The sequence below is a fragment of the Lissotriton helveticus genome, chromosome 4_2 (assembly GCF_964261635.1).
Source record: "Lissotriton helveticus chromosome 4_2, aLisHel1.1, whole genome shotgun sequence".
Taxonomy (NCBI): Eukaryota; Metazoa; Chordata; class Amphibia; order Caudata; family Salamandridae; genus Lissotriton; species Lissotriton helveticus.
Genome location: NC_136064.1, coordinates 31,681,858 through 31,826,036, shown reverse-complemented (window position 1 = coordinate 31,826,036; position 144,179 = coordinate 31,681,858).

The following is a 144,179-nucleotide window of genomic DNA, read 5'->3' as shown; positions in this document are numbered from 1 at the left end:
TTTCTTTTCCAAATAGATATCCTTGTGGTATGCCTTAACGCACCGCCTATAGGCCTCCTTCAAGGATTCGTCGTAATTAGATCGCCAAGCTCTTTCGGCCTTCTTACAGAGCCTGCGGCTGGCGTTGAGCGCTGGCGTAAACCACGGTGCCGAGGCGCGAGAAGAGTTCTTAGGAGTCCGCTGTGGAGGAGCCAACTCCCCAAGGCAATGCGCTAGCCATGTTTGAAAGGAATCAAGATCCTGTTCTAAGTCACCTATCGAAGGGCAGGGATGGGTCAGCAAGTACTGTGCAACCATGTCCGGAGACACTCTATGGAAGGCACAGGGTGTCTAAGGTAGAAGGCCCGTCCCACTGATGGAAGGGCTAGCTTTGAACTGAATCAGAAAGTTCACCAACATATGGTCGGACCACAACACTGGTTGAGTGGGGGCAACTATAATAGGGGTTGTAGAAAAAATTTGATCCAGCAAATGCCCCTTATTGTGGGTGGGGGAAGCCAGATAGGGTAGCAGGCCCAGTGGTTTATTGGTGTCTAGCAGCTTTATGGTATCTACAGCATCAGGCAGATCCATGTGGATGTTAAAGTCGCCTAAAAGTACGCAGTGTTTAAACTGCACGCACATAGCCGAGATCACTGAGTGTAGCCCCTCATGAAAAGACCCAAAAGTCCCAGGGGGCCTATAGACCAACAGACCTGCACATGATGGGCGGGTGAGAGTGTTAGACAAAATCCCAGTGCTTCAGCGCCATAGATATCTTCCGTAGGGACTATTGAAAACTCGAAGCATCTATCAATCACCAGTGCCACTCCACCACCTTTGCCCCTTTGCCCGTGCCCCGATCGTTCCTCAGCATGAAGTAGTTGGATGGAAGAGCGATGGCGACATCCGGACCGGACGACTCGCCAAGCCACGTTTCCGTCAAGAACAGGCAAGCAGGTTTGGATTCTGATCATAGGTCAAATAAGTCCTGCGCATGTTTGCGTACAGACCTCGTATTCAGAAGGGCACAGGAAATACTGTGCTCCGGCAGTCCCAAACCAGACGTCGGCGCACAAGGGTACCCTGCTTTCGCAGGGGTCCTCACACACCCCACCTCATACAAAGACCATCCACACCCAGTGTAGTGAAAATTGCCCCTGAAACAGCGGCCCTGCACCGAGCAGCCGCTATTGCTGCTTCCTCTTAAGCCCAGGAGATGCGATGATGAATACCTGCGTGATACTTCCGTATGCTGAAACAGAGTGTGGCCCAACCGCCCCCCCCGTCTGCCTCCGGGACGCTGACGGGCGCAGACGGGCTTTCCTTAGGTGCTACATCGGCGCGGGTCAGGCGCGTCCGCTGCTCGCGTCCGCTGCGTGGAGCCATCCCCATCTAAATTTATAGTTCCCGCCTGTGAGGCAGCAAGCCTAGTCCGCCGACTAGGAAGAAAAAACAGGAAAAGGGAGTTAAATGTGAAGATAGGAGGTTTCTATTACACATTAATAAATCATATTTGGTTCAGGAAGAAAATTATACTTTTGTGGAAGAATTGTTAGACACCCGACCCCCTCCTCCATATGCCTCACAAAGAACATATCCCCCTGTTCCGGTATCTTGGCAGCCGTCCGTTACAGTTGCCTCCACTGTCTCTGTACCCGTATCTACCACTGTCATTTCGACAGCTGTGGCTTTGGTTCCTCCTTCTGTGTCTTTGCCATCTGCGGCAACTGTGACTGTTAGTATCCCTGCCACACCTATTGTCTCAGCGTTCCTCTCATCAGCTCTTTCTCCTGCAACACAACTAACAGTGACGATAGTGCCTGTTATTTCTGTTGCTTCTCTCTCTATGGTTTTTCCTCCTCCGACATTAGTAAGCAGTGGGACACTGGTACGGGGATTTGAGGATAGGGATTGGACGAAATTAAAGTAGTGCATGAGACCGTTAGTGCAATCTGATGTGGGAGATGATGAGAAACAGGTAATAGCTAATCAGGTAGCACAGTGGGCTTGTAATCCTATTTATAGTGTAGAGAATGTTTGGGCGACTATGAAGGATTTTGAGGCCTTTATGCAGCAGCATGCCCTTGAACATATGTCTGCTACTTTGATTAGTTTTTGGCAGCAGTACTTTGAAGCAGAAGCGCCTCGGTTTTTATCTGATATTAGATATCAGATGTATATTAGTGTATTGGGCCTAGAACAAATTTTTGCTAATGCACGACAATAATAGCTTTTGAGGAAAACTACATGAGAAAAGTCCTAGGTTGGTGCCTCAGTTTCCGATGCGGGAGGTTCATCCTATATATCATCCTGAATTACCGGAATTACCGAATGGCCGTGGTAATATTACTAGGCCGAGGGAGGCAACCTGTTTTCAGGAACAATGGGTTCATACTCCGTGGAAAAGAACTAAAGTTGTATCTCTTAAGGCTCATTTGCCTGATCCTAGGAAATATATTGCATATTATAAAGAATTGACTGAAGCTGTCTCTTTCAATGTCATGACTCTTGCTGATATTGAAATGTGTTTTTGTCTACTGGTTCCGGTTGATATTTTGAGGCAGTTGCACAAACAAGATCATGTGGGGGAGTTGGGAGGTACATGGGATGTGATTAAAGGATGGGGTCAGGAAAGAAAGACCGGCCATAAACCCCGAGCTGAGATACTTGCTTTGTATGGTCGCATTATTACATATGTGCATTCTCCTATTACACCGAGAAAAGTAGATTGGGATACATTGTCAGCTTGTCAACAAAAGAAAGATTAGAGTGTGTCAGATTTTTCCACTTGGTTTGAAGATACGTTTTTGGATTACAGTGGCATTATTTGTCTATGGACGGAGGTGTTTGTTGTTTGTTTATAGATTTGTTTCTAATTTTCTCCCTGAGATTGCGACTCGATTGCAGGTTTCTGAAAGCACATGGCCCACCTCTTCCACTTCTGTTATTCTGAATATGGCACATTATTGTGAGCATAGAGATAATGAGGTCGAAGAGGACAGAGAAAATGCAAAAGGATTTGAAGATGAAGGTGTTATTTCAGCAGGCTTTTAGAGGGAATGGCAGAGGATGTGGTGGTCCTGCCCGACAGCTTCCACACACCAGTAGGCAGCCAAATTCTATGCCTTTGGGGCTGAATCATTGTGCATACTATAAAGAGGAGAGACATTGGCTTAGTGAGTGTCCTGTGCTGTTGCAGAAGGTGGCGGTCCCTCAAGGGCGAGGTTCTTGTGGACAGGCCATGGAGCTGGTGGGGCTGATAGGGCTCAGAATGTTACAGCCTCGCAGGGTCGTTCTTATAATAATTACTTTGATGACCCTCGTGAGTGACAGCACTATCATGATGATTATGACATGCAAGAAGTGACAGGAATGTCTTACAGCTAGGACAGTCAGGGACAGAGCAGGGCACCAGTTGTGACACCTGTAGACCAGTGTGGTCCTTAAGTAACAGTGGAACTGCAAGGTTCGACTAAGGAATTTTTGGTGGACACATGTGCCACAAAAAGTTCTGTTTCTCGAAATATTATCCCTGGGGCAGCTCCGTCTGGCCATAATAATGTTTCGGTAGGTTTTTCTGGTGTAACATTGTAAGCCCCATTTCAAGACCCCTTGCATTGGCTATTGGTCCTTTCACTGTGGATTCACCATTTTTGCTGAAATCTAATTGTGGTAAAAATGTGATGGGTTTGGATTTGTTGATGAAATTGAACGCTACGATTTATTGTTTCCCAGCAGATGTGTATATGAGGACCCAGTGTAGGTATGAAACAGTGTTTATTTCTCCCTTTTCCTGTGAATTTGCTGATGCGACATCCACTTCATGGGCGACAGGTGACACAGATTTTGGCTTGCTGTCTATACCTCAGGTGTCTACCCAGGTTAAAGATGGTGCTATTTTACCTCGTATCCCTCAGTATAAAATACCACACGCAGCAGAGTGAGCTTTTTTTTACAAATTATTCAGGACTTGACCCAGAAGGGAGTAGTTAAGGACCCAACTGCCAATATTTGTAATAGCCCCATTCTTCACATTCTTAAACGGACACCCTCAGGTTCCCCTGATGATCATGAAGATGTTTATCATTTTGTGATTGATTTGCGCGAAGTTAACAAAATAGTGGTTCCCCTGTTCCCAGTGGTCCCAGAAATTACTACACTTCTGACGATGATTCCTTCCACGGATAAATTATTCTCTGTTATTGACTTGCACAATGCATTATTCAGTATTCCTATTCATCCAGATAGCAGGTACTTGTTTGGGTTTATGGTAGCTGGCAGAAGCTTTAGGTTCAGGGGAAGCAGAGATGGATGTTGCCACAAGCATATATTCTTCCTGTAGTCACAATGGCTCATGGCCCAGTCCATATTAGTGCTAAAGGTATTTGCAAGTTGTTAGACCCCGCATGGCAGAATGACAACATTCCAAAAATGGCTGCACATTTAGTGAAGTTTTGCATGGTGTGCAAGATGCACAATCCTGGAAAAGGTATCCGTACACTACCCGATAATTTTGCAAGACCCACTTTTCCTTTTGAGGTCCTTCAACCACATTACATAGAATTAGACAGATTCAATAATTTGAAGTATGTCTTGGTGGTACTTTCTGCATTCAGTAAATGGGTTGAGACTTATCCTACCAAAGAAAAAACAGCCAATACGACTGCAAAGGTACTCCTGAAGGAGTGCTTGCCTCTTTTTGGCCTGCCTTGTCTGATCTGGAGTGATAACGGAACTCATTTGAATGCCAAAGTGATTCAATTGATCTGTGATGGTTTGTGCGTTAAATAGAAGTTCCATGCTGCCAATCATCCACAGTCAGCAGGTTTGGTTGAGAAGTACAATGGTACCCTCAAACATAAATTGGCAAAACCTCAGGAGATCACAGGGTCACCATTAGCTCTTTTGTCAACAAGAACAACAGTACATTCTAGGGCAGGATTGTCACCGTACAAGGTCAAGTTTGTTTCGAGTATTGAGTATTGAGTACCCGTTGTTAATTGACTATCTTGCTCAGTTAACTGAAGGTTTGCGTTCTATTCACCAACAGTGGAGAAGTGTGGCTCACTGGTTAGAGGAGGCAGACCTGGAAGCAGAGGTCAGCCCGGGACCAGGGTTCAATTCCCGGCTCGGCGGGGTCTTGAGTCCTAAAAAAATGTCCATGGACTCGACAATTCTCGCTCCGGTGCCTACTCGATTCACGGGTTCACACTCTGCAACTCTGGGCAATAGCTTGCTTAATCTCCACAACAGCCCCTCGCGGCGGGATGCCTGGCTTTCACCTTGCGGATACCCTGCCGGGTTATGTCACAGGGGAATACCAGGACGGGTTCCCTAAGCAAGCGCTTAGAAACCGCTTGGTGATTTGCGCTATATAAATTCCTGTACATTTACATTTACATAACAGGTTCGGGAAGCCCTGCCAGCTACGCCAGAGGGGCCCAGACACGACATTCAGCCTGGGGATTACTTCCTCATAAGAAATGTTCAGCGGAAGAAGAGTTGGGAGCCGCTGTGGAAGGGACCGGAGCAGGTTCTCCTACCTTTGCTATAGTACCAACAGAGTTACTTTGCTATAGTACTAATAGAGTTAATTTAGGGTGATGTGAGATTTGTGCACTTTTTAAACATTTGATGGGATAGATCAAAATATTCCCCTGGGGGTACATTATCCTGGTCCCTGATCAACGTGGGAATACAAGCTTAGGATAGAACAAGCTCCACCACTGGTGCTCAAGAGCACCAATGTTTTTGATAGACAATAGGACAATGTACCAGTGATGCTTTGACGAACACTGGGAACGTATATATTCTTCTTGCTGGCGCTGTGCCCCCTTTTTTCTTCATTTCCTATGTGCATCCCTTTGGCAGAATGGTTGCTGATGAAGAGCAGCCAGTGATTTCCCATGTTACACAAGTATAGTTAGGTCTACAAAGAAAAATATATTATATGCTGTTTTGTGATTTTGATGCTATTGATTCTAGGTGGGGTGTCCTGGGTTTTGGAACGTGATCAGGATGAACCGTCATATAGTAAGAATAGGGTTTTTCCTCAAGTCCACACAAAAAGGACAGCCTGAGTAATGTATTTCAGTGAGCAGACAAAATATCGATTTTTTAATATCGACATACAGTAATATCGAGTTTTTTATATCGTAGGGACAGAATATGGATGTCAAGAATATTGTTGACCAGAATATCGACCTTAAGGTAAATAATATCGTTTTTTTATATCGAAGTAAGTAATATTGAATATAATAATATCGAAGTAAGTAATATCTTTATCAAAAATGTTGTTGTTAATAATATCAATATTTATATTAGTGGTATGTATTTTATATGAATGTTTACCATTTTTTGTAATGTGGTTTTATTATTTTTAAATATATGTATTAAATGTTTAGAAATTAGTCTTTTTTTTTAGTCAATTTAGCATTTTAGTATCAGAGCAGGTTGTGGGTTTATAGGGGAATAGGGTGGGAAGTAATTTAATTAAAATTAAATAATGTATTTGTCTTATTTATTGTTATTAATTATTAACTTATTGTTAATTAAATATTAATTGGTAATTATTTGTTATTCATTGATTGATTTACAAGCATATTAATTATAATTAATGTTTTACTTAGTTATTGTTATTGTTAATAAATTATTAATTGGTAATTAATTTTATTAATTGATTAGTTGATAATGAAATTAATTATGTTAATTTTTATGTGTAGTGGGTTGTGGGTTTATAGGGGAATAGGATGGGAAGTAATTTAATTATCATAAATGAATTCAGATTTTTTAATTGATTGTTATTAATAACTAATGTATTGTTAATCAATTATTAATTGGTAATTAATTTTTCATAAAAGATTAATTTATAATTATATTAATTATAATCAATGTATTATTATTTTTATTTGTTTTTGTTAATGAATGTATTGATAATGTATTATTATTTGGTAATTAATGTTTTTAAGTTATTAATTGATAATTAAATTAATTATGTTAATTTTTATGTGTAGTGGGTTGTGTGTATATGGGGTAATAGGGTAGGAAGTAATTTAATTTTATTTCAGTAAATATTAATTTAATTGTATTTTTAGTTATTATTATTTTCTTACTTAATTTAATTTTTAATATGGTATTTATTTTTCAATACTTATTTAATTAATAAGTATGTTAGTTTAACCCCTACACTATCAAACTTTTCAACACAGTTACATTCACTAGAGTGGGAATAGTAATTTTAACCCCTATGCTATCCAACACTTTCCCTACTGTTGCACTCACTGGAGTGGGAATAGTAATTTTAACGACTACGCTATCTAGTACTTTCCCTACTGTTGCACTCACTGGAGTTGGAATAGTAATTTTTACGTCTACGCTATCCAACACTTTCCCTACTGTTGCACTCACTGGAGTGGGAATAGTAATTTTATCACCTATGCTATGTAATATTTTTTTATTATTATTTTAGTTATTGTAGTATACAATTAATATTAAAAAGAGTAAAAAATATTTTAATTTTTTAAACTGTGGTATAGATATATAAATTCTTTTATATTATTGTTTTATGTGTATAAATGTATTTATAATTTATATGATTTTTTTTATAAGTAATCAAAGTAATGAATACAAATTATTAGTGAGTATATATATTATGTATTATTTTCAAAGTTCCAATTTCAAAGTGCTCTCAGTCCGCAAAATAACACCAGACACTGCTGCTGCTCCAAGGGTGTTTATTTAGCTAACACAACATGTTTCGGCTGCGGACAGCCTTGATCACGTTAGCCAGTAGGCGTATTCCCATTGTTTATAACATGAAGGTGCAACAGATACAGAAACAGGACTTACGTGGCCTCATAACTATTTACACATTTGAGATGGGAAGACACTACTTAATAGTAGTTTTCATACATTTGCTATATAATTACATCACTATATAGAATTGTATTACAGTTATATGAATTTAAAAACATGTAAAGCGCTAGCATAGTAAATGAAAATATACATGCGGCGGCATGTTCAAAATGTAAAGAAACAATCGCTATTGCCATCCTCAACATTTATTTCATATCGTGCCAGATATAGTACGCTATCTGATCGCGTCTGCACCATATTCATATATGGCATAACACACATCCGCCATGTTAGTAGTTTCACATGGACTCTGCCCAATCTCATCTCCTGAGACCATAGCGACCACGTGGGAGTGTGGTGCGTTCCAATTCGCTAACCCACTGTTTACTCTGTGTTTAATACACATGGAACATTGTATCTGGAAATTTGCATAAATGACCGCTATTAGAGATGTCATGACATGCGGTTCAGGGGTTAATGTACTGCACAATTCCAAAAGTCATAATGAGACAATGTTACACGAAGTGTAACAAGCTATGTAGGTTAAATGCCATACAGATAGTTTTGTTCAAGTTATCATAGGTAAAATACCTTTGTCACATTGCTCAGAGTCTGGTCATCACAAATACTTCAAAAGTCAATACTTGCAATGGCGCACCAAATTCAAATTAAGAAGGTTGCCCCCCACATCGGGGCCTACCGTACTTATGGGAACCGCCAAGATGTCACAGTGAAAATAAATGTGCTCGGGAGAAAAGTGAAAAGTACATTCCCATTATTTACAACGACGAGTGCTAAAGTGAAGAAGCAATCTCTTTCCCGGTACCAATCTAAAAGAATGAAAAGACAAAGACTTAGATATTCTACAAATACAATTAAAAACTCACTGAGAGCATCACATTATAAATAAACAGTGCATGCAATCATGGAAGAAAAACAGGGCAATCAACATATATGCAGTAACTGTGTTTAGGCAATGTAAAAAGCGCCGAGTGTGACACATGGGAATTAGCCCCTGAGGTGAATTGCTAGTTCCTCATCCTGGTTCAATCCCCCTGGGGTCTTGCTTTGAAATTCAATTATGTACTTGGACTCTTTTTGTCTCAGTCTTAAGGTCCTGTCTCCTCCCCGGGGATGTCTTTGGATTTGTTCTAGAACATGATAACTCATCTGGGCTGGATTAGAAAAATGTTTAGTAGCAAAGTGCCTGGCTACAGGGTATTTTTCATTGTTGTTGGCAATGGCCCGATAGTGTTCTAATACCCGGTTTTTCGCCTGTTTGATACTGCTGCCTATATACCACAGACCGCAAGGGCATACAATCACATAAATCACAAATGTAGTGCTACAAGTGAGGAATTGCATTATTTCTTTTTTTATTCCGTTGTATTCTACCACTCTCTTATGTGTGCTGAATCTACATGCCTTGCAGTGGCCACAGGGAAAGAAACCGGCTAGTCCAAGATTCTGTGCTGGTTGATAGATGGTGATGTCACTTTTCACCACCATATCTCGTATAGACCTCCCCTTCCTATACGTTATAAGGGGTCTGATGGAAATGTCTTCGCCTATCACGTTATCACTCGTTAGGATGTTCCAGTTATGTGATACAATTTTGCGAATCTGTTTAGATTCAGTATTGTAAGTGAGGATCAGTCTTGTCTGTTCTTCCTCACTATTTGTCTCTTTTTCCTTGTCAGCAAGGGTGTCACATCTGGGGATACCATCGGCCCTTGTTTTTGCCTTCTTAATCACCCATGCTGGGTAGCCCCTCTCCCTGAATCTGGCTGTCATTTCTAGACTGGTTTGTTCATATGCTGCGGTAGTACTGCAATTTCTTTTTGCCCTGAGCAGTTCTCCAAAAGGTATACTCCACTTCAGAGTCTCAGGATGACTGCTCAGGGCATGTAACACACTGTTCCCTGCAGTAGATTTTCTAAACAGGCATGTCTGTAAGGTGCCCTCCATTGCCTCGATTTTCACATCTAGATACTCAGCTGAAGTTGTGCTAATGTTACTGGTCAGTATGATGTTAGAATCATTCACATTCAATTTGTTAATGAATTCCTGCGCCATTTCGAACGACCCACTCCAGATCAAGAAAAGATCGTCAATGTAACGCCACCAAGTTTTGACATATTGCCAAAATTGTGTGAGACTCGGGTCTGAGCGGATGCTTTGCTCCCAGTGCCCCCAAAAAAGGTTCGCAAAACTGGGAGCAAAGCATGAACCCATCGCCGTCCCAGTGGTCTGTCTGTACAACACTCCATCAAACAAAAAATAATTGTTCTGAAGACAAAAAGCAATCATGTCCACTAGCATTTTGCTGTGTTCTCTGAACCGGAGAGGACGTCCTGCCAGAAAATACGCACATGCCTCCATCCCTTGTTGGTGATCTATAATGGTGTACAATGATTGTACATCCATAGTGATGAGAAGATTGTTCTGTTCCCATCGTACACCCGACAATTTCTTCAAAAAGTCTTTGGTGTCCTTTATATAACTAGGAAGCTCATGTACCCAGTCCCTGAGAAAAAAGTCCACATACTTAGATAGATGTTCAGAGACACAACCCCTTGAGGACACTATGGGTGTCCCTGGCGGATTGGCTGCATCTTTGTGGAGTTTAGGGAGTAGATACATCACAGGAAGTATGGGGTGATCATTCTTGAGATATCTAAACTCCTCCCATTCTAGTATCCCTCGGTCTTTCCAATCGGTAAGTTTCTCCCAAAGTGACAGTATACTGTTGTTGTAAAGATCATAATTGGTGGTGGTATAATATTTGGTATCGCCAAGTTGTCTCAAGGCCTCACTGGTATACATGTCACGGTCCATAATCACTATGTTGCCGCCCTTATCGGCAGGACGGATGACTATAGATCTGTCATCCATCAAAGCAGTAAGGGCTTTTCTTTCTTGAGGTTTTAAGTTGTGTTCTCTAGAAGCACCCCTGCCCCTTTTGATTCTTTGGGCACATATCTCTTTACTTACACAATCATGGAAAGTATCAAGATTGTCATGGGGCATGTTTGGATTGAATGTGGACTTAGGCTTGAAACCAGAAAGAGTACTGCTGTCCGTTATAAATGCTGCCTCATTAAGCATTTGTGTGGTCGTAATTGATCTACAATCTTCTTCAGTTCCCGGATCATTACGATCTAACTCTATAATGTTGATAAGGTCATCCACATCCCCAATACAAAAATTGTCATTAGTGCTGCTGTTAGCTGGTTGTACCCTATCCGGATAACCACCCAATCTCTTAAGTTTGTGCCACTTTTTCAGTTTTAGTTTACGTACAAATTTAAAAATGTCAATACGTGTTTCACAAAACTCAAAAGGCATCGAGGGACAAAATGAAAGACCCAAACTTAGGGTGGCTTTTTCCAAAGTTGACATCGGTCTTTTAGATAAATTTACCACTGTTTTATTTACCGTTTCATCATCCATCATTGGCCTCTCTTTGAGCGTGTTATGATGTTTCCTACGCTGCCTCTGGCACACATAAGAGAGTGGTAGAATACAACGGAATAAAAAAAGAAATAATGCAATTCCTCACTTGTAGCACTACATTTGTGATTTATGTGATTGTATGCCCTTGCGGTCTGTGGTATATAGGCAGCAGTATCAAACAGGCGAAAAACCGGGTATTAGAACACTATCGGGCCATTGCCAACAACAATGAAAAATACCCTGTAGCCAGACACTTTGCTACTAAACATTTTTCTAATCCAGCCCAGATGAGTTATCATGTTCTAGAACAAATCCAAAGACATCCCCGGGGAGGAGACAGGACCTTAAGACTGAGACAAAAAGAGTCCAAGTACATAATTGAATTTCAAAGCAAGACCCCAGGGGGATTGAACCAGGATGAGGAACTAGCAATTCACCTCAGGGGCTAATTCCCATGTGTCACACTCGGCGCTTTTTACATTGCCTAACCACAGTTACTGCATATATGTTGATTGCCCTGTTTTTCTTCCATGATTGCATGCACTGTTTATTTATAATGTGATGCTCTCAGTGAGTTTTTAATTGTATTTGTAGAATATCTAAGTCTTTGTCTTTTCATTCTTTTAGATTGGTACCGGGAAAGAGATTGCTTCTTCACTTTAGCACTCGCCGTTGTAAATAATGGGAATGTACTTTTCACTTTTCTCCCGAGCACATTTATTTTCACTGTGACATCTTGGCGGTTCCCATAAGTACGGTAGGCCCCGATGTGGGGGGCAACCTTCTTAATTTGAATTTGGTGCGCCATTGCAAGTATTGACTTTTGAAGTATTTGTGATGACCAGACTCTGAGCAATGTGACAAAGGTATTTTACCTATGATAACTTGAACAAAACTATATGTATGGCATTTAACCTACATAGCTTGTTACACTTCGTGTAACATTGTCTCATTATGACTTTTGGAATTGTGCAGTACATTAACCCCTGAACCGCATGTCATGACATCTCTAATAGCGGTCATTTATGCAAATTTCCAGATACAATGTTCCATGTGTATTAAACACAGAGTAAACAGTGGGTTAGCGAATTGGAACGCACCACACTCCCACGTGGTCGCTATGGTCTCAGGAGATGAGATTGGGCAGAGTCCATGTGAAACTACTAACATGGCGGATGTGTGTTATGCCATATATGAATATGGTGCAGACGCGATCAGATAGCGTACTATATCTGGCACGATATGAAATAAATGTTGAGGATGGCAATAGCGATTGTTTCTTTACATTTTGAACATGCCGCCGCATGTATATTTTCATTTACTATGCTAGCGCTTTACATGTTTTTAAATTCATATAACTGTAATACAATTCTATATAGTGATGTAATTATATAGCAAATGTATGAAAACTACTATTAAGTAGTGTCTTCCCATCTCAAATGTGTAAATAGTTATGAGGCCACGTAAGTCCTGTTTCTGTATCTGTTGCACCTTCATGTTATAAACAATGGGAATATGCCTACTGGCTAACGTGATCAAGGCTGTCCGCAGCCGAAACATGTTGTGTTAGCTAAATAAACACCCTTGGAGCAGCAGCAGTGTCTGGTGTTATTTTGCGGACTGAGAGCACTTTGAAATTGGAACTTTGAAAGTAAGAAATTACCAGTTGGCTCGACCGGCGTGGGTGCCACTTCCCGCGGGGCCGCAGTCGGCGTTTTCGAGCGGAATTGGAAATATATTATGTATTATATGCATGTTTAATTTATTTTTACATATATATTTATAATACTTATACTTTTTAAACATTTTACAACGTTTTTTCCTATGTTTATTTTAATAATATGTATTTGTTACTTAATTTTACATTTTTTCAACTAAAAAAACGATATTTTTAACAACGATATTTTTTTCTGATATTTTTGTACTTACCATAATGTAGATAGGATGTCGATATTCTTGACTTCGATATTCTTGTGGCAATATGTTCAGGTGACAAAAGTGCTCCAGTGACATAGGTGACGCCTTTAGCTGATACATGCCTGACACATTTCAATTGATTTCACTTTAGGCAGTTTTATCCTGTTCTGAGGAAGATCCGCCATGACGCTTCACTAGATGCGCTTAATTCAGTGTCGAAACGTCTATCATCTATATAGGTCCAGTTCCATCGGGCCTCTAGGTTGAAACTGTGAAAGACACTCATACCTTACAGAGACACTGTACTGACCAACATACTGGCCACATTAAGGAAATGCTTCTGTTGTAAATGTTGTATTTAGAACTTTGTCTTGTCTTCACTCATGTGCATATAGCACTTATTCACCTGTAACTGGAGAACTTCTGTCATCTGAACATATTGCCACTTTATTTTTTATTGAATTGTAGACAGCCATTTAACTGTTCAAAAATAAATTTTAAAAAGAGTAAAAAAGGCATCACTTTGCATATACTGTCTCTCTGTATGTTTCAGCTTTTCCCTGTTTCTAAATATTACTATTTAAATTACTTTATTGATTCATTCTGTAATATGTAAGCAATTATTCATACCCGACAGTACCATTGTAGCTTTTTCGTTTTTATTTGTAAACATACTAAGCCTAATGTAAGATGGGTTAAAAGAACGCTGACAAAAGAATTCTATGAAGCAGTGACAGACCTCGAAGTCAATAATGATAGTAATGGTATCACTTTTGGGTATATTCTCTCCTCCATTGTTACCTTTGGTGGCACTGCTATGGCCAGGTGTGAAAGAGCTAGAGAATATTTTGGATGTAAGCTGCAGATTCTGTCTAACTCTACTGTAGCAGCTTTGAGTGACATCAACACCCAACTGCAAAGTATGCACATGTGCTCTGAGCAGAAAAGATATGCAGTCAATTTTATCTTGTCTAAGAGCAGCGGTGTGTGCACAGTAGTAGGAGACCAGTGTGTAGTCGGGATTACCAATATGGAAAAGAACATTACCCAACACATTTTAGACATTCTAGAAAATGTTAAGGGAATGGAAAGTGGGAACTGGAGTTGGTCACTTTTTGGTAGTTGGGGTTGGATCCTTGAAAAGGTGATTTATATCATTGTGATTCTGATCGCTTGCTGGTCCAGTGTCTCCCCTTCTGTTGCTCTTATTGTACCACCTTTCTTACTCCTATGAAAAGTATATTGATTCATGACACAAATGATTATGTTGCAAAAGAAAGTGGATGATCGGATGCAAATAGATCAGGGTATCTTCGAGACTGCTTCCCTTCTTCCTGCTTCTCTTCCTGATGATGAGAATATGGAATGTGTATACAAATGATTATATATTTGTTCTTTTCTTTTAATACAGAATGGTTAGCTCATGCTAAATGGAGGGTCTGTTAGAATAGAAAAATATGCTTTTGCATTATGTTATGTAAAGTTAGCATTCGCTCCACCATTGTGTGTATGGGAACCATTTTATATCATGATCGAAACTAATCCTTTGCTATTTCCAAGATAGGGCCTCACTTAGGTTTTGTTTCTTCGAGGCTGAGTTCTGCTTCTCTAACAAACACACTGTTCTGATTAGTGCATACCTTTTCCGTTAGATATAGACTTTCTCTGACTTGTCTAGTGGTGGGCACAGGCAGAGTGACCTTGAATAGTAGATAATGTGTGCCCGGTCTCAGAATTGAAACGTACTCCTTTGTAATTGGTCCAGCTGCATCTGCTTAGAAAATTCCATGATGGACGTTCGTTCATTGGTTTCAAAGTATACATAATGTATTGTTATGCTTGCTGATGTCAGTCCCTCTGTAGCACTCCTAAGTGACTGGGCAGACTGGGCTCTACTCTGAGTGTATCTGAATAAATAGATATTGGTTTGTATTCTCTACTATCTGACCAACTCTTCATTTGGTATGGAAGGCTGAGAGGTGGTCATAAGTGACCCGGATTACCGGATTTAGGCCATTTCCTTAACCTGTGCTGACTTTTCAGAATACTCCAACACCTGTGTTTCCTCTTCATTATAGTGCTACCCCTGTGCTGCCTCTTCAGTATGCTGCAAACGTGTGTTGTCTCTTCAGTATACTGCTACTTCTTGGTGACTCTTCAGTATTCCTATATTCCGGTACTGCCTCTTCAGTTTACTGCTACCCCGTGCTTACTTTTCAGTATACTGCTACCCTGTGCTGACTGTTCAGTTTACTGGCACCCGTGCTGCCTACTCAGTATGCTGCTACCGTGTGCTGCCTACTCAGTTTACTACTCCTGCATGCTGCCTCTTCAGTTTACTGCTAACCTGTGCTTCCTAATCAGAATAATATGACTCTTTTCTACCTCTACAAAATTATCTCAAATGGTGGGCACCCATGTATATCTGATGGCTCGGTCAAATACATGCGGTTAAGATGACAGTGTTACCAGAATTGTTATACCATTTCCAGGCCCTCCCTGTTTAAGTGGACCAAGACTTCCTTCCAAAACTGAAAACTTTGATCACACTATTCATTTGACAGAATGGGAGAGCCCCTTTGCCCTTTAATTTACTAAGGTGGCGGAAGGGGGACCAGCCCAACCAGACTTTCACCTTTATTATCAGGCAGCCCAACCAAGAGTTATCTCTGAGTGGTCGCTACATTACTCGGACAAGCATTGGCGGCATATGGATAAGACAATAGTAGGCAGAGTCATATGGGATGTACTCTGGAAGCCAAAAGAAGAACGCACAGAAAATGCGTACTTTAGCACTTGATGGAGCAAGGATTTGCATGTAAGCAACTTGCTGTACGAGTTCACTTACAAAATCGAAATAAAGTATGAATAAACGTTTGTTATACTAATTTACACAAAATTCTTACACAATGTAGAAGTAGTGGAAGCTTGCCTATGTGTCTATTAACAAGTAACCGAGTTGAGACTGAAAAGGCCGCTAAAAACGTGGAAATTGAATAGCGCATGCACAAACTGCATGTTGTCATAACGATTGGAGGGAAAGCTTTGCTTCTGCGCACTAATGTCCAAAATGTCCACGTCAGAACTCACATGCTAAGCATCTGCTCTGCTTGAAACTAAATTGTATTTTATAGTAAGTGCTAATGCAAAAAGAATTATTTTGATTAAATGGGATTAGAGTACATATAAGTGGTATACAGTGAAAACATTTTATTGGAATCTAACGTCGTGTCTTTTTGACTTCTCTGTTAGTTCGTATTTGGGCCTAAAATGAGAGGCGAGGCTAAAAACCACGTGGGTAATGTGCAGAGTCGCAGGAGAAAGCAACCTTGGAGTTGTGATCTCAAGTCTTGGAACCTGATCAAGGATGGCCTTTTCTCATAGGCAGAAATATGACGGAACATCCTGAAGACTCAATGAACAAATGTATAAATGTTTAAAATGTAATATGAAAATAGGTGGGAATAAAGCTTGGGTGAAACAAATTAAATGGGCAGGAACATAAGACAATGGTTTTAAGAAAAGTAATAAACTTAGTATGGTGTGATGATCATCCCCTTGGCTTGTCCAATCAGAATTCACAATTTTCACAAGTTGAAACATTTGGGGGTGGAACATGCCACAAAAAAGTATAATTGGGATAGTTAGCTAAATGAAGTAGCCTGATTGCTGCCACAACACTGAGAGATAGAGATGCTGTCCAATTGCTGATCAATTTAGTAGAAAGCAGACTTAGAACTTTACAAATAAATTTATTCACAAGATTTTCCAAAGAGGACCGAGAAGGCGAGGGAACTAGGAATGAGATTGTGGAAGACATTCGAGGAGGGAAACTAGTATTAAAGAAAGGTTTTGACGATGGCGTTAAATCCAGAAGAGGTGACCTGCCCTGTCCTAATCCCGTCCTGAACCTGTTACCTTTTATTTACCGAGGGGCCCAAACTCTTGGCAAGAGGGGTCTGATCTTGCACCATCCTAGGTAAATATAATCTGTGTATTGTGTCAGTGTGCCTTTTCTCTCTGTCCTCTCTTTTTCTGAGGTACTCGTCAGTAAAATTAATAGTCTAATTTAGGTAAACGAATCTTACCTCTCCAGAATGATGGAGTTAGCACTGTAATTTGTATTCAATTCACTAAAATCTTTCAGATTAAACTTTAAATCGAAACTTAGTCTGTGGTTATTCAATGAATAAACAGGTAAATGTTTAAATGTCATTAATTACCAACTCTAATTCAACTAAAATAGATCCATGAGTAAGGAAGGGCTTAGAAATTAAATAGGTTCAATGCACTAGGCAGCAACATATAGAAAAGCCTCAAAATTGATCTCCAGCGTGGTTTCATCGACCAGATATTGTAAGTGAGAGTGATATATGGGCCCGAATGTGTGCATTGTAGTGATACTTGTCCGCAGGTTGGTGTCCAGCTGGATCACACTCTCACAAAAACAACCCTTATCATATGGGACAAAATAAGTAGGTCAGTGAATTGGATTGCATTTCCATTCCTGTTTATGCCAGTCCATTATAAACCAGCGTTCCCACTGGCTCTGCAACTTGGTCCATTTGATGAATGGCAAGAAGGGGGTTGCCTCACCCTATCATGTATTTTTAACAACTGGGACATCCTGACCTTTGAACACTGTTAACGTAACTTCCATCTTCCCAATACCGAACGCTTCTACTTTATGCAATCAACACTTTGGACATTACTCCCAGTGGTTAGGGAAGCAGCTACTAGAGAACCCACACCCATAGAACAGTTTGTAAGACAGGCAGGCACCTCCAGGGGCACCTTTTTCATTTTATACAACAACTACCTACCACGTTACACACCCCACAGCCAAGACATATCACTTTTTGGTGACACATCCTAGGGTACGAAACAGCTGAAGGGAAATGGAAGACACTCTGGAAAAAACATCTCAAAAAGTAATGATTCACTAGGCATGCGAGAAGTGCATTATAAAATACTATACGTTTAGTACGTTTACCCCATTAAATGGAAGAACATTTTTTCTAATTCCTCTGATCTATGCTGGAGAGGCTGTGGTCGTTTAGGGAACTTGTGCCACATCTGGTGGGATTGTCCAACAATTCACCCATTCTTGGCGGACATTTTGGCACAAATCAAGGATGTGTTGGGCTACCCATTCCCAGAGACCTCTGAGTTAGCATTGTTGTGTCTATGTGATGAATGTTTGAAACTTCAAACTAAAAGTGACACGGCTACAATGTGGTTGTGTTTGGGAGTGGCTAAATTAGTGATAGCAGCAGCATGGGAAAAGAGGGAGGCTGCAGCCCTGGCACAATGGCATGCGTGATCATGGCAACCACTTACATTGGAAAGGATGGCGGATGACTATAGAGATGATGTATTCAAAAAAATATTTTTTTGAGGGCCTTTGGTAACCTACCTCTCTCGGGGCATCCCGCTAGTAGCATGCTCCCCACGTATAAGAACACTACATCTTTTCCAGCTGTGAACTATGACATCACCCTCGTGGGCGGGACTATGTAAATGTAAATGTAAATGGTATTTATAAAGCGCAAACAATCATCCCCAATGGGATATCACGGCGCTGTCCTGACAGTAGTGAGTAGTTGACAGGTAACAGAGTAAAAATTATGTTTAATCAGATTTGGGGAAAAGAAATGTTTAATTGCTTCCTAAAGGACAAATAACAGTCTGTTAGTCTGAGTTCCTGTGGCAGCTTGTTCCAGTTGTTTGGCGCCAGGTGGGAGAACGCCCGTCCACCCATCCTAGCTGTTTTAACACGAGTGTTACTTGCTCTAGCAGCCGTACGGGAACGCAGGTTCCTCATAGGAACATAGAATCTGATTTTATTTTTTAAAATACGAGGGCCCGTATTGTGCAATGCTCTATGCATTATGCACATTAGCTTGAAGATAGCTCTCTGTCTCATTGGTAGCCAGTGAAGCTCACGTAAGCAGCTTTTGGCTGAGTCGTACTTTCTTTTATTACAAATTGCCTTTGCTGCAGCGTTCTGTACGACTTGTAGTTTCACAAACAGATAATCCGCCATTCCTACGAACAGGGAATTTCCGTAATCCAGCCTTCTCATTAGTAAGGACTGGACCAGTATTTTCCTACACTCAATAGGGATCCATGGAAAAACTCGCCGGAGCATCTTGAGTAGTGCAAAGCCTTTGCCACAGATTGTAGATACATGGGTTTTCATGCTCAAGGTATTGTCTAGAGTCACACCTAAGTTCTTGGCCGTTGATGCTGGGATGGGAGCGTTGCCCAGAGTGGTGGGCCACCAGCTGCTGTCCCATAGATGTGTATGTCTACCAAACAGCAAAATCTCGGACTTGTCTGCGTCTAGTTTGAGACAATAGTTGTGCATCCAATTGGCTAGTTCAGTCAGACAGTTCAGTAGCCTATCCTTAGGATCGTCTTTTTCATCTAATGAAATCATTAGTTGGGTGTTGTCTGCGTAAGAGCAGATCTCAACACCCCACTTTCTCCCTATTTCGACTAGTGATGAGACAAACACGTTAAATAGGGTTGGACTCAATGAGGCCCCTTGTGGGACCCCATACTTGATGTTACGGGGAGGGGAAACAAAATCACCCATCCGTACTGACTGTGTTCTGTCTTGCATGAAAGACTGCAGCCACCCTAATGCCTTTTCCCGGATACCCTTGGCTGCAAGGATTTCCAGGAGTCGGTGGTGTGGGACGGTATCAAATGCCGCCGAGAGGTCTAATAAAATCAAGGCGACTGTCTTTCCCTGATCTACCTTAATTCTGATATTATCCGACACTGCCAAGAGTGTTGTCTCGGTGCAATTATTGGCCCGGAACCCTGTTTGGGAACTATCTAATAAGTCATTGGTCTCTAAAAAATTGGAAAGCTGCCTGTTGACCAATTTCTCCATCACTTTAGACAAATAAGGAAGTTGGGAAATAGGCCGATAGTTTGCCGGGTTGTGAATATCAGACCCTACTTTTTTTAGTAAGGGAGTAACTATGGCGCTTTTCCAAGACTTCGGGAATTCAGCAGAATTCAATGAGTAATTAAAGACTTTGGTTACAGCTGGGCAAATTATTGGTGTTAGCCGTGAGAAGATATGGTGCGGGCATGGGTCCAGCGGGGAGCCTGATTTTACTTCCAACATAGCTTCGCCCACTTCCTCCTCTGAGAAAGGGCCGAATCTAGGACAGCTAGCCAAAACTGGAGATGTTACACAGGGTTGTGGTTGCTTTGATTCGGTGTTGGAAAAAGAGGCATAGATCGTATCAATTTTTTCACAGAAATATTCATTAATTTTGTTACAGCCTTCTTGCGAGGGAGTAAGATCCAGTGATAGATTAGCCGGGCTGCATAGCTCTTTGACTATTTTAAATAGTTCTTTCGATGAATTTTTGCTTTCTGTTATCCTCCGTGAGAAATAATCTTTCTTTGCTTTCCTAATAGCTTTATTATAAAGCGCAAGTTCCCTTTTGTATATGGCTCTCGTTTCTGGGGTTTTATTGAGCCTCCAATTGTGTTCGCAAGATGTACATTTCCTTTTTAAAGATTTTAACTCAGGTCCATACCACTTCTCTGAGACTGTGCTTCTTCGTTTATGTTTAGAGAGTGGAGCTGAGCAGTGTTCCAGCGCACTCTTGATATTATTCTGGAGCTCGTCTATTTCATCATTAATATTGGTGTTTTCTATGGATACCTGTATAAAATGATTCTGGAATTTTTCCACAGAATTTTTTTTCCAACTCCTAGCTGATGCTGTTAATGGGGGCAGGGATTTAGAATGTTTGATAGGTACTTTAATGGTAAACACAATCATAGAGTGGTCAGTCCATATCATTGGTTTAATCGCATTGATGGCAATGGCTCCTAAATTGGAAAAGATGAGGTCTAAAATATGTCCAGCCCTATGCGTTGGCTGATTAATTATTTGTGTCAGCTGAAGAATATCCATGTCCTCCACTAGCTGTTTAGTTAATGGGTTGTTGATACTATCAAAGTGTACGTTAAAATCCCCTATCACTAAAATATTCTTGTTCTTAAGACAGACCGCCAAAATTTGGGTAAAGAGTTGGGCACTAAAGTCTAATGTGCTGGCAGGGGGATTATAAACTATCACTCCCCCAAATAAAATGTTGGTGTTTATAGATACTGAGAATGCCATTGCTTCATGGTCGTTGGATTATATAATCGGTTCTTGTCTACAGGTGAGGGATTCCCTATCAAACTGGTACTCTACTCTAGTCATGAGCACCTATAAAATGTGGAAAATACATCCATGTCACGATAGTTATTTACTTTTATTTGTTCCTGTTCAATTATCTTGTTTAATGGAAGGCAGAGGGGAGGGGGGCAGGCAGCTAGGGGATAAGTTGATTCGGGGGCGGGGTTTAGCGTTTACCGTGTTTTATGGAGATGGCAATCTTACAGTGTAGCAAGAAAGTACACGAAAGACTCAATTGTCGATGTGATACTGTGTTACATCATGGCTTGTTGTTAACACTTTAAGGGGTCTTCTAGCATTTGCCTGCTGCTCCTTATCTATACTGCTATTATAAAGAGAGAACAGAAACCTTTTGGCAAGGTAAACTCGGGAACCACAGCGCCAATCCACACACCCAATACATTGTTGTAATCCTCAGGGTGTGTAGATGGACATAGGCTGCATAAAATAAAAAATAAACGTAAATTAAAAAATTAAATTTTCAAAACAAAGTAGTCCCCTAAAACAAGCGGCGACCGCAACATAGCGCTGACCGCGACCTACACTTGCGTGATGACGACAGGCGGGGACGAGCGGTCACGAGCGGCGACGTGCGGCGAGGAGTGGCGCGGTGGCTCAGGTAAGGCGAGGCGGGAGGTGTTCCGGGCAATGTTGGGGCGGGCGGAGGCCCGGGAGTGGGGGCTAAGTCCGGAGCGCGGCTGAGGTAAGGCAGAGGCAGGAGGCGGGCGGGAGGCAGGCGGGCAGGTAGCGGTATAGGCAATGTCGGGCGGGCGGGCGGGCGGGCGTGCGGGGAGGGCGAGGGGCCCGGCCGGCACTAAACAAAAGCACAAAATGCAGCCCCCAGCCCCCTTCTGCCGCCGGGCAACGCCGGGGCGGGCTGCTAGTAATATGTATAACCCTAATAAAAAGAAGTTTGAGGATAACAAATAAGTTAATCCGACCTGGCGCGCTGGTAAAGCACACCACATCCCTGTGGCAGTCTCTTGCCATGAACAAAAAAACAGTGCGATGCTGTCATAATAAAGATGAAGTACACCATCGTGTTGATGGGCAAATGTTTATTCAGAACTCTGTCACAACCTCTGAGCCACAGCTACTGCCAGAACAGCAACGACAGTTGAACGATCAAAACAATGGAATGCTCCAACTGTCAAGGAAGGGAGGGGTACACACGGAGAGAGGAGGGATCAAGAGTATAACAGATTATATGTATATTTTACACTACTTTGTGTATAATTCATGCAATTGATATAGTAATTAATACAGACACAGTATTAATTGAAAGTATAATCACAACACTTCTTCCTATCAATATGTTTTAATGGAAGATGTAATCTTTGTGCCAAGCAGGTGCGTAGTGTTGCAGAGACCTGAAATCCAACCCTGCTTTATCTCAATAGGATGTAAAAGGGTCTTCAGAACTGGACCTTCCCGTCATACCAGAGCTGTTACATTTATAAACTCTATACCTGCTCCAGTCCCTTCCATCCTCCAACATAAACACATTTGAGTTCGCCTTAGCCACTCTCAGGCCTTCTGCCAGTTTTTCTTCAGTTTTGGATTAGGACGTTAGCATGCCTGTGCTGCAGTCTCCTCTGGCCTGGTACTGGTACAATGTGCTGTTCCTGCAGTCTGGACACAGCAGTGAAGAGGTTACTGATGAGAAGGTCTGGAGGGCATGGTTAGTGCTTCTGGGGACTTCTTCCATTTGATTTAAGTGAGGAGAAAAAATGCTCCTGTGTGGAACTTACACCGCAAGTAACACAGCTTTCTTTGTCCAGTTTATGTTAGGCCAGATTAACAGTGCCATGTCGGTAATATGCCAATTCATGTGCAGCGAGCAACCGCACACCTACACACACGCGTGCAGATGTAGCCACCTTCTACCAATGATGCCTTCCCATTTACACCCCATGCACATTTATGCCATCATTTTGTCTAAGCCTGGGAGAAGATTTTATTATGCTGAGTAGTTAGGTGAAGTCAGGAACTGTGCCCTTGAGGAAAATGCCAAGCAACCGATTGTGCCCAATTCATGTTGGTAAAGTATAAACCTCACTCAGTACATAATTTGTAAAACACATAAATGCCAGGGCTCTTGTCAGAAGGCCACTGCAGCTTGCACCACACATTGCCCCTGCTATGCCACCAAAGAACAGAACTATTAACTGTCACACACCTTCAAGTGTGACAGCTCGGACTATTTCAGGCCCCCAAAGCTATAAGAATGGCTTGGGTGGCATATAAATGTTGTTTTAATGTATATTGAATTGATGATCAACTGTTGTTGTGGTCATTTTTAACTTGGTCTGACAACGCCACCTTGTGGCGGCCTGTCACAACAAGTTCTGGTGTTGAGAATTTAGTGCCAGAGCCGAGCACTAGAAATGACCGGCTCACATTTAGAACTGATTCATGTTCATTGCCACTGAAGTGAACAGGAACATATTTTCAGCCGAGTGAGATTTGAAAAGCTCCAGTTTTTTGCCTGTTCTGCTTTCTTTCTTCTTTTAATATTATGGTTTTCCATTTTATTTAATTTTTTAGTGTTCTATTCTTATGTAAATAGCATTGATGGATGAAGAATGTGTGAATGAGTGTCGAAGATGTAAATGAATGGTTGGCTGGATTGCCCCCCTACTCTGGAACAAGCTGCCCCCCATCTGTCGTCCATATCCAATCACTTGGTCTTTCGGAGGTGCTTGAAAACATGGCTCTTTCCTAACTAACTAGTGTCACTTTTTAACTCAAGGTTGTTGTCTCTTTCTGCTTCGCGCCTTGAGACCTTTTTGGTGAATCGTGCGCTTTATAAGAATTTATGACTATGACTATGACTATGGATGCATTGGTTTCAATTTTGAGCACATAATTGTTACCCAACGTGTATATCTATATTTCTGTACAGCCCAAAGTAGTATATCGAGATACCATACATCAAACCAAAAAATGACAGCTACCCCACCCCAGAAGTGACATCATCATTGCCCGCAACTATCCGCCTCCCCCCCCCCCCCCAGTCCCTCCCTGGAACTGCTGTCAGTGTAGGAGTGTCACGTGGTTGTGTGGGGTCACGTGTGGTAAGACATCACATGGGTCACGTGCCTGGGCCTTTGCCCATTCCTAGGGCTTTGGTACATGTAAAATTACCACACTAGCAGTGTGCACAGTGTATGAGTCTAACAAAGCAAGCCTGGGTATGTTCAGACTGTCACAGTCCTGAATAATTGACAGTAACAGATGCCCGTCTCCTCAGTGAGAGGAGCAGGAAAATATGCAGCCAGCCCCCAGTGCTCTGGATGCCTAACCCAACGGGGCTGGTCAAATGTGTTTTGTTTTTTTTAATTAAAAAAGAGGTGTCTTTTGTTATAACCAACTCGTCGATTCTGAAATGAAACCCAAACACAGATGTTTGCTTCAAACTTCCTACGTGAGGGCTCAAACATGATTAGCAGATGTGAAAGTACAAAGTGACCACATAGTGGTCTACACATGGTCTACACTTACAATGGTTGAAACATGACAGTTGTACATTGAAACGTCCAAAACGCAATTACATATTTTAGAGCCCACACCTACCCAAAGTAATGCCTGTGCATATTTAGCATGCTGTAACAAGTATAAAAGCCCACCTCAGGGATTATACACACAACTACATTTATAAGCAGCTTTGAACTACTTATTTGAAGTTTTGCAGAAAGCAGGGCTACCACAGGACACCAAGAAAAAAATCATGGCTCACGATGGCAGAGCGCAAAGTGCTGGTGCAAACCATCTTCTACTTCAGGTAATAACAGGGGTTGCTTAATATGTACATTCTATTTTTTAGATTTTTAGAAATGGCTTTGATTTTGTATTTATTGGAACTAACCCCATGCAGCACATTGTGGGATGTTATGGTGTTACTATGAGCCTTTTTGATAACCAGGCGCAGATCCAGCTGTGAGTGCCTACAAGTCATAAGTTCAGACATGATGTTTTATCATTCTGCTTTAGAGAACATATCTAGTGTTGAGTTCAGTAAAGATAAATACGTATGACAGTTCAAGTTGTGAAGTTTGCTACATAAATAGATTTTATTATTAGTAGTAGTAACTATAGTAGTGGTAGCATTAGGGCTATCCTTTAATTTTGATGATTTTTTTAAAAGTGTCTCTCGTATTTACTTTGAGATCAGAATCGAAAACTTCCATCTCCCAGCCAATAATGCCACCCAGTTTTATATATACATGACTGGAGATGAAAGATGGAAAAAGTTACAGAATAGTTGTTAGACATGCTTATGACACAGACCCCATTCCTATTTGCTCCACCCCTATTGTGCACGGCATCACAGCTCTCTTTTTTTTATGCACGTCCACCACAAGGTGTCTCTAAGGTGTAGCTCATTAGCAACCAGTAGCTCTCCTGCTACCTGAAAACAGCTCTACAGGGTGCAGCCCGGTCTCCTTATCTAGAACTTTTTTCATTGTGAACATTATATTCATTGGGTAATACTTTATTGTACATGGTTATTTAAAACCTTTACAATGTTAACGAAAGAAGAAGCTTCAATTTGTAAAATGTATGTCTAAATAAAACATGTTTAAAAGAACTAAGATTCTGTACATAAAGCAAGTAAACAGGAGTACTGGATACAAAATCTACATCACAATTGAAAGGGGCTCATCATCTTATCAAAAGCGATCTAGTGTGAGAGTCAAAAGTGTCAATGTAGGAATTCTAGGGTACTGTTGAGCTCATCCCTTGGACCGTTTAAGGTATTGGTTGTTTTGGTTGGTTCCTTCCTTCAATGTTTTGAAGCAGGCCTCAGCTCTCTCAAGACATTTTACCATTCGACAGCTCGGTTGGATGTTGTCCCCTTTGAAGCAGGCCAGAACTGCTTGTCTACAGGTCCGTATCTTGTGGAAGTTAAAAAGCGGTCGCAGGAAGACTCGTCGATCTTGAATGAGCTCGGTACAGGTGGTAATCAAGTGGACTATGTTTTCCTTTCCGTCCCCACAAAGTCGGCATCTTGTTGGTGAGGGTGGCCGTAACCATGAAGGCAAGTGGGCCACTGAAGGCAGTAGCCCCTGGCGAAATTTCAGAAATTTCTCTTTTGTTTTTTTGGTGAAACCTATCTGCAGATAGGTTTGAGGCAAAGGCGCGGTGTACGATTGAACTCTAAGCCAACCATGAGCCTGCGCTATTAGGGCGGCTTTGTCCTGCAGCACTTCCGTACTGTCTTGTTAACCACCTTTTTAAAGACTGCAGTGGAGACTGGGAGTGCTCAGAGTTGCTGTACACCAAGGTCCTCAATGGCTCCCTCCAGATACCTCCTTGCTGGGCATGTTGCTTTGTTTTTGAGTTCCTTCCAAAAGAGAGCGTTTAAGGTATTCGGTTCACCCCTGCTTAGTTTATGCCAGGTTTTTATGTAGGCTCCCTTGCATGCCAGCTCTTCTTTTTGTAACCCAAACTCTAGTCTCATTTGAGCCGGCGATGAATACCTTGGAAGGCCAAAGATCATACAAAGTGCTTTTGCCACAGTTCTGTCTAATAAAGTAGCGTCCCTCCCTCTCATAGCTTCACTGCCATACGTGATGGCTGGATTAACTTTGCCTGTATTACCTTTATTAGAGGAAGTAAGCTTGGGCCGGAAACTGTGTTTTTTAAGGTTCTGATTGTCACTGCCACAGATAACCCTCTCCTTTTTATAGCTTCGCGTTGCGGTGTGAAATTGCCCTTATGGTCTATTAAGACCCCCAAATATCGATATTCGCTGACCTTTTCTAGCTTGCTAGATGACAGGAGCCAGTTTCGTGTTGTTTTCTTTATGGAAAGATTGATACACATAACTTTTGTTTTTTCACGGGTGATGGTAAGTCTGTTAGCGGCAGAATATCTTGAAGTAATATTCAACAGCCGCTGAAGGCCAACAAGGGTCCGGCTGATGAGTAACAGATCATCTGCATAGAGTAGGTTAGAAATCTGTGAGCCCCATAGATTTGGAGCGTGTGAATTGCAGTCATTCAACAATTTGGATAGGTCTCCCATAAAAAGATTGAAGAGTGTTGGGGCCAGTACGCAGCCCTGTTTTACTCCTCTATAAGTTGGAATCTTTCTTGAAAGATGGTCACCGGTGCCCAGCCTGTCTTGAACCCATGTGTCGCTGTGAAGAAGAGTTAACTGTTTTAAAAGCAGCGAGGGGATGTTCAGTTTATATAACTTTTTCCACAGTAGGTTCCTGTCGACATGATCGAAAGCCGAACTGTAATCAATATAGCACAGATAGAGTGGTTGGTTCGCTTCGTGTGCTGCATCAATTGATAAAGATAGTGCTAAGATGTTAGAAGAGGTTCCCATGCCTTTGCAGAAGCCTGTTTGGTTGTATGGGATTGCTGAGACCTCGGCTGCCCAGGATAACAGTTCCTCCAAAAGGAGGTCCGCAAAATATTTTGCCTCATTATCGAGCAGAGCCTCTAACCGGTAGTTTTTTGGATCAGTTTGGTCTCCCTTTTTAAGGATCGGTGAAATGATGGTTCCCCTCCACGATGATGGAATTGAAGAAGTCTGCAGATTCTTAACAAACATTGGTTTAAGGGCTGCTGCCCAAAACGCGGGGTCTTGCTTGAACAATAGAGGTGGAATCCCGTTTGGACCCGGGGCCCCCTCGCGCCTCCCCTTTGAAATTCTGTTGTAAATCAGTGCACACTTGATTACAATAGTCTGATCTGACTGCTGGAGCTCGTGGCAGTCATGGCTGAGTTTTAAACAGTCCTTGGTGCAATTTGTGTGTGTGGAGGTACCTTGGATGTTAGCATCAGTGCCCCTAAAGTGCGTACTTAGGAAGGTTATCCAGTCGTCTTCTTGGACAAAGGAATTGATGCCTTGATTCTGCGCCTTGGACAAATTATTAATCTTTCTCCAGAATTGCGTGCTATTATTTGATATGGCGTTATGTAGAAGTTTGGCCCAGAGGGCCTCTTCTGATTCCCTCCTGAGTCGCCATGCCAACCTCCTGCAGTCACGCTTTAGCAGTCTCAGTTCATCCTTGACATCGGGATCTTTCCTTTCCCTTCGTAAGGTCTGGCCAATAGAGTTTTTAGATTTTTTAGGCGAGCATTATTTGTCACAAAATGCGCATGTGATTAACGGTATTGCTCCCTCCTTCAGGCCGGTTTCTCCTCTGTGTTTTTCCCATGTTTTTGCGCAAAGTTTCTATAAATGTCTCCCAGCTGGCAATTCGGTCCTTTGTTCCATTTTGGGTTTCGCCAATTACTTGCTTGGCGTAAAGCAAAAGGGCCACGGGATCATCTGTTCTGCACTTTAAACGCCTATCGTTAGCTGTAAAAACTTGTTCATAACCGATACCACGTGCCGGTATTGGTATTGTAAAGGCTGTAGTCAAGTGGGCCGATATGGAAATCAGTAGTTGCTCGAAACAAGTTCCCCGAGAGGAAGGTGAAGTCAATTGTTGAGCTAGTCGTTGTGCTATGAAATGTTGCTGCTTGGAGACGATCCCCAGGGAATCTCCCGTTAATCGCTCTAAGACCCAGATCTTCGAGTGCACCTAGAAGTCGGAGTGCTGCGTTTGTAGTTCTTCCCCCTGAAGAATTATCCTGCGAGTATTGTTCCAAAGCAAGAGGGTCGTCAACGGTGCTGGCTTCCGATGCAGATTTGTTGAGCATATACTGGTTGAAGTCACCACTGAGAATCAGACTGTTTGTGTGCTCTGCAGTTAATAGCTTTAAGAGCTCTTCTGTCAACTGCCGAGCTCCTTGCTTCTTACCGCGGGGATGTAGGTAAAGGTTTATTAAAATTATCTCCTCCATCTTTTTCCCTGGTTTCGAATGGCGGTTTGTAATACTTGAATAGCATTCGGAGAGTCTAGGTTGTATGGCAGCGGTTCCACTGTACACGTGCTTTTAGTGAACTGTATATGGCTAGGCCTCCTTTTTTGTGGCCAAATCTTGCGGACTGGGATGGAGGAGTGATGTTCAAGGTAAATCAAGGCACCCCACCATGCTGCGTAGCTACCCCTGGACGTACCCACGGCCCATTCTCCTGCCTCTCCTGTAAGTTCAACTGCTTCAGGACCCTCACCAAACGCACTTCCTCCACACACAGCTCCGAACCCAACAACTTGAAGTGCATCCTCAGGGGTGGGGGAATCATATCGCCCGACGCCCGAACCATGTTGTTTTTATTGCAGGGCAAGAAGATTTATTGTCTATTATGTCCGACGGACATGTAGACATTAAATCACGTTAAAACAACAGGCTGTGGGCACTCTGGGGCTCACAGCCAATCCGAAGCGTGCAGATAGTCTATGGAGGCATCTGATTGGCTAGCAGTCCATCACAGGGCTCTAGCCAGTGATTGGCTGGGGGGGGTGAAACGTCACTCAGCCTATGCACAGAAGTCCGTGGCCGTCGCGCAGCTCGCAGTCAGGTAAATTAAGCAGCTTTGCCCGCTTCAGCATTGCTCGTATTTGAAAGTGTGAGGTTGGATGCTCGCATTAAACTAATCCAGAGGGCGGCATTTTGTTGGGAGTCTGTCTGGACTCAGTGCAAATTGAAGCGAAAGCGCACCTCTGGCCACCACCAGGCCTGCTGATGTAACGTTTGCATTTGCTGATGCTTGTTGTTGTTGTGTTGCGTCAGGTTAGTTAGCCCGGCCGAGCGGCGCACACCCCTAGATAAGAATTATTATTAATTATGGCGTGTGTGTGTAGAAGAGCGGGGTGCGTGCGGGTCCTCAGTGCGTCCCCAGGGCCGTCAATCTTGTAGCGCTGGGATAGCGCTACCAATGACGGCCCTGGGGAACAAATCTTGGCCAATCCACGAGCAGAGCTTCGGCCAGGGAGGGCAGGCTAGTGACGGTGACGCCAGCACGGCGCACAGTGCCACCTTCTCTCTCGGCGCGCTGGGGACGGGACGGACTGTGTGTGTCGGCCTTGCGCGCTGCTCCCGCCTCCCCCCGGGCCCCGGCCTTTGCCCATAATAATTATTGTAATAATTAATTACCCTCAGAAGCTGCCACCTGCCAGTGCCACACGGATTCCCCGGACCGATCCCGACAACGTCTCCCGCCGGCGCCGGCCCGCTCTCCCCAGCACAGCAGCACCACAAGGCTCGAACGAGCCAAAACAGCATAGCCGTGGTCAGGCCTGAGGCCTGGGTCTGGCCGGTGGTCGTCAGGGTCGTCGTACGTACCTCACAGCAGCAGCAGGCAGCAGCAGGTGAGGTTGTGACTCGTGAGTGACTTGAGCAGTCAATCAGAGACAGCGCACGCACCGCCGGTGAGTGAGCCAGTCAGAAGGCCGCTGGGCCTGGCTGCGAAAATAAATATAAAAATATATAAATATTTCGGATCCTAATCGGATGCATTTGCATGAGTTTAATGAATCATCATGTTAATATGTGTAATAATGATAATGTTGTTCATCACTGACCAAGCGCAGAAATGTCATTTGGGCCTGGCTTTGAAAAATCTTTTCTCTGGAGGGGCTCCAAGGTGGCAATAAGGAGATGTGTAGGTGAAGGGAAAGTGGATATTTTTATAGTCAGTGCTGGAGTTCTTTCTGGGCAACAGTGACTTTAAGTGTGCTCGATTCGCAGGATTTATCTCCAGTTGCAGTCAGATAGTGCAAAGACTTTCGGAGGCCGCAGGCAAAATTACATTTTATCGCATGTATGCTCCCTTTCTCACAGCAATGTAATTTTGGATGCCTTCTAATGGGTAAAAAGATTAATAACTTTAAAAGCCTAGGCCTGGCCCACCGTGGCGCCTCAGAAGAGGACGTCAAAAAAGCGTATTGCAAGCAGGCGCGCTGCGCCACCACCGTGACAAAAATAAGGAGCCAGCCTCTGAGGACAGCTTAATGGTGATTGCAGAGGCTTCAGAAGTGTTTAGTGACCCCAAAAACCGAGAGTTCTTCGACAGAAGTACAGTGAAGATAAATATAAAGGGCCTGGGTGGCGGGCTCGGTGGATGCGTCATTCAGTTACACTGTGATCCGAGTCAGGTTTTCAAAGTACTTCAGAGGCCGAAATTCTTTTGATGCACGGAGCATAAAAAACACAAGGAAGTTGATGACTCATTTGCCAGCTTTGGGATGGGGGTCGGTGTATTCAGTAACGGGTTTTCTGCAGGCAAGGTTGTAATCAATCTAGTCTTCAGAGGGAAGGCTCTGACATACCCAGCAAAAATCACCCTGAGAGAGGCGACTTAATTGAAACAATCCCAGGCAAAGGCCTCCTGCCACCCAAAGCCGCAAATCAGCGGGGGTGACCTCATCCTCAAATGTGAAGTACCCAGACTGAATTCCTTCTTCCTCAAAGGAAGTAATGGAGCAGATACTGCCCGCATAGCCACAACATGGACAAAACAATCAAACCGGAAAGTGTTGGTGTTTGAATGTATACAGCCGATATCTGGCAAGAGAGGGTGCTGTATGGCCTGAAGAAAAACTGCAAAAAAAGTGAGTTTTACACAGGAATATTCAAAAGTAACATGCTTAAGCACTTGTATTAAAACGGGTTTCATGTTTTCAAGTTTTTATCTACTGGGCCTGACCAAAGTTAGTGTGTGTGAAACTTGGGGTTGCATTTTGCAAGCTGTTGTTTTTTCACCGTTATATTCAGCGGGATACCGACTACACTGTGCACCGAGGGTTAGGTACTGGTAAAATGTTTAAAACATGTAAAATAAATACATATTTGTATAGCGCATTTGATCATCTGCATAGTGGATTAATGTTTTTTAAAGTCAATAGGCCAGACAGCAGAGACGCAACTAGACTGAGGCCCATTTGGGGTGGCGGGCTAATTTTCCAACTATAGGCAGAGAGTGGCGATGCAGGGGCTCTAAGAAGGGGTGAAAACATAATAAAAAGCTTCGTTAACAAGCGAATGGTCTTTAAAAGACCTGTGAAGTACTTGGTTGCAGCTGCGTGTGTGCTAAGCTGTCTCAGCCCAGGCTGACACACACGAGGGGGGGGAGGGTGAGGGAGTGGAGTCTAAAGTCAATCAGTTCTATCTCCTTCCAGCGCTGTTGTAAATGCTTTTTGAAGTGGACTGCTGTTCTTTCATGGCATTCCCGGACTCTCTTTCACCAGTGGTTATTTGCAACTTTTGCCCAGGGAAAAAACACATTTTATGGTGTTTAATTTGCTGTACTTTTATTGAAATAAAGGTGGGGTATGTAACTTGGTTTTTAGTATCCAATATTTCTTTATACTAAGTACCCTTTTTCCATTTTCTTTCTTGCCTTTTTGTCTTCCTTCTTTCTCTTTTCTGCCTTTCCTGTTTATCTTCCCTTTTTCCTTTCCTTTCTTTATTACCTTCCTTCATTCTTTATTTTTCTTTCCTTTCGCCTTATTGTCTTTTACCTTTCATTTTATTCCTTTCTGTTCATTATTTCCTTTATTTTATCCATCAATCATCTTTGTCGAGCAGTCAGTTACACACGATTTCTAATGTTTTTCATTGATTTTTTTATTGGTAACATGGATGGTAGATTTGAATCACCTTTATGTAAGCTTGTACTTTTCCAAAGCTCAAATCCTTGTTCTTAGTGTTACATATTTTCTTGGCTTCTAGGTCTAGAGTGCCAACCAGTGTAGCACCAGCTGTGCGTTCACAACTTGGCTTGAAACAGAATCACTACGAAGCGTAGAGGCAGCATTGAGGTTCATTGCAGCAGGCAGCCGCAACCCTTGGTTCTCGAAGAGTTTGGACAAGTGTAGGAGGAAACCTGCATCATTCAAGATTTAGTGTAATTTCCTGTCTGTGAAAAGTCTGTTGCTATAAAAAGCTCAACATTTCTGGACAGTGAGTTTAAAACTGAATTAAGTATAGTCTCATACTTGATTACTTTGTCCAGTTGACAGGCAAATATGTCTCAACAAAGTCTATTCAGCTTTGGATTCAAAAAACATAAAGACAGTGATAAAGATAGTCCAGGAGAAGGAAACCAAAAAACAACAACTGAAGTTGGGCCTACCACTGCACAGAATCCTAACATAACTAAGAACAAAAAGTATGACGCTGAAAAAAGAAAACGAGTTTTTCAGTCACACTGGGTGGAATCCTGGCCATGGCTAGCCCTGAAGGAAAGTCCAGAGGGGGAAGGACCAAAAATGTACTGCACTATTTGCCAAAAATATCCTACAATAGCAGTCAGCTATTCCGGTTCCGGTAGGAATGCATTCTTAAGTGGATGTGACCAGTTGCGCATTGAACCAATCAGAGCTCATGAAACTAGTAAGGCACATATGACATGTGTTTCATGGCACCGCCAGGAAATGAAAGAAACCACTTTGCAATGTCAGACTCCTACAGCCAGTACCTCAACATCCAGTGTCCCTACAGAGCAGCCCCTCATCATGCAAGCACTGCAAAAACTGAAGGAAACAGAAAGAAAGAAACTGACCATCTTGTTTAACAATGCTTACCTAATTGCAAAACAAGGAAAGCCACTCTCAGACATGGACACCCTATGTAGGGCTATGAAGAAAGCAGGTGTAGATATAGGAGAAAATTATGCAAACCGCGAAAAAGCCTCAGAGTTCATTAGATGTGAGGCGGATATACTTCAACAGGACATCAAAAAAATTGTTTCAAATTCTCGCTTCATCTGCATTATTGCTGACGGAAGCACAGATAGTGCCATCACTGAACAGGAAACTGTACTGGTCAGAGTAGTCAATGGTGGAAAACCCTACACTCTATTTGCAGATCTTGTTCCACTTGAACATGCACATGCTCCAGGAGTCCTGGACGGTATAGTTAAAGGAATCAAAAGGTTATCTTTGGATTTAGTAGATATGAGGTCTACAGAACATCCGGGTCCATCACTAATCGCTGTCAATTTCGATGGTGCTGCAGTTATGATGGGATCTAAGGGAGGGGTTGCAGCACTCCTGAAGAAAGACATTCCTTTTCTTCTCCCATTCCACTGTGTAGCTCACAAGCTTCAGCTTGGGATTCTAGATGCTGTAAAATCCCATCCCTCTATTGGTCAGTTTGAGCAAACTTTGAAATGGATTTTCAAATTCTATTGGTATAGTCCTAAGAGGCGAAGAGATGCCAAAGAAATTTCAAGAATAATTGATGAAAACTTTGCTCATTTCACTGATATTAAACAGGTTAGATGGGTATCCAGCAAAACCAGGGCTTTGGCAGCCATGCAACAAAACCTGCAGACAGTGGTTCTACACTTGGGACAGGTCGCAGCTGGTAGTGATGATTCTGCTGCTAAGGCAAAAAAGTACCTCTCAGTTGTTACTAGTTTTACATTCATAAAAAACCTTTACAGTCTGAGAGATGTTCTGAAGCCAGTGTCTCAGCTTTCAGAATTCTTTCAGTCTAATGAACTGCTTTTATTGCATGTACCACCTGCTGTAGAGAAGTGTGCATTGACCCTAGTAGGCCTAAAGAGTGAGCTGGGTGAATATATGCAGCAGTTTAAAAAACTGTACCACCCGGAAGAAAAGAAGTTTGGACACATTTCTACTGATGGCTGGGAAATAAAGTTATCAGGACACTGCCCACCAGCAGCAACAATCCAAAGTGACAGTGAGCTCATTGACAGTATGGTTAAGTACATTGATAAGAGATTTGAAAATTTTAATTGCATGCCGGTTCAAGGTTTTCAGGCATTCGATTATACACTGTGGCCAGAAAGTAGAGAGGAGCTCTATACATATGGGCTCTCTGATATTGAGGCAATTGTACAACATTTTGAGGTACTTTTCACCACAGACGAGAGGTTGGCAATTGTAGAGGAGTTTTGTGGACTTAAAACCCATATGAAAAGCTTTCAGACCAAAGGTATTCCTGTATTGCCTGCATATTCCACCCTGCTAGCAACAAAACCTTACTCGTTGACTAATATATTGAAGCTTGTGGAGATGATGTTCACATTCAGTGTATCTACAGCAGAAGCTGAACGTGTGTTTTCTGCCATGAATATCATTAAGAACCCACTAAGAACACGGTTAAATCAAGATGTTCTCCAAGACCTAATGCTTCTTAAGGTAGAAGGACCCAACTTTGAGGATTATGACCCCAGCAGAGCTATTGATCTCTGGCTTACAAAAGGAGGCACAAAGCATGTGTCTGGACATAAAAGGCCACATCTATCATAACTGTTGAAGTATTGCTAATATTAGAGCATCCTGCCATGCATAATCGTTTATTGTTGTATTTCTATTCAATTTCTATATGTTTGGATAAAAGGGATAATATCGCTTGTCAAGTTTTCCTTTAGCATTATTATTGCACAGCTTTACTGATTTTAATAAAGCAAAAATATATTAATATTTCTCGGTCAGCCGGAGCCCTTATGTTTGATGTGGGGCGGGAGTAGGTGGGACAAGTGGATTTTACAGGACATGTAGATCTCAGTGGCATTTTGTCCCTTGGACAACTAGATTATTTGGAAAATTCCACACCCCTGATCCTACTGAACACCCGCTCGGTCCACAGACATGCAACCGAACTCTGGGACCTAATTCACACTGCGTCACCTGACATCGCCTTCCTTACTGAAACATGGATGAATGCATCTTCTGCCCCCGACATCACCATAGCCATACCGGACACTTACAAGATCATTCGAAAAGACCGCACCAATAAAAAAACTGGAGGAGGCATCGCCATCGTCCATAGAAACACCATCAAAATTACAACCAGCTCTGACGTCAATCTTGCAACCGCCGAACACCTCCACTTTCAGATCCACACCGACCCCAGGACCACACTTAAAGGAACCCCTTATTTACAGGCCCCCAGGCACCCGATCTCAATTCAGCGACGACATCGCTGACTTCGTCAGCCCGCACGCCCTCGCCTCCGAGAACTACATTCTTCTAGGAGACCTCAACTACCACCGTGACAACATTCTCGACAACAACACCACCACCCTTCTGGACAACCTGTCCAATCTCGGACTCAAACAACTTGTTGACACCCCCACTCACATAGCCGGACACACGCTCGACCCTATCTTCACCTCCAGCAAGCACATCTCCTTCGATCACACTACAGCTCTCCACTGGACGGATCACAGCTGTGTTCACTTCAGCTACAAAACAACCCTGACCCACAACCGTCCACAACCCATTGTCCGAAGAAAATGGAACAAAATCACCACCGACCAACTCCTCACATCACTCAGCCAAAACACTCCCACCCTAGCAACGGACCCAGACCTAGCGGCCACCAACCTCAGGCAATGGATTACCCACAGTGCGGACGAACTAGCACCCCTGAAAAAACACCAGCCGAAATCATCCAGCAAAAAAGCTCCCTGGTTCAATGATGACCTTAAAAAATCCAAGAAGACATGCTGCACCCTGGAGAAGAATTGGAGAAAAGAACCAACCTCAGACAACATGGCCTCCCTCAAGACAGCCACCCGCAAACACCACCAACTGATTCGATCCACCAAGAAATCAGCATTTAAGGACCGTCTCGACAACAATTCTCATAACAGCAAGGAACTCTTCAATATCGTCAAAGAATTCACCAACCCTCCCGCAGCATCCAACGACATCACTAACTCCCAAGACCTCTGCGATGCGCTATCCTCCTTCTTCTACAACAAAATTGCCGACATCCACAACAGCTTCAAGAATACTCCCAATGACCAACTCACCCCACCCCTTCAGATCCCACCCCTCCAACTAACTACCTCAACTCCTGGAACCCAATCACCATTGAAGACACCATTCGCCTCATGAACTCAATCCACTCTGGCTCACCTTCTGACCCCTGTCCCCACTACATCTTCAACAAAGCTGACTCCATCATCGCTCCCCAACTCCGCGATGTCATCAACTGCTCCTTCAACTCCGCCACCTTTCCAGAAATATGGAAACACGCCGAACTCAGCGCCCTTCTGAAAAAACCAACAGCAGACCCCTCAGATCTGAAAAACTACCGACCCATTTCCCTCCTCCCTTTCCCGGCCAAAGTCATCGAGAAAGCCGTCAATAGCCAACTCGCAGCCTTCCTTGAATCCAACAACTCCCTGGATCCCTCACAGAACGGCTTTCGAGCCAAACACAGCACTGAAACCGCCCTCATTGCAGCGACCGACGACATCCGAGCACTCCTGGACAACGGTGAAACAGTGGCCCTCATCCTACTCGACCTCTCCGCCGCCTTCGACACTGTCTGTCACAACACCCTCATACAACGCCTCAACAACATCGGCATACAAGGAAAAGCCTTGGACTGGATCATCTCGTTCCTTGCCGGGAGAACACAGAGAGTCCGACTCCCCCCTTTCTACTCAGAGCCCACCGAAGTCATCTGCGGCGTACCTCAAGGCTCCTCACTCAGTCCCACCCTCTTCAACGTGTACATGAGTCCCCTCGCCTCCATCGCACGTCAACACAACCTCAACATCATCTCCTACGCCGACGACACCCAGCTAATCCTTTCCCTCACCAAAGACCCCAACACCGCCAAAAACAACCTTCACGAAGGTATGAAAGAAGTAGCCGAATGGATGAAACAGAGCCGCTTAAAACTCAACTCAGACAAAACGGAGGTGCTCATCCTAGGATCCTCCCCCTCAGCTTGGGACGACTCCTAGTGGCCTTCCGCTTTGGGATCTGCGCCCACACCCACAGACCATGCACGTAACCTTGGCTTCATTCTAGACTCCTCCCTCTCAATGTCCAGACAAGTCAACGCCGTATCGTCTTCCTGCTTCAACGTCGTTCGCATTCTCAAAAAGATCTTCCGCTGGATCCCCCTCGAAACAACAAAGACTGTCACCCATGCACTGGTCACGAGTCGACTGGACTATGGCAACACACTCTACGCCGGAATTACAACAAAATTGCAGAAAAAGCTCCAGCGCATCCAAAACGCATCAGCGAGACTCATATTAGACATCCCGCGCCAAGAGCACATCACCGGTAACTTAAAAAACCTCCACTGGCTTCCCGTCAACAAAAGAATTACTTTCCGCCTTCTTACCCACGCACACAAGGCCCTTTATAATCTAGGACCCGAATGCCTCAACACCCGACTGTCCTTCTACTATCCCACCCGCCAACTAAGATCATCCAACCAAGCCCTCGCCGCAGTCCCGCGCATCCGAAAAACCACCATGGGTGGCAGATCCTTCTCCTTCCTGGCTGCCAAGACCTGGAACTCACTCCCCACCCACCTCCGCCTTACTCAGAATCACATCTCCTTCAGAAAAGAACTGAAAACATGGCTATTCGATAAACAATAAACCCCTCCCTCCAGCGCCTTGAGACCCTCTGGGTGAGTAGTGCGCTTTATAAATGCATGAACTTGAACTTGAACTTAAAGCCTCGAAGTAGTGGTGGAGAATCTGACCAAGATTCTTGGAGGACTATGATATCAAAGCTTTGCATATAATGTTTTAGATCTGCGTCCGTAAGCTTGTCCCCAATGCCGTTGATGTTTCAGGAGCAGATTTTGAAGCTTTTGAGCGATTACGGGGTTGTCATGTCAGTGTTTATCCGGCTTGTTGTTTATAGACCTGCTCAACCATGACCAGTCTGATTTAGTTCACTCGTTCACGGGGTTATGCCTTCTGACGCCCAGATCTTTTTGTTCTTGGCTGACTGGGCATTTACTACGGGCCCCTCGCAATACAGACCACGAGTGGTGGTCCTGATTTGGCTGATTTTGAGCGTTCCGATGTAAGAAATCGCTTGCCAAGAGATCTGGGTATCTGGGTTTTACGACCGGACGCAGTAGAATGCCCCAGCTATTTAGTTTTGCTTGTTCATTGAGCACGCTTTCAGCCAAGTCAGTTGAGGCCCATACTGTTTTAGTCACTTCAACCCAGGGTGTTCCAGTAAGACTATAAACTCCACTGAGGCCAGATCCTTGGTAGATATGTTTTTTAAGCTATCTATGGAGTTTAATAAGCGTAGAATATTGCCCCTGTTGAGGATATCAAAGGAGCCCCTTGAAGTATATTCCGGCATCAATAGAATTGCGGGGTCACCTGAATACACCTTTATCCTGTTCGGACCGCTCTGCAGGGATGTGGAGGTAGTCTCAGTCCTAATGAGGGCCTCTACTGGCATTCTCTGGTCAGGGGCCTTTGGGTCATCTGCTCTTGTTTGCACCTGGTTTGAAGGACTTCCTGTTGAGGAGGCTGCTGGAGGGTAGTCTAGTTGAGTCTCATAGCCAACATTAGGAGATGTTTTTTCATTTCTGGTGGCGCTCGGGTTGGGCGTGGATTTTTCCCCACCTTCGTTCGGGCCCTCGCTGGTGTTGGCTTTTTTAACTTTAACACAGCTACTCAGGGCAGGGCCGACACCTTTTTTTGGGGACGTTGTGTTAGAAGTCTATATTTGACCTATCTTTTTCCTTTGGCATGTATGCGTCTGATCCTGATAAGGGGAGGAACATGAGTCCATTTCTGTATCTGTATCAGGGCTCGTTCGAGCGGGCTTAACAAGCGTTGATCCTAGGAGCTGAATGCTGACTTGGTTGTTCATAGCTTTACCTTCAGTCAGCGTGCCTTGCTTTAACTTGCGGCCCTTCCTCCGTTGTTTTCTGCCCCGCCTTGGGGAATGCCCATGTCCCCGCGGGACGTCCTTTTGGTTGGGTTCCAGAGTGGGAACTGGGTCATTGATTACTGGTTGAAGGGCTTCGCCTTCCCTGGAGAGTCCTTGGGCTCTTAATAGCCTTGTGCTTTCCTTTTCACTTGCCTTTTTTTCTTTATGTATTTGAGGGAGGAGCTCCTCTGGTGGAAGCAGAGTTTCCCTGGTGTTTATTTGCCATGTACAGTTTTTCCCTTTAAGTTGACCCGTTGATGAACTGTTTTTAACTGCCTCCCTGACACCTGTGAGGAGATTGTCCATTGCTCCGGGAAGTGTAGCCAGCTTATCCACAATTGCTATGCCGGGGCAGTTTGATTGTATCAGTGCTGTCTCCTCTTGTGCCCTTTTGACCAGTTTATTCAGTTTGGCTAGCTTATTGTCAATGTTGGAGACAAAGACTGATAGCGAATGTAGAACTGTTAACTGGAGGTCCATTTTATCCGATTGATATTGGATGGCATTGACAGACAGTTGCATTGTGTGCAGGAGAGATTCCCATATATCTGTCTTTGCTCGCGAATTTGGGATTGTGATGTTAGGTTGCGAGACATTGCATTTTGGGCTTATTACAGTTGCTTTTCGGACCGCTGGAGGCGGTGAGGTGTAAAGGGCGACCAATTCTTCCCACTCTTCTTGTGTGGGATACGTGGCCCCTGAATCCGGAGCTTTTGGTGAAATGGTGACTGAAACGTCTTGCGCTGGGAGATAGCCTTGAGGGGGAGTTAGAGGTTGCTCAAGCTTTGCCTAATGGTGGACTTGGGCCCTGATCACAATTGACTCCTGTTCCTCAGAGGGATACCCAGCAAGCAGCTGCGCCTTTGTTTCATTATCGTGATCTGCAGATGTCCTGAAACCCTTACTGAGTTCTGGTTGGGATTGCCTGAGAACTTGTAGGGAGGGTGAGGGTGTGTTTTTCTCTAACTTGGAGGCTTGTTTTAGACCAGGGGTACATTCCCCCTTATTTGCTGCCCAACTTGAGATCCGAGATTCCGAGTTGCCTGAAGTGCTGGATACTAATGCAGGTATACCAGGGGCTTATGGAACATCAGATATGCTGGGGTCCTTAGGAGCCGTTTGAGTCCCTCGATTATCCCCAGAGTCTCTGGTGGAGTTGGACCAGTGTTCTGGGGACCATTTTGCTCCCAATTGAATGGTGGAGTCCTTCTGGGTCCAATTTGTTTTCGAACCCGTACCCTGGGCACTCTGGGTGGAATCTTGTTGCTTTCTCGTGAGTGCCTTTGTTTTTAATTCACGCACCTGAGCCGAGTCGGGCCTCCAGTTCATGGTGGTCGTCTTAAGGGTCGCCCCTCTGTGGAACTCGCTGTGGTTTCCGCAACTTGATTCAGTCTGTATGGAGTCTGGGGGGTCCCTAACGTCACCATCTTCTTCTTCTACTCCCCCCCCTCCTCCTTCTCCATCTTCATCGTCGGTGATGACGTCCAACCCCTCTGGGGGGGGGGGCTTTCTCTTCTTCCCTCTCATTAGCTCATTCAGTTGCTCTGCCTGAGACCCTAGATCCGATACATAGGAAACCGGAAGTAGTGGAGTTGGCAGGTTGTTGAGTTGCCGGGTGTTCAAGCAGAGGACTGAACCGGCGTCTTTTATGAATGAAAATTTCGTATACATTTTTGGTTGGAAGCTTGGCCCTTTAGGGTTTCGTGAAAGTTCAGAGCTTGAGTGACCTGGGAGAAAGTGGGTTAGGGGGATCAGCCACTCGTTTCCTCCTCCTTCCCTTAGACCCTCTTCCTCCCCATTTCCAGGTCATCTATGCTGGTGCTCCTAGAGTCTACATTTGATTTCTTTTTGTCCTTGTTTGCTCTCCTAGATCTTTTGGTAGGGTTCAAGGTTACGTAGGGGTCCCGGGATCTCCCAGACCTCATAGGGGTCTTAATGTCGGCCAGCTTTTATTCCTAATCCTAGGTCCTTTTTCCCTTCTCCTTTCTCTTCTTCTTCTTGTCCGTAACGGCACAATGTTGCGTAGTTGTGCAGATTCCTTTGGTGTCCTTGACCCCCCGAATTCAATGTTTGAGTCAAGTAGAGGCTGTCAGAGTCTGACTGAGTCTGGTAAGTCATTTAAGCCCGTGCGGGTGCGATGAGGCTGGCGGGTATGGCTGAGAATGGGTGTGTATGATGATGAAGAAAGAGCGTGCAGAAAAAGAAAGGCTGGCTGGTGGAGCAGGGAGCTGATTAGGAGTGTCTCCGTGCACCTCCGTGCACCTCTGCCGCTTCTACCACCTCAGCCACCTCTGCCTCTGCTGCCACACCTCTTATGGTTCCTGACCGCTCCCGCCCCGCCTGCTCTTGCCCTGCTTAAGCACGACTTGGGGCTCAGGATGCTGAGACTGAGGCAGCAGCAGGTGCTGGGGCGAGGATGAAAGGATGAAAGGGTGGGACCTAGAAGCAACGTGGTAGCGAACGTGCGCCTGAGGAGCAGCTAGCAGTACTTGAGAACCCCCTCCCCGATGCAGTTTAAAATGTCGGGCTCGCTCCCGCCACCCACTGACCGCGCTCACACCAACCTTCATGCTCCGGTGGTCGTGCGGCTCCCACTTTCTTCTCAAGCTGCCACTGCTACTGCCCGCCTCAGAACCATCACGGAAACCGTCACAGGATGCCAGGCACTGGTCTCAAGGTGCTGGGCACTAGGCACCCCTGCGGGCTTTGCAGGTTTTTCCGCTTGCTCCCATCGGACCTTTTATCGTTATTGCCGCCTACCGGCTGCCAGGTAGTGGTGGTGCAAGGCACTGGTTCCAAGACGCTGGGACGGGGTCTTAGCTGTGACTCGCCTCCATCTGGCTGCTCGCAACGAGAGAACTGCGACTGACGACCAGAGCGGCTCACGACTCTCTGCTGCTCTCTCCTGGTCTCTCAGTGAACATTATATGTATACCAGCGTTAAAAAGTATTTATTCAAGATGAAATCGTATGTATTTTCAGAGCTCATGTGCTGATGTTTGGAAAAAACATGACTGGATTTAAAAATGAGGCATTTAAAGCCATTTCATTTGTAGAGATGTATTACTCATATTACCTTGATGCCAGGGCGATTGCAATAATGTCTCTTATATATTGCCTGTGTACAATCATTTTCAAACTTATTATTATTATTATTAAAATTACATTTATAAAGTGCACAGACTACCTGTAGGCCTCGCAGCGCTTTTAACTGAAATCCTGGCGGATAACTAAGATGATTAGCATGCACTACTGAACAAGTGGGTCTTTAAAAGCTTCCTAAATGCCATCCGGTTGTTGTTTTCTCTGAGAATAAGCGGAAGAGAATTCCATATTCTCGCAGTATTGTGTGAAAATGAGCGGCCACCCCAACGAGCCTTGTTTATCTTGGTCGTGGTGGCTAGTTGCAATGAACTTGAGCGCAAAGCTCTGAGGGGGAAGTAGGGGGTGACCAGAGGGTGCATTATGGCTGGACCAGTTCCGCAAATTGCTTTTTGAACAAGACACATAGCCTTAAATTGGACCCTTGCTGCCACAGGGAGCCAGTGTGACTTTCTTAAGACGTTTTTGGCTGACTGCCAGCGAGGAATTTAAAAAAGCAGCCGGGCCGCACAGTTTTGGGTGACCTGGAGTTTATTAATCACTGCCGCCGGGGCTCCCAAATAAAGAGCATTGCCGTAGTCCAGGCGTGAGAGTATTAAGGCCTGGACCATGACTCTCCTCGCCTGGAATGGAAGCAAAGGGAGCACCTTCCGGAGCATTCTCATCAGCCCAAAACAGATGGATGCAGTCTTGGTAGCCTGAAAAGAAAAATCCAGTGATTTATCAAGCCAAACTCCCAGGCTTTTTATCTCCGATTTAGGGAGGGGCGGGGGGCCTAGACATGTAGGCCAAAAGAAGGCCAGACTGGTAGGTGGAGAGTTACCCAGTAACATGACCTCCGTCTTCTCTCCATTCAGTCTAAGATAGGAGGATTTCATCCATTTGGCCACTGCTTCTAAGCATAAACTCAGCGTGCTAGACGACCCCTCAGAGTGGTCTAGTGAGACCACCAACTGAGTGTCGTCTGCGTAGGTGACAATACAAACGCCAAACGGATGAACTATCTCCGCTAGGGGCCTCATGTAGATGTTAAAAAGTGTGGAGCTCAGGGCAGAGCCCTGAGGAACCCCACACTTGAGTGGCTGTTTAGTGAAAACAGCCTCGCCCTCAAACACCTGGAAGAAACGTTCCTCGAGGAAGGGTGCAAGCCATGCCCTTCAAGCTATGTAATAGGGTAGCATGGTTAACAGTGTCGAATGCGGCGCTGAGGTCTAATAATATGATGGCCGCTTTCAAAGCGGCCATCATATTATTAGACCTTAAAAACACTGTCAAAGTGTTTTCAATCATTGTGCTGTGAGAAACATGTATTATCATTTCCTGAGGGAAATGAAGCAATGGGCATTGTGTTGTTTGTTAGAGTTAATTTTAAAGCAAATTTGTCTGCTCTGCCCATCCACCCCACGATCTCCCAGAAATAAGATGGGCCTATGAGGAAACTGTAGCCTTTCAGCAAGGTACTGATATTTAGAGCTCTATAGTTCAGAGACATATGCTAACATTCCTGTGTGTACAAAAACACCTTATTTGTTAATTTCTTATTTTCTATTAAGGTTTTATTGTGTATGTGTTTTTTTTACAGGTACGGCTGGAGTCAACGTGTTACAGGAAATCCTAGAGTCTCAAGACACAGAGACTAGCGTACCTCACAATTCGACTCATGCATGTAAATAAAAAGGTTCCTGCTGTAAACGCCATGTAAGCAGCAAAACTGACATTCCAAAACCCTATAGAGGTCCTAAAGGAGCGGTCCTCAGAGAGCGGGGAAAGTCCTTGTATTATAATGTGAAAAGTGACGGTTATTTCCTATTTTCTTTGAAGTTCCTCCAGAGGCACACAAGGACAGCATACCACCACAAATGGTAGACAGAGTCTACAATGCCTAAAATGGTCCTGCTACAAAGAAAGGGGCACCGCAAAGGAATGTATTGGGTGTGTTTTCTTGCAAAAGGCAGAGTAAAAAAAAAACATTTTTTTTTGAGGGGGGAGTTCTACACTAAGGCGTAGGAGCGTCGCCCCCCTGCTTTAAAACTTGCAAAGGAAAAATAAAATGATAATAACGGAACATTATTAGAATTATTTTTTTGTACTGAAGTTGCATGGCAGCCAGGTTATTAGGGTGGGGTGGGACGGGGCTCCCCTGATGCCGATGGCGGATGAGTGGTGGCTACACGTTGCGTGTGCATGACGGTTTGGCCCTCCGTTTCAGGCCGACCAGCCCATCGTGCGCAGTTTGCATGTTCTCCACAGGCTGAATTGTACGGCCTGGGTGGAGAACATGCAGAGCCTCCCAGTCCCTCTCAAACCAATTACAGCACTGCTGTACGACAGTGTTGTGATTGGTCAGGGGATTCTGGGAGGCTGTGTGTGTCCTGGTGCCTGCTGGAGGAGAGACAGCGGCTGGCGATGGCAACCACCAGGTAGGTTTTCTTTTTTTTCTGAACTCCCCGCCACTGTTCCCTACCAGCCACCACTGGTCATTTTCTCTCAAACACCTTGTTCTTATAGGATAATGAGAGAGTATAAAATGTGATGTAGAAGGTATGCAGGAGGGGGCGGGCTTCGGTCTGTAAACAATTGTAAAAGCTCTTAATTTTTTTTATATATATTTTTTATCTTACATCGTAGAGCAATCACAAAAGATCTCTGGAGAAGTCTCCCTTAAGGATAAGTGAACAATGATGCTTTTAAAGGACATCATCTAGACCAATCAAAATGCCCAGACGTCAACAACTAGTGAGAGCTGCACTGTACATCCAGACAAGCCAGGCGTTGGCTCCGCACATAACTGATATAGACCCGGTACTGACTTTAACCCATACACCCCATTACAAGTATGGCCTACAGCCATTACATTGAACACTCCTACAGGAACTCTGTTTCAACCTAGGGCTGGAGACCCCAATGTGGTGCGCACTTTCAGCCGCAGACAAACAACAGCAGGTGTTGTGTAAAACCATTGAAGGGAATCTCGAGCTATGCAAAAGCTTCCTTAAAGAATCAGAAGAAGAAGCACGGCCCCAGAGCAACAAACAGCTCCGTTAGATCTACCTTTACACTTCAGGCAGGTCCCCACAATCCGCAGGGCTCTAAATGTTCAGCTTCTGAGGTGTCGAATGTAGATGTGTTCCCCAGAAGACCATCCCCAAAACTGTCTATAATTAATGACCAAAGGCCTTGTGGAGCCAATCTTGAAAGCGACGAGGAAGAGCAGGACCCTAATTTTTAATGTATAGGACTTCTTAGAGGGCTGACTGGGGTAGCAGAGAGTTCTGACGCAATGGCAGCATCTGCGCACAGTGTACCTTTTAGTGAAGACCCTGACCTGCTGCAATCACCAATACCCAGTCCCTGCACCTCTTACACCTCTGAGAACCTGAGCTATTACGACCAGCATTTAAGTTCCCCATATCCGAGGTCATCGGTTACTCCTCCAGCAGCATACAATTCCACCAGCCCCCCTATTAAGTGTAAATCTACCAGCATCCGAATCAACATACTCCGACAGTAGTATGGGTTGGAGCGTATTTCAAAATCAGAGCTTTGAAGCACAGTCTAGCAATGAACTGTCCCCCATAGCAGCCGGGCACTCGCATTGGGACCCTGTTTTTTGTATCCCCCAAATGCCTGGCCTTCAGAATGGGGCTATTGATGGTTACCAGAGAACTGTACCAGGTGTGCTATGTGGTAATATACACCCCATGCCAATTGCCACAGCTAATGCCATGGAATATAGGGCTTTAGACCAAAAACCTGTAATAGGGACATATATCAAAGACATACAACAGGCTGTCAGAAAGCTAAAATCCAAGCTGAAGTAAGACCTTAATACTGGGGAAGGCAGGAATCGATAACAGTCATGTGAGGATGTCCAGAGGGAGATAATTCAGAGGATAGGAAGATGTAGAAGAGGTGTTACAAGCTTGTGTATCAGCCTCTGCAGACATCGGGGTTTTACCATCATGACTAGGCCTACAGCGCTCCCTAAAGAACAACGGTTCCACGTTTATTAATAAAGCTACCCTTAGGCCAAAATTTAAAAAGAAGGTCCAAAATTTACTCACTAAGGCCAGTCAGTTCTTACAAGTCCTCAAGAACAAAAACCAGCTAGAACCCCTAGACCAAGGCCTAAAAGTTCCAAATACATAGACAGCACCATATAAATCAGCCCCTGTTAGATCCCAAAACATAAATTTAGGAGAGAACCTCTGGAGCTCAAGACGTTTCAGCCACCCACGTGGTGAAGTTGAGAGACATGGATACACCGAACACCCCAAAGGTCTCATGCAGGGTCTGTACTTGTGGAGGAGGGTATATTCAACAGATACTCCGGATCTAGTTCAAACAGGCTGTGGAAGGCTAAAAGCGGGAGGCCCGGTAACAAACAAATGTGGGCTATTAGCGCCAAGCATTGCAGCCTTTTAATATGTACATTTTAGAAAGGCAGAATCTGTGCTACAAGAAGAATTAAAAATACGACTGATCATAACCAGAGTCATCCAACTCAAAATGATTCACAGAAGAGTTTGCCATCTAACACAATCCCCAAATCTGAGGATTCAGAACCTGTGTTTTAAGAGAGCATCAAAAGGACAGGCGCAGTGTAGAGAGATATAACGGTACAGAGCATTACAAGGAATTCAGTTTTGTTAACCTAGAGTACAAAAACTCCTCTGATCAAGGAGTTTTAGCTACTCATCAGGCCGTAAAAACTCACATAGTGCAGCTGTTCCGCAATGAGGGGCCTAATGGTTTCTATCAAATATGCTTCCAAGGACAAGGCATTGAAAATCCCTTGTTCACCAGACGAACACCGCATGATGTGTTTGACGCTGTAGAATTTCTAGAAACCCTCTCTAATCTTTTACAGAGTAAGACAAAAATAGTAGCTTATGGGTCCTTCAGAGTCAGTGCCCTTGTTGGTTTCGGAGAAGTGAGGGGGGTGTTTCCAGACCTTTAAAGAGCATCTTGTACAGTAAAATTGTTGGAAATAAACAATGGGGTATATTCTCAAGAACGTGTGATAACCATTGCAAAAGTTATTTAACGCAACCCTAAACATCGCAGTCCATCGCGGGAAATTTACGCTATGTTAACTAGGTATTCACAACACGGTGGTACCATGCGAGAGTCACCAGATAACGCGTCAACTGACTGCGATAAAATCAACGCGACACTACTAAAATGAGAAACGTAAACACAAAAAAACTGTGATGAGGCTTATCGCGATTCAAAAATCAGCGAAAACCAGCTACAGGCCTGCAATGCACACGCGTCAGGCGTAAAAAATTACCATAAAAGTAGGAAAAAATGACAAACAAATGCCAAACAACAGCCAAGCACAATGGATGTTGCCGGAGCAAGTACGGAGGAGAACCAGAACACTACAAGCCCCCTGGAGGACCTGCCTCGGACCTCTGGGTCAGGGAAGGGCAAGGAGAAGAAGAGTTGGAAGAAGCACTTTAGTCCACAGGAAAACAGGATCCTGATAACGGAGGTGGTCAAACATCATCAACTACTGTTTGTCACCTCCACTGTGTCATTGGCAACAAAAAATGGACTATGGCAGTCCATCGTGGACAAGGTGAATGCAGTCGGAGTGCTGAAGAGGACAATGGAAGAGGTCAAGAGGCGCTGGAATGACATCAAGTGCAAAAACAAAGCTGAAACTCACCATCAACCGGCAGCAATTCAGACTGGAGATGGGAGTTCTGCACCACAGGAGAAGCTGGATGACTTGGAGGAAATGATGTCCACAGTCATCAGTGGAGAGACGGTGGCTGTAGTCGGGGGACTAGACACTGCTCAACAGGACCGGACACAAAAGCACCACGGTGAGTAACGACCAGGGACTGTGGGGATGGAGGAGGTGGGTACAATGGCACACATGTACAATTGTGCTGCGGACAAACCATGCCCCAGACCCCAACTCCCACCAAGAGAACAATGTACCCAGGTATGCTACATGTCAGCACTGTACAAGCACAGAAGTCAAAGCCACACCGCATGAAAGGGATAAGGGGCAGCAAACCAGAGTAGCAGGGGCCACCCCTGTGGTACTGAAAATTTTGGACCTGTGTCATAAACATCGTTGTAATATGACGATTTTGATATCAGCAGACCGAAAATGGCCAGTATACTATGCACAAGCATTTTCGTCAAATTCGAGTGACGATTTCACCCTGAAATCATCATTTTCGTCCTGAACCCTTGGGTTCCATTTTGTGTACGGCAGCCATTTTGTGAGTTGCCCTCACATAGGTCAATGATAAAGGCCAAACACGGTCCTGAAGGACACGTACAACTTTCCTGACTTCTCTGCGACCTGGGCAAGCTGACTCCACTGCCCCAGGTCAAACCTGTTTGGGCAGTTCCTCTCCCAGTGACCGGTCGAGATAGCATCAAGGCACAACGTGCCATAAACCTTTCATCACACACAAACCATGCCTAATCTTGCACACACCTGTCCCTGTTTCCTACTTTATGACTTGCTTTACGAGGAGGAGGTGCCCGTTTTTATTGGGGGTCCGTCGATATCTAATGAAATACTGGGCCTTGCCGGGTAATTGATTGTGGGCTGAACAAACTGAAATGTGGGATTGTCATCATGACTCTGCTTTTTCTTTGTAGTGAAAATATGTGAATGGTCAACTGTAAACTTAAGAATGTTTGCCTAAAGCGTAATATTTTGTATAAAAAGAGCAGGCTGGCTTTGTAAGATCGAGCAGTCTCCTGACAATATACACCGTGTTGTACTTCAAGGATACCTGTTACTTGGTTGCAGCCAATAAATTCAATCTTTGACTTCACCTAGAAGACTCTGTGTTTCTGTAGTCTGAAACAGGAAGGACCCGAAGTCATAGGGTGTTGTCCCTGGCACCGCTGGGTTACCGGTTCCATACCGGTTCTGAAAAACCCAGTACTTCAGTTGGCGCCCAACGTCGGGCGATATCAGCGGTACCGGTCCAAGCCAGAGGTTCGTGAGGAGCTTTGTGTGAAAATTCTGGAGGAAGGCCGCCACTTCATCGACCCCTGCATGTCGACGTGGTCCCAAAGTCTTTGCTGCGAGGTTCCGCGCTTCCCGACGGCTACGAAGGACTTCTGCCCTGACTATCACCCTGTTTTGGAACCTTGATGATTGGTAAAGCGAAACGATAGACAAGTCTTCTGGTGATGTCATCGATACCTCAGTTAAGTAAAAGTGGAGCGTCTCCCAGTCCTTAGTTAGTTCTTAGTTTTGAGTATCCCTTCGGGATCTTTGATTTGGAACTTGCAAGTACCAAAGCCGAGGGACTCGTGTATTCACGAGAATATCGTAATCGATAATCCCTTGAAGTTTAAAGCTAGACTAGTGAGCGAAGATGCCTGGTCTTAGCAGACTTGGACATTTGTTTTGTCTTGGTTGTAATAGGGATTCCCGATTGGAAGACTCGTGCCCGGTTCCTCCGATTGGAACTCCAACTTATGAACTTTATGTGAAACATGGAGTAGGCCCCATCACCTATAACGAAGTGTGGATCAAATACACCAGAAAGGATGGTGTTTTGAAATGGCCCCAAATATGGTAGCTTTGACACGGAAATCCTAGATAATCTAGAAGTTAGACTTTTCAAGAAGAAAGCCCGGCCGGCGATGTTTGACTCTTTCCGCCTATGGCGAAAGGAAGCCAAACAGAAGGAAATTAAATTAGCGAAGAAAAATAAGAGAGAAAGGGGTATTTCGATAATGCAAGCTGCTATGCAGTTTAAAGATAACGAAGAAGAACAGATGAGTGAGCAGTTGCACAGGCAACGTAAAATGGTTATCGATAAATGTTACCCTGTTTTGCCGCCTCAGCAAGATGCAGCAAAAGAACTTGAAAAAGATCCCCTAATGTCTCACTTATTGAGTTTGCCACCCCCCTATGCACAGAGTGCTACAGCACCTCCGCAACCCTTAGTTGTGTAACCCCCGATTGTTGTGCCTCAAGTTCTTCCACAGCCACCAGCTGCTCTTCAGTTGGCTCCTACTCTTCCGGTGCAGCCTCCTCAAGGGCCACCGACTTTGACATCTGCTCTGCCTTTACTTCCTACAACTTTGACCACTATATCGACTACCACTCCTGGTATTCCTCCTGACACTGCCTCTGCATCTGCCTTGCCTCACTTTGCTTCTCCGCCTGTCCTTTCATCAACTTCTCCCTCTGTTCGCCAGAGAATGACTAGCACTGTTGCTAGCCTTCTTTATCCTCTCTTTGGAGCAACAGGTGTATCTCCTGTCTCAGAGCGTAAACAGTTACGTAGCCAACTGCCTGATTCTAGGGAGAAGGAAACATTGAATTATTTGGCACATAAATGGGTTACTGAACCGACGAAATATGAGCTAGAGTCTGTTATGGATGTCTTCCATCAGTGGGAAGCACCAAAACAGAGATACGTTTTTGAGAAAATGTGTACTTTCCTGAGCGAGGATTTAGAGGAGAATGATTTGGAGCCCAATCCACCTGAGTTATGTCATATACGGTTTGAGTTTGGGAAAGGCGCAATTGTGGGTTCAGATGTTAAGAAAGCAGTTGCGACATTGTTGTCGTTTAGGAGTGAAGATGTTTCTCGGTCGTTGCTTGAGTCTCATTCCTCTGTTAAAAGGAAGGTGAGACAATACCCCATGAGGGAGGTTCCCCCAGTATGGAAGGAAGCAGTGGTGGCTGGTCTGAATAATGTTCCCCCAGCTGTTCCAGCACACTTTCAGCGTGTTTGGGTACATGTTCCGTGGAAGCGCGCTGAAGTATTGGCCCTTAAGCAGACATTACCTGATCCCCGTAAAAATCCTGCAGGATATTACAAGGAATTGACACAGACTGCAGGCTCTTGTATTATGAATTTAGCGGATATAGACATGTTATTTGGAAATGTTATTCCACAGCCTTTATGGGGAAAGATTCGTCATGCAGATCATGATCAGGAGTTTGGTGACACATGGGCTAATATTAGTGCTGCAGATGACCGACAAGTTGGTGGTGCTAAACCTGAACCTTTAGTGGCTGATCTTCCTGGTAGGATAATTAATTACATTAAGACGTTAATGCCCGCGATGCGTGTGAATTGGGACAAGTTGTCTGCGTGTAAGCAGAAGAAAGATGAAACTGTGTCTGATTTCTTCACCAGGTTTGAAGAAACGTTTGTCGACCACAGTGGTCAAGATATGAGTACAGAAGGTGGTCAACGGTTGTTCGTTGACAAGTTCGTGCATAATTTGCTTCCCGAGTTGTGTAAGAAATTAAAAGATTCAGAAAGTTCGTGGGCCGTTTCCTCTTCAGCACAGATATTGGCTACTGCGCAGTATTACGAAAATAGAGATAAAGATGAGAAAGATAGAGCAGACAAGAAAACGAAAGAGTTAAAAACGAAAGTTCTATTACAACAGGCGTACCCGCCTCGTGGTGGTCAAAGTAACTATCAGCAGCCTCAGCAGTTTCAGAAAAACATGCAAAGGACCGAATATCCTCAACAACGTTTTCCTGTGGGCCCTAATCAGTGTGCATATTGTAAGGAAGAGGGCCATTTTAAAAGTAGCTGCCCTGCTTTATTACAGCGTATGAATGGTGTTTCTAGCGCAAGAGGTCGAGGTACTCCACAAGCGCCTAGAGGTAGAGGACGTGGAAATTTCCCCCAGAACGCGCGCTCATTTCCACCTCAGAATTCAATGAATAGGTTTGATCAGCAGAATAACGCGTCTAATAGGACAGCTCAGTACTATGCTAATGACTACTATGCACAAGATGAGAATATGGAAGGTAATGATTGCTAGGACAGCCATAGATAAAGAGAGGGAGTTGTTTCAGTTCCAGTAGATCAGAGTGGACCTTACGTTGAGGTGATTACATCAGGTGTCCCAGAGCCTTTTCTGTTAGATACTGGTGCTACAAAGAGTTCTATTATGCACTCTAAACTCCCTGGCGCACCTTTGTCTGGCAAAATGAATGTTTCAGTAGGTTTTTCTGGCGCCCCGGTTAGGAACCCGATTTCTAGTCCTATGTACCTTTCTGTTGGACCTTGCAAATTCGAAGCACCCCTTATTCTGACAACAGGTTGTGGTGAAAATTTGTTAGGATTTGATCTTTTAAAAAGATTGTATGCGACTTTGTATTGTTCTCCTTCGGGAGTGCAGCTTACACTAGGTAAGAAAGTAGTCTCCCCAATGTATTTGTCAAAGGATAAACTTCCGACAGAATTATCGTCTCTTCCTGAAGTTCTTTAGGCTACTGGTCCTAATGATGTGCGTCTTTTGGAAATACCGCCATATGTTGTGACATTGAAAGCCAATGTTAAAATGCCACGAACTCCCCAATATAAGATTTCTAGTGAAGGTGAAAAAGCTCTACTAGCGATCATTTATGATTTGAGTGAAAAAGATGTAATTGAAGAGACAAGAGGCAACGTTTGCAATAGTCCTGTTTTACCTGTTTTGAAGCGTACCGATCCTTCTCAGCCACCTGTTTACAGATTTGTGATTGACCTCAGAGAGGTGAATAAAATCATTGTGCCACAATATCCAGTTGTCCCTGATATCACTGCCCTATTAACTATGATTCCAGCTTCCGCTACTTGGTTCTCGGTGATTGACTTGAAAAATGCTTTCTTCAGCATCCCGATTGCCGAGGAAAGTAGGGATATTTTCGGCTTCAGTTTAGGAGGTCTCAGCTTCCGCTTCAAACGCGCTCCCCAGGGCTACTGTGAAAGTCCATCGATATATAGTCAAGCTTTAAAAGCACAGCTTGACACAATTGTTTTACCTGATGGCGCTACCCTTATTCAGTATGTTGATGATCTGCTTATCGCTGCAGATACTGAGGAAATATGCAAAGAAGCAACATTGTTGCATCTTTTGTCTGACTTACATCACAAAGTGTCCCTTTCAAAATTGCAATATTGTCGACAAGAAGTGACCTACTTAGGTCATCTCTTATCGAAGGAGGGAAGGAAACTGACCCCAGAAAGAATTCAGGCAATAGCGAAATTGAGTGTGCCTAGGACACAGAGAGAAGTGCGTGCTTTCTTGGGTATTACATTATATTGCAGACAATGGATACCAAATTTTTCGTTGTTGGCCAAACCTTTGGTGGCATTAACCTGTAAAGATACACCGAATCCCCTCCCATGGTCTGAAGAGTGTCAGAAAAGTTTTTCCGAATTGCGCAATGCATTATGTTCGGCTCCTGTGTTGGGTAACCCCGACTACAGTAAGCCCTTTACATTGTATGTCCATGAGAAAGAAGGTTGTGCATTATCAGTGTTAACACAGTTGTTTGGAAACAGGCAGCGTCCATGCGCGTATTTTTCGTCAACTTTGGACCCGGTAGCTAAAGCGTTGCCAAGTTTCTTGAGAGCGGCAGCAGCTGTTTCTATTCGGCAGTCTGCTGGTTTAGTGATGAATAATTCATTGATTGTGATGGTTCCACATGCAGTGGACACGTTGTTGAACAGAACCAAGACACAGCACTTAACTAGTGCTCGGTTGTCAGGTTACGAGTTAACACTGTTAGCAAGTCATGTGCACATAAAAAGATGCAACACGCTTAACCCAGCTACGTTGTTGCCGATTGAAACTGAGTTAGATACTTCTGAACAGCATAATTATTTCCTCAGAACAGAAGAAGAAACGAAAGGGAGAATAGATCTCCAGGACACCCCTCTTGTGAAGTGTGATGGTACCTTATGGGTGGATGGTTCATGCTTCAAGCTCCCGAATGGTGATACGACTGCAGCATATGCTGTTACGACTTTACATACGATTGTTGAAGCTGCACGTATCCCACATAATTCAGCTCAAGCAGCAGAGATGATTGCACTTACGAGAGCGTGTGTGTTGTCGAAAGGAATGAAAGTGACCATATATACCGACATCCAGTATGCGTTTGGTGTGGCCCATAGTTTTGGACGATTGTGGAAAAAACGTGGGTTCCTGACTTCGCATGGAGCTAAGATACAGCATGGTCAGTTGGTGAATGAGCTTCTTGAGTCATTAACTTTGCCGTTGCAAGTTGCGATTGTGAAATGCAGTGCACACAAGAAGGTGACTGACGATGTTGGTCGTGGAAATGCATTTGCTGACAAAGTCGCAAAAGAAACAGCAAGGGATGTGATGAGTCGAATGTATGTTGCAGGCCCTGCAAGATGGATTGGTGACGTAGGAATGTGTGAAGACACAATAGAAAGTGTGAAGTCCATTCAAGCTGAAGCTACAGAGAAAGAGTTGAGTGTGTGGAGAGAGAGTACGGGTAAATTGGATGTGAATGGTTGTTGGGTTGAATTGTCAAAGCATCAGAGATGGTTGTTACCCGATGCGTATGTGCCTGCAGTTGTCACAATGGCTCATGGAATGGCTCACATCAGTATGAAAGGGATTTGTAAGTTGTTGGCTCCGGTATGGCAAAATGCTGGAATTCCCAAATGTGCAGAGAATGTGGTCAAGAATTGTATGGTGTGTCTGAAATACAATCCTGATGGGGAACCCCAACTCCAGCTGGTCATTTTGCGCCTCCGACGTACAATCTGAAATATGTACTCGTTGTTGTTTGTGCCTTTTCAAGATGGATAGAAGCATATCCCTTAAAGGACAACACTGCCTTGTCCACAGCTAAAGCCCTTGCCAAAGAGTTCTTCCCTAGGTTTGGAATGCCGAGAATGGTCTGGAGTGACAATGGGAGTGAATTTGTGGGTCGAGTGATGAAGAAAGTATGTGAAGGATTAGGCATCCAACAGAAATTTCACGCTGCAAATCACCCCCAATCAGCTCGACTAGTAGAATGTTACAATGGCACGTTAAAGCTAAAATTGGCCAAAATTCAAGCGAGCTCTGGTCTTAAATTGCCTGACGCTCTGCCTTTGGCACTCCTATCAACCAGAATGACTGTGCACTCGCGAGTGGGACTTAGTCCGCATGAAATAGTGTTCGGCCGTCCGGCCAACATATGGGGAGTGCCAAGGCCGAAAAAATTCTGTGAGATCGAACACCCTGTACTGCTTGACTATTTGTACGAATTGACGGCTAAATTGCGTGTTTTACACCAACAGGTTCACGATACTCTGCCTCAGGTCTCTGAAGCTCCAGGACATCCGATCGATCCCGGATCCTGGGTGCTGGTCAAGAATTTCCAGCGAACAAAGAATGACCAGCCCCGGTGGACCGGCCCTCATCTAGTTCTTCTCTCAACAAGATCAGCTGTTCGAGTGGAGGGGAAGAAAAACTGGATCCACGGCGTACATTGCAAGAGGGTGCCTTTGCCTCTACCGTACAACCGGTGGGTCCAGGAGGGTGTCGCTGACTCAGAGACTGAAACTGTGCCTCGATTTCTGCCTTTCAGTGATGCACGCATAAAAGGAACAATCTCTGAACAAGAAAGTGACAATCTCTTGCAAGAAGCTGTGCCACCATCAAATCGATTGGACACTACAGAGCCTGAACTCCTGTTTAAAGACCAGACAATATCTGGGAAGCAACGCTATAATCTGAGGCCGAGAACTATGGACAAATAAAACTTTCCTTTTTCTTTGCTATTTTTGAAAGTGCAGCTCTCTCATCTGAGAAACTTTTTTATTTTTTGTTTTTCGAACCACCATCCGGGTTCAGCTGTAGGGTCGCGGTTGCCCAAAGTCTTTGGGGTGCAGCCGAAGACGTTAGGTCGTCGGTTCTGGTTGGTCTAAGGGAGTAGCCCTGGACTGACAGAAGCATCCTTTAGCATAGAACACCCTACCATCGTGAGCAGCATTTTAGAGAGGATGGAGTTTTTCGAGATGGAGAGACCTGCCAAACAAATGAACCTTAAGACTACAATTTGCAGAATGATGACCAAGAAACGTTTTTTGATATTGTGTGTTTTTATGTTGTTCAGTGTAATGATGTTTTTCATAGGATATGTTTTATCCTCTTTTCGAGTGACACTTACACCCACTTCATCACCCATACCTCCTCCTACTACTATTTTCTCACATTCTTTTCAACCTCTTCCTGAACATAAATCCGCTAGGAGATTAGAGTTTATTAATAACTCCTTCGTTCAGCTTTTGCACCAACACCAACTAATAATGAACACTACTAACTGTTGGGTGTGTGGTCTTATGCCTCACACAACAGATAAAGGTATCCCTTATCTGGTTCTGCCTTTCAGCCACAATGGTTCTGTGTTGGCATACAGAACCATGTTCATCTACGCACATGAGACCTACCCCCTACGTTCTGTGGAAGATAACCCTAAGAATAGTGCTCTAGTTAAGGGTATAGTAGACATGGTTAAGGAAGATATCTCCTATGAGACTATCCCGAGGGAAGAGACACTAGTATATATAGGATGGAACGTGACCGGATATGGAGTCACTCTGAGTGAGAAACAGCAAGCTAAGAGATCTTCCCCGATTTGGCTTGTACCCCATCAGGGCCACTTATGTCTGCAAGGTATTGGCAAGAATCCCAGAGCTCAGTTAGGGAAGAGTATCTGCACTGAGACATATGTTTTTACGTCTCAGACTTCCCCTCCGTTCTTAGCAGCTAAGGGTAACTATTTCATCTGCCATGATAGAGCCTATACATGGTTGCCCCCTGACTTTTCGGGCACATGCTTTGTTTCGTTCCTGTTGCCTCCCACCTACACAGCGGCGGTAGATTACCATAAGACAAGGATAGTCAGAGGTGTCTTCAGTGAAGAGGACACTGCAGAACAAGAATTTGGAGACTTCGTAAGGGGTTTTCTGCCGTTCTGGGGACCCATGGTTAACAGCAGGAACATAAGGCAATTGACAAGGGTGGTTGAATCCACCGTGGTTGAAACTGCTGGTGCCCTTAGTAACTTGACTGCTGAGCTCCAGTCGGATCGTCTTATGACCCTTCAGAACAGGGTCGCGTTAGACGTCATAGTTGCAGACCGAGGTGGGGTATGTAAATTGATCCAATCGAGTTGCTGTGTTTTCATTCCAGATAACGCTCCAACAGTGTACCAGGCCATCTCCAAACTGCATAAGATTTCCGAATCTATTCATGTAGACAAAGGAGATTGGTCGTTAATGGGATGGTTCTGGGAACTGGTATCCGGCTGGGGATGGAAAATTCTGATGGTCATTGGGATGTTCTTAGCCATCCTTTTCCTGTTCTGTCTGTGCGTACAGTGTGCTCCTGCTATATGTGGCCTCTGTGCTACATTGTGTGTAAGGAAACCTGTATCAAGGGACGAGCTAAGTAATAGGATGATGCTACAGCAACATCTCAATGACTTCACAAATATAGACCTGGACTCAGATTAGCATGAGTATAGGTTATTGCCTATGTAAGGGCAAAAGGAGGGTCTGTGGTACTGAAAAATTTGGACATGTGTCATAAACATCGTTGTATCATGACGATTTTGATATCAGCAGACCGAAAATGGGCAGTATACTATGCACAAGCATTTTCGTCAAATTCAAGTGACGATTTCACCCTGAAATCATCATTTTCATCCTGAACCCTTGGGTTCCATTTTGTGTACGGCAGCCATTTTGTGAGTTGCCCTCACATAGATCAATGATAAAGGCCAAACACGGTCCTGAAGGACACGTACACCTTTCCTGACTTCTCTGCGACCTGGGCAAGCTGACTCCACTGCCCCAGGCCAAACCGGTTTGGGCAGTTCCTCTCCCAGTGGCCGGTCGAGATAGCATCAAGGCACAACGTGCCATAAACCTTTCATCGCACACAAACCATGCCTAATCTCGCACACACCTGTCCCTGTTTCCTACTTTATGACTTGCTTTACGAGGAGGAGGTGCCCGTTTTTATTGGGGGTCCGTCGATATCTGATGAAATACTGGGCCTTGCCGGGTAATTGATTGTGGGCTGAAGAAACTGAAATGTGGGATTGTCATCATGACTCTGCTTTTTCTTTGTAGTGAAAATATGTGAATGGTCAACTGTAAACTTAAGAATGTTTGCCTAAAGCGTAATATTTTGTATAAAAAGAGCAGGCTGGCTTTGTAAGATCGAGCAGTCTCCTGAGAATATATACTGTGTTGTACTTCTAGGATACCTGTTACTTGGTTGCAGCCAATAAATTCAATCTTTGACTTCACCTAGAAGACTCTGTGTTTCTGTAGTCTGAAACAGGAAGGACCCAAAGTCATAGGGTGTTGTCCCTGGCACCGCTGGTTTACCGGTTCAGTACCGGTTCTGAAAAACCCAGTACTTCACCCCCCATGCAGAACACAAATAACATGCAGAGCACATCAACACTGACAACAAAGTGGCACGAACCGCAACACATCCACAACAGAACACAGGACACAACTGGCGCCCACTGGGTGTAGACACTGGCCAATCACAAGTGTCATTGCAATGAAACGTGAGTAGACAATGCACAAGTTCAAACACACATTTGTGATGTGGTTGAAATGTCCACTGTCCCGCAGCAAATAGGCAGCCCCTCCAAAACAGCTATGATGTACACAGTCATGCAGTCTGTATGTGAACATGTACAATCTGACAACATACATGTGACCACATTGTCAACCTGTGTCTCCCCTTTCCATTCCAGAGGGAAAGTCAACACCTCCTGCAGAGCAGCCCGAACTTCTGTTCTATGATGATGAAGAGGAACACCAAAGCTTTGACTCCGACGTCCTCCAAGACTTCATTGACTGTCTCGGCAACCGACCTCCAGGAGCAGGGCAGCCCAGCTGCAAACAAACACCCAACCCCCTGCACAGACCTGCTCGGATCCATCCATTCCGACGAGAAGAGCACCAGGGGAGTTCTGCTTTCACAGGCTCTTTGGGTGTCACGGACGCCCCCGCCCGCCCAACAACTTCTTTTTTAATGTACCCATCTTCAACTTTTACCCGCACTCCGGGTTGGAATTATCACCGGACCATCGATACCTTCACCTCGCCTCCTAAGCCCTGAAGAGTCACAGGCACTGACCTGTTGATGAAACACGTGTCGGCTGGTGATGTTTTTCCTATGAATATCTTCATATAAAAAACCTTTAAAGAAAACCACCGGTGTTGACAACATTTACTACCAATTGCAGTATCTACTGTTGATATTTATATGTGTGCCCAGGTTTCTGTTTATTCGTGCTGAGGAATGGGCTTCTAGCTCCTCACTCATATAGGGGTTCTGGGTCTTCCCCTGTCCTGGAGGCACCACACACTCACTGACATCCACCACATAGTCATCTCTACCAGCTACCTGCCTGAGCGCCACTTACCTGCTACCCCAAACCCTGCACAGTAGCTTTTTTCCCTGCACAGACCACACAGCAGGCAGCACCAACCACCACGGCTGCCTCCCAGGACCCCCACGAAGAACACATGGCCTTCCAACACCATGTGTTGGGATGCCAGGAGCAGCTGGCTGAACAGGTGCGGGTGGGCTTCAACCGCATGGCAGACAAACTAGATGCCATGCGTGGGTGTCTAAGTCCCATCAGGGACCACTCACAGTCTCTAATGGACACCCACAGTCCGCTCGATGCACTCCAACGAACTGTGGCTGACATCGCCAGAGTCTTGGCTCTAAGACAAGAACGACTGTCTAGTCAGAGTGGCTCCAGCGAGCTTGCCCGGGAGTTTGGACTCATGCAGAGGCTCATGGAGAACATGGAGCGGGCCAATGCGGAAAGAGCGGCTGCCATGGCTGCACACCAGCGAGAGGTAGCTGGGTTCCCCAATGACCTCAAAACCATCCTCATGGCATTGCTGCCACCAGGCCTGGCACTGATGCATGCTGCTGCTACCACTAAATCCACATCACCGCCCCCTGAAGTGTCAGTGCCACACAGTGCTGGAGAAAGGCCAGCACCACCCACACGTGAGGCACATGAGACAGCAGAGGACGAAGATGCGGATGAAACCCCCTTACTGGTACGGAGAAAACTGTAGCATTCATGTCTGCCACATGGCCGGTTTCAGCTTGATTCTGCCCTCTGCATCATCACCTTTCACTGTCCCCCGATACACTCTGCAACACTCACCTTGGACCTCGCAATTAACTGCCATTTTCTGTATAATCACCAATGACACAGCTATCAGACTGCAGACTGAACTCTTCCTCTTCCTTTGGGCTTGTCATTCCCTGAAGGACTCTGGCTGGTCTTCCACAGGCCAACATTTTAAAGTGGGGTTTGCATGGCCATGTACTGCTCCAGATGCAACAATCCACTGAATGTGCATTAAACATTCCAAATCACACAGATGTCGTGTCTATGGTCTTTCAAGTGTGGTAGTAGGGATGAATGTAGGGTCAGTGATTTCCTCTTACGTCCATGTGGCTCATGTCGTTGGACTTGGGTCACATGGTGACACATTGCCGAATGTTGTCCGGGTGGCGCCGATGCAACAACACACATTTGTTACTTCCTTGTCCAGCCCCGTACGAAACAACACCTAGAGCCCTGGGGTCATTGTTCAAACCCTTACGCTGGACTGGCATATGCCAGGCCAGCCCACTCGGCTTACGCTCACAGGGGACGACGACAATGCTACATGTCCCAGGTTTTCGCTGTAGGGATCTGCTGCTCACAGGTCTAGTTGTCAGCATGCCACAGCCACTCCCTCACGGCTGGTGTACACCCATACCACACCCATCCAGCACACGTGTCACAGCACATGTGACCCTGCCAATGAAAAGCATGTGCTCGACGCCATTTCCAACCTCTCTAGGGGTGTATCCGTGTGGTGTGCATGTAGGCATGGGGGCCCAGGGGCCTGCGACATCACATTCCGCAGGCCCGGAGGTGACATGATGGAGTCCGCACCACGATACCCAATCATAGAGGGTCCATGTCTTGCGGGGCATAGACATGGTGGCACCGGATACACTGCAGCCGGCACAGGCACACCACCACAGGACAGTGACTTTCGGGGCACTGAGGTAGGAGCACCGTAAATGCTGAGCGGGTGTGCAGCCTGCGATGATGCCCTGTCCCGGCGGTCCGGACTGCTCAGGTTTTGTGTGCCCTGCTGGACCACAGTGTATGCCTGAGCCAGCGGACAGCAGGGGCCTACCACCATGTGGTGTGGCCTTGTGGGTCACAGAGTTTGTGGCACCTTAAGGACTGTGCGTTGTGCAGCCTGCGATGAGGCCGGCTGCACTGGTATGTCCTCTGTCATGGAGAATTCAAGACCTAGCACCAAACGTGAGACCTGGTGGCCTGCGGAGTGGGGCTGCATGATGTGGAGGGTGCCATGTCCGCAGGCCCCGGGCTTGTGGCTTGCAGCTGCACGTGGTGGGCCCTCAATGGTACACACCAAGGGCGGAAGGTGAGCAGTGAGGCCTGGGTGCGCAGGGGCGGGCATGCACTGCCGGGGGGTGGAGGGGCTGGAGTCCAGCTGCCTGTGTGCCCAGGGATGGACAGGCGATGATTTCATGTGCAATTGTATATACTGTGCCATTCATGTATCTGGACTCTGTTACAGAAGACGGGTCTGTCTCAGATGTGTGTCCTGGTGAACTGCACTACATACCGGCACGTGGTTGGAGACATACCGGTGGCAGCAGGTAAGCAGTGTGGCCTGGGTGCGAGTGTCTGCACTCTCTCTCCCTGTCCCTGTCCCTCTCTTCTTTTCTCTATCTCTCTCTCCCCATCTCTGTCCATCTATCTCTCTCTCCCCCTCTCTGTCCAACTATCTCTCTCTCCCCCTCTCTGTTCATATATCTCTCTCGCCCTCTCTGTCCATCTATCTCTCTCTCTCCCTCTCTGTCCGTCTCTCTATCTCTCTGCATCTCTGTCCGTCTATCTCTCTCTCCCCCCTGTCCGTCTCTAAGGCCTGGAAACGAGGAACAACTCAATTACCACGAGATCGCGAGCATACAGGGAACATGGGAGGGTGATGGAATAAGGCCAACGAAATCTGACTATCCAAAAGAGGATGAAAGTCTAGCAAAGGACGCTGAGCAAGAGCGAATGAAAATTATCCCAGCACACATCAGTCGGCAAATAAAAAAAGGGAGACCTAATGGAACGCCAGGGCCAAATGGAATACCATCTATGCTGTATAAATCAGATGCAGATTTTTGGAGTGCATCTCTGGCCCCAATATTTACCAACATAAGCTCCACTTTGACACTTCCTGACTCATGGCATGGGTCTGTCATAAGTCCTATTTACAAACACGGGAACAAAAGCCATCCAAATAGTTACCGTCTCATTGCTTTGCTTGACGTTGAAGCAAAATACTTTGCAGGACTTATCCTGGAGGAATTATCATCATGGGCCTCTGAAAATGCCATCATTCCCTTCAATCAAACGGGTTTCTGCAAAGGTCAAGGGACCATCACCAACATCATGGCTCTGTCCCTTGTGATGAGTGCAGCAAAAGCAGCTAAGTCACCCTGATTCCTTATATTTATCGATTATTCTGCAGCTTTCGATCACGTCGATCGCAACAAACTTTGGCTGAAACTTTACAACTGGGGCATTCCGAAGCGCCTCCTAGATGTTCTAATACTGCTCGACTCCAATACCTGGATTAAAATCAAGCTTGGGGCTGGCACACACGTCTCGAAGCCGATCAGGACGACAAAGGGATTAAAACAGGGTTGCCTTCTAGCGTCCATCCTATTTAATCTCTTTTTAGCAGATCTGCCTGCAGAATTAGAGAAATGCCGTAATCACGCACCCAAGTTAGGGAACATCACTCTCTCAAATCTGTTGTACGCCGACGACCTTGTTTTGATAAGCCGCTCTCAAGTAGGCCTACAGCACCTCCTGAACGCAACCTATGCCTTCTCAGCAAAGAACGGCCTCCAAATAAATCTTCATAAGTCAAAATCCATGACGGTCAATTATAGGAAAAAACAGAATCCTTGCTGGTACCTGAATGGAGAAAAACTTGACAGGGTAGCCTCATATAAATATCTGGGTGTCCTCTTGGATTCAAACAACAACTCTAGACCCCAACTCCACTCCATCCGAGGGAAAGCCACAATGACGTACCTGGCATTAAAATCTCTAAAGGCAAAACTCCCTGATCTCACACTAAACCCTCTTCTTGAAATCTTGCGTGCGAAACTACAACCAACTCTCACGTATGGGAGTGAATCACTTCATGGGAAGGATGCCGAACTGCTGGACACGGTCATAGCCAACTCCTATAGGGCCATTTTCAACCTTCCTACATATGTCTCCCCTGCCCAGATTCGTTTGGAATTCGGCATCATCAAACAAACTCTAGAAAGGCGGAGTGCGTACGTAGCAACCTGGCGCAAAATCCGCAACACAGAAGCCGACTCCCTAAACGCCAACATATGGTCTGAGCTACTACGGCACCGCACGTCGCCACATAGAGTTTATCTTTTTGAATCAATTGAAGTCCTAGGTTTGTCTGACACCTGGGAAACGTCTACAGACTTCCAGTCCTTTAAAAAACTGGCTAAAAAATCAGCACGCATCATCTCTGCGATTGAAGACAAGAAAATCTTAGCAAACAGAGCGCACGGATGGACAACCCTGGGTGGCTATGGTAAAACACAGTCACAAGCATACCTTAACATCGGGATGAACATACAAGTCAAAGAAAAGTTCTTAAAACTGCGCCTCGGTGTAATCCCGATATTGCCACACCTTCCCACCTGGGTGAGACCACCCGCTTTGCAACAATGTCGCCTGTGCAAGTCTGGCACGGAGGATATTGTCCACGTGATATGTATATGCCCTAGACTGAGGGACCTGAGGCGCAATCTCCTGCTTCCATCTTTTAAGTCACATGCTGTACGGACTTGTAGGCAGGCAGTTATACTATGCTTTACTTCTAGCAACACAAAATTTAACTGCCAGGTCGTGAAGTTCTTTGACTCATTAAAAAAAAGACTTGACATCGTTTGAAGTTCTATTATTTACAACAAGGGGTGGTGATGGACAGAGTCTCTGAATTAAGCAGAGTACTCTCACCCAGTCAAGAGATCAGGGCTAGATCCAACACCGTTTTTTAGCTCATTGCACCATCCCAGTTTCAGAACCTGGCTGTATGCAAATTAGTCTGTCCCTGGCCCAGTGCATCATGGGAACAGGGCAGACCAGACTACAAAAGCCAATTCTTACACATCGTTTGAAGTTCTTCACTAGCACCTGAGGACTTCTTTGATCTGCTCACAGCAATGCAGTATTCTTTTTCATCCTAATTACAGTTTGGTTTTTAATATTGCTACTGGTATTTTATATCTTTGTAAAGATTTTAATTAATCATGCACAAATAAAAATATTACCTTACCTTACCCTGTCCGTCTATCTCTCTCTCCCCCTCTCTGTCATCTATCTTTCTCTCCCCCTCTCCGTTCATATATCTCTCTTTCCCTCTCAGTCATCTATCTGTCTCTCCCTCTCTTTCTCTCTATCTCTTTCGCTCTCTCTCTGTCCCTTGATGTGCGCAGGACACACCTTCTCATCATGATTTTAGTCTTGCAGGCTGTGATCTACGGAATGTCCCAAGGGGAGCCACCATGTGTCTTCATTTCTGTTCCTTGTTTATTTTAATACATTGTCATTTGTTGCCTCCAAGGTGAATGTGTGATGCTCATTTTTGTGATGACACATGCATGTCACCAGATGTGATTGTGTGACATCAGGCAGCTTATTTGGTACATGATTCCGTGTAGTTGATGTGGCATGTCTTTGACCAGGGTGGGGGTGCCAGGGAGGGGGGTCCTGGGGTGGTGGCAGTGGGTTTTGTGGCCCTCTTTGGTGTCCGGCATGCATGTTTAGTGGCTCCATGGCATCTGTTGTTCTTCAAGTGTGGCTCTGGGCTGGGCTCCCTTTTCTGTTGTAGGCTGCTGTCCGAATTTGCACCAGGTCAGAGCAGGTGTTAATTTTCTGCTGCTAATGCACCTTATAGCGTGTTTCGTGGGTTTTTCGCCGATCTTGCTGGTCGTTGAGAATTTTGTTGTCGCTGCTTTTAGCACGGGAATGCCTAATCTGCATCTCATTAGTGATAGTTGCCGGGGTTATCTGTGGCGATGTTTTTTGCGGCTGCTATCACAGTTAAACTGGTGCTATGGGCTGTTAGCACCAGCTTGTGAATGGGGTGATAAATTTACTCCGAGTTTGGCTGCGCTAAAGTGCCGGTAACTCGGCGATAGCTCCTTGAGAATAAGGCCCAAAGTTGGTTGCTTAACTTTAACAACAGGTCATCCAAAACGTGTCTGTTGGCTAGCATCGCCAGTTTCCTGCTGGATTGCAGCACCCCAACATGGTTATTATTTCTAGAGCAGTGGAAGGCCATGCAGCGCTTGAGATTCCATACAACATACTGGTTGATAAAAAAAAATTGTAAAACACCCTTGCATAGTCTGGTCCAAAAAGCAAAATTACAACCTAGCAGTTGCATAAAACCTTATGCATAGTTTTTGATAAAAGGGCCCTGACTGAACACCACAAAACTCTACTGTACGGTTATTAAAAGGCATTAGAGCAGCAAATCCCTGACTATGGACACCAGATTGCAACGTCCATTCTCCTGTATTTTATCAAGTTTCTCAAATTGTGCTAAAACTTATTTTATAAAGAACCTATTAGAAAATGTTCCCGGGCTTTTATTCCAAACCCTAACAATATTGTAGGGCTTTATTCATGCTGGCAAGATCTTTATATGGAAATATCTCTAAGGCTCCCACACATTAAATTAATAGAAGGCATACCTAGTAATCTCAAAGATGATGCATTGTTACCTGCAGCCTTCTGAAAATGGTGATTGTGGATGAACTTATTACCAAAGGTTGGGACAACCTTGAGCTAGAAAAAGCTTTTACTCAATATTCACACCATCGCAATCTTAGCATATGCTACATTGTGCAGAACTTGTTTTACAAGGGTAAGAGCCGTAGTTATATAACTCTCAATGCCTCATACCATGTTTTATTTAAAAACCTCATGACAAACAGCAGATATCTTTTATATCTAAACAGATGTCACCCCAGAAACATGCCATTTTTGTTGGTAGCCTTTAATGCCACTACCACGAAAGCACTCGGCTACTTACTGGTAGACTTAAAACCCAATTTGTTTGAAGATTACAGACTACATGCTGGTATTCTCCCACCCAATCTCCCAGTCACTTACACACCTAAAACCAGATCCAAAGCCTAAAAACTGAATAAAAAAAAAACGTTTGGAACATTTACACGCTAAACCTTATAATATAAGGTATTGACCATGTCTGCACATCTACGCTGTAATTTACACCGCCTAAAAATGCAAGTTCAGCTAGACCCCAGCAATAAAAAGGATATCCTGAATGTGGCTTCAGATGTATTAGTGGATGCCATTTTAGAAATCACTCTTAACACACTAAAAGGTAATGTCCCTATATCAGAGAGCCAGTTCTGTGTTGAAGAAGAAGCATCACCTTATCAAGAAGAATCGTAATAAAATAGCATCCCTGATTTATAAGAAGAAACTGATTCTTTGTTGGGCACAGCTATACCATCAATTAAAAGCCTCCTAGCAGGACACTGATGGTTCATGCCCAAAAGATGTTCTTGATGACACACCAGCAGGTAGAACAGCTGGGCCCGTCTACGGGCGAAGCCTGGGATATACGGAAAAATGGGACGCACCACCTAGATGCAAAGATTAAAGACGTTTTTAACCGTACTGATTTAAAACCTCATGACAAAACAGGTTTTTACTCCAGCACTCTTCAAAACGTTTTACAGTATTAAAAGAAGTGGAATACTGAAATAAACTAGCTGACTCTAGATGCCCCTAAATCTGAACTGCCTCCAACAGTCCCGGCTATGCCTCAAGATCAACAACCACCACCACCATCACCACCACCATCCTCGGACGTCTTTGTTAAAGAACTTTTGAAAAATATACGTCAAAGGTATAGATGGGGTGTACAAATGTTGTTACGTAAGATGTCAGCTTCTAAGGACCTGACATCGTGGAATGAGGGGGGTAAATATCTCTACAAAGTCAGCCGGTTATGCATGACCTAGTCAAAGGTCTCACGCACCCCATAACACTATTGCATCAGAAGGCTCCTAGAGGATGAAAACAGTTTCTGCACGCCTCACTGTAACTCAATATTCCTTTGCCAATCGTCGGTAATGCCGACCAGAAAACGTATGCTTGAAAGTTTGAAAGCCCCTATCCCCAAGTCACCAGCAGCATTTTTTGTTCCATAGCTATCCACCGCCTAGAGAACACCAGCTATCTGTGGATCCTAGAGAAAAGAGCATGTCCAAAGTACATATGTGGCCTAGAGGCTGATGTATCTTCTGACTTTTGAATTGTTGTATATGTGTTCCAGTGTTTGTGTGTATAGTTTGGCAATGGATAACGTTTCTGACTTTTTTTTCTTCTTTTATTTCTTTAGTAAGTCTATCAGCATACTTGTACTAAAAAACTGCTTGTAATAAACACTTTTAACTTTTCAACCAGCTTCTGTCATTTAAAAACATTTTAAATGAGTGTCTTTGCATCAGAATAAAAAATATTGAGTCTACATTCTAGTTTAAAGTATTTTATTTTACAGTCATCTTTACGCATACTGGTGATACATGACCTAACACTTTTGACAAACACTGTATTCTGTTTCAAAGATCTTGACATAGACCCAGAGTTTACTTTCACATATTTCATAACAATACTGTAACTGTTAACAAAGTCATTTGAATATAGATATAGAAAATGTCTTAACGTCATACTTTCCGATATTATACTAATAAAATATATACAATGCTTCTCACACGTGATGGCTCGAGAATCCTGTATCTGTATTTTGTTGTACTCCACCCTAGAAACAGCTTTTTTTACATACCTGAATATAGGCTTTGTATAGATACTATGTTCAGGGAACGCCGATGAGCTGTCAAACACTGTAATCTTGTCTATCTCCAAAAAGCCCACCCGTGTAATAAGGGTCTATGTTAAAGACGAGCGTTAGCGGTTTTTATACCCCTATTTCCCCAGGTTGGCTGTTGCTTGAAAAAAACATCTAAAAAGTATTTCTTAGTGTATTTATGATGGCTTAAGAACTCTCATATCTGAAACAGGTCCATTTCACACTATTTTAAAGATAGTCAAACTGAATCTGTCTGGCGTGGTTGACTTGAATGACGCTGTCGAATACAATGCATACGACCATGTTCACATTCGTCGTCAAGGGTTGACCAAACTGTAATTCAGCTTTTGGATTTCAATTTTTGATCAAATTGTAGTGGTCGCCATCTTCCATGTCAGGCGTCAGATCGAAAGTGAACAGCGTGTAGCCAGCCCCATATCCTCCTCTTGACACGAGTACTCCCTAGTCCAGTAGGTGTTTCCCAGTTATCAAAACCATACCAAGATATTCCCTGATTAAATTAGCTGCTCCAGAACTAGGTGTGTACGGTTTTGCCGGAACTGCAGACCCCTTTGGACCAACGTAGCATAGTTGATGTTGTAGTGTTTGAAATTGAAAGGGTTTGAGGTATTAAGCCACTAAAAGCTGTATTGTCCACAAAACTGACAATAATAAGTTTCGGTAGTTGCCCCAAGAATACATTTTGCTGTTGGGTTAATCTGGTGTACGTTGTGATGCTGAATATCTTCAGAGATACTCTTTCAATATTGTACTTAGCGTCTGATAGCTGTGAAGCTTGTGCGTGAGCAAGTCTGATGCTTGTTGACACTTTTGCTCTCTTTGCAAAAAAGATAGCTAACGGTATGACAAGTTTATCCTGTTCCACATCCCCGCTGACGACAGAATGAGTCCTTTTTGCGGTTACATTTGATCTTAAGAGCAATACTGTTGATAAGCAGTTTATCTTGGAAGATAAGGTCTGAATGTACACATCCAAGGAGGTCAAACTGTCTACTGCCTGTGGCAAAGTTTATTCTTTTTACAAAACCTTTATCGTAACCTTCCAGCTCCTTGTCTTCCAACTGTGCAAATGTATCCTTATTGAAGAGTCCCGCTGAAAGCTGCATGGCAAGGGCTTCACTACTGTAATTTAGAATATTCTCGATGTAGGCTCTGAAGACATACATGTTATCACTTTGCATGATGAGTCGGTCGATGTTCAGGGAACGCCAATGAGCTGTCAAACACTGTAATCTTGTCTATATCCAAAAAGACCACCCGTGTAATAAGGGTCAGTGTTAAAGACGAGCGTTCGCGGTTTTTATACCCTTATTTCCCCAGCTTGGCTGTTGCTTGGAAAAAACACCTAAAAAGTATTTCTTAGTGTATTTATGAACGCTTAACCCGTTCGAGGCTGATGACGGTGCGGTTCCGTCATCAGCATCGGTTGGGCTGTGCTGATGACGGAACCGCTCCGTCATCGGCACAGCCCTCGGGGGGAGCGCTGGCGCTCTCCCCCTGGGGCATCGATCGTGTGCATTTTAGAAGGGGTGGCAGAGGAAGACTTTCCGCTGCCACCCCCGTGCCTCCCCACGCTTTCTGGTGACATCAGCGCGCTCAGTGCGCGCTGACGTCATCATGAAGCGTTGGACATGCTGGAAGCCATTTCTTTCCAGCGCGTCCAACGAGCAAGGTAGGTTTGTGCTCTCCGGTGGGGCGGGGGGCCGTTTCTCGGTGTCTTGAGGCATCGGGGGGGAGGAAACACTGTTTCCTCTCCCCTGATGTCCCAATGCAGGGCATTCCTGGTGCAGGATCGCGCACAGCGTTGCAATCCTGCACCAGGAATGCCCCCACTAGACACCAGGGAAGTTTTTTTCCGCAAAAAGGAAGCGACCCCTTGGGCAAGGGTCGCTTCTAGGGGGGTATATCATTATTCAGACATTTCCTCCCCCCCCCTGGGGGCAGATCGCCCGTTTCTTTGGCCGAATCTGGACCCAGGGGAGGTAGAAAATCCCACTAGACAACAGGGATTGTTTTTTTTTTGCAAAGGAAGAGACCCCTTGGGCAAGGGTCGCTTCCTGGGGGCGAAATAATTATTTTAGACTTTTCTGCCCCCCATGGGGGCAGAGAGCTTTTTTTTGCCCAATCTGGAACCAGGGAAGCAGAAAAGCCCACTAGAAACCGGGGATTGTTTATTTCTAGAAAAGGAAGCGACCCCTTGGGCAAGGGTCGCTTTCTGGGGGCAAAAAATTTACTTTAGACTTTTCTGCCCCCCCCCCTGGGGCAGATTGGCCCTTTTTTTGCCAAATCTGGACCCAGGAGGGGGTAGAAAAGCCCACTAGACACCAGGGATTTTGTTGCTCTTCAAAATGGAAGTGACCCCTTGGCCAAGGGTCTCTTCCTTGGGCCCATAGTTTTTATTGAATATATTCTGCCTCTTAATTTGGCCTTTCTGACCTCAGGAGGGAGTTAAAAACCCTACTAGACTAAAGGGAAAACTTTTTTTTTAAATGGAAGCGACCCCTTGGGCAAGGGTTGCTTCCAGGGGGCCCAAATTTAAAAAGATTTATATTTTGCCCCCCATTGGGACAGACACCCTATTTGTGACATACCCTGTGACATAGTCTGTTGTAATGTGTATTATTTTTGTTTTGTAAAGTGTAATGTTTTCTTTTCTCTTTAGACTGTTGCAGTGTGCGGTTTCGTTACTGGTGGTTCTGCTGTTTGTGTAGTTGCATGTGTTTGGTAAGAGACCTTTTTTGTACAATTTTAATGTAAATTTTTTGGGGCAAAGTGTGTAGTAATACGAATATGTTTGTTTTCTGTTTTTTGTGATTGTGAAACATGTTTTGCATTTGTGCTTGATGTGTATTTTGCTTTTTGTAGATTTAAGTTTTTTTTTCTTTCTAGTGGGATATCGTTGACTATTTGCTGTGTCTTTGCAGAGTAGGTGCTGGTGAGTGTGTCTGTATTTTGTAAGTGAATTCTATAGTTTTTCAGTTTATAGATCTTTGCGATAACGGCTTACATTTTTTTACCTACTTTGCACAGTGTTGGTTGTTGAGTTGTTTGTGCAGTCTCCTTTCTTAGTGAGGATAATGGCAAGCCGCCGGATTACTGCTCAGCAAGTTGTTGGAATGCTTTTTGATTCTTCCTCTGACCATGGTGCTGAGACTGACTGTGATACTGAGGCAGAGGTGGGAGGTGAAGATTCTGGCAGTGAGTTTTCTCTCCACATGGCATCGTCTGATGATGAAGATACTCTGACTGCTGATGAAGCTGCTTTTGGTGTGGATGAAGTGCCTGTGTTAGAGGAGGACATTGCTGTGCCGATAGTGCAGCAATAGGCATCTGGGGTGCAGCCTGGGGCTGCTAGACTTCACGTTGGTATAGTGAGACAAGAGGCAGCTGGGCAGCAGCCGGGGGCTGCAAGACTTCCTGTTGGTGCAGTGAGGCAAGAGGAAGCTGGGCAGCAGCAGGGGGTTGCAAGTCTTCCAGTTGAAAGTTCTGACCTCTGGGTTGCCCCAGGCATGGTGCAGCCGGCATTGCCAGACTTTACTGGTGTTCCAGGGTGTAGGGTGAACAATGAAAACTTTTTGCCGATTAATATTTTTCAGTTGTTTATGGATGATGTGTTTTGGCAGAGATTGTTGAGCAGACTAATTTGTATGCAAAACAGTTTTTGAGGGAGAACAGTGCCAGCCTTAAGCCCCACGCTAGAGCTACCCGGTGGACTCCCACAAATTTGGAAGAGATGAAAAAGTTTTTGGGTTTAACTTTTTTGATGGGCTTGCTTGGGAATCCATCAATGGCTTCATATTGGTCTACTAGTCCCTTGATGGCAACAGCTATATTTCCGGCAGTCATGAGTCGTGATAGGTATTTGCTTCTGCTTCGGATGATGCATTTTGTTGATAATGGTTTAGCTTTGTCATGAGATCACCCTGATTGTGACCATCTTTTCAAGATTCGGCCTGTCATTGATCACTTTGTTGATCGATTTCCTAAGATCTTTGCTCCTGGGAAAGAAATTGCAGTGGATGAGTCTTTGTTGTTGTTCAAGGGCCGCTTGGTATTTAGGCAATACATTCCTAGTAAGAGGGCACGCTATGGAATTAGGATTTATATGCTGTGTGACAGTCGGACTGGATATGTCTCTAATTTCAGGGTGTACACCGGTAAGAAATCCAGGATTAACCCCCCTGGTTGTCCGTCCACTTTTGGAGTGACTGAGAAAATTGTGTGGGAACTTGGTAGAGAATTTTTTGACAAAGGCCATCATTTATATGTAGATAACTTCTACACTGGTGTGCGGTTGTTATGGGAATTGGCCAAAGTAGACACTGTTGATTGTGGCACAATCCGCTCTAACCGTAAAGGTTTCCCAAAAGAACTTCTTTGTCAAAAGCTTGCTCGGGGACAGTGCAGTGCATTGCGTTGTGAGGAGCTTCCAGCTGTGAAGTTTTCAGACAGGAGAGATGTCTACATGTTGACTTCCATGCATGATGAAAGCACTGAACTGGTGACTGTTTGGGGTCAGGTTGCAGAAGAGCGCAAACCTGTGTGCATTTTGGACTGTAATAGGCACATGGGTGGTGTTGACAGAGTAGATCAGAGGTTGGAACCGTATGCTGCTCTTCGTAAGGCTTACATTTGGTACAAGAAGTTGGCTATCCATCTTTTCCACTTGGCAACCTTTAATGCTTTTGTTGTGTTCCAGCAATCTTGTCCTCAGTCAAAGATGATGTTTGTAAAGTTTCAGGAGTCTGTAATAGGCAGCCTTGTTTTAGTGGAACAGGCAAGTGTTCCTAGAGTTGGAGTGGTGGAGGATGTTGCCAGATTGAAAGATCGACACTTTCCTGATCAAATTCCTCCTACATCCTCAAAAGACTTTCCCAGTCGGAGATGTAGAGTCTGTTGGCGAAGAGGTTTGCGGAAGGAGGTTCGTATGTACTGCCCCGACTGTCCTTCTAACCCTGGGCTGTGCGTACCTGCTTGTTTTGGAATGTACCACACGCAAAATAATTTTTGGGAGCATCCATGAGTGGTAAAGTGAACTGCCTGGTCTCTATTCTTTAAAACTTATTGTTCAGTTTCAAAGTTGGCATTTGTGTAGTGCATTTAGTTTTAGTTGTTGTGTTAGTAGATTTGTATCAATTTGCAATTTGTTTTTGTTTTTTTATTTATATTGAAAGAAAACTAAAGTATGATGTTGGTTTGCATGTAGTGTCGATTGTCTGATGGTGTGCATAGTCTGGCACTTGGCTGGCGGTGTCTCTGGACTGGTGCTTGGCAGGCAGTGTGTGTGGACTGGTGCTTGGCTGGCGGTGTGCGTGGTCTGGTGCTTGGTTGGCGGTGTCCGTGGTCTTGCGCTTGCCTGGTGGTGTGTTTAGATTGGTGCTTGGCTGGTGGTGTGCCTGGGCTGGTGCTTGGCTGGCGATGTGTGTGGAGAGGCGCTTGCCTGGTGGTGTGTGTGGACTGGTGCTTGGCTGAAGGTGTGCGTGGTCTGGTGTTTGGTTGGTGGTGTGCTTGGTCTTGCGCTTGCATGGTGGTGTGTTTGGATTGGTGCTTGGCTGGTGGTGTGCCTGGACTGGTGCTTGGCTGGCGGTGTCTGTGGACTGGTGCTTGGCTGGCTGTTTGTGTGGACTGGTGCTTGGCTGGTGGTGTGTGTCGACTGGTGTTTGGTTGGCGGTGTGCGTGGACTTGCGCTTGCCTGGCGTTGTGTGTGGTCTGGTGCTTGGCTGGTGGTGTGCATGGACTGGTGCTCGGCTGGCGGTGTGTGGGAAGTGACTTAATGCTGGTTACTACACTCAGTGCTAGTTGAGCGCCACTCCATGCAATCCATGACTTTGTGTAGTTGCTGTGCCAGGAATGTGGACGTGTGAAAGTGATGGGCCCTTGATTGGCGTTGTCTGCTGGTGGAAGTGTAGTATTGTGATGGGTTTGTGGCTGGCGGTGTGAATGTTTTGTATGTGTCACATGTATGAAAGGTGTATGAATGGCCTGTAAAGAGGTTGGTGCCTTGTCGTGGCTTTACAGCTCACGAGCTGTGAGACAATGGTTCAGTTTCTCGTCCTTTCCATTATTAACAGTGAATTTAATTTTTTGTGAAATCACTTGCTGATACAATGGTATATACTGAACCATCAGTCACCCTGGTGCCAAATCCAACCAATATGTGTGTGTCTTTGAGGACTTTATGTCTGGTTAGTAATTGTTTTATTTTTTATTTTTTTAAGCAGGGCGCACAAGGGCTGCACAAGTAAACAACTAATTTTGTCAAAACTAATTGGTTTAGCTAGGGGGTAACATGGGTTTTTCACTCCTTCCTCGGTTGCAATCTAGGGAAACCTAGCAAACCCACAAATTTCTGGAAAGTAGACACCCGGGGGCTTTCAAGGCAGTATGGCTTGTGTGGATACTCCAACGTTCCTTTTCCCGGAATCCCTAGCAAACCTAAAATGTAGTTGAAAAAATTAGTTTTTTCACACATTTTTGTGTGGGAAAGTGTGGCATCACTGGGCTCACACAAATTTTGACCCACCCAGCATTCCCCCAGGTCTCCCCATAAAAATGGTACCTCACTTGCGTGGGTGATTCAAGGACCCGCAACAGGCAACACCTAATGAGGCAACATCAAAATTACCTATCACAAAGCAACCTGGTTTTGCAAGGGGGTTCCCATGAGTTTTTGGCCCAGAGCTCGGCGGCCATCTAGGGAAACCTACATAACCCACACATTTTTGGAAACTAGACACCCGGGGGAGTCCAGCGTGGTATGGCTTGCGTGGGTCCCTTATCATTCTCCTACCCAGAATCCACTGCAAAGCAAAAATTTTGCTAAAAAACTTCACTTTTTTCTCAGATTTCTGTGTGGTAAATTTGTGGAATCTGAGTGGATCTTCAAATTTCACATCCAGCGTTCCGCCAGGTCTCCCGATAAAAATGGTACCTCACTTGCGTGGGTAAGCATAGTGGCTGTAACAGGAAAAGTCCCAAATTGTACGGTGGAGAATTAAATATTACCTATAGCAAAACTATCTTATATTTTTAAGGGGGACACCAGAGGTTTTTTGCCCCGTGCTCGGTGGCCATCTTTGGAAACTACCACACCCAAACATTTCTGAAAACTAAACACCCGGGGGAGTCTAGCGAGGTATGGCATGAGTGGGTCCCCAATGTTTTCCTACCCAGAATTCCCTGCAAACCTTAAAATTAGGTTGAAAAACACTTTTCCATACATATCTGGATGTGATCTCCATGCCAGCACAAATGTCCTACCACCCTGCGTTCCCCTTGTTCTCCCGAGTAAAATGATACGTCACTTGTGTGGGTGAGCCAAAGCAGAACAGGCCAAAAATTTATTTTTAAAAAATTGTAGTGTTCGGTATTTACAAGAAAGCACCGAGAATTCTACTGTTTTGGGGTCATCCTAGTCACAGGTCTTTGGACCACCCACACATGTGAGGTATCATTAGATGGCCACCGAGCCCCGGGCCAAAAACTCATGGGAACCTCCTTGCAAAACCAGGTTGCTTTGTGATAGGTAATTTTGATGTCGCCTCAATAGGTTTTGGGCCCTTGCCTGTTGTGGGTCCTTGAGCCACCCACGCAAGTTAGGTAACAATTTTTTTTGGGAGATCTGGGTGAACGCTGGGTGGGTGGAAATTTGTTGATCAACGCACATTCCAGAACTTTCCACCACAGAAATGTGAGGGAAATGCATTTTTTGTCACTTTTTTAGATTTGCAAGGGATTCTGGGTAACAGAACCTGGTGAGAGGCAGTCGAGTCACCCCATCCTGCATTCCCCTGGATGTCTACTTTTCAAAAATGTATAGGTTTGCTAGGTTTCCCTAGGTTCCAGCAGAGCTAGTGTCGTGTTTTGGCAGCTCCTGTATTAGCGTTTAGCACAGCTACCATGGTTTTTCGTTAACTTGACCAAAACGAACGGGGGCCATTTTGAATCCTTCTGGCTTCCATTTTGTATGAACACGCTGCCTCGTGGTCAGTGTGCCCTTTCGTCCTTTCTCGATACCCATGGTCATCTATTCTGCTCGGTAACAGGCTATTTTTAGTACTGGTCAAGCGCACATGCGCACTATGTATCAACTGGTCATTCTTCAGGAATGTTAGCACTAACTGACCAGTGCTACTGAACTCCTCCCACATGCTGGCTGTGTTCCAAAATTGACCTTATATGTACCTAAAATGTGTAACTTGTAACCGCCTACCTTTTTATTGCTATTAAACTGTATAAAAGAGGTCGCGCACCGATGTTCGGTGTGCTACTTCTTACATTGCCGAAGGGTGCTGTAGGAATGTACCACCACCCCATGGGGTCTTAATAAACTTGTCTCTTGCATTTTCCAGTGTCCGTGCCAACTTCTATACTAAGGTGTACGAGAGTCTAGCGGAGTATGTAGGCCTGATTTAAACCCAACACCACAATTGGCGACCACGAAGGGACTCATCGGTGACTCGGATGCCCGAAGGAGAGGTCGTGACGAAGGTTTGGAAACTCGCCATGGAAGCGATCGCTGCCATTGAGTGACCCGAGTCTTGGCATCCACGGTGTTTCTTTCCTTCCTTCTGATCTGACCTTCCAGGTGGCGCCGGTCTTCGACTGAGATTCTGATCTTGGATTGTCGTGATGTGCCGTTTTGGCTGATTCGATTACAGAACTTGGCAGTTGGACCTTGGATGTTTTGAAGATATTCGGTAAGCTTTTGACTGGTGAGGTAGTCTACTGACACTTACTATGGCTTTTTGAATTTGAATTTGAATTTGTTTGAAGTTAGCTAACGTTTGAATCTTTGAATTTGAATTTGAATATGTGGAGTGCACCTCACATAGGCAGGCATGTAGGGATTTCTCTGATTTATTTGATTTGAACGGCACACCGTGTATAAAGCACATTAAGTGCCATTTTGTGTAGTATCGCGTTTTTGTGGTACTTTTTGAACATGCCTGTTTTCAGTACGCTCCGAAGAATGTGCTGCTTTGAGTCTGGTACCAATTATCGATTAAATAAAGCACAGCCGGCTCCCCCAGAGGGGACTCCAAATTGTGAGATGTATGTAAAATTTGGTATTCCACCAATAATGTACAGCACGTTATGGCATAAGTATACTAAAACCGATCGTGGATTACAATGGCCACTACATGGGTCATTCGATCTTCGAAAGGTTCAATATGTAGAGCAGTGTTTGTTTCAGCGAAGGTCTAGACAAGATATGTTTGATTGTGTGCGTATGTGGGAGAAAGAGGTGCGTGAACGAGTGAAGCGTGAGGAAGCCTTGGCGGAGAAGGTGCAGCGAAAGGCTGCACGTGATAAAGCTTTACAGCTACAGGAGAAGGAGTTACAGGAAAAGAAAGAGAGGGAGACGCGAGAACATAATTTGCAGGTTAATGGTCAGTTCCCTATCAGACGTCCTCTTTATCCGGTCCTTACTAATGAAACAGATGATTTTTCATTACTAGATCGCTGTCCGCCTCCGTACGTCGCACCTACGGCTCCGAACGAGGAATCAGATGAGGATAATGATCGTACACAGCGTACAAGGTTACATGCGGAACGAACTGCGGAATTGCGTTCGTTTGCACGAAAGCTAAATATTAATACTGTTACTGTTTCTGAAATTAGTAAGCAAATGGAACAATGGTCTGATCAGGAGCGACTGTATTTCTTAGATCATTTTGGAGATGAGGTTGCTGAACGGTTCAGGAAATATTCTCCAGAGTTAGAACCCAAGGATATATCCAAGGGTCGTGAGAACTTTCGTAAAGGTCTTTTTGTTCTTTCAGATGCGGATGAGTTTTTCAAACGTTTGGTTCAGCTACGGAATGAGGCGACACGGCTACGGGAGTTGGAAAAGTCAAAGGGTCCGCCTGCGTCCGGATCGACGGAGATATCCAAAGAATGCTCCATCTTTGGAACAGATAAGATCGCTGCGATTAATATTAGACCTATGCGAGAAGCTGCGCCTTTATATGTCCCTCATAAAGGGGATGGCACAGATGATGATAAAAGATCCAAGGACGCGAAAGGGTATTTTGTATATAACTGGGTTTATACGCCTTGGAATAGAGCAGATGTTATGGCGCTTAAGAATGCTTTGCCTGATCCCCGTAAAAATCCAGCGGCTTTTTATGAAAGTGTTGAAAGTGCAATTTCTTCGTGTATTATGACGTTAGTTGATATTGATCTGTTTTTCGGGTTAATATTGCCCCCTGATATGTGGAGAGCGATTCGTAAGTTTGATGACCACACGACTCTCGGGGCCACTTGGAAAGATCTAGTTCAAGCTGATTTGGATAGGGAACCAGCATGTAAGCCTTGTCAATTAATATTAGACCTTCCAGGGGCCATACTAACAAAATTGAAGACTCTTGCTCCCGCTAAAAAGATTGATTGGACTATATTAGCCTCTTGTAAGCAGAAAACGGATGAATCGGTTTCCGATTTCTTTTCTCGCTTTGAGGGAGCGTTCCATGATTACAGTGGACAATCATTAACAGAAGATACAGGCAGGCATTTATTCGTTGATAAGTACGTGGCTAATCTCCTACCGGAGATTGCAAAACGATTAAAGGCGAGTGAAAGCTCGTGGACCACAGCAACCCCTGCTTCTTTATTGTCTATGGCTCAATATTATGAACGACAGGAATTGGAGGCAAAGGAAAGTAGTGAGAAGAAAGCGAAGGATTTGAAGACGAAGGTAATGTTGGCTCAGGTTCAGGCTACGAGGGGAAACAATAGAGGGGGACGAGGATCGTATAATAATGCTCCTCCCCCTCGTTCTGACATTTCGGTGAATCAGTATGCATACTGTAAACAGTTTGGACATTGGATTGCAGACTGTCCGGTGTTTCGAGAACAGTGTAATTTGAGGGGACGAGGAAGTGGAAGGTCTAGGAATAATTATGGAGGGCCAAGAGGATATGGAGCAAATGATCGCGGAGGTTATGGAGCAACTGATCGTGGAGGATATGGAACAAGGGGTCGTGGTCAGACAGATTATAATACGTTTGATAATCGCAACCAATATCGGATAAATGAGGGTGGCTCTGCTGAGCCACGCGATGAGCGCTATGCATAGGATTGCGTAGGATGGGGTGTGGAATCGGTTGAGGTACCAGTTGATCAAAGGGGTCCATATATAGAAGCACATGTTTTGGGTTCCACTGATCAATTTCTGGTCGATACAGGAGCTACTCGTAGCGCTTTGTCCAAACACTTGGTTCCAAGGGCTCCCCTGTCTGGCGAGGTAATTACAGCTATAGGGTTCGATGGAACACCTACTTCTAGCTCACTGTCTCAACCCGTTGCATTTCATGTTGATAAATTTGCTGCCCCTTGTCCCTTTTTGCTGTCTCCAAATACACCAGATAATATTATGGGACTTGATATGTTAAAACATTTTCGCGCTACTATTCGCTGTGCCCCGGAAGGAGTACGAGTTGTGTTGAATGAAAATTATCCAGAAATTGAGCGAGTGTGTCTTCTCCATGAATCTGAAGTATTAGCCTCCCTACCAAAAACATTGTGGGCCACTTCTGACACTGATGTAGGGCAAATGAAAATTCCTCCAGTATGTATTACTGTAAAGGAGGGAGTATCTCTGCCACGTGTCCCACAATATAAAATTTCGAGAGAAGGTGAAATTGCTTTGATACACATGGTGAATGATTTGATTTTGGCAGGAGTAGTTGAGGAAGTTCCCTACAATGTTTGCAACAGCCCAATTTTACCGATCCTTAAAAGAGATACAGATGCTAAGGTTTACCGTTTTATTATTGATTTGAGGGAAATCAACAAGATAGTAGTGCCTCAGTACCCGGTGGTGTCTGACATCACCACGTTGCTTACGTTGGTTCCACCGACGGCGACTACTTTTACGGTCATCGATTTGAAGAATGCATTCTTCTCAATTCCTGTACATCCTGATAGTCGATATCTATTCGGCTTTACATTAAATAATAAATCGTACAGATTTTGTCGAGTTCCTCAAGGCTATACTGAAAGTCCTAGCATTTATAGTCAGGCTTTGAAAAGGCAGCTTGATTCCTTTGAATTACAAGATGGAGTGGCTCTTATTCAGTATGTGGATGACATCTTACTTGCCGCAGACACACAAGAACAATGTGAGAAAAGTACCTTTTCCTTGCTTTCCTTCCTAGCCAAAAATAATCATAAGGTTTCAAAGAAAAAGCTGCAATATTGTAGACCCAAGGTGACCTACCTCGGTCATCTTTTGTCTAAGGAGGGCCGTGCATTGACACCAGATCGAATTCAAGCAGTTTTAGACACACCAGTCCCCCGCACTCAGAAAGATGTTCGTGCCTTTATAGGTTTGACGTCGTTTTGTAGGCAATGGATATTGGGTTTTTCACACATTGTTAAGCCTTTGTTGGCATTGTTGTCTAAAGATACACTGATTCCCATTGAATGGACGGATGAATGTCAGAACGCTTTTGAACAATTGAGACAAGCTCTTTGTTCTGCACCAGTGTTAGGTACACCTGATTACACGAAGATCTTTACATTGTATGTACACGAGAAGGATGGGTGCGCGTTGTCAGTCCTAGTGCAGACACACGGAGACAAACAGAGGCCTTGTGCATACTTCTCGGCGGTACTCGACCCTGTGGCTCGAGGATTGCCTGGATGTTTTCGAGCAGTTGCAGCAACAGCAGTAGCGATACGACAAAGTGAGGGAATAGTTTTGTCACACAAATTGTTGGTGTTAGTTCCCCATGCGGTAGATGCATTGTTGAATCAAACGAAAACACAGCATCTAACCAGTGCCCGCTTAACAGGATATGAGCTAACGTTGTTGGCGCCGCACATCACACTAAAACGATGTGCGACACTGAACCCTGCTACTTTATTGCCGGATCCTGTTGCTGAAACCCAGAAGGAAGAACAACATGACTGTGTTTTTCTGACTGAGGAACAGACAAAGGGTCGTATCGACTTACAGGATACACCATTTCCAGATGTAGATGGGGAACTATGGGTCGATGGATCGTGTGTGAGGTTACCAGATGGTACGACCTCCGCAGCTTATGCGATCACGACACTTAAGACAGTGGTAGAAGCAGCACCAATACCCCAGAAATCGGCTCAAGCAGCTGAATTAATAGCCTTAACGAAAGCATGTGAGTTAAGTGCTGGGCTATGTGTGAACATTTACACGGATAGTCGTTACGCTTTTGGAGTAGTGCATGATTTTGGCCTACTCTGGAAGGAACGAGGATTCTTGACTTCACACGGAGTACACATCATGCATGGAGAATTGGTACGCGATCTCCTGAATGCCCTATTATGTCCAAAGAAAGTAGCAATAGTCAAATGCAGTGCACACAAAAAGGTGACGGACAAAATAGGACAAGGCAATGCTTTCGCAGATCGCATTGCGAGAGAGACCGCTATGCTACAAAATAATTCCACCATGTACGTGGTAAAATCACAAGCCGAGCGGTGGCATAATGCTAGAGAAGAAATATTAGATATACAGAAGTCTGCATCTGAGGCAGAACTTACGAAATGGGCCACTGAAGGAGTATTGGATGATGAGGGTTGCTGGCGCAGTAAAGATATGGAAAGATGGAAACTACCCATGGCCTATTTACAAACAATGGTGCAAATGACACATGGGCTGGCACACATTGGAGCTCTCGCAATTACTAAATTACTTACACGAGTTTGGGAGAATCCTGAAATTGCTAGTACGGCTAAGAGAGTAGTGCAGACCTGTCTGATATGTTTACAGCACAATCCTGGACAAGGGACTCATACTCCTAAAGGAGGGTTTGTTCCACCTACTGCACCATTCGAAGTACTGCAAATGGATTACATCCAGCTGGAGCGCTGTAATAACCTCAAGTATGTCTTAGTGGTGGTGTGTGCCTTCAGCAAATGGATTGAGGCTTACCCTACGAAAGACAATACAGCATTGACAACAGCTAAGGTGTTACTCAAAGAGTACTTCCCGCTCTATGGTGTTTGTAAGTTTATGTGGAATGATAACGGTCCTCATTTTATTGGGAAGGTAGTGGAGTACGTCCTGAAAGGATTGGGAATCAAGCAACGATTCCACGCTGTCTTTCATCCGCAATCAGCAGGTTTGGTAGAAAGGTACAATGCAACTCTGAAGCTGAAGCTAGCAAAGATTGTGGCATCCACATCTCTGAAATGGCCGGACGCTTTGCCTTTGGCATTGCTGTCTATTCGATCAGTGCCACATTCTCGATCTGGTCTCACACCCTATGAAGGGGTGTTTGGAAGGCCGATGAATATTTGGGGAGTTCCTAAACCTCGTTTGATACATGATGTGCCTTGTATAATGATGAACGATTATTTGGCACGATTAACAAATGATTTGCTTTCTATTCATCAACAGGTTCGAGAAGCGCTCCCTGATAACTCCACTGGTGAAGCTCACGATCTTCATCCTGGGGACCACGTGATGATCCGCGTGTTTGAGCGATCCAGCAGTTTGGAACCGAGATGGCATGGCCCTGAGCAGGTGCTGCTGGCAACGCGGACGGCTGTGCGAGTCACGAATAAGAAGCGGTGGATACATTCAACGCACTGCTGACGTGTCTCTCCGGATTTGGTGAGCCCTGTGGTGCTATCCGACTACAGAAAGATTTTGGATGCAGAAAAGAGCCCAGCTGTCACGTCCGATGAATTGGAGGGAGCCTTCCCGGACCACACTGTTTCTGATGGAGTGAAGTACAATCTACGTCCCAGGAAATAAATCTCTTTTTGTATTTTTTTTTTTGAACTGGTTGGTAACCGCTCTGAGGTTTGTGAAACGGAAGCCGGGAATATCAAGGGGGGGGGGGATCAGTCCTGCCCAGTGTAGCGACACCCGTCTTGAATCTCGGAGAACAAATCAACGGCAGCCTCGGTCCAGAACCATCGTTTTTATTTTCTCGTTTAGTGTTGCTCTTGAAGATTATTGTTTTGCGAACTATGGCATCTCCTTCGACAAGAAAGGGGAGAATTCTTGGTGCTGTTTTGTTTGTCTTGACCATAGTGGTGATCGCGGTAGTAGCTTGGACTATAGAGCAATTGTTTCCTGTACGAGAACACCTACTGCCCACCACTCCAAGCCCATCTGAACATTTCCATTTTACTTTGCCTTATCATGAAGAGAGACATAGACAGACTTATTTGAATAACAGTTTTATTCAGATCTTGCATCATACTCACAACATGACCACTACGTCCAATTGTTGGGTATGTGGAATGTTGCCCGGACATCAGAAGAGGGGAGGAACTCCACTCATTCTTCTCCCGTTTTCTCATAATGGTTCTTGCAATGCTTGGTACACTCTTCTTTTTACCCTACGATGGCCAACGAAAGGTGGACTACTTTTTCGATTGAACAAGATATGCTATAATGACAAAGATGGTTATCCACAAGCTGAAGGAACTAAATTTGAATGGGAAGAGTATCGTCCGGACAATGTTTCTGCACCTCGTGTCTATACGAATCAAAGACTTATAAACGTAACGAGCTTACATGTGATAACAATTATTGATACAAAAGCAGATCTGTGTATTAGAAATAAAGGTATAATCCCTGTAGGCCGCAGCGAATGTAATATTACACTTACCTTTGATACGCCAAATGGAATTGCATTTGTAGCTTCACGTAATACATATTTCATTTGTGGAAATAAGGGATACCATCGTCTGCCATTGGGATGGTTAGGAACATGTTACATAGCTTTTGTATTACCACCTGTATTTATTGCTCCTCCTATGTATCACAATAATTACGTTCTGTATCATGATTTTGTACTGAACAGAGTTAAACGAACATTAGATCTTGATGGAATAGACCAAACTGATACCACTTTACAGCAATATGTAGATTTCAATTTGGGTTTATTTTCATTTGTAAGAGCTGCACTGAATAGCAGAAAGATAAGGCGGCTTACACGTGTAGTGGAAGCTGTCGCTAATGAAACTGCCTCTGCTTTAGGGAATATAACTGAAGAATTGCAAATCACGCGAATTGTGACGCTCCAGAACCGGATGGTTCTGGACGTGATACTAGCTGATCGGGGCGGGGCATGCCGCATTATCGGAAGTAGTTGCTGTGTGTATGTGCCAGATAATTCACCTTCCGTGTATGAATCAATCACGAAACTACATAAAATAGCTGCTGAGATCCACCCAGAAAATGGAACATGGACCTTTTCTGGTTGGTTCTGGACCCTACTCAGTACTTGGGGTTGGAAATTATTAACTATTCTATGTATTTTTATTGGAGTATTATTTTCCCTTTGTCTATGTATTCAATGTGGCCCAACATTATGTTCTGTATGTATCACAGCCTGTATTCCGTCCAAACGAGCTATTATTAAGCAAGAGAAACTGATCAATAATGAAGTGTTGAAAATAATGGCCATCAACATTGATGATGAGAGCCCTGATTACGTTCATTATGAGGTAGCTTTTGCTAAACGCTAAAAGGGCCGTCTGTCGTGTTTTGGCAGCTCCTGTATTAGCGTTTAGCACAGCTACCATGGTTTTTCGTTAACTTGACCAAAACGAACGGGGGCCATTTTGAATCCTTCTGGCTTCCATTTTGTATGAACACGCTGCCTCGTGGTCAGTGTGCCCTTTCGTCCTTTCTCGATACCCATGGTCATCTATTCTGCTCGGTAACAGGCTATTTTTAGTACTGGTCAAGCGCACATGCGCACTATGTATCAACTGGTCATTCTTCAGGAATGTTAGCACTAACTGACCAGTGCTACTGAACTCCTCCCACATGCTGGCTGTGTTCCAAAATTGACCTTATATGTACCTAAAATGTGTAACTTGTAACCGCCTACCTTTTTATTGCTATTAAACTGTATAAAAGAGGTCGCGCACCGATGTTCGGTGTGCTACTTCTTACATTGCCGAAGGGTGCTGTAGGAATGTACCACCACCCCATGGGGTCTTAATAAACTTGTCTCTTGCATTTTCCAGTGTCCGTGCCAACTTCTATACTAAGGTGTACGAGAGTCTAGTGGAGTATGTAGGCCTGATTTAAACCCAACACCACACTAGGGTTCGAAAACGACAGGTAGGCAGTTTGCCAAAAAAGGGCCAGTTTTCACTGTGAAATTGAGGTGCGACCTCGTTGCGTTTTGTGCCGTTTCCTGTCGCAGGCACAAGGCAGACCTAGGCAAGTGAGGTACCATTTTTCTCATAAGAGTTTGGGGAACGCGGGGTGGGTGGAAATGTGTTGATCCACGCAGATTCCAGAACTTTCCACCACAGAAATGTGAGGAAAATGCATTTTTCCCCCCAATTATTTAGGTTTGCAAGGGATTCTGGGTAACAGAACCTGGTGGGAGGCAGTCCAGTCACCCCATCTTGAATTTCCCTGGGTGTCTAGTTTTTAAAAATGTATTGGTTTGCTAGGTTTCCCTAGGTGCCGGCAGAACTAGGGTTCAAAAACTACAGGTAGGCACTTTGCCAAAAAAGGGCCAGTTTTCACTGCGAAATTGAGGTGCGACCACCTTGCGTTTTGCACCGTGTCCTGTCGCAGGCACTAGGCCGACCCACGCAAGTGAGGTCCCATTTTTCTCAGAGGACTTTGGGGAACGCGGGGTGGGTGGAAATTTGTTGATCCACGCACATTCCAGAACTTTCCACCACAGAAATGTGAGGAAAATGTGTTTTTCTTGGTCAATTTTTTAGGTTTGCAAGGGATTCTGGGTAACAGAACCTGGTGGGAGGCAGTTGAGTCACCCCATCCTGAATTCCCCTGGGTGTTTTAAAAAATGTATAGGTTTGGTAGGTGTCCCTAGGTGCCGGCAGAGCTAGGGTTCAAAAACAACAGGTAGGCACTTTGCCAAAAAATGGCCAGTTTTTACTGCGAAATTGAGGTGCGACCACGTTGTGTTTTGCGCCGTTTCCTGTCACAGGCACTAGGCAGACCCAGGCAAGTGAGGTACCATTTTTCTCATAAGACTTTGGGAGACGCGGGGTGGGTGGAAATTTGTTGATCCACGCACATTCCAGAACTTTCCACTGCAGAAATGTGAGGAAAATGTGTTTTTTTGTCAATTGTTTAGGTTTGCAAGGGATTCTGGGTAACAGAACCTGGTGGGAGGCTGTCGATTCACCCCACCCTAAATTCCCCTGGGTGTCTAGTTTTCAAAGATGTATAGGTTTACTAGGTTTCCCTATGTGCCGGCCGAGCTAGGGTACAAAAACTACAGCTAGGTACTCTGCCAAAAGGAGTCATTTTTCAGTGCGAAATTGAGGTGCGACCACCTTGCGTTTTGCCCCGTTTCCTGTCGCAGGCACAAGGCCAACCCACACAAGTCTGGTACCATTTTTATCGAGAGACTTAGGGTAATTCAGATTTGTAAAGCAACTGTTATTTCCTGTTGAGTTTTGATGCATTTCTGCCTTCCAAATGAAAGACATTGTGTAAAAAAGAAGTCATTTTGAAAAATGACCAATATTTCTCATGCTAGTATGAGTATTCCCAATTTTGAAAATGTGCAAATATGTACTGTTTCTAAACTCTATAATTTGTACCCATTTGAGAAATACATAAGTGTCTTTCTTACCGATTTTTCCATGTATACATTTTCAAAGAATAATTGCTCGAAACCCGGTTCGTAATACAATTCAATTGCAAGTTGCTGCACAGTTTTTGGCTCTGGGTTCGTCGGGTTCTTGGTGAACGTACAAGTCCTATATATCCCCACAACCAGGAAGGTCCAGCAAATGTAACAGTATATTGCTTGCAAAGGGCTGTTATAATTAAAAGAAGTTACAGGTGAAAACGTTGACACAAAGGCTGTTTTTTTCAACTGGTTTAAATTTTTTCCTATATTTAAATGTTAGTTTCTATAAAGAAACCATCATGGATTTAGACAAATGACCCCTTTCTGAATTCAGACTTTTGTCTACTTTAATAAAATGTATAGCTTTCCAGGATCCATTATTGCTTTCATACTCATTTTTAAAATTAACTGGAAGGAGGTTGGAAGCACTAAAAATAGCAAAAATAGGCTATGTCCCAGGGCAAAATGGGCAAGGGTCGCTTTCTGGGGGCAAAATAATTTTTTTAGACTTTTCTGCCCCCCCCTGGGGCAGATTGGCCCTTTGTTTGCCAAATCTGGACCCAGGAGGGGGTAGAAAAGCCCACTAGACACCAGGAATTTTGTTGCTCTTCAAAATGGAAGTGACCCCTTGGCCAAGGGTCTCTTCCTTGGGCCCATAGTTTTTATTGAATATATTCTGCCCCTTAATTTGGCCTTTCTGCCCTCAGGAGGGAGCAAAAAACCCTACTAGACTACAGGGAAACCTTTTTTTTTTTTTAAATGGAAGTGACCCCTTGGGCAAGGGTTGCTTCCAGGGGTCCCAAATTTAAAACGATTTATATTCTGACCCCCATTGGGACAGACACCCCATTTGTGACATACCCTGTGACATAGCCTGTTGTAATGTGTATTGTTTTTGTTTTGTAAAGTGTAATGTTTTCTTTTCTCTTTAGACTGTTGCAGTGTGCGGTTTCGTTACTGGTGGTTCTGCTGTTTGTGTAGTTGCATGTGTTTGGTAAGAGACCTTTTTTGTACAATTTTAATGTAAATGTTTTTTTTGCAAAGTGTGTAGTAATACGAGTATGTTTGGTTTCTGTTTTTTGTGATTGTGAAACATGTTTTGCATTTGTGCTTGATGTGTATTTTGCTTTTTGTAGATTTATGGGTTTTTTCTTTCTAGTGGGATATCGTTGACTATTTGCTGTGTCTTCGCAGAGTAGGTGCTGGTGAGTGTGTCTGTATTTTGTAAGTGAATTGTATAGTTTTTCAGTTTATAGATCTTTGTGATAAAGGCTTACATTTTTTTAACTACTTTGCACAGTGTTGGTTGTTGACTTGTTTGTGCAGTCTCCTTTCTTAGTGAGGATAAGGGCTAGCCACCGGATTACTGCTCAGCAAGTTGTTGGAATGCTTTTTGATTCTTCCTCTGACCATGGTGCTGAGACTGACTCTGATTCTGAGGCAGAGGTGGGAGGTGAAGATTCTGGCAGTGAGTTTTCTCTCCACATGGCATCGTCTGATGATGAAGATACTCTGAGTGCTGATGAAGCTACTTTTGGTGTGGATGAAGTGCCTGTGTTAGAGGAGGACATTGCTATGCCGATAGTGCAGTATGAGGCATCTGGGGTGCAGCCTGGGGCTGCTAGACTTCACGTTGGTATAGTGAGACAAGAGGCAGCTGGGCGGCAGCCGGGGGCTGCAAGACTTCCTGTTGGTGCAGTGAGGCAAGAGGCAGCTGGGCAGCAGCAGGGGTTTGCATGTCTTCCAGTTGAAAGTTCTGACCTCTGGGTTGCCCCAGGCATGGTGCAGCCGGCATTGCCAAACTTTACTGGTGTTCTAGGGTGTAGGGTGAACACTGAAAACTTTTTGACCATTAATATTTTTCAGTTGTTTATGGATGATGTGTTTTTGGCAGAGATTGTTGAGCAGACTTATTTGTATGCAGAACATTTTTTGAGGGAGAACAGTGCCAGCCTTAAGCCCCACACTAGAGCTACCTGGTGGACTCCCACACATTTGGAAGAGATGGAAAAGCTTTTTGGTTTAACTTTTTTGATGGGCTTGCTTGGGAATCCATCAATGGCTTCATATTGGTCTACTAGTCCCTTGATGGCAACAGCTATATTTCCGGCAGTCATGAGTCGTGATAGGTATTTGCTTCTGCTTCGGATGATGCATTTTGTTGATAATGGTTTAGCTCTGCCACGAGATCACCCTGATTATTACCATCTTTTCAAGATTCGGCCTGTCATTGATCACTTTGTTGATCGATTTCCTAAGATCTTTGCTCCTGGGAAAGAAATTGCAGTGGATGAGTCTTTGTTGTTGTTCAAGGGCCGCTTGGTATTTAGGCAATACATTCCTAGTAAGAGGGCACGCTATGGAATTAAGATTTATATGCTGTGTGACAGTCGGACTGGATATGTCTCTAATTTCAGGGTGTACACCGGTAAGAAATCCCGGATTAACCCCCCTGGTTGTCCGTCCTCTTTTGGAGTGACTGAGAAAATTGTGTGGGAACTTGATAGAGAATTTTTTGACAAAGGCCATCATTTATATGTAGATAACTTCTCCACCGGTGTGCGGTTGTTCAGAGAATTGGCCAAAGTGGACACTGTTGATTGTGGCACAATCCGCTCTAACCGTAAAGGTTTCCCAAAATAACTTGTTTGTCAAAAGCTTGCTCGGGGACAGTGCAGTGCATTGCGTTGTGAGGAGCTTCTAGCTGTGAAGTTTTTAGACAGGAGGGATGTCTACATGTTGACTTCCATACATGATGAAAGCACTGAACTGGTGACTGTTTGGGGTCAGGTTGCAGAAGAGCGCAAACCTGTGTGCATTTTGGACTGTAATAGGCACATGGGTGGTGTTGACAGAGTAGATCAGAGGTTGGAACCGTATGCTGCTCTTCGTAAGGCTTACATTTGGTACAAGAAGTTGGCTATCCATCTTTTCCACTTGGCAACCTTTAATGCTTTTGTTGTGTTCCAGCAATCTTGTCCTCAGTCAAAGATGACTTTTGTAAAGTTTCAGGAGTCTGTAATAGGCAGCCTTGTTTTAGAGGAACAGGCAAGTATTCCTAGAGTTGGAGTGGTGGAGGATGTTGCCAGATTGAAAGATTGCCACTTTCCTGATCAAATTCTTCCTACATCCTCAAAAGACTTTCCCAGTCGGAGATGTAGAGTCTGTTGGCGAAGAGGTTTGCGGAAGGAGGTTCGTATGTACCGCCCCAACTGTCCTTCTAACCCTGGGCTGTGCGTACCTGCTTGTTTTAGAATGTACCGCACGCAAAAGAGTTTTTGGGTGCATCCATGAGTGGTAAAGTGAACTGCCTGGTCTCTATTCTTTAAAACTTATTGTTCAGTTTCAAAGTTGACATTTGTGTAGTGCATTTAGTTTTAGTTGTTGTGTTAGTAGATTTGTATCAATTTGCAATTTGTTTTTGTTTTTTTATTTATATTGAAAGAAAACTAAAGTATGATGTTGGTTTGCATGTAGTGTCGATTGTCTGATGGTGTGCATGGTCTGGCACTTGGCTGGCGGTGTCTGTGGACTGGTGCTTGGCTGGCAGTGTGTGTTGGACTGGTGCTTGGCTGGTGGTGTGCGTGGTCTGGTGCTTGGTTGGCGGTGTCCGTGGTCTTGCGCTTGCCTGGTGGTGTGTTTGGATTGGTGCTTGGCTGGTGGTGTACCTGGGCTGGTGCTTGGCTGGCGGTGTGTGTGGAGAGGCGCTTGCCTGGTGGTGTGTGTGGACTGGTGCTTGGCTGAAGGTGTGCGTGGTCTGGTGTTTGGTTGGTGGTGTGCTTGGTCTTGCGCTTGCATGGTGGTGTGTTTGGATTGGTGCTTGGCTGGTGGTGTGCCTGGACTGGTGCTTGGCTGGTGGTGTCTGTGGACTGGTGCTTGGCTGGCTGTTTGTGTGGACTAGTGCTTGGCTGGCGGTGTGCGTCGACTGGTGTTTGGTTGGCGGTGTGCGTGGTCTTGTGCTTGCCTGGTGGTGTGTTTGGATTGGTGCTTGGCTGGTGGTGTGCCTGGACTGGTGTTTGGCTGGTGGTGTGTGTGGAGTGGTGCTTGCCTGGCGGTGTGTGTGGACTGGTGCTTGGCTGGCCGTGTGCGTGGTCTGGTGCTTGACTGGCGTTGTGTGTGGTCTGGTGCTTGGCTGGTGGTGTGCATGGACTGGTGCTCGGCTGGCGGTGTGTGGGAAGTGACTTAATGGTGGTTACTACACACAGTGCTAGCTGAGCGCCACTCCATGCAATCCATGAGTTTGTGTAGTTGCTGTGTCAGGAATGTGGACGTGTGAAAGTGATGGGCCCTTGATTGGCGTTGTCTGCTGGTGGAAGTGTAGTATTGTGATGGGTTTGTGGCTGGCGGTGTGAATGTTTTGTATGTGTCACATGTATGAAAGGTGTATGAATGGCCTGTAAAGAGGTTGGTGCCTTGTCGTGGCTTTACAGCTCACGAGCTGTGAGACAATGGTTCAGTTTCTTGCCCTTTCCATTATTAACAGTGAATTTCATTTTTTGTGAAATCACTTGCTAATACAATGGTATATACTGAACATCACTCACCCTGGTGCCAAATCCAACCAATATGTGTGTGTCTTGGAGGACTTTATGTCTGTGTAGTAATTGTTTTTTTTTGTTTTTTTTTTTAAGCAGGGCGCACCTTGTCTCTTTTTTGTAAAGGTTGTGATGTGTTGCTTTTGTGCCTGGTGGTGTGAATGGTCTTCTGTGTGTCAGGCATGAAAGGTGTGTGAATGGCCTGTAAAGCGGTTGGTGCCTTGAAGTGGCTTTACAGCTCTTGAGCTGCTAGTCATTGGTTCAGTTTTTTTGTCCATGTAATCGACAGTGCATTTCATTTTTGTGAAATCGCTTGTTAATAAAATTATATACACTGAACCATCACTCGCCCTCGTGTCAAAACCAACCAGTAAGTGTGTGTGTTTGAGGAATAGATGGCTGTGCAGGGATCTTGTTTTTTTAGTCTCTCTGCCAAGGTGTACATTCCACCTACGAATAACCTACCAATTGTAGATATTGTTGAAAACCCATGGGAGTACATGGTGATGTGCCTCTGGTGAAATCTAACAATTATTTTATGCACAATATCCTGCAAAACTCACAATGTCCGTCATATTTTCCTTGCAATATTGCGCCCACATTTTCACGCTGCACAAGTAAACAACTAATTTTGTCAAAACTAATTGGTTTAGCTAGGGGGGTCACATGGGTTTTTCACTCCTTCCTCAGTTGCAATCTAGGGAAACCTAGCAAACCCACAAATTTCTGGAAAGTAGACACCCGGGGGCTTTCAAGGCAGTATGGCTTGCATGGATACTCCAACGTTCCTTTTCCCTGGAATCCCTAGCAAACCTAAAATGTAGCTGAAAAAATTATTTTTTTTACACATTTTTGTGTGGGAAAGTGTGGCATCACTGGGCTCACACAAATTTCGACCCACCCAGCGTTCCCCCAGGTCTCCCGATAAAAATGGTACCTCCCTTGCGTGGGTGATTCAAGGACCCACAACAGGCAAGGGCCCAAAACCTAATGAGGCAACATCAAAATTACCTATCACAAAGCAACCTGGTTTTGCAAGGGGGTTCCCATGAGTTTTTGGCCCGGAGCACGGCGGCCATCTAGGGAAACCTACGTAACCCACACATTTTTGGAAACTAGACACCCGGGGCAGTCCAGCGAGGTATGGCTTGCGTGGGTCCCTCATCATTCTCCTACCCAGAATCCACTGCAAAGCTAAAATGTTGCTAAAAAATTCACTTTTTTCTCAGATTTCTGTGTGGTAAAGTTGTGGAATCTGCGTGGATCCTCAAATTTCCCATCCAGCGTTCCGCCAGGTCTCCCGATAAAAATGGTACCTCACTTGCGTGGGTAGGCATAGTGGCTGCAACAGGAAAAGTCCCAAATTGTACAGTGGAGAAATAAATATTACCTATAGCAAAACAACCTTTTTTTTTAAGGGGGGCACCAGAGTTTTTGCCCTGTGCTCGGCGGCCATCTTTGGAAACTACCAAACCCAAACATTTCTGAAAACTAAACACCCAGGGGAGTCTAGCGAGGTATGGCATGCGTGGGTCCCCCAATGTTTTCCTACCCAGAATTCCCTGCAAACCTTAAAATTAGGTTAAAAAAACACGTTTCCATACATTTCTGGGTAGGATCTCAGTGCCAGCACAAATGTCCTACCACCCAGCGTTTCCCTTGTTCTCCCGAGTAAAATGATATGTCACTTGTGTGGGTGAGCCAAAGCAGAACAGGCCAAAAATGCATTTTTAAAAAATTGTAGTGTTCGGTATTTACAAGAAAGCACCGAGAATTCTACTGTTTTGGGGTCATCCTAGTCACAGGACTTTGGCCCACCCACACATGTGAGGTATCATTAGATGGCCACCGAGCCCCGGGCCAAAAACTCATGGGAACCTTCTTGCAAAACCAGGTTGCTTTGTGATAGGTAATTTTGATGTCGCCTCAATAGGTTTTGGGCCCTTGCCTGTTGTGTGTCCTTGAGCCACCCATGCAAGTGAGGTACCAATTTTTTTAGGGAGACCTGGGTGAACGCTGGGTGGGTGGAAATTTGTTGATCAACGCAGATTCCAGAACTTTCCACCACAGAAATATAAGGGAAATGCATTTTTTGTCACTTTTTTAGATTTGCAAGGGATTCTGGGTAACAGAACCTGGTGGGAGGCAGTCGAGTCACCCCATCCTGCATTCCCCTGGGTGTCTATTTTTCAAAAATGTATAGGTTTGCTAGGTTTCCCTAGGTGTCAGCAGAGCTAGGGTTCAAAAACTACAGGTAGGCACTTTGCCAAAAAAGGGCCAGTTTTCACTGTGAAATTGAGGTGCGACCCCGTTGCGTTTTGTGCCGTTTCCTGTCGCAGGCACAATGCAGACCTAGGCAAGTGAGGTACCATTTTTCTCATAAGACTTTGGGGAACGCGGGGTGGGTGGAAATTTGTTGATCTACGCAGATTCCAGAACTTTCCACCACAGAAATGCGAGGAAAATGCATTTTTTCACAATTCTTTAGGTTTGCAAGGGATTCTGGGTAACAGAACCTGGTGGGAGGCAGTCCAGTCACCCCATCTTGAATTCCCCTGGGTGTCTAGTTTTCAAAAATTTATTGGTTTGCTAGGTTTCCCTAGGTGCCGGCAGAACTAGGGTTAAAAAACTACAGGTAGGCACTTTGCCAAAAAAGGGCCAGTTTTCACTGCGAAATTGAGGTGCGACCACCTTGCGTTTTGTACCGTTTCCTGTCGCAGGCACTAGGCCGACCCACGCAAGTGAGGTCCCATTTTTCTCAGAGGACTTTGGGGAACGCGGGGTGGGTGGAAATTTGTAGATCTACGCACATTCCAGAACTTTCCACCACAGAAATGTGAGGAAAATGTGTTTTTTTTGTCAATTTTTTAGGTTTGCAAGGGATTCTGGGTAAAAGAACCTGGTGGGAGGCAGTCGAGTCACCCCATCCTGAATTCCCCTGGGTGTTTTCAAAAATGTATAGGTTTGCTAGGTTTCCCTAAGTGCCGGCAGAGCTAGGGTTCAAAAACGACAGGTAGGCACTTTGCCAAAAAAGGGCCAGTTTTCACTGCGAAATTGAGGTGCGACCACGTTGTGTTTTGCGCCGTTTCCTGTCACAAGCACTAGGCAGACCCAGGCAAGTGAGGTCCCATTTTTCTCATAAGACTTTGGGGAACGCGGGGTGGGTGGAAATTTGTTGATCCACGCAGATTCCAGAACTTTCCACCACAGAAATATGTGGCAAATGCGTTTTTTTGTCCATTTTTTAGGTTTGCAAGGGATTCTGGGTAACAGAACCTGGTGGGAGGCAGTTGAGTCACCCCATTCTGAAATTCCCTGGGTGTCTAGTTTTCAAAAATGTATAGGTTTGCTAGGTTTCCCTAGGTGCCGGCCGAGCTATGGTACAAAAATTACACATAGGCACACTGCCAAAAAGGGATCGTTTTTCAGTGCGAAATTGAGGTGCGACCACCTTGCGTTTAGCGCCGTTTCCTGTCGCAGGCACTAGGCCGACCCACGCAAGTGAGGGACCATGTTTCTCAGAGGACTTTTGGAAACGCGGGGTGGGTGGAAATTTGTTGATCCACGCACATTCCAGAACTTTCCAGCACAGAAATGTGAGGAAAATGTGTTTTTTTGTCAATTGTTTAGGTTTGCAAGGGATTCTGGGTAACAGAATCTGGTGGGAGGCAGTCGAGTCACCCCATCCTGAATTCCCCTGGGTGTCTAGTTTTCAAAGATGTATAGGTTTACTAGGTTTCCCTATGTGCCGGCCGAGCTAGGGTGCAAAAACTACAGCTAGGCACTCTGCTAAAAAGGGGTCATTTTTCAGTGCGAAATTGAGGTGCGACCACCTTGCGTTTTGCGCCGTTTCCTGTCGCAGGCACAAGGCCAACCCACACAAGTGAGGTACCATTTTTATCAAGATACTTAGGGTAATTCAGATTTGAAAAGCAACTGTTATTTCCTGTTGAGTTTTGATGCATTTCTGCCTTCCAAATGAAAGACATTGTGTAAAAAAGAAGTCATTTTGAAAAATGACCAATATTTCTTATGCTTTTATGAGTATCCCCAATTTTGAAAATGTGCAAATATGTACTGTTTCTAAACTCTATAATTTGTACCCATTTCAGAAATACATAAGTGTCTTTCTTACCGATTTTTCCATGTATACATTTTCGAAAAATAATTGCTCGAAACCCGGTATGTAATAAAATTCAATTGCAAGTTGCTGCGCAGTTTTTGGCTCTGCGTTCGTTGGGTTCTTGGTGAACGTACAAGCCCTATATATTCCCACAACCAGGAAGGTCCAGCAAATGTAACGGTATATTGCTTGCAAAGATCTGTCATAATAAGAAGAAGTTACAGGTGAAAACGTTGACACAAAGGCTGTTTTTTTCAACTAATTTTAATTTTTTCCTATATTTAAATGTTAGATTCTATAAAGAAACCATCATGGATTTAGACAAATGACCCCTTTCTGAATTCAAAATTCTGTCTACTTTAATAAAATGTATAGCTTTCCAGGATCCATTATTGTTTTCATACTCATTTTTAAAATTAACTGGAAGGAGGTTAGAAGCACTTAAAATAGCAAAAATAGGTTATGTCCCAGAAAACTGCCAAAACTGTGTGAAAAATGTTGGTTCTCTGACAAAAGACTTTCATTCCCTAAAAGCTGGGAAAGTGGTGATTTCAGCCCCACAACCCCTTTTTAGATAACACTTACAGGGAAAAACCCAGAAGCCTTCCTTTGCAGCCCGTTTTTCCCATTTTTCTGAAAAAAACAAAACATTTACTGTATTTCGCTTAATTTCTGGAACTCCTCAAAGGGAATCCACAAACCCTGGATACCTTTAGAATCCCCATGATATTGGAAGAAAAGGACGCACAATTGGCGTGGATACCTTATGTGGCCAAAGAGTTACAGGGGCCTAAGCACGCACTACCCCAAATAGCCAAAAAAAGGCTTAGCACAGGACGGGAAAAGGCCTAGCAGCGAAGGGGTTAAGAACTCTCATATCTGAAACGGGTCCATTCACAATATTTTAAAAATAATCAAACTGAATCTATCTAGCGTGGTTGACTTGAATGACACTGTCGAATACAACGCATACGACCATGTTCACATTCGTCGTCATGGGTTGACCAAACTGTATTTCAGCTTTTGGATTTCCATTTTTGATCAAATTGTAGTGGTTGCCATCTTCCATGTCAGGCGTCAAATCGAAAGTGAACAGCGTGTAGCCAGCCCCATATCCTCCTCTTGACACGACTACTCCCTAGTCCAGTAGGTGTTTCCCAGTTATCAAAACCATACCAAGATATTCCCTGATTAAATTAGCTACTTCAGAATTAGGTGTGTATGGTTTTACCAGAACTACAGACCCCTTTGGACCAACGTAATAAGTTTCGGTAGTTGCCCCAAAAATACATTTTGCTGTTGGGTTAATCTGGTGTATGTTGTGATGCTGAATATCTTCACAGATACTCTTTCAATATTGTACTTGGCGTCTGATAGCTGTGAAGCTTGCGCGTGAGCAAGTCTGATGCTTGTTGACACTTTTACTCTCTTTGCAAAAAAGATAGCTAACAATATGACAAGTTTATACTGTTCCACATCCCCACTGACGACAGAATGAGTCCTTGTTGTGGTTACATTTGATCTTAAGAGCAATACTGTTGATAAGCAGTTTATCTTGGAAGATAAGGTCGGAATTTACACGTCCAAGGAGGTTAAACTGTCTACTGCCTGTGGCAAAGCTTGTTCTTTTTACAAAACCTTTATTGTTACCTTCCAGCTCCTTATCTTCCAACTGTGCAAATGTATCCTTGTGGAAGAGTCCCGCTGAAAGCTGCATGGCAAGGGTAAACATCCTTCACAACGCGGTCATAACACCGCGGTGCTATTACGATGCATCTTTTACAACACAAGTCGTTACCACGACTTGCGCGGGAGGGTGCTCTAGACTAAGGAATAGTAGATTTACTATTCCAACACCTTCCCTACTGTACGTAGGCTGGAGTTGGAATAGTAAATCTTACTATTCCTAAGTCCAGCACCCTACAGCGCAAGTCATGGTAACGACTTGCGTTGTAAATGATGCGTTGCGATGTACCGCGATCATTTTGATTGCGTTGTAACATCATACAACCATGATGAGTCGGTCAGTGAGGGTGATGTCCACTTGACTAAATATCGTGTTTGTTCTATTAAATATTAATCATCTTGTTATTTTCACCCTTCACCCATCTTAGCAGCAGTGAATAACTATCCCAAATCCTCTGTGGCTCTACAATGTCACTATACATGTAGAGTGTATAGAAACCACCGTTAATATCGAGGCTCGAAGGGTCCGGCTCTACCTGGCTTTTCATATGTTGTACTGTGCCTAAAATCATTCATAATTTACCCATACAGCTAAACACTGTTTTGCTATTTGGAGCTTTAAGAAACACCTTTCTTCTAACGTTATCTAATACAAGCTGAATATTTGTATATGTTTCATTGTTCACAATGGATTTGTTGATGGCCTCGACAACCGCTGTGATGGATGGGCAATAGCCATGAGGAAAGCATGCGTGGATGCTCAAGGGGTTCTGTTTGCATTAATGTTAAATTTATTCCCTTGAGCACTGTAAATGTATAGCATGTTCTTCGGTATTGGATTTCTGTTAGGGCTACCTCCCAGTCCCCTTTCAGGTCTACAGGTTTATCCAGTTTCACAGTGTAATTACAAATGTAATTGTCGTGGAGCGTAAACTTTGAGGCGTTGGATGGAAGAGTTATATAAAATGGCTCTGTCTCCATCTTGACCTCTCCATACTCACACAACCTGCATGGAGCTGTTCAACACCCAACTGTTACATTTCTTGGGCAACCCCCTCCATTTGACAAAGGCCTGCCTGTTAGCCCCTTTACGTTTCCTTTTCAGAATCTTCTCAATCGTGTACACATTGAGTGGATCGTCAGGTACCTTTTGTAACTCCTCCATCATAGTCCTTTAATTTGTAAATATATACACCCTCTTTCAACTCCACACTTTGCACTGTAAATATCTTGTGGCTAAAAGCCTGCTGGTAACCTTTCGTAAAGACCCCTTTCAATTTTGAAACCCTAACAAGTTTACCTTCTTTAAAAAGAGGCTTTTTACCCCTGCAGTGAAGCAGCTCCTGTACACAGTTCTAGACATCATTAATGAATTATCTGGTGTTACCTCTATACGAGACCTTTTGATGGGTCTGTGGTAACTGGTGTTATAAACATCTATAAAAGCCTGTAGAACATCCGTGTATCAGTGTGTGTAAAAGGCCATGAAAAATCTCTACATCTTAGACTTTATAGTTCTGTGAAAAAGCTGTTTAACAGCTGCTTTTACTTATGTGTGCGTTACAAAAGGATAGACAGTGTGCTGTTTTAATAATTTCTGAAACGATTAGCTTCAAAATTCTTATGTTTGGTTGCAGTTTTTGAGGGGTTCTATCTTTCCTGAAGATGGTTTTACAGGCCTCGGTGATGCTAGTCCCGAGTTTTTCGCTTAGCACTTCTACAATGGCATACTTGTATAATACATCTATGACTGTTAATATATATTGAGCTCCGTTATTATGCTTTGCGAGATCTTGAAGACAATCATTGGTTATCTATTTGTGCATCAACAATGGTAGGTCTTCTCCTAACACGCCACCTCGCTTGCTTGTGGACTGAATATGCCTCTTCCCCAGATAACCATATCTTCACCAAGGCTCTATTTTCTGGCTTGTTTTCAACTATAGCCCTTCTAAACAGATCTCCTGCCCTTCCGAAGCTTTTGATCCCTCTTGTATCATGATAAAGCTTCTTTAACAAATCCTCCTACATTTTATCCTCCTTTACAACCCATGAAATGAAAGATGCTTGTTTTGTGTAAGGACCGATTATTAAAAATGAAGAATGTTAGCAACACATAAACAGGGCATACTTTACAGTTTCTTAGTACATGTCTTAATATCATCGTTGAACAATTTACTGTCTTTTCACTATGTATACATAATATGACACATGCTGCATGCATTACTAAGGGGCAGGCAGCAAATCAAGTTTTGATATTTTTAAGATATAAACTCAATGGCTCTAGACAGGACTTTCCGCTCGCCCCTCCTATAACTTTGCACCCTCAGGATACCGACGACATCCAAAAGTTCATACAGTACTAGGCCGTACAATACAAAACCGTTATTTCTGAAATAATCTTCGGTCAGAAGCTCCAAGGCACTGCGTAAGCTGGCTGGCGATAGTCTTAACTCACGCATATGAAATTGTTCGTGTGGCTGCTTTCATTCCCTGACTTGCCTAATCCACCACGCTGATTGGTTGATTGCAAGCCAATCAGCGGGCAGCACGGGTGGAGCCTGTTGAGCTGCCCGAGGCTTCAAAAGCTCGCTGGCGCTAGGTCGCGCGTCTGACTTTGCGTGGACTGTACTGGGGAATTGCTGGGGTCACAATTAATGAGGAATTGGTTTTATTCTTTAAAAAACTTGCACTCACAATTCTGCCAACTGCACACTCACTTTGAAAAAGAATTCGGCATTACCGGCCCACACGTTGTTGTTTGTTCGTGTGGCTGCTTTCATTTCCTGACTTGCCTAATCCACCACTCTGATTGTTTGATTGCTAGCCAATCAGCGGACAGCACGGGCGGAGCCTGTTGAGCTCCCCGAGGGTTCAAAAGCTCGCTGGCGCTAGGTCGCACAGCTGACATTGCGGTGACTGTACTGGGGAATTGCAGGGGGGAACAATTAACGAGGAATTGGTTTTATTCTTTTAAAAATTGCACTCACAATTCTGCCAAATGCACACTCACTTTGAAAAAGAATTTGGCATTGACGGCCCACACGCTTTTGTTTGTTTGTGTGGCTGCTTTCATTTCCTGACTTGCCTAATCCACCACGCTGATTGGTTGATTGCTAGCCAATCAGAGGGTAGCACGGGCGGAGCCTGTTGAGCTCCACGAGGCTCAAATGCACACTGGCACTAGGACGTGCAGTGGACGTGCACAGCGGGTGCGCCACTGGCATGCCAAAGGCATGCCAAAGGCAAGCCCGTCTGCGCCCGTCCTCACCTGGTCATCGCCAGGAGCCAGGGATCCTGCCTCTCCTAATGCTCAAAGACTCAGCTACTCTGGGGAAAAATTAAGGGCCCTATACAGGGCAGATAATTGTGGGCTCTCATAGCTGGGCCCAAGATGAGTGCCCTTCTACCTGCGAGCAGTACGTTTTGTTTGGTTCCCGTGAAGCACTGTACACTATGTGGTGCTACAACGTCTTCATATACCTTTTTGAGTATTTATTGCCGCTCTCTGACTAAACATCATGCGGAGGTATTAGATCTTCTCCAGGATTACTCACCCTGCAATTCTCTTCCTAATGGAAACGTGGCTTTGCGCGTTGTCCGTGGCCATACCTGCTCTCGCCCTGCCTACAGGGTAAGCTATATGGAGTATAGACAGAACTGGAGGGAGAGGAAGTGGTATTGTGATTATATATAAATCAGTCCACTCCTGCAGTCTGTCTCCCGTAGACCTTCCAGATTGCGAGAGCGCACTCTCTAAAATCGCACTAGGTGCTAACTTCACCTTCTCTGGCCTTATTATTTATCATCCACCGTCCATCTAAATGCTTCAGAGAAGCCCTGACAAATATGGTGACTGCTCTTGCCCTACATACCGCCAACTTTAATATCATAGGCGATCTAAATCTTCACTTAGAACTGCAGGACTCTCCAGAGATTCTCAGTTTTATTGGGGACTTGGCAGCTTGTCAGCTGACTCAACTGGCTCATGGTGCGACACATAGAGCAGGATATCTCCTAGACTCAGTATTCTCTAATTTAGAGTCACTGGAAGTGTTTACCCCGCTCCCTATGATCTGGACAGATAATTTCCTCGTCCCGTGCGGCTAATGATAGGTGGTGCTAAATCTCTGCCCAACCAGCGGCTCTCACTTAAACGGCCATGGCATAAACTTGATCAAGCAGACCTGCGTGCAGCTCTAAGCGCAAAACCTCTGTTACAATCAAACAATGTGGAAGAGGCTGATGCGCTCTTTCAAAAATGGATTATCCACGCCCTGGACAATTGCATTCCCATTAAACTTACTCCTTCCAAAAGCACCTGAGCCAACGCGTGGTTAACAAAGAACTTACGATGGCCAAAAAAATAAGTACAACTCTGGGAAGATCCTGGAGAAAATCATATGATCTCCAGGCTAAAATATTAAACAGAATAGCTATCAAATCATACCATAAGCTGGTGCGCAAAACCAGAGCAGCACACTATTCCAGTCTGATCTCCACTAGTACTAACCGTAGTAAAAAGATATTCTTGTTGCTAAAGGACTTGACTACTCCACCATTGGAATCAGGCAATACTATCTCCTCTAATCTACACTGTGAGGAGCTGGCGACCTTCTTTCTGAAGAAGGTCAAAGACATCTATCTGAAGTTTGGGCATAACACTTCCCCCAGTGCCTGCAGTAGGAGCGTGTATCTCGGTCCCGAATCTATCCGTCTTGCATCATTTCCCCCTATGCCCTTTAAGGAACCAGAGAGACTAGTGTCCAAAATTAAATCTGGATCCCCTGCTGATCCCCTAAAACCAGAAGCTTTTAGGAAAATTCAATTCGATCTCCTACCCACATGTCTGGAGTTACTTAATCTATACCTCTCCACTGCGATAGTGCCCAACTCATGGAAGCATGCTAAAGTAGTTCCCCTGCTTAAAAAATCTACTCTCGACTGCTCCAAATCGGAAAACTACTGCCCAATTTCACTGCTCCCATTTCTGTCTAAAATTCTGGAAGCTCATGTGAAGTCCACGCTAACGCAATTCTTAGAAATTAATAACATTCTTGACAGCTCACAGAATGGTTTCCGACCACGGTATAGCACCGAGTTGGCCCTGTTAGAGCTGATTGAACATCTCAAATCTGCGCTAGATGCCGGCAGCACGTCAGCTTTGGTACTGCTGGATCTAAGCACGTCGTTTGACACAGTCTCACTTGAAATCCTGCTCCACCAGCTGGAGGAGATAGGAATTAGAAATACTGCACTGGCTTGACTCTCTTCTTTCTTGTCTGATCGGATGTTTCAAGTGACATCTCCCCCTTTCACCTCTCAGGTCCACCTGCTCCGTTGTGGGGTTCCTCAGGGCTCCGCACTGAGCCCTACGCTCTTTAACATTTATATGACCCCTCTGGCCAGGATGGCTAAGGCAAGAGGAATCTACCTGGTGTCCTACGCCGACGACACCCAACTGGTGATCGCCCTATCTAATAATCCCACTCAAGACAAGCAGAAATTCAAAGAGGATTGCAGAATGGATGACAGGCAACTGTCTGCAATTGAACTCCACCAAATCAGAAATCCTTCTGGTGGATAGAGATTCTCATCTCTGGACAAATGAATGGTGGTCTTCGGCACTGGGTAACCCCCTGACCCTAAACCCATGGTAAAAAAACTTGGGCTGTATACTGGATAAAGATCTGAATTTTGAATTACATGCTAAATCAGTGGCAGGGAAATGTTTTGGGATACTTCATGGCCTGAGACCGTGTTACAATGATAAATGGTACTTGTAATATAAGTAGATCCAATAGTCGTTGATGTTCTTAAATAGATTTATTATGTAAAGTTAGTAGAAAGGAAGGCCCCACCGGGAGCAGCATCCAGCTGCTCAGCCCCACTCATACAAACTGACCACACATTCAAACCATACATACACGAACATTCTAATGACATCACACACACACAGGCTGAGCAGCAGGGAAAGAGATGACTAGAATATAACAGACCGATTTTGGGACTTTTTGATGCCCAAACACGGCAGTTGATTGTTCAAGCTTCTATCCTGGCTCGCCTGAACTACTGCAATGCGCTTCTTCTCGGATCCAAAAAATCTGAGATTAAGAGATTGCAGCGGGTCCAGAATGCAGCAGCACGCGCCATCTTTGCCCTCCCGAAATTCAGCCACGCACAAGATACTGACATGAATAGCCCCAGACATTCTTAATGATCTGTGCATCCTGTACACTCCATTGTGCGCGCTGGACTCAGCAAACCAGTGCCTTGCACGCACTCCTAGTATACGTAAAGCGAGATCTGGCGGCCGCTCTTTTAGACAACTGGCACCCGCCCTCTTGAATTCCCTTCCCTTTTTCACATTCGCGCCGAACCGGAATACAAGACCTTTAGACGCCAGGTGAAAACCTGGCTCTTCTCTCAGATCTAATCCCATCTTAAGTTCTCTGCTCTGTTCTGCTTCAGCGCTGAGACGCCTTTTTGCCGAGGCAGCCATCAGTTGTAGGTAGCCATGCGTTGATACACCATTTGGCTATATACTCAGGACTGTCACACTGCATCGCAGTGGGCGGCTCATAAAGCTCCAGATAACACAGAGTTACAGGGTGTATTTCAGCTATTCTTTCTTTAACCAACACATATACCAATTTGACAATACATATGTATCCTGGGTGTAACTCACAGGCATTTTGCGCAACAACATTCTAATGCTCGTCCTAAAGAGAGTAAGTATGTAAAGTTAAATAACACAGTGATGACCCGATACTGTTGTCTTTTTTTTTTAAACAGTCTTCGTAGAGCTAAATAGCTGTTTCTTCTATTTTTAAAATAGGTATCCCACACATGTCTTTCTAAGAATCTTTCTATCATCCTTCTATCAAAATACCAACCCAGCCCCTGTATACGACCAAGTTTTGAGCTTGATTTGCATGAGTATCGGATCTCTTTGAGCATTGTTCACAAGACCTTAATCATATCAGGGTAGACGTATTTCTTTTCCTCAGACAGATGATACACCAATGTTAACAGTTTATATACTTTGTTTGGGTCTAACAAACTGCATGTATGATGGACTGTTCTTGATGTGCATGAGTTTTATAGGTACTTGTTAGCCTCCTGCTGCAGATCATTAATTGTATGACTGTAACTAGGGTTATAAAAGTCATGTTTGACATGTGTTCACAACAGTCACAGCAAAACCTTTAACATAGCGGTCGCCTGGAGTTTCCTTTTCAAAATAGGTGGTAATATATTTGGCTTGTGGAACTTTCAGACTGTTTAGAAGAGGATAAGCAGTAAAAATGAACCTTTGACTGCGGCCCCTCTACCACCGCTATTTTAGCTGCTGCTTTCTATGGTTCAAAAAAGAAAGAAAGACAAACTATTAGTTAAAAATAAAATATCTGCGTTTATACGTTAAGTTTTTATTGCTTTTTTTTTTACAAACCTCGTCATTTTTGTGCCACTTAGCAGCGGCTCTAAAATCTTGAGAGTCGCATAGGTCTATCAATGCATAACCATTGTCAGAGTTTACACATGGCTGCTGCACGATGAAAGCATCCGGAGCGTTTCCTCCAGAAGCACTATGGGGCATATTACCAAGATAATTATCGCTATTGCTTGGTTAGAGACAATATTTTACCGCAAAGCTGCGGCGATTTTTATCGCAGATAAACCTTGGTATTACCAAGGTTTATCGCAAATGCGATAAAAAACGGCCGCAATGCATGAATATCGCTGAAAAGTCAGCGATATTCATGCATTACCGAGCTAATGCTCTTAGCCATGTTATCCACCTCCCATTGGATAACATGGCTAAGAACTGCTCAGGGCAGGTGTTAGCTTTTGGAGATATTCGCGCTTAGCGCGAATATCTCCAAAAGTTGGTAATAGGAGATAGCGATGTTAGCGACTGTTTCCAGTCGCTAACATCTTGGCACGCCCACTTTGCATGTCATTAGTGATAAATATCACTGACATGCAAAGTGGGGCCCAAGATGGTCGCTATCTCCTACTAGCTGTCGCTAACTGGTGTTAGCGACAGCTAGGTAATAGGGAGATCATTTTATCTCCGCTTTCTTGGCTTTTAAAGCCAAAAAAGCGGAGATAAACCCCCTTGATAATATGCCCCTATATCTTCATAGACCAGTGTATTAGGAGAAGCTATAGATTCTACAACATCGACGAAATTGTTTCCAGCATTTAATTCAACACCCGAGGCCTAAATGTTATTGCTGTCGCCCTTAATCGGGGTACCAGCGGAGGCAAATCCTTGAGTCTGAACTTTTCAATTTGATGGCAGAGGTACTCATGAAAACCCATAACCCCCATCTTTAGGGGCACCCTGCTGCGCATTCTCATCCCAATCTGATGGTGTTAGTCTAAGAGAATATCTATTGATATTGTCCAAGCCAACATTTGAGGCCGCCTTTTTTGATGAGGTGGTTGTATCTCTTCATAATGACAGAGTTATTGCTTCTGGAGGGCAAATCCTGGGTTTGACAAAGGATGTTTAGGACTTTTTATATGAAATCTAAAAATAAACAATGGCCGTACTCCTCCACAACACATCAGGGTCACCTGATCTCCAGGGCCTCTTATTTGTAGAGGGCTGTCGCATATCTGTGACCACACAGATATAACATGCCAGTCTTCTACAATGTGACCCGGGTAATATCACACCACATGTGACCCCACACATCCATGTGACACAGCTATATTGATGTCAGTTCTGAAGAGTGACCCAGGGGTAGGTGGAGTGGGGGGACGACGGAAGTAACATTCAATGAGGACGTCACAACTGGAGCGGTACAGCTGCCACTTTTTGGTTTGATGTAAAGTATCCCAGTATATTAGTGCCAAACTACAGGCAAGAATCTCTTTTTATGGGATATACTATAGCTGTCCCACGTCTTTCAAAACTCAGCAGACAGATGAAGTAGTCTGTGTTTCTTCTCTAATGTTTTGAGTCAAAGCTGCTGCCAAATCGTACTCACTCATATTCATAGTCACTCATGCAGGCAGTGGAACTCCTCCGCTAAGGCAGAAAAGCGTCACCCCACTGTTTTAAAGAAGTGCAAAGGAAAAATAAAATGATAATAACTGAACATTATTATCATTTTATTTTGTGTACTGCATTTGCACTGCAGCCAGATTGTTAGAGCAGGGCGAGGTCCGGCTCCTCTGATGTCAAGGGAGGAAGAGTGGTGGCTGCTGCTGAGCATGACGGTTTGACCGGCCGTCTCAGGCCAGCCAACCCTTCATGTGCACTTTGCATGTTCTCCACAGGCTGTATCATACAGCCTGGGTGGAGACATGCACAGCCTCCCAGTCTATCTCTGAGCGCCGAACCAGAGCACTCAGAACATCACAACGCAGCTGTAAGGCAGCATTGTGATTGCTCAGGGAAGTCATGGAGGCTTGTTGCTTCCTGCTCCTTGCTGAAGGAGAGGCGACATTTGTCGACAGCGACCACCAGGTACGTTTTCTATTTTTTTCCTATCTGCCTCTCCTCCCCTTCGTTCCCTACCAGCCGCCACTGCATGAAGGTACCATGTGACAGGGTTGTAGCAAAGGATCATTTATCAAGTACATCTTTAAAGCTTCTGAAGTATGCAGAGTGGAAATCAAGCTTAGAGGACAGACACACACTATCTAACTTGGTAAAAAGGTCATTACTTTTTGGAAAAGAGTGGACAGTGCTCAAGAAGGATTGATTCAGGGAACCCACAAAATCTTAACCCATTGGCCTTTTTTATTTATTACAATCGAAGACAACCATGATGAGCAACCCACAGCCTCAATGACTGCTTCACAGTTCAAACTCTTTAATACCTCTGCCCATTATTTTCCTACATTATGGGGTACACCTCTCATTTTATGATTGATAGGTGCAGCACTTTCTTTAAATTTTATATCAAGTTCAAATGTATTCAAGTTCCCCTGAAGAGCAGAAAAAAAACCTTATGTTTGGTAACAATTACATCCATGGAACATGAAGTAGAAGGAACAAATTAACTCTCCGCTTCCTTTATCCTGCTTTCTGGTTCTTCAGGTAAAAGTGTTTTCATGTCCTTCACAACAAAAATACACATACATACATAGATACCAGCAGTCATATTATTTAGTCACAGCTCACTACACTGTGATCTATTTTCCATAGCATAGCCTTCTATTTCCCTATGCCCCCTAAGCCAGGCAGTGTTATGACATTTTGTCTGAAGTTGGGAGAGTGGATTTGCTTACCTGAAGGGTGTGCAGAGAAGCAGCAGACTCCTCCAGTCATATACAAAAATAAGACATGGTCTTCAGAGACATACATGTATAGTATTCTTCTGTAGGAAAGGGGCTGCTAAAATAAAATCAGAGAACAAAACCCGTAAGTTACTATCCAATCTGAGGGAAATATGATGAAAGGCAAACAAATATTGGAGCTGAGTGTGTAGAATACAAGTGATTTCCCGCGCATACTTGCAATGGCTGCAGCCATGTTTTCTTACTCATGCTAATTATGTCTAAAGGAGAGGGGTTGTCTCTGGCTTTTCAAGCCTCTCTTTCACATCGTGGTTCCAGAAACAATAAAGAGTATATGGGCTTGTGTGGCTGAAAAAGTTTGTATACGTGTTAAAACTGAAGGGCCTCTTCATCCTCTTTCATCATCTCAGACCTAAGCACTATGTACACTCCCTTGATTTTACAAAGGCATGTGATCTTTATTGGAAATCGGTATGTAGATTTATAAAGAGTTATGTCTTGTCTTTGTTTCCAGACTTCACTCCAATACGGTTTACTGTGGGGCCGTGTAAGGGGGGATTTCAAGAGACGATGACAGGGGGAAATGAAAGAAATAATTTAATTCCCCTCGGCATCATCCCTAGAAATCCCCCCTTACATGGCCCCCACCGCCCCAACACTGTTACTTGCATGGGCAGCAGCTGCTGGTGACCCCCTGGTTGACCGAACCCATGGTACACTGATGATTATTGTTTTCTTTTATCAAAAGACCCTTTTGCTCTTTGATTGGCATATACACAGATTTTCTTTAACAGTCGTGCTGGTAAATGGCTGCACTTGGTCAGATGCAGGGAGCGGAGCTGGACCGGACTTCACATGACACTCCCACGTGCTTCAAAGGTCAGACAGAAGATTCTATAGGGAGGAGCGGCGGAGGTGCTCTAATCTCGATTCACCGACCAGATCAGACAGTGCTTGCACGCTTTGAAATGTATATAATGTGAACTCTCATTGTATGGATCGACTGAATGGAGATTGGTACTGAAGTTTAAATTGCTTTCTAAGCAAGTGACATTGAGATGAATTAGTTTTAGATAGGTACAAGGGTATAGCAGGTATTACACGTGTGAGTGCAATCCACAGCGTAGAATAGGAGGATCTAAGAAGCTGTGAGGATGGGGGGACAAGAAGGTCCTAGAACTCTTGGCACAGTCCATATTGCATGCATGTCTGAATTAAAGTGGTGCACTGATCTAGCCAGCCAGGAAGTCTACAGCCTCCAAAAGACTATGACAAAGGTTTCAGATGACGAGGGAGACAGCGTGCAGGCATGAAAGAATTTCCCTACCTCCCTTTACAGAGCTGTTATATGCATTTGTACTCTTCTTACTCTTCTACCCACCCCCTCCATGGGATGTGCTGTGGTACAAGGCAGGCAGACATCTAAATGCACACCTCATTGTGAATGAGGGCACAGTAAGACATTGTGGCCAGATAAGCTGACGTTAGAGAAGGCCCCAACAAAACAGAGGCTGCCCATGTGATTTACCACCAGTAAGGAAAAAGCACTTCAGGATTGGACTACATCCACCGGCATTGAGAATTAAAAGTCTCTTCCAGAAGAAGATGCCTTTGACATTGAGAGATTTAACAATCCTAAGAAATGATTGAAGGTCCTAAGTATGAATCTAGTCCAGACCAATGGGCAGTCGTTGTAAATTGGTATAAGGAAGCCATGATTGTAAGTAAGAATTTGAGGCACAGTGATAGAAAGACACTCATGAGAAACTGAGACACAAAACTACTCACTTGAGGGACAGGCTTAGGGCTTTTGCCCCGCTTCTGCCGCTTTTCCATATATGTTTACCCAAATCACTAATGAGAACTAAGAGATGGTAAAACAAAAGGAAAAGAGACCTGCAGAGCAGGCGAGGGGGAGCTAGGTCAGGGACATATTTAATGAATCAAAGCTAATGCCTTTACGAATCCAATCAGCGCGAATGACGTTGATCCAGCGCTCTGACTGAAAAACTGTCTCAAAAACACTACCTATCACCTCAATACTCACCATCAATCATGAAACACATATAAAGGCCCATAACACCAATGAGACAATTTTTGAGCAACTGAATCATGTGGTCTGATTAATAAAGACTACTCATATAATAATAATAATAATAATAATAATAATAATAATAATAATAATAATAATAATAATACTGATGCTTGTAAAGCGCAAACAGCTACCTCACAAGGAGGTGTCCAGGCGCTAGTAGAGAGCTTACAGCTTAAGGCAGAAACTGTGGCAAATGCCTAGGTTTTTTGCATGAAAAGCCAGGTTTTCAGGAGTTTCTTAACTTATACTATTATACTCTTATACTATTTACACTATTATATACAACTGCAGTTTAACTGTTTTCACCATGGTTTTTAACATTTATTTATAATCAGACCACTAAAGGCGATTAGATCAACTGATGGAAACTAGACCATGAATAAACAAGACCAGCTTGTCATTTCAAATCTAATTTTATTAACTTTATTTTTCATAAAGAAGAATAGCATTTACGTTTTTAAATCTTTATTTTATAAGCAAATAAGAAAGCAGCATTTTAATAAGGAAGTGATTTAATGAACTGACACTTTCAAAGAAAGCTCAGAAACATGAAATATTAGCAGAATAACAGTTTCCATTCCCTAAATCTATTTCCCTGTCTATTTCTCACATCACCTAGAAAGGAAAAATCATTTAAAGTCTGCTGTCCTTACGTGCGCCAAAAGTCCAACAGCATGTCACGTCATTTAGGAATCGGAAAGCAAGAAGGGTTTTTTCCTGCTCATGGTGTCAGGTTTTATACCTTTCTTTCTAACTAAACTTTCTACATTTTACATTCTTTTGGACAAATGCGAGCTTTTCATTGGCTGTCTGAAGTCAGTCCATGATTAGGTCATCTCCGATTCTTGACCCAGTCCAGGCTGCACATAAGCCCTATTGTCTTTCACTTCCACGACATTCGGCTTCCTCAAGAAAGTTACTTTTCCCCCGAGTTTTGAACATTTCACTTCCTAGCCTTGGCATACAGAGTCCTTGAGCCTTTTCTCCCAGATCACGTTCAACTTAACCAAAGAACTGCCTTTTCAATTAACGATGACAATGCAGTAAAAATCTTCACAGCTACGCATGTGCAAAGGCTCCACTCTGGACAAGCTTCAGCGCCTGCAGCTCTGTCCGCCATGTTTTCTGAACCACCTTGAGGCGTCACTTTGGAAACTATTATTAAACAAACACAAGACATCAATTAATTAAAGAATTGAGACCCATTCTGTTACCCACCCCCTTTACTAAATAATCCTGTTAATTATGTTACCTAGCAAAAGCACAATCAAGCAGCATTATATTTACTTCTCCTTTAGTAACTGCACTAACTCCTTGAGTTTTTGTCACAGAAAAGACATAACATAAGCACACAAAATAAGCACATGCCATTAGTAAAACAGCCGCATTTAATACTGACAAAGACAATAGACAAGGTTAGTTTATTATTTTTTCTTTGCGTTTGCAACAAAAAGCACATTAGTTTATCCCAACAAATGTTTGCATTCTTAAACTAAGTTGATTAGTAATTTCACCACATCCTTAATAATTCAATTATTATTATGGGAGATTAACTTCACAAGTTTGAACAAAATCTTGTTCTTCACCTTGCTTCATCATCGTCAACATGCTCCCCTATACCAATGGCATGAATCTCATGCTCTCCCTCACGGACAAGGCCCCAACACAAGAAACATGTTCATCGCTTGCATGAAACTGCATAAAATTGCATAACTGAATGAAAGCCAACTATCTAAAGCTCAACACTGAAAAGATAGAAATAGTGATCATTATCAAGAACACCTCACCATTCAACTATAAACCATCCTGAACTGGGCAGCTAGATGCAAACTCAAACTCCCACTCAAACCTCACATCACCCCATACCTCAGGGAGCTCCCTGACTCACGATACACAAGCATTCTCATTTCAAACTCCTCACACACACATTCAAGGCACTACCCAACTTAAGCTCCACCTAATGGAATAGTTGCATCTCCCTCCACAAACCACTCAGACCCATTCACTCCACAGGACTCAAAATCTCACACATCCCATGCATACACAGAACCAAATCAGGAGGACGGGCATTCTCTTACTTTGCTCTTAAAGGGTGGAACGACTCCACACTCCACATTAGAGCCTCCTCCTCTCTTGAATGCTGTCAGAAGCTGAAGAACTGACTTTTCAATTAGCTAACCGATCATAGGCTGGGCTAGGCGCACACCCGGATAACCTTGCGGGCGTTTTACAACTGCACATAACATAACAATCTTTCTAATAAATGATCAGAGAGAGGGGCTAGAGAAAAGCATAAATGGAGGAGGCAGCTCTGGATCAGCTAAAGGTGGACAAGGGGAGATCTGCGTGATGGTTTGTTATGTTTCCATTCAGGAAGTTGCTGTACTACAAATTTGATTGCTCTTAATTGCCCCAGAGTTTTTGCGTTAAAAAAACTCTGAATTTATCGATATTTCACAAAACTGATACCCTCTCTTTTGGAGCAGCCTGCGGTGTCCCACCTGTCTGATGAGTACTTTAATCCCTGTTGATTAAAATGAGCCCTACATATGGTGTGTCATTAATGGAAAGACCACCTGAGGATTTATGGAAATTAGTATTATTAGATTGCCATTGAAAACCTCAGAATTCTCCTCACTACCTCTTGTGGGTGACATTAACGATGTAGTTGTCATTCCTAATGCGTTCTTCACTACATTACTAACCCTGTGTCTCTCTCTTTAGGTCTCATCACTGACTAACATAGTTTTCGCTTAAACCCTACCTCAGCTGCAGACCTCTTAGTGAGGGATCATTGAATGTGTACTGTAGAAGGGATGGTGTCCAATTGAATATACCTGTACAAAAGAAGGACACTGTTCTGGTGGTCCAGTATGAAAATATTGATTTGTGTGAAACCGATGACACTGTAAAACATTTACCTTGACCAATGTCTAATGTGCTTGATCACGTTTACATCATTCAGTAGTCTTAATTTTCCAACAATGTGGGTTTTGTTTGAACTGCCAAATTAGTCAAGTGTACTGTAAAACCTTTGAAAAAGTTTCTCCCTATCCCATAATACCCATTGCAACCTAAGGAAGAAGCAGGAATCCCTCCAAATGTTGCAGATCTGCTAAAATAAGGGGCTTTAGTGCCCACTGTATGGCCTTCATTAGAAGTGGCCTCTAATTCTGATGGGGCCCAATGACACAGTTAACAGCTCCATCACTTCAGCTTCCTCCTGCAGAACAACGTCCATTCATGAACCGGGCGCCGTCACCTGCCTCCCTCCAGCTCAGTCCCAAGCTCGCGCCCTGCTCCCGCCCACGCCGGCTGCGCAGGGCTCTTCCATCCGCCCACGCAGTCTGGGGACCGCAGGACGCATCAGTAGTGCCTGCTGCGGTTCTACGTCCTCCCACGTAAATCCTGAAAACGCGTCCCGCGCTTATTACCACTGGAGGTGCAGAGACTTGGAGATCCTTGGCTGGGTGTGGGAGCATCTCCCTGTGAGTCAGAGGGATGTAGCACCGGGCTTCGATGCTGGGGGTAGACTGTTACTGCGGCAGAGAGCCCCCTGCCTCCGAGCTGCTGGGCTGGGCTGTATTGTAAGAGATGGCCCTGCAGCAGGGGCGGATTAAGAAGCACTGAATAGTCCGGGCCCCTTCGTTGTGAGCAGGGGGCTTAACTCCTTAAGGAGAGGGCTGGGAGGGGTCGCTGCGGCACAGCAGTCCTGGAAAATGGTCGGTCCAACCCTTGCCCCCTCCCTGAGGAGGTGCGCTGTATTAATCTGCGGTACTTAACATCTCATTGACTGATCTTCGAGGACATGACCTTCCTACCCATACAACCGCTAATATGGCCATTTGTCTTGAGTGATGCTAGTAAACGTGGCCTATTCATGACTATGCGATTACAGTCTAAAAGTAAATGATGTAGAACACTCTGACCTCCTGAGGAGGAAGCCGGGAGAGTTGCTCGCTGTTTTAAAATTTGATTGTTGTATTTTTGTGATTTTAAACAAAAACTTACCTCACTCTCCCTTGCGCACTACCGCGCAGCGGTTCAGAAACGCTGCCGCGGGATTCCTGATCGTGTTACCGCCATCCCCCGGGACAAACAGGCCACGCCCACTACCATCTGGCCATGCCCCCGCCACCTGGGTATTTAAAGCGCGCTGACTGGCGAGCGCGACACAGAACACTCTGACCTCCTGAGGCGGAAGCCGGGAGAGTTGCTCGCTGTTTTAAAATTTGATTGTTGTATTTTTGTGATTTTAAACAAAAACTTACCTCACTCTCCCTTGGGCACTACCTGCGCAGCGGTTCAGAAACGCTGCCGCGGGATTCCTGATCGTGTTGCCGACATCCCCCAGGACACACAGGCCACGCCCACTACCATCTGGCCACGCCCCCCGCCACCTGGGTATTTAAAGCGCGCTGACTGGCGAGCCCGACACAGAACACTCTGACCTCCTGAGGCGGAAGCCGGGAGAGTTGCTCGCTGTTTTAAAATTTGATTGTTGTATTTTTGTGATTTTAAACAAAAAATTACCTCACTCTCCCTTGGGCACTACCGCGCAGCGGTTAAGAAACGCTACCGCGGGATTCCTGATCGTGTTGCCGCCATCCCCCGGGACACACAGGCCATGCCCACTACCATCTGGCCACACCCCCCTGTCATACTCACTTCCTATTTAATATGTGCATCTTCCGGACGCGCAGCGGGCGAGCGCAGCGGGCGCGCGCAGCGGGCGCGCCGTTTGCGCGCCGATGGCGCACCTAAGGCAAGCCCGTCTGCGCCCGTCCGCGACCAGACCGCGGCCGGGGCCAGGCATGCTGCCGGTGAGGAGGCATATAGGGGAAGAATCGTGTGGTCACGGGATAATCTGTGGTCTCTTAACAATGGGGCAGCTGCCTGTATTCATAGGATCAACCTTGATATCACCACCCTCCCTCATACTTGTGGGGAATGCGGGATATTACTAAGAGCGTTGGACGACGCAAGAGTGAAGGGTCCCACCAACCCTGAGCCACAGATTAGCAGAGATTTCGGAGCGGGCCTGCTGAACTGTAGATCTCTTGCAAAACATGCAGACGACATTTGGCTGCTACTGGAAGAGCATCAATGGGATGCACTGTTTCTAACAGAAACCTGGCTAAAGGAGGACAATACGTCCTCTATCGCGCTGGCAGTACCATCCGGGTATAAAATATGTTTTGCTAACCGGATAGGCGACAAAAGAGGGGGGGTGTGGCTGTTATATTTAAAGAACAGCTCACACTCAGCTCCTCAGCCCCCACTCCTATTTAGGGATTTGAGGGACTTTATTTCTGCTTTCAGGTGGGTCATCAGCTATCCCTAGCGGGATTAGTGATCTATCGCCCTCCGGGCGGGGAAGATCCCAACTTGACTACTCTGTTGGATACTATCATCCAGAGCTCCCTTCTTCATCCTCAATTTCTTGTGGTTGGAGACTTCAATATACATATGGACAGGGAGGACTTGATAAAGATCAATTCAAAGTGGTCAGGCGATTTCAGTTGATGTTTCCTAAGTTAAATTTGCCCGGCGTTAAACGCCTCTAATACCATACGAAGTTATTCAATAAAGAGGCAGGCGCTGGAGACAGGAAGACAGGAAACAAGTTTATTCCGACGGAGTAGAACACATCAGATCGGACAACAAGGTATCGTCTCGAGGTGCTCTCTCAACCTCTCTGAGACCTGGTCTTTTATACACTGGTTTAAGACATGTGAACGTTCTTTATTACAACAAGGGCATTGTGAAGCATGAGAACGATATCCCCGGCACCCCCCCCAGTTCCGGCCCATTCCAACACATGACAACAGTAGAGGCCCTTTCCCCTCATGTGATTGGGAGGGGCTATCACGCAGCTGAGTGTTCTGCCGATTCCTTTGGAATGTGTGCGTCTGATCGAATCTCTGGGGGTGGGGACGTCATGATCAATAGTGGCCTCTTTCAGGAGAGGCGAGTGTATACAGTAGTGGGCAATAAACTGTATCCTCGGGCTAAAGGATGACCAGCGGTTCGTACAAGCAGTCGGGCTCAGAGAAAGGGGTCATCGAAGGAGGGGTATTCATGGACGGAAAGGAGGTGTTGGTCAGGCGCGGGGCGTGATTCCCTGAGACAGAGTCATGGGGGGGTTCATCACTTGTGCATGTGAGTGCGGGGGCAGCCAGGATGTGCGGGGAAGGCTTGCAACGTTCAGGGAAGTGTGCTGACGGGCGATCGTGAACAGGGAGACCATGGTACCTAAAATGGCTGTCGTGTATGCTCATACGTGAGTCTGCAAGATGGCGTAGATGATGTTCAGTACACGAACAAAAATTCCACAGACTGTGTCCCCGCTGATATATTGAGGTCAACACTAAATACAGCCAATCTAAGACTTTTAAACGCAGGCCCCACGCACAGAGCAGGCCACACGCTCGACCTAATATTTTCTAATATCGACAATGCCGTGGCAGACCCTCCGCTACCATTGATATGGTCAGAGCACTCCCTGATTCCATTTCAATTAAAGCTAGCAGCGGACAAACCTGGGACAAGTAAACGCTCTTTTATGAAGAGACAGTGGAAGAAACTAACCCCTGCTTCTATGGGACCAGTTCTGGCCCAGAACATTCCAACCCTTACCTTTAATGCCGACACTGACGCACGGTTGCTTAATGATTGGGTTGGGAATATGGTGTCCTCAATTGCACAGGCTGTACTTGCCATATCTAAACGTAGCTCGCCCTCGGCTCCCTGGTTCTCTCAGGACCTTAGAGCTCAGAAGTCCGACTGCAAAAGGTTGGAGAGGCTTTGGAGGCAAAACTACGGTCCTCTAGATAAAGCCAGATATAAGGAAGCCTCCAATAAATTGCATAAAGCTATCAGAAAGGCAAAAAAACAGTTCTACGCTGACTCTATTCTGCAAGCAGAACACTCAAGCAAAGAAACCTTTAAAATAGTACAGTCCTTCCTCAAACCTCGCTGTGTCGAGAGGGAGATACATCCGTCAACCTTGATGTGTAACAGTATCTCAGACTTTTTTGACTCAAAAATCAAACTAGTCTACGAGTCCTTTGGGCCAGATAAGAAAACTCAAAAAACGGATCTAGCTGATATAATGTCGGACTGTACGACTTTGACACAATTTCAGCCTATAGCCCTGGACACAGTCATGCAAGAATTAAACCGTTGTAAATCAGGTTCACCGGACGACCCTTGCCCGCCAAAAATATGGAGCACCATAGCGGATTTTGTAGCCCCCACAATCCAGAAAATATGGAATACGTCCATCTCTTCCGGGATGTTCCCGAATGTCTGGAAACATGGTACTCTTCTCCCACTAAAGAAAAAACCAAATGGGGACCCCCTGGACCTTAGCAATCTTCGTCCGATCTCTTTGTTGTCAGCTCCAGGTAAAATGCTTGGGAAAATAATCCAGCGCCAACTGAACATATTTATTGAAGAGAATAAAATACTGCATGAAACACAATCAGGCTTTAGGCCCGGCTTCAGTACAGAGACAGCACTAATCGAGGTGGCAGAGTCGGTGAGGTGGTCGCTGGATTCAGGAGACTCAGCAATGCTGGTGCTCCTGGATCTGTCGGCCGCCTTCGACACGGTCGACCACGATAGATTGCTGTCACGCCTGGCTGAGATAGGCATCCAGGGTCAGGCTCTGGGCTGGCTTCAATCGTATCTGACCCAGAGAACACAGAAAGTGGCGCTGGGGACATCCTCCTCAACACCAAAACCCCTGAGCTGTGGCGTCCCTCAGGGGTCGGCTCTTAGCCCATTGCTATTTAATATATATCTAGCCCCACTGTTTACGCTGATTGCCAACTGGGGAGTCAAAGCAATCTCATATGCTGATGACACCCAACTGGTGTTACCGTACTCAGAGGTGTCGGAAGGGTCCTTTTTGAGCTTCAAAGGTTGTCTTCAAGATATAGCCTACTGGATGAACACAAATAAATTGAAACTCAACGCTAACAAGACAGAAGTGATTTTTTTTGGCAAAGGCCGCCCCCCCCCCCTTCTGATCTCTGGTGGCCAACGGAGATGGGAGAAGCTCCCGCGCCCAGCCATGCGGCAAAAAATCTGGGAGTGCGGTGGGATGACAATCTATCCTTTACATCTCACATCCAGCAAACAGCTGGCAACTGCCTATGTAAGCTGAGGAATTTACGTAAGATCCTGAGACTCTTACCGGTAAATTGCCGAAAAACTGTAATCCATGCCACAGTAACATCTAGGTTGGATTACGCTAACGGCTTGTACCTGGGCTTACCTAAATACCTGGTACAGCGTCTACAACTGGTCCAAAATGCGGCTGCAAGACTTTTAATGCGGATTCCTTTCAAGCATTCGATCTCTCTGCATCTTCTATCACTTCACTGGCTACCGGTAGCTAGTCGAATCAAGTTTAAGGCACTCACACTGGCGTACAGATCTCTGTATGGCACATGCCCAAACTACCTGAAAGCCCGACTACCGAGATACACTCAAGTCCGCTCCCTCCGATCCAACAGCCGTGCTCAGATTGTTGTTCCTCGAGCAAAAAGAGCTCGGCTAGGAGGACGGACGTTCTCAGCTAACGTGGCAGCACTCTGGAATTCCTTGCTCCCTGCTCTTCAGCAGGCCCCTTCCGAGCCTTGCTTCAAGCGCATGCTGAAAACATGGCTCTTCACCCAACTACGCTAGTCGCTTATCCCTCTTAGTCCTCACGGTCAAAAATGTGCTCTGTAGCGCCGGGACACTTCCTGGTTGAGGTAGCTGTTTGCGCTTTAGAAAACTCTGTATTATTATTATTATCAGAATTATGACATGCATGGAAAAACCACAGATCTCTTTAATTTCTCCTGGAGATTTCAGCTATTGAGAAGATACAACATTTGTGTGTGAAAGTATGAGGAGAATAAGGAGGAAATCGGGCCCAGAAATACTGTCCCCCAAGTAATTCCTAATTTCTTAGTGTAAACTGCAGATAGTCACTGACAAGAGATGAACAGGGGAAACAATGCAGGGTTAGAGGTCACAAACATGCCCACTGCCAGTGCAAAGAAGCAGTGGGAAATCACTCCAAAAGGCATCACAAAGGAGGAGGCCTGGAAGGAGGAGGAAGAGGTTATAAAGATGTACCACCTGGAAAGTCCTCACACACATCCATGAAAGGGTTTTGCTACCAACCATATCAGAAACCTGAAAACAAGACTCTGCAACATGTTTGTCACTCAAGTCAAAAATACCTAGGCAGTCTATCCCCAAAATAAGTCTGTTCTCTGACACACCCAACAAAAGATCCAGAGTCCCAACAGGACTGCTGAAAAAAGGTCCATAACGGAAAACAAACCGGCTTATAAATCAACAGGGACTTGAAGAGAAGTGACCTGTAAGTCCAACATCTCCAAAGACTCTATAAGAACCAAAGGAAAGATGCTCCAAAGGGCACCCAGGATGTATTGAACATCTTCATAATAGAGACCATCACCTCAAGCAGAAAATCAGCCAGAATCAAACATTGACTTTCAATACCAGGAACTTAACAGGGCAATGAGAGAATGATCTGGTACTCAGATCAAAGAATAAGCCATTAGGTCTAGAGCCAGCATGCATTGGGCAAACAGGTTACCACAGCTGTGAGGTGGAAAAAGGATAAAAGCAAGTACATGTCCTGAATAAGGTTGAGGATGCATTAACCCATGAATACCTCCACTCAGTAAAGCATTAATCACTCTATTTTGGCCCCCACATGAACCATGAGAAGACAGATATGTAAGATCACTGAAAAAAGCCATTGGTGAGGAGTCCTGGTGCACACCACGGAGCCTAACTTCAACACTAGCCTCTGAATTCACAGACCTGAACTGGAGCCTGGTCAGTTATGATCTGAGGGTGCTGCCTGATAGGAGATCAACAGGAAAAGAACTAGAAGCAACTGGGCTCCAGGACATCCATAAAAGAACAATGAAGGTTTGTATTTTCAAATGACTAGCACAGAATCCTTCAAGGTGGGCTTAATTCCATGCAACCTATGAAGGGGAAAACGTCCACAAGATACGGACCTGCAGACAAGCAGTTTTGGCCTGCTTTAAAGGGGACAACCTCCAACTGAGCGGTCGAATGGTAAAATTTCTTGAAACAGCCGAGGCCCGCTTCAAAACTTTGAAGGAACCAACTAAAATTAGCAATACCTTAAACAGCCCAAATGATGAGCCTAACGGTACCCCGGAAGTCCAATTCCTACATTGACATCTTGACTCTCACACTTGATCGTTTTGATAAGATGATAAGCCCCTTCCATTTGTGTTGTCGATTTTCTTATCCAGTATTCTCGTTTACTTGTCTTATGTACAGAATTTTAGTTTTTAACTCGTTCAATTCATACACACATTTTATAAATTGGAGCTTCTTTGTCTTATTAACATTGTAAAGGTTTTAATTAACCATGTACAATAAAGTATTACATTACATTCCTATGAAGGGGAAAAGTAGGGGTGCAGGTACAGTAGCTCGAGCATCCTGCACTGTCCAGGAGCATAACGAAACCATGCAAACCCAACTACAAGTTATGCCACCCAGTCCACATGTATAAAAGTACAGCCAGAGACTCTCTTATCAGAACACAAAGTCTGACTTCCAAGAGTACAGAAGTCAAACCCCCAAGTCCATTGGCACCCAGCGGACAAATAAGCCTTTGTAGCAGATTGATGTACCCCAAACAGCCTATGAGGCAGAGAATTCACAGCACCCAACCCACAGACAATTCAGCACCTACATTTAAACCGCACTTGTATAGAAACCACACTGATCCACAACAACAGAAGCAATGGGGATACATCATAGCAGTGTGAACAACTTCCACCAATTGTACAGATGTACACAAAGCACACAGACCATCCATTCCATGAGGAGTGGAGGTAACAGGCCAAGTAAGACACAAGGTCACACATACTGCCATGAGCCAGGTACTGATACTCAGTGGGAGAATCCCTACCCTATCGACACCTAATCCACGAAAAAGCCAACAAATGTCTCCAGGAAGTGGCTTTGGGGAAGGGAATTATGATGCATCTGCAAAGACTGAGCATTTGATGCTCCTAACTCATGGGTGCTGTGCTAAGTTTGGGAAAAGAAAGGCTAGCAGTACACAGGGCACAAGGCACCAGGCTTTGCATCTCTGTAGGACACGCTACACTTAGGTGCCTGAACATAATTTCAGAAATTACATTTCCCCTTATGCCACAGAAAGTGCATAATGTTTTGAAATGTCAGCAACTATCTTGAAGATATTGGGGCATATTTACAAGAAAGTGCCGCAGCGCTGCACCGCAAGCCCTTTGGCTGCGCAACGCTAAGGCACTTTCGGAGCACAGGAATGCAACATATTTACAATAATATATCACATTTCTGTGCTATCCCCTGCGCTGGAGCACAAACAGCTGCCATGCGCCAGTGCAGACACCCTTGCACCATGGGGAAAGGATGCCTGCGCCATGGGGAGATTGTTTTTGCGCAGGAAGGGGCACCTTCCTGCACAAAAACAATAACTACAGGCATTTTCCTCTTTCAATGTGTGTTGTAGAATGCAGCACGCATTGAAAGAGGAAAAAACTAGGAGGAATGAAAACATTTCTCCTCGTTGCGCCGTAGAAATTTGAAGCATTTCCAGGTTTACGAGTTCTCGTAAATCTGGAAATGTGTCTGGTTCCATGGATGTTGCTTGGGGACACCCACAGCAACAACCATGGAATGCCCCTTTCACGCAAAGTGCTGCATGTAAAGGGGCCATATTTACAAGGACAGGAAAAGCCACGCAGGGTGGCTTTTCCTGTCTTTGTAAATATTGGGCAGAGAAATGCGCTGCCAGTGCCTCACAAAAAGTGACGTACTGGCAGCGCAAGGGACTTGTAAGTCTGCCCCATTGAGTGTAAGTTCCCTGTGGCTCAGAGCATCCATGCTAGGCTATTGAGGTACTTTGTTGCTGCAAACAGGATCTTTTTACCAGTCATTGTGAAAACCTTGGAGATTATTTATTTCCTTTAGATACATTGTTTTGAAGTTGAAGATGAATACATAGGAGGGTTCTAAGAAATTGAGTTATGTTTTGGAAATTAATTTGAATATTTTTGGGTACTTGAAGAAGTATAAACCTCAGATTTTTGTTAAACATTAGTATTATAATTCAGAAACAGAAAGATTACATAGTACAGAAGGGAATGCATAGTCGTGCAACTCGTTGTCTGATGCTGCTCGTACATGCGCACGGTTTGCACCTGTGCAATATTTGCACATTCTCTTATTTGCATTTTGTTGTGGCCCTATTCAGATAAATAAATGCCTTTGCCTGTTTGATCACGTTGTGGTACTGATGTGGGCACAGGGGCAAACGGGCTCATGGGAGGTGCATCACGTTGAGAGTGGGGCACGGTTGAGTGTGGATTCTGATGACACACAAAGAATGGCACTAGGGTCACAAGGTACTTCCCTCCCTGTACCTCCCTGTCCTAAGGCCCTAATTCACTTAGGACCCAGAGCTACAGGATACCATAATGACATAAGATTAGAAAAAGAGCATTTAATCTGAAACAAAATCCAAGCCTTTTCTGTGATTCAGTCGTGATCTATCTGTAGCCCATTGAGCTCTAAAAGCAATGATGAATGTACAAAACTTACTTCAGAGTGCTCACAGCAACTCCTGCTTTCAGCTTCCACTATAAAAGCTTTTGTTTACTCTTGAGTGAAGTGAAAGCCCCAGAGGTTCCACGTTCATTAAAATGACTATTTTGTTTCCCCGTCATACTGTCCTCAGGACTGCATCCCAACCCTGATACTTTCTTAGTAGAGAAGGCAATATGCCATGGGCACTAGGGGAAGGTAGGAAACAGCCCCTGCCCAGCTAATGTTTGAATTATTATCAGGGCTCAGCAGGCCCCTTGGTCCTCTGGGCTCAGGTGCCACTGCAGCTGCTGCACCAATAGAAACAAGGCCCCTGCCAATAAGAGACTTCTTCTGCATGGCACTGCTCATAAAGATAGCTACATACTGATTGATTTCTATTACTTTGGGAGTGCAAACAACACTTGGATTGATTTTCAAGATCATTTAGAATGAATGTGCTAGTATAATAGGGACTGTGCAGTTTGTTTTTGGGCCAGGAGAGGGAATAAAGTTTTATTCAAACAGTATTGTTAAAGGACAAGTTTGTTAGGCCCTTACCTGCAGAAGTTCAAAGTGTGGATTGAGCATGTCTGTCTTCTAGGGGATTTCTGAATAGAGCAGCTCCCCAGTCCCATCCCCACCCCCAGGCCAGCAGACCTAGGACTGCTGATTGGTTTTCCCAGCTCTAAACAAATCTGAGTCCTCCTCTCACACCTGCCCAGGGCCCTTAAGACTTTGCTGGGTGCACCCTAAATCATTCTCCTCCATCCTGTGAGCTGCTGCCTACATGTGCCCCAGATTGTAGTATTGTATAAAGTACAGGAGCAAAAACCCATCGACCACGTTGGGATTGGGGTGCATAATCAGAATAAAAAACAGTATCTCAACTGGTATTATTTCAAAGACAATTAGATATGATATGCCATAGACATTATGAGCAAGGAAATAAGGAGACTCATTGAGTATTTGCAATGTGCTCAAGGCATCATGTTTATCAAGAAGAGGTAAGGCAAATTACAGTTGTAGCAGCACTGTAGTAAAAACAATGAATACAACACTAATTGTACTTGGTGCTCAAGATGTGCACATGGTGGACAAGGTGGCGATGCAAGTGACAATGTGATCAGCATGAATGGCGCATAGTGACTGGTGCTAAAGATATATACAGTGAGTCAAAGAAACAATGTGGCTCCAGATGAATTTACAGAATTCGGGTTCTAATCTAGGTTCAACCACATTGGAGTTGCGCCTCTTATTGCGCTGGATGGTCGACGGCGTTTCGACCCTCATTAATTGGGATCTTCATCAGGGCAGGGTTGGTGTGAATACGGTGCTGTACAAGGGAGGAAGAGAAAGGGGATGGTTAGGGGGAAAAAAGGGGGGAAAAGCGCAAGCATAGCAGGGGCTTGGTGGGTCGGCAGGCTAGCGCGCGGCGGTGGAGGAAGTTGGTAATAGAGTGACCAATTCACGGAGGCAATCATGGTGAAGCAGGGGCAGTGAGCAGATAATGACAGTAGGGCCATGGGTGTGGTGCAGGGAGGGGGGGGATGGGAGAAGGATTGGCGCGTGGCCGTGAAGGAATAACCAGATGGGAAGAATATATCCAGTGTTAATCAAAGGCAGCAGAATCACAAACAATTGTGAAACTGGAGGAGGCCATGGTTATTCGGGGCATTAAGTAGCTAGTTAGCACCTGAGAGTGTGCCGGGATCATCGGGCCCTTAATATGCCACGGGGGTTGGGATAATACATGGAGGCTACTACGCTAGGGGCCATGGAATGTTTTGGGGCCGTCGAGTGTCTAGGTGCTGGCAGAAGAAAAGCGCACTGCCGTGGAGGAAGTACATGATGGAGTGGAGCAATCCAGAGGTGATCATGGGTAACAGAATTCAATATCATCAGTGTGGGTAGCAGGCCTGTGATCAGAGAAAGGGAGCATAGGTAACTACGAATGGTGCGTGGTAGTGTGCGGTTAGAACTGGCAAAGTATCGTGCTGACCTGTGAATCGAGTCGTCAATGTATGTTTAATGGTCCCGGTGGGCGCGATCTGGAATCCAATGGAATTGGAGATCGGTTGGCGAAGAATAATTCTGGAAGGGGCGGAAAAAAAGTCAGTGGCAAGCTGGCCCGGGGGAGTCGGGGAGGGAAATGGGTGAAGGGGAGAAGAGAACGTACCTTGGGTGGCGTAATGCCGCGCGGGAACGTCCGATGAGCTCCTTGTTCAATCGGGGAAGATTCAATCTGTAAGGGGGAGGCAGGTAAAAATAAATGGCAAGTTGGCCCTAGGGATCGTATGTGCAGTCATACAGGGGGAGACACAGGCACATACCTTGGGTAGCGCGGTCAAACGCGGAAGTGTCCGGATGAGTCAGGCGTTGTCAGGGAAACGCCTGTGAAGCAGGAAGCCTATGGCGGGGAAAGGGGAAGTGGCATGTATGTAGGAGAAGGAAGAATAAAGACATGTATTATAAAGGAACCCAAGTGAGGGCAGCGTCTAAGCTTGGGGGCGTGGCGTCCAATGGGGATGGTGTGCCAGGTAAGAAATCATTGCGACACATATCAAGGACACAGAGTTATAAGCCAGGTATTGGGTCATAGGAACATGGTAGCGTTAGATAGCAATGGTGCTGTTCCATTCATCTATGGTGTTCAGGCCATCATTAACTGAGTTGCATAATGTCATCCATTTGCACTTGCATCTATTTAGGAGACTTTTGATATCTCCACCCCTTGATGGTAGCGTGACCTGCTCTATCACCTGCCAGTTGATATCGGTGTCTTGATGGTTCTTGTCCAAATAGTGTGAGACCAGAGGGGCAGTCACAACTTTGAAATTGATGCGACTCCTATGTTGGATGATTCTGTTATTTACCATCTGAGTGGTTTGGCCAACGTAAAGTAGATTGCACGGACAATTGATAGTGTAGACGACATTCTGTGATCTACAGTTTGTGTGGTGTTTCAGTTTGTATGTTCTGTTGTTATACAGTATGCATTCAATTGCCAATGTGCTTTGGAAGAACAATGGTTCAGGGTAGGCCTTAAGAGGTCCTTAGCGAGGAATAGAACAGAGAGCGAGTGCTTAATAAGTCGCTGGGGAGCAGAGGTAGTAGGTATTGGTAGGAGTTTTTTATTTTACTCTCTTTTCTTAAGGGTATACATAAATAATTATACTGTATTGCAGGTGCTCAAGTGAATAGTACGGTGCAGGACGTGACATAAGTGATCAAAGTGAACGAACTGTCACACAACAACAACAAGGATAAAAACACAACAATTATATACAAATAGAACGGGTGAAATTCCTTGGGTGGGTCGACGGCGTTTCGATCTATATTAATCTAGATCATCATCAGGACAGATGAGCCTCCTGAAACTATAAGAATTTTAAAATTAAAATCAGGCTCCTACATGTATGCCTTACATGGCATTCCTACATGTATACTTTTAATTGCAAATTAGTTTTTTCGCTCCCGGGGAAAAGACAAAGCATGCACATGTACATATCTTAACACATGGGCATTTGATGAAGACTCATTTTAAAATTAAATCGAAATAAATTAAATTAGAGAGGCATGTGATTTAACCTCAACTTAGTGTATGGCGCTTCATCCGTCAAGAGTTATGAGCGCATATATTGCTGGTACAAATTAATTTATACAAAAGTGAACAAATTAAAAAATGTATATACCTTGCCGGTGCTCTTTAAGGCAAGGATGATTAGTTGGCAATACAGTAGATGTTGCTGTACTCAATTTGAATCTGTAGGCAATAGAGAATCGCAGTGAGCATGGGATGTATTTTGTAACATTAAAGGGTTAAATTTTATAACATTAAAGGGTTAAGGGCTGTAGTTAAAGTCTATAATTGCAGGGACAGTTAATAAATTGCCAATGTGACATGCACCAGTTGCGATCAAGTTCAATTAAGTTTATCTGGATATGTAATTATTCATTAGCAACATGTCTTCTAATAATGTATCCTGGGTTGTTTCATGTCTATTAATTGACATGATACCGTCACTTTAACTCGCGTAACTACTCGACCTGACCTCAGTCCCTCCTCCATGCCACAGACCTGCCTTTTCCCTACTCCGGACCTATCCAATTCTGCCGCCTCAATTCACCCCACCCCTTAGCTTCCAACGTCACGTTGCCACGCCCCTTTTCCCCGCCTTAGGATTCCCGCTTCACAGGCGTCTCCCTGACAACGCCTGATTCATCCAGACATATTCCCCCCTTGGCACTATATAAGAACCTTTGACATTTACATTTACACATTTACAGCACCGTATCCACACCAACCCTGTCCTGATGAAGATCCCAATTAATGAGGGTCGAAACACCGTCTACCATCCAGCGCAATAAGAGGCGCAACTCACAATGTGGTTGAACCTAAATTAGAACCCAAATTCTGTGAATTCATCTGGAGCCACCTTGTTTCTTGACTCACTGTATATATCTTTAGCACCAGTCACTATGCGCCGTTTATGCTGATCACATTGTCACTTGCGTTGCCACTTTGTCAACCACTTGCACATCTCGAGCACCAAGTACAATTAGGGTTGTATTAATTGTTTTTACTACAGTGCTGCTACAACTTTAATTTGCCTTACCTCTTCTTGATAAACATGATGCCTTGAGCACATTGCAAATACTCAATGAGTCTCCTTATTTCCTTGCGGATAATGTCTCTGGCATATCATATCTAATTGTCTTTGAAATAATACCAGTCGGGATACTGTTTTTTATTCTTATCCAGATTGCAGTAAGCAGAGTCCATGAAGTGGTAAGGAGGCAGAGTAGTACTGTCTCTTCCCTAAACAAGCATTTACAATGAAATAGGTCTCACATTTGCGAGAGTTTGAGCTATTGGCACTGTAAATGACAATGCCTTTTATTTATGTGTTTTAAAACATTACTTACAAGATGCAAGGCTGGCAGGAACGGTGCCTATTTTACTGCCAGCCTTGCTTCTCATAAGCAACTACTATATGTACAAAGTTCATGTTTACGCACTGCTTGCAGGTTTTCAAAACCCATAAGTAAAAGGCATTGTCATTTACAATGCCAATAGCTCAAACTCTCGCAAATGCAAGACCTATTACATTGCAAATGCTTTTTTTTGGTAGGCACGGGGAGAATAAGTGATTTTCCCAAAATCACAATCGCAGGATGCTGAGCCGACACCGAGGGTTGAACCTGGTTCCCCAGCTCCAAAGTCGGCACATCCTCTCCCCATATGTATGAGGGTCCTTGTAGGTCCTATCCTTGCTCCTGGGATCCCTACGCATTTAAACAAGGTTTGTATTTACAGGAGCCGAAGGCTCGCTGTTGGAAAGTGGGTTATTGGTAGGGGCAAATGTAAGTCTGCCACTGGCAATAAGGCCACTAACACATGATAGGACTCAGCATAGGTCTTAGAAAATTATTCCTTTGCTCAACCCTTGATAGCGTGGCTGCGAGCAGACAGGCTTAACTTCAAAGACAGGTATGTAAAGCATTCAAAAATACCATTTCAGTAAATAATTAAGACACAACACAAAATAAAAATCCAACACCAATTTATAAAAATAGGTAATATTTTTATCTTTTAAATGACACCAAAACGAAAACAATCCACTGTAGGGAACCAGAGATATGAATTTTTAAAGATTAGACACTTTATAGTGCTTAGAAGCCAACAGCGCCCCTTTAAGTCATTTCATTTTCTCTGTCAGGGACACACCTTTATAAATTGTTCAGAAGAATTCTCACCACTGTAGTGGGCCACCTTCTTCAGCAAGCGGGGTCCAGTTAGAACATCTTCCTGGTGTTCTGCTTGCGGGTCCCAAAGTATCCAACACACAATCCAAGGTTCTGGAATCTCCAAGAGGGTCCTTGAAAGTGTGAAATTTCAATTCCGCAATCCACTTGAACAAAACCCTTACAAATCCACTAGTACTCCAGGGTTTGAATTCTTTGAGGGGCTGTCCAGGTGAGCTCTCTTAACCTGTAGCTTGCAGGGAGTGCCACTCTTGAGTCTTTTGGCAGCAAGGTAATCCACAGGGCTGCAGTTTTACTTGGTGCAGTCTTCAGAGGTCAGGCCTTAGAGTTCCTTGCACAGCAAAATCTGTTTCAGCAGGGCACTTCTTGCTTCATTTAGTTTCAAGCAGCAGAAGGAGGGCTCTGCCCCTCTCAGATACTTATTCAAAATTCTCTGGGTCAAGCACCAGGTCACTGCTGACCAATGAGAGCAGGGCAACTCCTCATAGTTATGACCACATCCTGTAGAGTGTGGCATTAGTTTGTCCCAGAGTGCATCATTTTTCCAAATCCATAATGGGTGATTTTCTAGCAAGGAGGTAAGAGCTGGCTAAACCCACCCCCTGGGATTGCTTATTTCCATGGACTCTCCCCCTACCTTCTGCACATACCTTCCTTAAGCCTAGCCCTGACTGTGGGTCAAGACTGTCAGTGGACTGAAACCCAGGCCTCCCCTCTGCCTTTGAAGAACATAGTTTACGACGCCACCTCCTGGCCTGGCATTCTTATAGACAAGCACACTGCCCTCCCAGCAGCCTGGCTAATCCCCTTAACTCTGACCAATCAGGGCAGACCACTGAAAGGCTGAATTTGGACTTACAAACAAGAAAGTCTCATAACTTCTTGTATGTACACTTTAGGAGAAATTCAACAATATAATATTGTTGGATTTACTACTACCATTCTGGGAAGTCTTTGAATGGTCAGGCTAGTCTTCTCCTATCAATATTTATTAATCAATCACTTCTACCATGTTAACCTATGGGCCATAGGGCTTGCAATGGGGAAAATCACTTGGGCCACTTTTAAAGAACCAGGGCTTTTGAAACCATATTTAATAAGTATTTCCCTAATTTCTACATGACCCCCGCCCCCTGTGCAACTAGGGGAGACTTCAGGGGTTCTGAATGTGCAGAAACCATGCAGATTATCCATACCCAATTCTTCTAGCATCAAAGTCGAATTTGAGCAGTTCTTTAACACAATAGGGGGAGTGAAATGTAAAATTTCACTTTACCAAGGCATATAAAAACTCATTTTATAAGTGTGTACTTTATAGATAACTGACCCCCCATCCCTGGGATACCTAGGTGTGACCCTGGGGATCCCTAATATGCAAAAACATGGTAGGTTTTTCACTTTTAAGGGCCCCTACCCCCAAAGTCGAGTTTGGGCACAATTTACGGTTTAAAAGCTGTCCTGGCCACCAGGGATGCTTTTAAACTGACCTCAGTCTTAAGCACTGCACACATGCTAGTACAGACAATCAGCTGGCCTCTGAACTGCCATGCCCCAGGATACTGGAGACTTCTAGGTAGTTTCAATCCCTGCCCTATTACATACTAGGGTTTTATGGGGTAGGTCATGCCAACTACAGGGGTACAAGAGTAGCGTGACCCTAATTGGGTGGCGTCCGCTAGTAACAGCTTCATCCCATACAGGGTTGTAAGTTTCAAAAAATAAAAAGTTCAATATAAATGTTCAAAGATTTTCTTTATTCTTCAATCTTGATCAATGTGTTTTCATGATTTCTGTATTTGATATCTTACATTCTCAACGTAAAGCATTGGGCATTCAGCTACATGTCCAAAAGGAACATATTTATATCCAATGCATTTCGGCTAGGCAGGCCTTCATCAGGTTTATCGATTCTAGAATCAAAATAGATAAGTCATGCATGAGGGTACATGGTAAAACATATATCTTTTCGAAGGTGTAAAACAAAGTAATAATGAACATCGACGCTGTATCTCTACAAACAATAGATAAGAGTGTTCAGATAGTACCAGAGTGAAGGTGAAGAGCACGAATGATGTGAATTAGCCATAAAAATCTATTCCATTTAATCATCGTAGTGAGAAAAAACGATAGATCCGAAGTGCAATCACGAAATGTGTCCCAAAAGCCGCAATATCTAATCAGGTTCAGGTAATACTAGAACCTGATTAGATATTGCGGCTTTTCCACGCTGCCGGTATCCTTTGACTAACGGCACTTCGCGGAGAGGATTTAAGGTGTCCTGCATGTAAGTTATAGTCCTTCTCGTTACACGTAGGAGGGTTAGACGGCTTTAACTAATTGTGGCACACGTTTCAAACGGGAGACTAAGCACGTTCGTAACCACACATTTACCGTTCAGACAATGTTTTCTGTGATTTTGGGACACATTTCGTGATTGCACTTCGGATCTATCGTTTGTTCTCACTGCGATGATTAAATGGAATAGATTTTTATGGCTAATTCACATCATTCGTGCTCTTCACCTTCACTCTGGTACTATCTGAACACTCTTATCTATTGGTTGTAGAGATACAGCGTTGATGTTCATTATTCCTTTGTTTTACACCTTTGAAAAGATATGTTTTCCCATGTACCCTCATGCATGACTTATCTATTTTGATTCTAGAATCGATATCCCTGATGAAGGCTTGCCTAGCCGAAATGCATTGGATATAAATATTTTTCTTTTGGACATGTAGCTGAATGCCCAATACTTTACGTTGAGAATGTAAAATATCAAATACAGAAATCATGAAAACACATTGATCAAGATTGAAGAATAAAGAAAATCTTTGAACATTTATATTGAACTTTTTATTTTTGGAAACTTACAACCCTGTATGGGATGAGGCTGTGACTAGGGGACGCCACCCAATTAGGGTCACGCTACTCTTGGATATATTGGTACTCTGCATTGGAGGGTACACCCTAGAGCACGCAACAACTTTGAACTGTTAATTGACTTTGAGTGCAAGTGTGATAACATTTCACTACAATTACAGGGGTACCCCACCATACCATAGTGTACCCTAGTGTATGTTGGGTATCTTAACTGTATTCTAATGTGTTCCTTTTAGCTTGGCGCTGGCCCTCGGCCTAGTTAAACAAAGCCCAGGGTCAGTCAGAGTCAGTTAACACCAGTTCCAGTCAGCAAAAAGTTGGGGGGTGCCCAGGGAACAGGATGACTTTGCAACACTTGCAAAGAATAAAGTATGGAACCACAGTGGTTAATGTAACTTCAGCAACAGATGCAGAACAAACACTTTGGGCAGACTGTGATGTGAGCCAAGGGTCACAAAACATTTCCCCCAAGTAGCACCTGCATGTGGATTAACCCATCACCAAGAAATTCATACCTGACAACTAAGAGAGCGTTGATGACAGTGAGTCTGCACCATAGTAAAATTCAATATTATCACTATCACACTGAATAAAGAGTAACATGCAGCAATGGGAACTTTTTAATAAGAGTTTCTAGCAGTTGTAACGTCTTACTAACATACATGCTGAACAAAAGCAAATATGATAATTCATTTTCAAGCTGCTAATAATTCTAAAGCTTGTTTGTTCATAGCAAGGCGCTCACTACCAACAGGAGAAGTGGAAAAAAGCATGTCGTAAGTACAAAATTCAAAGCTTACCTTTATATTTTTGTTTAAAGAATGCCCAAAATTATGGGACACCACACCATGAACATTCCTTCCTCCAGCAGTGCCGCTTCTGATTTCTCAGTGCCTCCAAGGGACTGCGCCCTCCACGGCCTGGTCGCCCCCACGCTCCCCGCCTGCTCTGCCTGCCTACCTCTACCTGCTGCCTGCCAGACGCCGATCCGGCGCCCCAGCCGCCGCAGGGCCGCCCACCAAGCCCGCCGTTCCTGCCGCGACCCCGCCCCCCCGCTTGCCGATTGGCCCACGCGCTCCCCGCCTCCCAGCGGACCCTCCCTCCCCGCTCCCTTCTTAAGGGGACCCAGACCACGTTTCAGGAGCGACCACTGCGCCCTCCACGGCCTGGTCGCCCCCACGCTCCCCGCCTGCTCTGCCTGCCTACCTCTACCTGCTGCCTGCCAGACGCCGATCCGGCACCCCAGCCGCCGCAGGGCCGCCCAGCAAGCCCGCCGTTTTTTCCCGCCGTTCCTGCCGCGACCCCGCCCCCCGCTTGCCGATTGGCCCACGCGCTCCCCGCCTCCCAGCGGACCCTCCCTCCCGGCTCCCTTCTTAAGGGGACCCAGACCACGTTTCAGGAGCAACCACTGCGCCCTCCACGGCCTGGTCGCCCCCACGCTCCCCGCCTGCTCTGCCTGCCTACCTCTACCTGCTGCCTGCCAGACGCCGATCCGGCGCCCCAGCCGCCGCAGGGCCGCCCACCAAGCCCGCCGTTCCTGCCGCGACCCCGCCCCCCCGCTTGCCGATTGGCCTACGCGCTCCCCGCCTCCCAGCGGACCCTCCCTCCCGGCTCCCTTCTTAAGGGGACCCAGACCACGTTTCAGGAGCGACCACTGCGCCCTCCACGGCCTGGTCGCCCCCACGCTCCCCGCCTGCTCTGCCTGCCTACCTCTACCTGCTGCCTGCCAGACGCCGATCCGGCGCCCCAGCCGCCGCAGGGCCACCCACCAAGCCCGCCGTTTTTTCCCGCCGTTCCTGCAGCGACCCCGCCCCCCCCGCTTGCCGATTGGCCCACGCGCTCCCCGCCTCCCAGCGGACCCTCCCTCCCGGCTCCCTTCTTAAGGGGACCCAGACCACGTTTCAGGAGCGACCACTGCGCCCTCCACGGCCTGGTCGCCCCCACGCTCCCCGCCTGCTCTGCCTGCCTACCTCTACCTGCTGCCTGCCAGACGCCGATCCGGCGCCCCAGCCGCCGCAGGGCCGCCCACCAAGCCCGCCGTTTTTTCCCGCCGTTCCTGCCGCGACCCCGCCCCCCCGCTTGCCGATTGGCCCACACGCTCCCCGCCTCCCAGCGGACCCTCCCTCCCGGCTCCCTTCTTATGACGCCCCCAGAGCGACCGCGCAGCGGACGCGCGCAGCGGGAGCACCGATTGAGCGCCGAAGGTGCGCCAAAGGTAAGCCCGTCTACGCCCGTCCGCGCCTGGACCGCGCCCAGTGCCAGGACCCCTGGCCCCCACCGCCGGAAGCCGACCTGACGGACCTACGACGCCACCGAACTCAACGCACTCAACACCGGCCGAACCCCGGGCTGCTACCGAGCCACACCGAGACGCACCCACGGACCCTTCAGCTGCCACTCCTGCAAGTTCACCTGCAACCGGACCCACGCCACACCAGCACCCACCAAGCCGAACCCCAGCAGCACCCACCTGAAGTGCATCCTGCTCAACACCCGCTCCGTCCACAGACACGCCGTCGAGCTCTGGAACCTGCTCGACACCACAGACCCAGACATTGCCTTCCTCACGGAAACCTGGATGAACGCCTCCTCAGCGCCCGACATCGCCATCGCCATCCCAGAGGGCTACAAGATCACCCGGAGAGACCGCGCCAACCAGACAGGAGGAGGCATCGCCATCATCCACAGGAACACCATCCGCATCACGACCAACACCGACGACACCCTCGCACCCGCCGAACACCTGCACTTCCAGATCCACGTCAACCCCAAGACCACCCTCAGAGGCACCCTCATCTACAGACCCCCGGGACCACGCACACAATACAGCGAGGACATCGCCGACTTCATCAGCCCGCACGCCCTCCCCTCCGCCGACTACATCCTCCTCGGGGACCTCAACTTCCACCTGGAGAACAACAACGACCGCAACACCACCACCCTGCTGGACAACCTCGCAAACCTCGGACTCAAGCAACTGGTGACCACCCCCGCCCACTACGCCGGACACACACTCGACCCGATCTTCTCTTCCAGCAAGGACATCGCCTTCAGCCACGCCACGGGACTCCACTGGACGGACCACAGCTGCGTCCACTTCAGCTTCAGAAGGACCACGCTCCACCATCACCAGCAACAGGCTCCCCGCAGAAGCTGGAACAAGATCACTGCAGACCAGCTCGCTACTTCCCTGAGCAAGAACCCTCCCACCAGCACAACAAACCCCAGCCAAGCAGCCACCAACCTCACGAAATGGATCAGCGACTGCGCAGACGACCTCGCCCCGCTGAAGACCCCGCCGAGCAGACCCGGCAGCAAGAAAGCCCCATGGTTTAACGACGAACTCAAGAGCTCCAAGAAGAACTGCAGAGCACTCGAGAAAACCTGGCGCAGAGACCCAACACCGGACAACATGACTGCCCTCAAGCTCGCCACCCGAAAACACCACCAGCTGATCCACGCCACCAAGAAAACCGCATTCAAGGAACGACTGGACAACAACGCACACAACAGCAAGGAACTCTTCAACATCGTGAAAGAGCTCTCCAACCCCAACGCCGGAAACAACGACATCACCCCTTCGCAAGACCTCTGCAACTCCCTCGCCTCCTACTTCCACAACAAGATCGCGGACATACACAACAGCTTCAGCACTCAACCGACGCACGCCACGACCGAACCACCGCCCCCCACCACCACCCTCCACGCTTGGACCCCGATCAGCACCGAAGACACCATCCGCACGATGAACTCCATCCACTCCGGATCTCCGACAGACCCCTGCCCTCACCACGTCTTCAACAAGGCCGACGCTGTCATCGCACCCCACCTGCGGGACATCATCAACACCTCCTTCGACATCGCCACCTTCCCGGAGAGCTGGAAGCACGCCGAACTCAGCGCTCTACTCAAGAAACCATCAGCAGACCCAACCGACCTCAAGAACTATGGCCCCATCTCGCTGCTCCCGTTACCGGCCAAAGTCATCGAGAAGACCGTCAACAAGCAACTGGCCGCCTTCCTCGAGACGAAAGGTTCCCTCGACCTCTCGGAGTCTGGCTTCCGGGCCAACCACAGCACCGAGACCGCCCTGATCGCAGCTACCGATGACATCCGAGCCCTGCTCGACAACGGAGAAACAGCGGCCCTCATCCTCCTGGACCTCTCCGCGGCCTTCGACACTGTCTGCCACCGTACCCTAGTACAGCGCCTCAGCAACGTCGGAATCCAGGAGAAGACACTGGAGTGGATCACCTCCTTCCTCGCCGGAAGGACAAAGAGAGTCCGCCTCCCCCCGTTCAGATCGGAGGCCACCAAAGTCATCTGCGGCGTTCCTCAAGGCTCCTCGCTCAGCCCAAAACTCTTCAACGTCTACATGAGCCCCCTCGCAGCCATCGCACGCCAGCACAACCTGAACATCATCTCCTACGCCGACGACACCCAGCTGATCCTCTCCCTCACTAACGACCCCGCCACCGCCAGAGCCAACCTGCACGAAGGGATGACAGACGTAGCCAAATGGATGTCGAACAGCCGCCTGAAACTGAACTCGGACAAGACGGAAGTCCTCATCCTGGGATCCTCACCCTCCGCCTGGGACGACTCCTGGTGGCCCCCCGACCTGGGCAGCGCACCCAAACCAACAGACCACGCACGCAACCTGGGCTTCATCCTGGACTCCTCCCTCTCCATGACCAGACAAGTCAACGCCGTCTCCTCGTCGTACTTCAACATCCTGCGCATGCTACGTAAGATCTTCCGATGGATCCCCACCGAGACCAGGAAGGCGGTCACCCAGGCCCTCGTCACCAGCCGTCTGGACTACGGCAACTCACTCTACGCCGGAACCACCACCAAACTCCAGAAGAGACTCCAGCGGATCCAGAACACCTCAGCACGACTCATCCTGGACATCCCCCGCCGCAGCCACATCTCCGGACACCTGAGAGACCTGCACTGGCTCCCGGTCAACAAGAGAATCACCTTCCGGCTCCTCACCCACGCACACAAAGCCCTACACAACCAAGGACCAGGATACCTCAACAGCCGCCTCAACTTCTACGCTCCCAAACGCCAGCTTCGATCGACCAGCCACGCCCTCGCCGCCGTCCCCCGCATCCGAAGAGCCACCACAGGAGGAAGGTCCTTCTCCTACCTGGCCGCCAAGACTTGGAACTCCCTTCCGACCCACCTCCGCCTGACCCAGGACCACCTCGTCTTCAGGAAGCAGCTCAAGACCTGGCTGTTCGAGCAGTAGCGGACCCCCTCCCCCCAGCGCCTTGAGACCCTCCGGGTGAGTAGTGCGCTATATAAATGCTCTGATTGATTGATTGATTGATGGTTTAGCTTTTCCCGCTTTGCAGGGAGCCCAGTGTCAGTGCAGTAATATTAAACGCAGTAAGCTACTCTATTACAATAATTCCCCTAAATGAGCAGTACCCTTGCAACCCCTGAAAGCCTAAGAGAAAGAGTAATTAAACGATTTCACAACAGAAAAACAGGAAGTGCCTTGGACTGGGAAGGTATTTATTATGAGAGGAGCCATCCTGTGATTAGTGCGGGGGAGGACGGAGCAGGCATAACGGGGTACTAAAGAGGCTATGGCATAATGGCAAGAGCGGCCGACCTTGTTAAGTGGGAGCTAAGTTGATAGGTTTGAGAGCAATCACACCCCAAAAACGAAATCTAAAATTTTATTTTTTTATTTTATTTTAAGAGTTTTCTATAGCGCGAACAAGACCCTTAGGTATCAGAGCGCTTTACATTAAATGTGGTAGTTATAGACATTAGATAGACATTGTACAGTAAACGTTATCCAGTAAAAATATATACAGGGTGTGATACAGTCTGCACTTATACATTAATAGTCATACAGACAATATATACCAGATGTGATATATATTTGATTCTGGTTGAAATATCCCAAGTGTCTATTATTTGTGTAGCTTTTTGTTTTCAATCCTTTTTCAAGTGTCCTATAGACCAAGGCCTAGCCTATGGAAGGAACTTAATTATTAAAGTTTGTAGATTTTTTCAATATTAAGAGGTAGGTATATAAAGTAGTAATAGATAGACGTTATACATTAGACGTTATATAGTAAAAATATATACATGGTATGACACAGTTTGAACTTTTACATTAATAGCTATACAGAAAATATATATAAGATGTGATATATAATTGAGTCTGGCTAAAATATCCCCAGTGTCTATCACTTGTGTAGCTTTTTGTTTTCAATCCTTTTGCAAGTGTCCTATTGACCAGGGCCCAGCCTATGAAAGGAATTTATTTATTAGGAAGTTCTTTGTTTCCCTCTTAAAGGATGTAGTGTCTGGAATTTTTCTTATGCTCGGCGGAAGTGAATTCCAGATCCTTGGTGCTGCTCCTGAGAAGGCTCTATCGTATGTTTTCTTCTTCTTGAAGATGGCTGGTCTCAGCACCAGCTCCTTTGCACTCCTGGCCGGTCTGTTTCCTCCGGAAATTTTAATTTTCTGAGCCAGGTACTTAGGTGTGTTGTGGTGTATCGCTTTGTGGGTTATGCATGCCATTTTTAACTGGATTCTGGCTTCGTAAGGTAGCCAGTTTAATGCTTTCAAGTGCGGTGATATGTGGTCAAATTTTCTCGATCCGGTTATCAGTCTTGCCGCTGCGTTGAGACATGCCTTTAGAGGTGCTGTTGATATTTTTGGGAGCCCTGCTAGCGTTGTACATCCATATTCAATCCTTGAGATGACTAGTGATTGTACTGCCAGTTTGAGATCCGGCTTAGATATGAATGGTTTCATTTTTCTAATGTAGTTCAGGTGAAAGCGTGCGCTTTTTGCCATAGCTTTGATGTGAGCTTTCATGTTTAGGTTCTCATCAAGCGTGATTCCTAATGATTTCGCTGAACCTACTAGTGTAGGGGTACAGTTTAACACCGTTATCATATTGCACCATTCTTTCCCTTCTGTTTGTTTCTTTGGTGGTGTAATTAGTAAGAATTCAGTTTTTTGTGCATTTAGTTTCAAATGATTGTCAGCTAGCCATTGTAATGATATTTTTAAGGCTTCATTCATTCTCTTGACGTCCTCCATGGATGTTAACTTGATGTAAATCTGTGTATCATCCGCATACATGTGATAGGATATTTTAGAATTTTGAAGGATTTCTGTGAGAGGTTCAATGTAAAGGTTAAATAGTGATGGAGATAACGTAGAGCCTTGAGGGACTCCAATTGAGTTAGGGCTTGATGTTGAGAGCGATTTATTGACCAAAAATCTTTGCGTTCTATTCTGAAGGAATGATTCGAACCATTTTAGCACATTTCCTGACAAACCCATCCTCTCATGGAGCCTGTTCAATAATTTCTCATGATTTACCGTATCAAATGCTGAAGATAAGTCTAGGAGGATAAGGAGACACGCAGAGTTTATAATCTACTGTTCAATGTTATGCAACCAACGCAATCAGGTGAAATTCAATCTCAGTGCTATGGGAATTAAAAAAAAAATATCATAAATTTAAAAAAAACACTCATTTAATTGGGTTGACGTCCAGGGTTAGTGTAGAGTTCTCAGTTTAAATCCTAGCACGGCCCTCTTGGGCTCTCACCCTCCAGAGATCGATAACAGTAGATGTCTCACAGCTTCTGCTTATAATGTAAGCTTCTTGAAGCCGTTCAGCTAGCTGCTGACATGTGCTGCACGCAACGGGATGTGGGAGTGGCAGTTGAAGAGGGTTAATTGGTTTGCTATTATTGCTGGCCTGTTTCTTGTACAATAATAACAAGCATTAGAAATGCAATCGGGCTCGGATTTATTTGAGTTTGAGCTAATGGCATTGTAAATGCCAATGTCTTTTTGCCATGTGTTATGGAGTGTGTGCATGTGGTGTGTAGTGGAAGTATGTTGGTTGAATTGTAATTTTACCAATGGTGGCATGCTCTGCTTTATATGAATATGTTTAAAAGTAAAGTGTACCATACTGCGATTGCTTGGTGGAAAAGTGCACTGCCGGCTGGAGGTGTGTGTGCCTGGTGGAAGGGTGCACTGACGGCTGGTGGGTGTGTGCTTGGTAAAAGCGTGCACAGATGGATGATGGTTGTTGGTGTTTGTGCATGGTGAAAGCATTCATTGACGGCTGGGGGTGTGTTGTTGTGTTTGTTGTTTTCTGTGTGCTGGTGAGTGTGTGCTGGTGAGTCTGTGGGGGTGAGCCTGGGGAGTGAGTGTGGTGGTGAGTGTGTTGTGTTGAGTGGTGACAAGTGTGTGGTGTTGAGAGACTGAGGTGTGTGGTTTGTGTGTGCGTTATGTGTGTGTGGTGTATGTGTGTGTGGTGTTTTCTGCACACTCACACACTGCCCCTACACATTCACACACTGCTCACCCGCACACTCCCAATGTCACCCTGCATAGTCACACACTGTTTACCCTGCACACTCATTCTGCACACTCACACAATGTGCACCCTGACACACTGTCTCTGCAGTCACTCTGCACTCACTGTCACTCTGCACTCACTGTCACTCCGCACTCACTGTCACTCTGCACTCACTGCCACTCTGCACTCACTGTCACTCTGCACTCACTGTCACTCTGCACTCACTGTCACTCTGCACTCACTGTCACTCTGCTGTCACTCTGCACTCACTGTCACTCTGCACTCACTGTCACTCTGCTGTCACTCTGCACTCACTGTCACTCTGCTGTCACTCTGCACTCACTGTCACTCTGCACTCACTGTCACTCTGCACTCACTGTCACTCACTGTCACTCTGCACTCACTCTGCACTCACTGTCACTCTGCACTCACTGTCACTCTGCACTCACTGTCACTCACTGTCACTCTGCACTCACTCTGCACTCACTGTCACTCTGCACTCACTGTCACTCTGCACTCACTGTCCCTCTGCACTCACTGTCCCTCTGCACTCACTGCCCCTCTGCACTCACTGTCCCTCTGCACTCACTGTCACTCTGCACTCACTGTCACTCTGCACTCACTGTCACTCTGCACTCACTGTCACTCTGCACTCACTGTCACTCTGCACTCACTCTGCACTCACTCTGCACTCACTCTGCACTCACTCTGCACTCACTGTCACTCTGCACTCACTGTCACTCTGCACTCACTGTCACTCTGCACTCAGTCTGCACTCACTGTCACTCTGCACTCAGTCTGCACTCACTGTCACTCTGCACTCAGTCTGCACTCACTCTCAATCTGCACTCTCAATCTGCACTCTCAAACTGCACTCTCAATCTGCACTCTCAAACTGCACTCTCAATCTGCAATCTGCACTCTCAATCTGCACTCTCAATCTGCACTCTCAATCTGCACTCTCAATCTGCACTCTCAATCTGCACTCTCAACTCTCAAACTGCACTCTCAAACTGCACTCTCAATCTGCACTATCAAACTGCATTCTCAATCTGCACTCTCAATCTGCACTCTCAATCTGCACTCTCAAACTGCACTCTCAAACTGCACTCTCAATCTGCACTCTCAATCTGCACTCTCAATCTGCACTCTCAATCTGCACTCTCAATCTGCACTCTCAATCTGCACTCTCAATCTGCACTCTCAACTCTCAAACTGCACTCTCAACTCTCAAACTGCACTCTCAAACTGCACTCTCAAACTGCACTCTCAAACTGCACTCTCAAACTGCACTCTCAAACTGCACTCCCAAACTGCACTCTCAAACTGCACTCTCAATCTACACTCTCAATCTACACTCTCAATCTACACTCTCAATCTACACTCTCAATCTACACTCTCAATCTACACTCTCAATCTGCACTCTCAATCTGCACTCTCAATCTGCACTCTCAAACCGCACTCTCAAACTGCACTCTCAAACTGCACTCTCAAACTGCACTCTCAAACTGCACTCTCAAACTGCACTCTCAATCTGCACTCTCAAACTGCACTCTCAATCTGCACTCTCAACTCTCAATCTGCACTCTGCACTCTCAAACTGCACTCTGCACTCTCAAACTGCACTCTGCACTCTCAAACTGCACTCTGCACTCTCAAACTGCACTCTCAAACTGCACTCTCAACTCTCAATCTGCACTCACAACTCTCATGCTGCACTCTGAAACTGCACTCTCAACTCTCAAACTGCACTATCAACTCTCAAACTGCACTCTCAACTCTCAATGTGCACTCTCAACTCTCAATCTGCAATCTCAACTCTCAATCTGCACTCAATCTGCACTCTCAAACTGCTCTCAACCTGCACTCTCAAACTGCACTCTCAAACTGCACTCTCAACTCTCAATCTGCACTCACAACTCTCATGCTGCACTCTGAAACTGCACTCTCAACTCTCAAACTGCACTCTCAACTCTCAAACTGCACTCTCAACTCTCAATGTGCACTCTCAACTCTCAATGTGCACTCTAAACTCTCAATCTGCACTCTGCACTCTCAATCTGCACTCTCAAACTGCACTCTCAAACTGCACTCTCAACTCTCAAACTGCACTCTCAAACTGCACTCTCAAACTGCACTCTCAAACTGCACTCTCAAACTGCACTCTCAATCTGCACTCTCAACTCTCAAACTGCACTCTCAAACTGCACTCTCAAACTGCACTCTCAAACTGCACTCTCAAACTGCACTCTCAATCTGCACTCTCAAACTGCTCTCAAACTGCACTCTCAAACTGCTCTCAACCTGCACTCTCAAACTGCACTCTCACACTGCACTCTCACACTGCACTCTCACACTGCACTCTGATTCTGCACTCTCAAACTGCACTCTGCACTCTCAATCTGTAATATTCAATGTTTTGATATCGTTTACTGCGTATTTGAGCTTGAACGTCACCATTTAACAATAACGAGTTTTAGTTTGTCAGACTTTCATAGTCTATGCCCTATTCAGTCCCCAAGAATGCTAAAATCTGTTAGTTATTTAATTAAAATTCTAGTAGTTGAAATTACTTTATTCGAAACAAGTTTCATAAAAGTACAATATACAGTATCCAAAATATGCTATACATAAAATAATTCAGACGATGGGCAAAAGTTTTGACCTGATGAACCAAGCATTCGCCACATATTTAGCCACCCCACAGACCATGTACATTGACATGACATTAGTTTGAATGATACGCATGGCTAATCTATGTTCCCTCACCCCTAAATTCCTACAAACAGGTTTCAACCACCTATCTCTTGGTTTTTTGTAGGCTACACATGCAAATAGGAAGTGGCCCAATGATTCTTTCGGGCAGGGACAACCTGGGCATTTAACCTCTGTTCCACTATATCCCTTCCAACCTTCTTTGAATGTGTTGAGGGGTAAAATACAATATCTGAATTTCAGAAACAGTGTTCTATCGCGAGGGACCTGGATAAAGTCCAAAAAGGGCTCTAACTTTCTAAGAGGCTTGTGGTCAAGGAAGGTACTAGTTAGATGGCCCCAATTTGGATTCCTAAGTTCTTTAGCAACTACCCAATCCCAATATAGTTTTTTAACAATTGTTTTTGGGGGTGGCATTTGTGAAATCCAACTCTCCTCCAGACCTATAGATTTCACAAGCCTCTTTAGATTGTTCAGCCATTTAATTTTATTAGCTACATTCAAACTAATCAGCTCATCCAAAACCTTGGCATAGTTAAAAATTTCTGGGGTCCTTCTAAGACGAACCCAAAATAACAGGGGGCGAATTTGCACCAGATCAGCTATCGATTTTTTACCCAGGTCTAAAAATCGAGGTTTCAAGGGGGACGATAAAGGTAGCGAAACCATGTCTCTAATGAACTTATTTTCCGCCACTACTAAGGCTTTTGTATTTTCCGCCCCCCAAAGTTCTGAACCATAAACTGCTGCTGCCAATGCTTTCCCTTCATAGACTGCCAGGGTAGGGGCTATGGGTCTGCTAATAGATCGTCGCTGGTTCTTAAGAATTACTCCTGCAACCCTTTTGAGGTTTAAAACCATTTTAGCAATATGGGCAGACCAACTCAAATTATTACAAAGTCTTACTCCGAGGTAATCAAATTCTTGTACCACCTCCAGCGTGGTGCCATTCAACAAGAGGTTAACCTTCCTGTGTTTCTTTTTAGTAGTTATTGTCAACCCCCTATCTTTACAAAAACTGCAAAAACGATCGAGCAGTTTTTGCAAACCCATGGGGGATTAGACATAAGAAGGGTATCATCGGCAAAGAGGAGAGTGGGTGTTTTCTCTCCTGCAAGGACGGGGGCATCAGCCGGGTCCTCCCTCAAATGGTCTACCACCCCATTAATAAAGAGGGAGAACAAGGTTGGAATCATCACACACCCTTGTCTTACTCCCCTATTTACCGGAATCTTCTCAGTCAGTTGACCCTGGGATCCCCAGCGGATCCTAGCATAATTCCCTTCATGGAGTTTAATAATAAATTGTAGGAGGTAACTAGGAAAACCCATATCGGATAAGACCGACCAGAGCTTAGTCCGTGGAATGACGTCAAATGCTGTCTTCAAGTCTATAAAAGCCAGGTATAGACTGCCCTTAGTAATTAACACTGACTTCCAACAGACTGCACAAAATCTGAAGACCTGATCTATTGCACCTATATAGCTTCTGAACCCGGCCTGAAAATGGGACAAAATGCCTTTATCCACAAGCCAAGATTCTGTGCGATTTATGATCACCCTTCCCACCACCTTCTGGATAATGTCTATCAGACTTATCGGTCGGTAATTAGAGGGGTCATTCCTTTCGCCCTTTTTGTAAATAGTTATCACC